The following is a 127,205-nucleotide window of genomic DNA, read 5'->3' as shown; positions in this document are numbered from 1 at the left end:
CACAATAAGTTGGGTGAATTTTGGCCCATTCCTCCTGACAGAGCTGGTGTAACTGAGTCAGGTTTGTAGGCCTCCTTGCTCGCACACGCTTTTTCAGTTCTGCCCACAAATGTTTTATAGGATTGAGGTCAGGGCTTTGTGATGGCCACTCCAATACCTTGACTTTGTTGTCATTAAGCCATTTTGCCACAACTTTGGAAGTATGCTTGGAGTCATTGTCCATTTGGAAGACCCATTTGCGACCAAGCTTTAACTTCCTGACTGATATCTTGAGATGTTGCTTCAATATATCCACATCATTTTCCTTCCTCATGATGCCATCTATTTTGTGAAATGCACCAGTCCCTCCTGCAGCAAAGCACCACTACAGCATGATGCTGCCACCCCCGTGCTTCACGGTTGGGATGGTGTTCTTCGGCTTGCAAGCTACCCCCTTTTTCCTCCAAACATAACGATGGTCATTATGGCCAAACAGTTCTACTTTTGTTTCATCAGACAAAGGCCATCTCTCCAAAAAGTACGATCTTTGTCCCCATGTGCAGCTGCAAACCATAGTCTGGCTTTTTTATGGCGGTTTTGGAGCAGTGGCTTCTTCCTTGCTGAGCAGCCTTTCAGGTTATGTCGATATAGGACACGTTTTACTGTGGATATAGATACTTTTGTACCGGTTTCCTCCAGCATCTTCACAAGGTCCTTTGCTGTTGTTCTGGGATTGATTTACACTTTTCGCACCAAAGTACGTTCATCTCTAGGAGACAGAACGCGTCTCCTTCCTGAGCGGTATGACGGCTGCGCGGTCCCATGGTGTTTATACTTGCATACTATTGTTTGTACAGATGAACGTGGAACCTTCAGGCATTTGGAAATTGCTCCCAAGGATGAACCAGACTTGTGGAGGTCAACATTTTTTTTTCTTCTGAGGTCTTGGCTGATTTCTTTTGATTTTCCCATGATGTCAAGCAAAGAGGCCTTGAAATACATCCACAGGTACACCTCCGATTGACTCAAATGATGTCAATTAGCCTATCAGAAGCTTTTAAAGCCATTAAATCATTTTCTGGAATTTTCCAAGCTGTTTAAAGACACAGTCAACTTAGTGTATGTAAACTTCTGACCCACTGGAATTGTATTGTGTTATGTTGCAGTTTCAAACTGAAATGTAAAGGTCAAAGGTCATTTCCGATTGAGCCGATATATGCAGCCGTGAAGGCAGTCTCCGCCAACGCGGAAACATTGCCTTTAAATTTCAATCACGCTGTAACGCTGAATTCCGTGATACGGATTGAATAGAACCCTGAGTTGTAGGTTTTAAATTATGTTTTTTTTACATTACGGTATGATCTCATCTTTGTAGCTGAGCTAACGGAGCTAGCTGGACTGAGGACATTTCTTAGTAGGGATATGGTTATCTAACAGGGTTGGGCTTAATTGCAGGCAGTCAATTCAGGAAGTAAACTGAAATTCCATTTCAATAATTGAAAAAAGTCAATCTATTTTCGTTTATTTCTCAATAAACTTACAAGTAAAGTCTATGATATGCTGCTATATACTAATAACACTGTGATATTATGATGTTATTTGTTTTTAAAATGTTAAAATGCTACTTTTCCTGTGATAGTCACAATGAAGGAGAAGTTACCCTTGATAGAGTAGCACATAAAAGCTATACAATAATATAATTGGTTAAAGCAAGAACATACGTCCGTCTTTACCTCGGGGTTCAGGCAATAACTTCCGTAATATAATGGCAAGTCAGATTCATGTTGGTCATGTAGCTCTTCTCCAGAGAGATTTAGTCAGAGCCTTCGGCTCGCAGTAGATTCCTCATTTTTCCCAATAAAAAAGCTATTTAATAATAATAATAATAATATTTTACAATACTTCTGTAGTTTAGAGACGTAGAATTACTGCTAGAATGACATTCTGCCCCATACATCATTGATGTGTGAATTATGACCACTGCTTTTGCAATCCAACAACGGCTAATGAAAAATGTGGACAAATTGCACTTTAACAAATAATCCATGTCAGATATTTGAAGTCAGTGTTTTGGGGTTTTATTTTCTAGAATATAGGCTACACCATGTCTGTGATTACCTGTGTGTTAAAGTCTCCCTGGTTTTTAATGTGATATTAAAACAAAGGAACTGGTAAGAGAAACGTTTTAGATTAATATTGTATGACTATGGGATAATGTGACTGAGGTCTGCATTAGAAGTCTTCCCTTGGCACCCTATTCCCTATATAGTGCACTACTTTAGACCAGATAATGGCATCCTATTCCCTATATAGTGCACTACTTTAGACCAGAGAATGGCACCCTATTCCCTATATAGTGCACTACTTTAGACCAGAGAATGGCACCCTATTCCCTATGTAGTGCACTACTTTAGACCCTAGTTCACTATATAGGGAGCCATTTGGGACTGGCGCTTACTGTCTCCACTCTGATCAAGGAGCCACCATGTTTCCTTCTGTTTATTCCTCTGAGGGACATTAAGACGCTGTCCTGTCTGTTTATTCCTCTGAGGGACATTAAGACAGAACTAGGTCGTATCAGCCAGAGATAGAGGACTTGCCTGCTTAGGTATGAAGGTTAAATAAAATGAAGTAAAATAGATGATCCTCAACATCGCTACTGCTGAGAATTATTGGAAATAATGATTAGATCGGCTGGAGCTCCACCCAACCCGTTATAGTGATTAGATCGGCTGGAGCTCCACCCAACCCGTTATAGTGATTAGATAGGCTGGAGCTCCACCCAACCCGTTATAGTGATTAGATCGGCTGGAGCTCCACCCAACCCGTTATAGTGATTAGATCGGCTGGAGCTCCACCCAACCCGTTATAATGATTAGATCGGCTGGAGCTCCACCCAACCCGTTATAGTGATTAGATCGGCTGGAGCTCCACCCAACCCGTTATAGTGATTAGATCGGCTGGAGCTCCACCCAACCCGTTATAATGATTAGATCGGCTGGAGCTCCACCCAACCCGTTATAGTGATTAGATAGGCTGGAGCTCCACCCAACCCGTTATAGTGATTAGATAGGCTGGAGCTCCACCCAACCCGTTATAGTGATTAGATCGGCTGGAGCTCCACCCAACCCGTTATAATGATTAGATCGGCTGGAGCTCCACCCAACCCGTTATAGTGATTAGATAGGCTGGAGCTCCACCCAACCCGTTATAGTGATTAGATCGGCTGGAGCTCCACCCAACCCGTTATAATGATTAGATCGGCTGGAGCTCCACCCAACCCGTTATAGTGATTAGATCGGCTGGAGCTCCACCCAACCCGTTATAAAGATTAGATAGGCTGGAGCTCCACCCAACCCGTTTTATAGGAGACTGGCTGTGATGACGATGCGAGAGCATGAAAGGAAAGCCAAGAGACACATGCTTGGCTGTCCTCTGGACCACAATCCCCTGCTGCTGCAGTCCTGTCCAGTGGAGCAGCGTCCAGCGGAGAGAGAGAGAGAGCGATCAGCGGAGAGGGAGAGAGAGAGATCAGCGGAGAGGGAGATCAGCAGAGAGGGAGAGAGAGGGATCAGCGGAGAGGGAGAGAGAGCGATCAGCGGAGAGGGAGAGAGGGCGATCAGCAGAGAGGGAGAGAGGGCGATCAGCGGAGAGGGAGAGAGAGGGATCAGCGGAGAGGGAGAGAGAGCGATCAGCGGAGAGGGAGAGAGAGCGATCAGCGGAGAGGGAGAGAGAGCGATCAGCGGAGAGGGAGAGAGAGCGATCAGCGGAGAGGGAGAGAGAGCGATCAGCGGAGAGGGAGAGAGAGCGATCAGCGGAGAGGGAGAGAGAGCGATCAGCGGAGAGGAGAGAGGGCGATCAGCTGAGAGGGAGATCAGCAGAGAGGGAGAGAGAGCGATCAGCGGAGAGGGAGAGAGAGCGATCAGCGGAGAGGGAGAGAGGGCGATCAGCGGAGAGGGAGAGAGAGCGATCAGCGGAGAGGGAGAGAGAGCGATCAGCGGAGAGGGAGAGAGAGCGATCAGCGGAGAGGGAGAGAGAGCGATCAGCGGAGAGGGAGAGAGGGCGATCAGCTGAGAGGGAGATCAGCAGAGAGGGAGAGAGAGCGATCAGCGGAGAGGGAGAGAGAGCGATCAGCAGAGAGGGAGAGAGGGCGATCAGCTGAGAGGGAGAGAGGGCGATCAGCGGAGAGGGAGAGAGAGCGATCAGCGGAGAGGGAGCGATCAGCGGAGAGGGAGAGAGAGCGATCAGCGGAGAGGGAGAGAGAGCGATCAGCGGAGAGGGAGCGATCAGCGGAGAGGGAGAGATCAGCGGAGAGGGAGAGAGAGCGATCAGCGGAGAGGGAGAGAGAGCGATCAGCGGAGAGGGAGAGAGCGTCAGCGGAGAGGGAGAGAGAGCGATCAGCGGAGAGGGAGAGAGAGCGATCAGCGGAGAGGGAGAGAGAGCGATCAGCGGAGAGGGAGAGAGAGCGATCAGCGGAGAGGGAGAGAGAGCGATCAGCGGAGAGGGAGAGAGGGCGATCAGCTGAGAGGGAGATCAGCAGAGAGGGAGAGAGAGCGATCAGCGGAGAGGGAGAGAGGGCGATCAGCAGAGAGGGAGAGAGAGCGATCAGCGGAGAGGGAGAGAGAGCGATCAGCGGAGAGGGAGCGATCAGCGGAGAGGGAGAGATCAGCGGAGAGGGAGAGAGAGCGATCAGCGGAGAGGGAGAGAGAGCGATCAGCGGAGAGGGAGCGATCAGCGGAGAGGGAGAGATCAGCGGAGAGGGAGAGATCAGCGGAGAGGGAGAGATCAGCGGAGGGAGAGAGGGATCAGCGGAGAGGGAGAGAGGGATCAGCGGAGAGGGAGAGAGAGCGATCAGCGGAGAGGGAGCGATCAGCGGAGAGGGAGCGATCAGCGGAGAGGGAGAGAGGGCGATCAGCGGAGAGGGAGAGAGAGCGATCAGCGGAGAGGGAGAGAGAGCGATCAGCGGAGAGGGAGAGAGGGATCAGCGGAGGGAGAGAGAGCGATCAGCGAAGAGGGAGAGAGGGATCAGCGGAGAGGGAGAGAGAGCGATCAGCAGAGAGGGAGAGAGAGAGATCAGCGGAGAGGGAGAGAGAGCGATCAGCGGAGAGGGAGAGAGAGAGATCAGCGGAGAGGGAGAGAGGGCGATCAGCGGAGAGGGAGAGAGAGCGATCAGCGGAGAGGGAGAGAGGGCGATCAGCAGAGAGGGAGAGAGGGCGATCAGCGGAGAGGGAGAGAGAGCGATCAGCGGAGAGGGAGAGAGAGCGATCAGCGGAGAGGGAGAGAGAGCGATCAGCGGAGAGAGAGGGATCAGCAGAGAGGGAGAGAGAGCGATCAGCGGAGAGGGAGAGAGGGCGATCAGCGGAGAGGGAGAGAGAGCAATCAGCGGAGAGGGAGAGAGAGCGATCAGCGGAGAGGGAGAGAGAGCGATCAGCGGAGAGGGAGCGATCAGCGGAGAGGGAGAGATCAGCGGAGAGGGAGAGATCAGCGGAGAGGGAGAGATCAGCGGAGGGAGAGAGGGATCAGCGGAGAGGGAGAGAGGGATCAGCGGAGAGGGAGAGAGAGCGATCAGCGGAGAGGGAGCGATTAGCGGAGAGGGAGAGATCAGCGGAGAGGGAGAGAGGGCGATCAGCGGAGAGGGAGAGAGAGCGATCAGCGGAGAGGGAGAGAGAGCGATCAGCGGAGAGGGAGAGAGGGATCAGCGGAGGGAGAGAGAGCGATCAGCGAAGAGGGAGAGAGGGATCAGCGGAGAGGGAGAGAGAGCGATCAGCAGAGAGGGAGAGAGAGCGATCAGCGGAGAGGGAGAGAGGGCGATCAGCGGAGAGGGAGAGAGAGCGATCAGCGGAGAGGGAGAGAGAGCGATCAGCGGAGAGGAGAGAGAGCGATCAGCGGAGAGGGAGAGAGAGCGATCAGCGGAGAGGGAGAGAGAGCGATCAGCGGAGAGGGAGAGAGAGCGATCAGCGGAGAGGGAGAGAGAGCGATCAGCGGAGAGGGAGAGAGAGAGATCAGCGGAGAGAGCGATCAGCGGAGAGGGAGAGAGAGCGATCAGCAGAGAGAGAGAGCGATCAGCGGAGAGGGAGAGAGAGCGATCAGCGAGGGGGATTTATTCCCATGGCTCTGTAGGGAAGATGAGGCTGGCTGCTTTAGACCCACCTGGGTACAAACACTATTTAAAACTTTTTAAATACTTTCAGCGTTTGCTCTAGCCTGCCTTGAGTGCCAGATGGGTGGGGTTTTGCACTTTTGGTACGATTCTATTGGTCCATGAAGCCAGGCAAACTCAATCAAGCACTTAAAAAGTTGAAATTATTTTTCAATTATTGGTGAACACAGGTCTGGCTGGCGTTACCTTGGTCTGATAGGAGAAGACAGTCACCTACTTTCTACCACGGCTGGGAGGACAACTTGGTGAACTACTAGGCAGTCTTGTTAAAATCCTACAAAAAGTGCTGTTTCTAAAATATGGGCCAATGAATGAATCCCTGTGTGGGATAAACGGGTTTCACATATATAATACGGGTCGTCTTCACTAGGAACCAAACAGGCTTAAATGGGAAGGGACCTGCCGGAATTTGTCTAATCAGAAAAGCATGTTTTCACTTAACGCTGCAAAGCTTTTTTTCTACGGTGACACTAATGAATGTCAGTCCGTTTTCTCTGTCCTGAACAGAACTTGTTCACCTTCTCCGATGGACTGAGTTCATTACATCACTATGGATGTGATAGAGCAGGGCGGACATTCAAATGAGCCAGCAGTTCTAATCAATAACAGCCATACAAACATAACCAATAGTCTAGGACTAGCCTACTGACAGATGGCTTCAGGAACGAGCCAATAGACTAGCCTACTGACAGATGGCTTCAGGAACGAGCCAATAGCCTAGCCTACTGACAGATGGCTTCAGGAACGAGCCAATAGACTAGCCTACTGACAGATGGCTTCAGGAACGAGCCAATAGACTAGCCTACTGACAGATGGCTTCAGGAACGAGCCAATAGACTAGCCTACTGACAGATGGCTTCAGGAACGAGCCAATAGCCTAGCATACTGACAGATGGCTTCAGGAACGAGCCAATAGCCTAGCCTACTGACAGATGGCTTCAGGAACGAGCCAATAGCCTAGCATACTGACAGATGGCTTCAGGAACGAGCCAATAGCCTAGCATACTGACAGATGGCTTCAGGAACGAGCCAATAGACTAGCATACTGACAGATGGCTTCAGGAATTAAAAGCAAACCAAAACACATGCTCCATTAAAACTTGTGCCCATTTCTTGTGGACATGTCACCATGTCCGGTTGACTCAGATATTAATTAGAACTGTCAATTCAAGAAACAGGCTTAGAGGACATGACTGCAGAGTCTAGGTCAACTCACTCAGGGCTTATCTCTGGTGAAACAGGCTTAGAGGACATGACTGCAGAATCTAGGTCAACTCACTCAGGAGCTCACTCATCTCTGGTGAACTTAATTTATACTGAACAAAAATATAAACGCAACATGTAGTGTTGGTCTCATGTTTCATCTGAAATAAAAGATCCCAGAAATGTTCCATACGCAGAAAAAGCTGATTTCTCACAAATGTTGTGCACACATGTTTACATCCCTGTTGTGGTATGGTGGTATTATATTATCCATGTTGTATTGTAGATATGTAGTGGTGTAATAATGCTATATGATGTACTGTTTTATATGTTGTTTTATATGTAATGAAAGTGCTTTAATATGTTTGGACCCCAGGAAGAGTAGCTTACCTTGGCAGCAGCTAATGGGGATCCCTAATAAATACAGCAACAGGACAGAATACAACTACATTCTATCCTGACACGGCCTGCTTGCATAGAATACAAGTAGCTAAATGTTTATCATGTGCACACTAAGAGAAAGACAGACCAAAGAAAGACCATTCAACCAAGTTTATTTCTAACATTAAGAGTCTGAAATGTCTATTTCTCCCCCTGCGGCTGGTCCGGCATACTCCTGATGATGTCTGAATCACCTGTTGAGAGAACAATATTACATTTAGCATTACAAGACATACTTCAAACCAACCAAGCTTTAGTTTGACAGTGTAAAAGAAGAACTAAGTAATTGTCACTAATGAAGCAGGAAGTAACTGGCTAGAGGCCAGTCGGTTCAGGTGTTAATCTAGTGAATCACTAGTTCTGGTCAGATCACCATAGATCCACCAGGTGCAAACATTTACAAAATGTAAGCAGCAGTGAGACAGAAAAATATATCTACACATTCACAAGTACAACGTTATTAAAATCAGACATGCTCATGTAATGTAGTAGTGAGCAGTTTTATCATTCTCAGATCTTCATGTCATCTTTGAAAACAATGATAAATGTATGAATGAAAAATAAACCGTCTCCAACTGCTCACTACTAAAGGATTGTCCAACTCTGCAGACAACAGAATGGCCGTGGTAAACAGGACACCCAGACACTCACCGGGGTCGATGATGGCCAGTGTGCACACCCTGAAGTACTTTCCGCAGGCTGTGCCCAGCTCGATGTTGTTCCCGCTGTAGTGATGGACGCCAGTCTTGGCCAACATGGCATAGTACTCCACTTCAGACTTCCTGAGGAGCCAGAAATACCTTTTAGCAAAGCGTGACTGCAGGAAACGCAGGCAGCAACATTCTGAACAAACAATTCAAGTTTATATGTGTTACCATTCAATGAAACGTGATCCCTGTCTGTGCGAGGGGGAAGCAACATGAGTACAAGCTACACTGCAATGTAACAGTGATCCACATCAGTCTAATGATGTAGTTTAGGATGTTCTCAAGGTTGTCCGATTGCTGAACGACCAACTGCAGTTGCAGCCAGTAACACAAAAATCAGCACTCATTTTTAATATTCCTCCGGTTCTTACACACCTGCAAGCAGACCAATACAGGTGTGCCTTTGTGGGAGGACTACATAAAGCACAACCTAATGTAATATAATGCGCCATTTAGCAGACGCTTTTATCCAAAGCGACTTACAGTCATGCGTGCATACATTTTTGTGTATGGGTGGTCCCGGGGATCGAACCCACTACCTTGGCGTTACAAGCGCCGTGCTCTACAAGCTGAGCTACAGAGGACCACAAAATGTACCCATAAGAACGCAGAAGCAACACTTGATGTGCTTATTTGGTCAACTCAATGTGAATTCTTCAATATCTAACGAAGTAGGAATGGAACTGCGTCTGGGATTACAGCAGGGTTGGGTAGGTTACTTTCTACATGGAAAACATTACAGGTTCTTTATTTTAAATCGGTGACTTAACTTGGAGTAACCAAACTCAGTAATGTCATCTGATTCCTTTCAGTTACTGTTGGATGACTTTCCCCTTAAGAGGCATTACAAGAAGACAAAGGATCCATCAAACGCATTTGGTGTGTCATCATAGTGGTCTGATTGGTGGTCATCATAGTAGTCTCTGATTGGTGGTCATCATAGTGGTGTGTCATCATAGTGGTCTCTGATTGGTGTGTCATCATAGTGGTCTCTGATTGGTGGTCATCATTTAGTGTGTCATCATAGTGGTCTCTGATTGGTGGTCATCATTTGATGTCATCATAGTGGTCTCTGATTGGTGGTCATCATTTGGTGTGTCATCATAGTGGTCTCTGATTGGTGGTCATCATTTGGTGTGTCATCATAGTGGTCTCTGATTGGTGGCCATCATTTGGTGTGTCATCATAGTGGTCATCATTTGGTGTCATCATTATATAGAAATATAAATCCCTCTACTTTCATATTTTACATTTTAGTCATTTTAGCAGATGCTCTTATCCAGAGCGACTTACAGTTAGTGAGTGCATACATTTTCATACTGGCCCCCCGTGGGAATCGAACCCACAGCCCTGGCGTTGCAAGCGCCATGCTCTACCAACTGAGTTACACAGGGCCATATCACATCAAAATAATTTCACAAACGCAAAATACACATGTACTGTACACTGTTTTAACAGTTGCAGCTGACAGTATTTTTTAGTGACAACACGTTTATGGCGTCTGTCTTCCGTTGACACACAAGTGTTCGGAGACGCAGATCGCTAATTAGTACAGCTAATTAACCCTTAACGCTAGGAACCAGATGTGGAGGCACCTACATGAATTTGTCCAATAATAACTTGTTTCATTTGCACAACGTTTTCCATTTGGAGTAAACGGTTTCCATTGCAAAACGTTTTGCAACAGAATTCGACTAATGAATACATCCCTGGCGAGCACAGTAAAACTTCAGCTCACCAAGTTAGAGTGAAAAGGGTACTAGTGATAATGCCTTCACTTCATTAGCTAATACTAAATAACATGCAGGCCTTAGTTACCTGAGGGCAGGTGTGTTGTTGGCCAGGATGACCAGCTTGGCTTTGCCCTGGCGGATCATCTTCTGAGACTGCTTGTATCCCAGAACGTATTTACCGCTCTTCATCACCAGCTGGAGACGGGAGTTGATGGACTCCAGGGACTTTTTCTGCCATTAAAAGAAACAAATTATGTTTAGTGAGAAACATTGATGGGATATGAATGTAGCCCATATCCATTGGTCCAAAACATGATATATGGTCTTCTATTTGAGATACATGTATCTAGGGCTGGCACAATTCCCATACCACCATGTAACCAACGGTTATGGATGAAGCCCGCCATGGTAATAAAAACAACATAACCGTTTAAAAATATATATTTGTTTTTCTTAAAATGAACAGCTGTCCGTTTCTGCGGTAACATGCACTGTTGCTCCTTGTTGAAACTAGCAAAACGAGTCTTTGGTTGCCTAGGCAACGCTCCCCACAATGCAGCAGCACACAGAAACAGAAGGAATAGAACAGGCTTGGAACATCTAACCCTGGCAATTTGACTGGTGAACTCATGGGTCCACTCGCAATCGCTGCCTGGTATTGTGATGAAATCATTTTCATGGTAATGTAGAAAGTTAATTAAAATGTTAACTGATATGGCTCATGCAAATACAAAATGTATTTTTTGTAATATTCGTTTAGTTGAATCAAATCACAACACATCTTGATGGGTACACTTCCTGCTTTGCGCCTATGGGGTACACTCGCAATGGCCGCCAGTTCACCCATAATGCCATCAATGTTAACATTATCGACTTGTCTGTAAAAATGTGTAACCTGCTCCGGTACGTTGATGATCCTGTTGTGTATTAATGCCATTGACCTGTTTAACTACAGCCTGTCTTCCCTGTATTACAGAAACACCTTTGACTTTAAATTAGTACTGAATGCAGGTAAAACTAAGTTGATGTTCTCTAGAGTGCATAGAAATAACTGATGATTAAGATGCTGTTCATATTGTCCCTGCTTACAAATATCTGGAGAGATGAAAAGCTGTCTTTTATAAAGCATATTGACGAGTTAGTTAAGAAGCTGAGAATTAAAATGGGCTTCTATAGAAACAGGTCCCGCCTCTCGATAAATAGTAGAAAGCAGATTATTCAGTCGACGTTTCGGTCGGTCCGAGACTATGGCGACATCATCTATATGAACGCAGCTGCCACTTCATTAACGCCGTTAGATGCAGTTTATCACAGAGCTCTGCACTTTAATACGGATGACAGGTTTGGTACTCATCACTGTATTCTCTACCAGGAAGTTGGTTGGCCCTCTGAGGTCACGTAGGTTGATACATTGCAGTGTTCATTTATAAAGCCTTTTTACAAAAAGTCCCACTGTACCTAACATCTTTACTAAACTTATGACATGAGTTACCACACCCGGTCTTAGCGATGGCTAACTCTGGACATTCCTTAACTCAAAGCGGATTTACCTTTCTTGCACCATATTTATGTGTAACAATCTTCTAAAATGTTCTTACATTAGACATTTTGTTGCTTCAAGGGTAATTCAGGAAGTTGATTGAGAACCTTATTACTGATGAATGTTTTTTTTTTAAATGAAATTGTTTATTTGTGTTTGTATTTATATTTTCATGTGTGTATTTTCTGTAATTTGTAAAAGAGACCTTGGTCGCAGTATGACTCCCTGATAAAATAGGTGAAAAAAATGTAATAAAGATGACTTGAATGGGGATTCCCGTTCTATTCGTTCTATTTCTATGGCAGCACATGCAGGTCAGGAGTGAAATAGATAAAATGGCTATTACGAGACCGCGGTCATCTGGCTGGCCAATTACCACCATCCAAAATGACATGACAGTCACAAACCTATCTAGTTAACTGGATTTATCAGATATAATACTTCAGAAGACAGTGCTGTTACATAGTGTTTGTTGATTAGCCAACTATAATGCAATCAGTCCCATCGGGCGGCGCACAATTGGCCGCTGTAGGCCGTCATTGTAAATTGTAAAGAATTTGTTCTTAACTGACTTGCCTAGTTAAATAAAGGTTAAATAAACAAATAAATAATTCAACTTGCTGTCTGGCTAAATAGCTAACGTTAACTAGCTAGCTAGTTGGCAAGCCGGTGATGGTTAATATAGCACTTGCTATCTGGATAGGGCAAATTGGCAACAACTAAAACTAGACATGTCCAGGAAGTACAACATTGTATGTTGGGGCAAGTTACAAACAGATATGTACGGGCAACATTGACAGTTTATAAAACCGTGTAAACACGAGGCCAGATAGCGCCACGATTCCACCATGCATGCGTTCACGACAGCTCGACTCACCGTCTTCTTTGCGGCCACCATAGCTGCGATTTAGTCCGTTTGGCAAACCTGAACAAAACATTTGAGATTGGACAATCTTACGTTAGTAATCACCCGGGTGATGTGCACCAAAATGGCCTAAATATATTTATTTTAAAGAATAAACAAAGAGCTGAACTTACAAGTCTGTCGTTACAATATGGCCTCGGAAAGAAAGGAAGTCCCAGCGTGCTTTGCGGCCCTTCGGCCTGGGGTGGTCCTGCGCAGATTGGCTGATCTTCTTCTTCGATTAGGTTTAAAAGCGGTTGGCATCCAATAAATGTTGCATTACCGCCACCTACTTCACTGGAGTATAACTCCCTTATACTTTGCTTTAAAAAAATGTATTAATAAAACAATTATAATAATACTAATACCCTACCATCTAACACTACACTCACAAAACACACCAAATAATAATAAATACCATACTCCACTATTTAAATCAATTTATTCCGAATTGGGACACCACCGAATTGGGACACCACCGACTTGGGACACCACCACTTAACACACCCTGTAACTCTTCTGATGTCAAGTCTCATGTAACCACCGCTGTACTGCACGGCTGTATCTCTGCGTTCTGTGTGATTGATTGGGACTATAGACGTGGACTTCGGAGATCAGGCTGTTTTAATGAATCAGAATTCTCTCTGCATCCAAAAGAAAATACAAAACATTTGTAGAGCACAAACATGTTCTGCCCATTGTCGCCTCTTTCTACAACATAGACGCACAACACAAAGGACTGGGATCAGTGGAGGAGCCTAGCCATCCTTCACACATACAATACCTTAGCTAGCTAGTAACCACATGTTGAACTGAACTGGGATCAGTGGAGGAGCTAGCCATCGTTCACACACACAATACCTTAGCTAGCTAGTAACCACATGTTGAACTGAACTGGGATCAGTGGAGGAGCCTAGCCATCGTTCAAACATACAATACCTTAGCTAGCTAGTAACCACATGTTGAACTGAACTGGGATCAGTGGAGGAGCTAGCCATCGTTCACACATACAATACCTTAGCTAGCTAGTAACCACATGTTGAATTCACAATGTTAATATCATCCTAAAAAGTACAATTACAATTGCATCTTAACAATACCATCCACTTATGAGTAAACTCCAAATATACAACATTATTCATGAACAAAACACTGTGTGTATGACTTTGTGCTTGAAGGAATCTAACTTTCCTAAAGCCGACGGAAAAGGCGTGCCTACCTCTCATAGTGCATCAAAATGATTTCAGCACGAGCAGGCAGGGCAAAACATAAGGACACACTCCCCTATTCCCAGGATGCAGACATGCATCATAACAAATCAACATGCTATATTAATATATGAACATGGTGAAATTCACAAAGTACTTTAACAACTGTTACACTCGCACACCCAAATACCTCTCTGCAGCTGCCACCACAACCTCTATTTTCTTCAACTTACGCTCCATCCCTGCAGTACAGTTGATAACAATTGCTATAAATGCCAAAAATCCAATCTTACTGAAACATATATCACTTTGTTGTCCTATCCCTCTGTACTGGTACAGATCTACTACTCTCACCACTCCTCTACTTTCTTCACTGCCTCAGCATATGACAACTTCTTCACTAGTCTAACCCTGGAAACCTCAACCTGCCTCTCTCGCACGGGACATTTCTAATCCCCAGCCCCCTGGGCACCCCTACAATTAACACATACCACTACTTTCCCCAATGCTACACATTCCTTAGTCTCATGCCCTTCTGGACACTTCTCACACCTTGGAACCTCCCTCCTACACAGGCTGCCACATGCCTATAAGTTTGACACCTGTAACAATGTAATGTATTCGGCACAAAAGCTCATACAGGATAACTTATATATCCTCACATCACTTTGTTGGGCAAAGACTCAACATCAAAAAACAAAAGAACAGACAATGACTCTTATGTTTCTCCACTCACATCACCCTGTCTGCGTCGCACCAAAGGACGAGCATCACAAACACCGGGAATCTTCCCCTTCAGTTGGTCAGCTTTCACATTTACCGCTACCCCAGTAATCAGTTCTTTCAATGGCGCCCTTTTCTTGAGAGCAAAACACTTGACATGTCTTGTCCCCATTCGTTTAACACAGAGTGCCTGGTCCCTCTGACCAACAGAAACACAAAACAATTATCACTAGACCCCTTCTGGTTACCCTCACCGATTCCACAGCACCCAACTCTGTTTTCACCCACCCTGAAACCACAAATGGATCAGCCAAAAGACAAGGGTCCACTTCTTCTCAAAACTTCACTCCAACTGTCACAGACTCATCTTTATCCTGAACCTCGGTGCAAGCCTCGGGCTCTGAGCACTTCACCACACCTACCACCTCCGATACTTCCCCCTCATTCACTTCCCACTTGTAAATCAGCCAGATTCGCTGATCTCTGCAGATTGCGGATTAAATAAAACAAGTGTGCACCAGTTGAGGTGATTTGTAGATCAGATAATTTACGTCGCGCCCTGCTCAGCCGGAGCATGTTATCGCGAGAAAGCAAGGCCCAAAACACTACGGATCTAGGAACAGTTTTTATAATGGCAAGTGTGATTTTTACCAACCGGAGGACAAACACAAAACTAATCCTGTTATGCTTTTAGAGGCTGTTTTTATGCAATGAATCAACCACACATGCACAACCCTGGAGCTCCACGGGGTGACGCTGTTGTCTCTATTCTGCAAAATAACTTTATTATTTGAACAAAATATTTGATGGTATGGAACTTGATAAAGAATTGTTTTTCCAAACACCGAACCATTCAGAAGTCAAATATGTATTCCATATTTTCTATAAAATGTCACACATTTACTTTACTATATGCATCCTAATTTGTTGAATAAATAGCCTATCCATTCATATTTTCCACCCTTTAACAATGAAGAATACAATACTGTGCATTCTGAAGGTCTTATACATATTATTATGAGAATAATGTAAATTCCATAAATGCATAGTACTATGGTTTTCCAGCTATAGTGACGTGGCTTCAGTTGTTCACGCACACTCCAGAACGCTCCTTCTCTGATCGCATACACTGAATAATGTAGTTGTCTGTTCTCCGATGGGGTACTGAAACACACAGCAAGCAGGCTATAGCCCAGTATCTACGCTATGCAGGCATCACACTGGTGGTAACCTGCTGCTGCCACAACAAGCCGTGGCCCCGGTGGATTTAAAACGAGGCATGCGCAAATATGCAATTGTGGAGACCAGTGAAATTACTATATAACCTGCAGTCCTTTCGATTTGAATAGTATCTATGCCCGCGATAAGAGCAACAGACGGCTCTCTGTGGATCTAATTGTCATCCTCTTCAGTCGTCTATGTGAGACAAACAGGATGGGCTGTTCCACGAGTACCCAGACCACAGCGCAGGACAGCGCCAGACAGCCCAGCTTTAAACCCGAGGAAAGCAATGGAACCAGCACCACAGGTGAGTCCAAATACTACAATGTCATTCGATTATTCATAAAACATCCTTGTGTTGTTGACACGTCATTTTGATGACATAAAGATGACCATTTTGTCCCTCAATTCTGTTATCATCTACAGTCCCTTCAGAAAGTTATTCACACTCCTTGACTTTTTCCACATTTTGTTACTTTACAGCCTGAATTAAAAATAGATTCAATTGAGATTTAGTGTAACTGGACTACACACAATACCCAATACTGTCAAAGTGGAATTATGTTTTTAGAGATTTTTATAAATTAATAAAAAATTAAAAGCTGAAATGTCTTCAGTCAACAAGTATTCAACCCCTTTGTTATGGCAAGCCTAAATAAGTTCAGGAGTAAAAATGTGCTTAACAAGTCACATAATAAGTTGCATGGACTCACTCTGTGTGCAGTAATAGTGTTTAACATGATTTTTGAATGACTGCCTCATCTCTCTGTACCCCACACATACAATTATCTGTAAGGTCCCTCAGTCGAACAGTGAATAAAAAATACATTTAAAAAAGCAGATATTGAATATCCCTTTGAGCATGGTGAAGTTATTAATTACACTGTGGATGGTGTATCAATACACCCAGTCACTACAAAGATACAGGCGTCCTTCCTAACTCATATGCCGGAGAGGAAGGAAACCGCTCAGGGATTTTACCATGAGGCTAATGGTGACTTTAAAACAGTTACAGAGTTTAATGGCTGTGATAGGAGAAACCTGAGGATGGATCAACAACATTGTAGTTACTCCACAATACTAACCTAAATGACAGAGTGAAAAGAAGGAAGCCCGTACAGAATACAAATATTCTAAATACAGTGCATTCGGAAAGTATTCAGACCCCTTTACTTTTTCCACATTTTGTTACGTTACAGCCTTATTCTAAAATGGATTTTTTTATTTTTATCCTCATCGATCTACACACAATATCCCATCATGACAAAGCGAAAACAGATTTTTAGAAAAAACATATGTATTCAGACTCTTTGCTATGAGACTCGAAATTGAGCTCAGGTGAATCCTGTTTCCATTGATCATCCTTGAGATGTTTCTACAACTTGATTGGAGTCCACCTGTGGTGAATTCAATTGATTTTCATGGAGACAGGCCCCTTATATCCTAATCAGACAGCACCAAGTTTTCTGTAAACACCAGCCTCTTGGTACCAAATGTTCTGTAAACACCAGCCTCTGGGTACCAAATGTTATGTAAACACCAGCCTATGGGTACCAAATGTTCTGTAAACACCAGCCTCTTGGTACCAAATGTTCTGTAAACACCAGCCTCTGGGTACCAAATGTTATGTAAACACCAGCCTATGGGTACCAAATGTTCTGTAAACACCAGCCTCTTGGAGTCAGGCCCCTTGTATCCTAATCAGATGGTACCAAATGTTCTGTAAACACCAGCCTCTTGGTACCAAATGTTCTGTAAACACCAGCCTCTGGGTACCAAATGTTATGTAAACACCAGCCTATGGGTACCAAATGTTCTGTAAACACCAGCCTCTTGGTACCAAATGTTCTGTAAACACCAGCCTCTTGGAGTCAGGCCCCTTGTATCCTAATCAGATGGTACCAAATGTTCTGTAAACACCAGCCTATGGGTACCAAATGTTCTGTAAACACCAGCCTCTTGGAGTCAGGCCCCTTGTATCCTAATCAGATGGTACCAAGTGTTCTGTAAACACCAGCCTCTTCGTACCAAATGTTCTGTAAACACCAGCCTCTTGGAGTCAGGCCCCTTGTATCCTAATCAGATGGTACCAAGTGTTCTGTAAACACCAGCCTCTTCGTACCAAATGTTCTGTAAACACCAGCCTCTTGGAGTCAGGCCCCTTGTATCCTAATCAGACAGCACCAAGTGTTCTGTAAACACCAGCCTCTTCGTACCAAATGTTCTGTAAACACCAGCCTCTTGGAGTCAGGCCCCTTGTATCCTAATCAGACAGCACCAAGTGTTCTGTAAACACCAGCATGAGAGGCTTGTAGGAAGTCGACAACCAAAAGGCAGTGACTTTGTCAGCTGCTACAGTTCACATAATGTCATCAATACAATACAACAGTGAATAATCAGTGTCTCCTACTTAAAGTCTGGCATCAATCACTATCAACAGATATGAGAATAATCCATAACATTCAGCTATAAGTCTAGTGACCATCAACCCCAGAACACAGCACTTACTCAAATGACTAATGATTGGCTGAGAGAAATTGATGATAAAAAGATTGTGGGGGCTGTTTTGTTAGACTTCAGTGCGGCTTTTGACATTATTGATCATAGTCTGCTGCTGGAAAAACGTATGTGTTATGGCTTTACACCCCCTGCTATAATGTGGATAAAGAGTTACTTGTCTAACAGAACACAGAGGGTGTTCATTAATGGAAGCCTCTCCAACAAAATCCAGGTAGAATCAGGAATTCCCCAGGTCCTAAAACCCCAAACAGCAAGCAATGCAGATGTAGAAGCACGGTGGCTAGGAAAAACTCCCTAGAAAGGCAGAAACCTAGGAAGAAACCTAGATGTAGATGAACTCTAAACTAAATATGAACTTTAAATCACCTTACATTTCCCCATGACAAGCTGGATATCAGTTCTGTTTAGGTGGTTGTAGATCTCTGGTGTGCTGCAGATCATATCCAGTGTTTGGCGTTCATAGAAATTCTATAATCTCTTCCTCTAGGTCAGATTAATGTGGATACTCCTGCCAGTAGATTAATGTAGATACTCCTGCCAGTAGATTAATGTAGATACTCCTGCCAGTAGATTAATGTAGATACTCCTGCCAGTAGATTAATGTAGATACTCCTGCCAGTAGATTAATGTAGATACTCCTGCCAGTAGATTAATGTAGATACTCCTGCCAGTAGATTAATGTAGATACTCCTGCCAGTAGATTAATGTAGATACTCCTGCCAGTAGATTAATGTAAATACTCCTGCCAGTAGATTAATGTAGATACTCCTGCCAGTAGATTAATGTGGATAATCCTGCCAGTAGATTAATATGGATACTCCTGCCAGTAGATTAATGTGGATACTCCTGCCAGTAGATTAATGTGGATACTCCTGCCAGTAGATTAATGTGGATACTCCTGCCAGTAGATTAATGTGGATACTCCTGCCAGTAGATTAATGTGGATACTCCTGCCAGTAGATTAATGTAGATACTCCTGCCAGTAAATTAATATGGATACTCCTGCCAGTAGATTAATATAGATAATCCTGCCAGTAGATTAATGTAGATACTCCTGCCAGTAGATTAATGTAGATACTCCTGCCAGTAGATTAATGTAGATACTCCTGCCAGTAGATTAATGTGGATACTCCTGCCAGTAGATTAATATAGATAATCCTGCCAGTAGATTAATGTAGATACTCCTGCCAGTAGATTAATGTAGATACTCCTGCCAGTAGATTAATGTAGATACTCCTGCCAGTAGATTAATGTGGATACTCCTGCCAGTAGATTAATGTGGATACTCCTGCCAGTAGATTAATGTAGATACTCCTGCCAGTAGATTAATGTAGATACTCCTGCCAGTAGATTAATGTGGATACTCCTGCCAGTAGATTAATGTAGATACTCCTGCCAGTAGATTAATATAGATACTCCTGCCAGTAGATTAATGTAGATACTCCTGCCAGTAGATTAATGTGGATACTCCTGCCAGTAGATTAATGTAGATACTCCTGCCAGTAGATTAATATAGATACTCCTGCCAGTAGATTAATGTAGATACTCCTGCCAGTAGATTAATGTAGATACTCCTGCCAGTAGATTAATGTGGATACTCCTGCCAGTAGATTAATGTAGATACTCCTGCCAGTAGATTAATGTAGATACTCCTGCCAGTAGATTAATGTAAATACTCCTGCCAGTAGATTAATGTAGATACTCCTGCCAGTAGATTAATGTGGATACTCCTGCCAGTAGATTAATGTAAATACTCCTGCCAGTAGATTAATGTAGATACTCCTGCCAGTAGATTAATGTAGATACTCCTGCCAGTAGATTAATATAGATACTCCTGCCAGTAGATTAATGTAGATACTCCTGCCAGTAGATTAATGTGGATACTCCTGCCAGTAGATTAATGTAGATACTCCTGCCAGTAGATTCATGTAGATACACCTGCCAGTAGATTAATGTAGATACTCCTGCCAGTAGATTAATGTAGATACTCCTGCCAGTAGATTAATGTAGATACTCCTGCCAGTAGATTAATGTAAATACTCCTGCCAGTAGATTAATGTAGATACTCCTGCCAGTAGATTAATGTGGATAATCCTGCCAGTAGATTAATATGGATACTCCTGCCAGTAGATTAATGTGGATACTCCTGCCAGTAGATTAATGTGGATACTCCTGCCAGTAGATTAATGTGGATACTCCTGCCAGTAGATTAATGTGGATACTCCTGCCAGTAGATTAATGTGGATACTCCTGCCAGTAGATTAATGTAGATACTCCTGCCAGTAAATTAATATGGATACTCCTGCCAGTAGATTAATATAGATAATCCTGCCAGTAGATTAATGTAGATACTCCTGCCAGTAGATTAATGTAGATACTCCTGCCAGTAGATTAATGTAGATACTCCTGCCAGTAGATTAATGTGGATACTCCTGCCAGTAGATTAATATAGATAATCCTGCCAGTAGATTAATGTAGATACTCCTGCCAGTAGATTAATGTAGATACTCCTGCCAGTAGATTAATGTAGATACTCCTGCCAGTAGATTAATGTGGATACTCCTGCCAGTAGATTAATGTGGATACTCCTGCCAGTAGATTAATGTAGATACTCCTGCCAGTAGATTAATGTAGATACTCCTGCCAGTAGATTAATGTGGATACTCCTGCCAGTAGATTAATGTAGATACTCCTGCCAGTAGATTAATATAGATACTCCTGCCAGTAGATTAATGTAGATACTCCTGCCAGTAGATTAATGTGGATACTCCTGCCAGTAGATTAATGTAGATACTCCTGCCAGTAGATTAATATAGATACTCCTGCCAGTAGATTAATGTAGATACTCCTGCCAGTAGATTAATGTAGATACTCCTGCCAGTAGATTAATGTGGATACTCCTGCCAGTAGATTAATGTAGATACTCCTGCCAGTAGATTAATGTAGATACTCCTGCCAGTAGATTAATGTAAATACTCCTGCCAGTAGATTAATGTAGATACTCCTGCCAGTAGATTAATGTGGATACTCCTGCCAGTAGATTAATGTAGATACTCCTGCCAGTAGATTAATGTAGATACTCCTGCCAGTAGATTAATGTAGATACTCCTGCCAGTAGATTAATATAGATACTCCTGCCAGTAGATTAATGTAGATACTCCTGCCAGTAGATTAATGTGGATACTCCTGCCAGTAGATTAATGTAGATACTCCTGCCAGTAGATTCATGTAGATACACCTGCCAGTAGATTCATGTAAATACTCCTGCCAGTAGATTCATGTAGATACTCCTGCCAGTAGATTAATATGGATACTCCTGCCAGTAGATGAATGTGGATACTCCTGCCAGTAGATTAATGTGGATACTCCTGCCAGTAGATTAATATATATATACTCCTGCCAGTAGATTAATGTGGATACTCCTGCCAGTAGATTAATGTAGATACTCCTGCCAGTAGATTCATGTAGATACTCATGCCAGTAGATTAATATGGATACTCCTGCCAGTAGATTAATGTAGATACTCCTGCCAGTAGATTAATGTAGATACTCCTGCCAGTAGATTAATGTGGATACTCCTGCCAGTAGATTAATGTAGATACTCCTGCCAGTAGATTAATGTAGATACTCCTGCCAGTAGATTAATATAGATACTCCTGCCAGTAGATTAATATGGATACTCCTGCCAGTAGATTAATGTAGATACTCCTGCCAGTAGATTAATGTAGATACTCCTGCCAGTAGATTAATGTGGATACTCCTGCCAGTAGATTAATGTGGATACTCCTGCCAGTAGATTAATGTAGATACTCCTGCCAGTAGATTAATGTAGATACTCCTGACAGTAGATTAATGTAGATACTCCTGCCAGTAGATTAATGTGGATACTCCTGCCAGTAGATTAATGTGGATAGTCCTGCCAGTAGATTAATGTGGATACTCCTGCCAGTAGATTAATGTAGATACTCCTGCCAGTAGATTAATGTGGATAATCCTGCCAGTAGATTAATGTAGATACTCCTGCCAGTAGATTAATGTAGATACTCCTGCCAGTAGATTAATGTAGATACTCCTGACAGTAGATTAATGTAGATACTCCTGCCAGTAGATTAATGTAGATACTCCTGCCAGTAGATTAATGTGGATACTCCTGCCAGTAGATTAATGTAGATACTCCTGCCAGTAGATTAATGTAGATACTCCTGCCAGTAGATTAATGTGGATACTCCTGCCAGTAGATTAATGTAGATACTCCTGCCAGTAGATTAATGTGGATACTCCTGCCAGTAGATTAATGTGGATACTCCTGCCAGTAGATTAATGTGGATACTCCTGCCAGTAGATTAATGTAGATACTCCTGCCAGTAGATTAATGTAGATACTCCTGCCAGTAGATTAATGTAGATACTCCTGCCAGTAGATTAATGTAGATACTCCTGCCAGTAGATTAATGTGGATACTCCTGCCAGTAGATTAATGTGGATACTCCTGCCAGTAGATTAATGTAGATACTCCTGCCAGTAGATTAATGTAGATACTCCTGACAGTAGATTAATGTAGATACTCCTGCCAGTAGATTAATGTGGATACTCCTGCCAGTAGATTAATGTGGATAGTCCTGCCAGTAGATTAATGTGGATACTCCTGCCAGTAGATTAATGTAGATACTCCTGCCAGTAGATTAATGTAGATACTCCTGCCAGTAGATTAATGTGGATACTCCTGCCAGTAGATTAATGTAGATACTCCTGCCAGTAGATTAATGTGGATACTCCTGCCAGTAGATTAATGTGGATACTCCTGCCAGTAGATTAATGTAGATACTCCTGCCAGTAGATTAATGTGGATACTCCTGCCAGTAGATTAATGTGGATACTCCTGCCAGTAGATTAATGTAGATACTCCTGCCAGTAGATTAATGTAGATACTCCTGACAGTAGATTAATGTAGATACTCCTGCCCGTAGATTAATGTGGATACTCCTGCCAGTAGATTAATGTGGATAGTCCTGCCAGTAGATTAATGTGGATACTCCTGCCAGTAGATTAATGTGGATACTCCTGCCAGTAGATTAATGTGGATACTCCTGCCAGTAGATTAATGTAGATACTCCTGCCAGTAGATTAATGTGGATACTCCTGCCAGTAGATTAATGTGGATAGTCCTGCCAGTAGATTAATGTGGATAGTCCTGCCAGTAGATTAATGTGGATACTCCTGCCAGTAGATTAATGTGGATACTCCTGCCAGTAGATTAATGTGGATACTCCTGCCAGTAGATTAATATATATACTCCTGCCAGTAGATTAATGTGGATACTCCTGCCAGTCGATTAATGTGGATAGTCCTGCCAGTAGATTAATGTGGATACTCCTGCCAGTAGATTAATGTGGATACTCCTGCCAGTAGATTAATGTGGATACTCCTGCCAGTAGATTAATGTGGATACTCCTGCCAGTAGATTAATGTGGATACTCCTGCCAGTAGATTAATGTAGATACTCCTGCCAGTAGATTAATGTAGATACTCCTGCCAGTAGATTAATGTAGATACTCCTGACAGTAGATTAATGTGGATACTCCTGCCAGTAGATTAATGTAGATACTCCTGCCAGTAGATTAATGTAGATACTCCTGCCAGTAGATTAATGTGGATACTCCTGCCAGTAGATTAATGTAGATACTCCTGCCAGTAGATTAATGTGGATACTCCTGCCAGTAGATTAATGTGGATACTCCTGCCAGTAGATTAATGTAGATACTCCTGCCAGTAGATTAATGTAGATACTCCTGCCAGTAGATTAATGTAGATACTCCTGCCAGTAGATTAATGTAGATACTCCTGCCAGTAGATTAATGTGGATACTCCTGCCAGTAGATTAATGTGGATACTCCTGCCAGTAGATTAATGTAGATACTCCTGCCAGTAGATTAATGTAGATACTCCTGACAGTAGATTAATGTAGATACTCCTGCCAGTAGATTAATGTGGATACTCCTGCCAGTAGATTAATGTGGATAGTCCTGCCAGTAGATTAATGTGGATAGTCCTGCCAGTAGATTAATGTAGATACTCCTGCCAGTAGATTAATGTAGATACTCCTGACAGTAGATTAATGTGGATACTCCTGCCAGTAGATTAATGTGGATACTCCTGTCAGTAGATTAATGTGGATACTCCTGCCAGTAGATTAATGTAGATACTCCTGCCAGTAGATTAATGTAGATACTCCTGCCAGTAGATTAATGTAGATACTCCTGACAGTAGATTAATGTAGATACTCCTGCCAGTAGATTAATGTGGATACTCCTGCCAGTAGATTAATGTGGATAGTCCTGCCAGTAGATTAATGTGGATACTCCTGCCAGTAGATTAATGTGGATACTCCTGCCAGTAGATTAATGTGGATACTCCTGCCAGTAGATTAATATATATACTCCTGCCAGTAGATTAATGTGGATACTCCTGCCAGTCGATTAATGTGGATACTCCTGCCAGTCGATTAATGTGGATACTCCTGCCAGTAGATTAATGTAGATACTCCTGCCAGTAGATCAATGTAGATACTCCTGCCAGTAGATTAATGTAGATACTCCTGCCAGTAGATTAATGTAGATACTCCTGCCAGTAGATTAATGTAGATACTCCTGCCAGTAGATTAGTCTGGTTCATCCTTGGGAGCAATTTCCAAACGCCTGAAGGTACCACGTTCATCTGTACAAACAATAGTACGCAAGTATAAAACACCATGGGACCACGCAGCCGTCATACCGCTCAGGAAGGAGACACGTTTTGTCTCCTAGAGATGAACGTACTTTGGTGCGAAAAGTGCAAATCAATCCCAGAACAACAGCAAAGGACCTTGTGAAGATACTGGAGGAAACAGGTACAAAAGTATCTATATCCACAGTAAAACAAGTCCTATATCGACATAACCTGAAAGGCCACTCAGCAAGGAAGAAGCCACTGCTCCAAAACCGCCATAAAAAAGAGACTACGGTTTGCAACTGCACATGGGGACAAAGATTATACTTTTTGGAGAAATGTCCTCTGGTCTGATGGAACAAAAATAGAACTGTTTGGCCATAATGAGCATCGTTATGTTTGGAGGAAAAAGGGGGTGCTTGCAAGCCGAAGAACACCATCCCAACCGTGAAGCACGGGGGTGGCAGCATCATGCTGTGGGGGTGCTTTGCTGCAGGAGGGACTGGTGCACTTCACTAAATAGATGGCATCATGAGGAAGGAAAATTATGTGGATATATTGAAGCAACATCTCAAGACATCAGTCAGGAAGTTAAAGCTTGGTCGCAAATGGGTCTTCCAAATGGACAATGACCCCAAGCATACTTCCAAAGTTGTGGCAAAATGGCTTAAGGATAACAAAGTCAAGGTATTGGAGTGGCCATCATAAAGCCCTGACCTCAATCCTATAGAAAATGTGTGGGCAGAACTGAAAAAGCGTGTGCGAGCAAGGAGGCCTACAAACCTGACTCAGTTACACCAGCTCTGTCAGGAGGAATGGGCCAAAATTCACCCAACTTATTGTGGGAAGCTTGTGGAAGGCTACCCGAAACGTTTGACCCAAGTTAAACAATTTAAAGGCAATGCTACCAAATACTAATTGAGTGTATGTAAACTTCTGACCCACTGGGAATGTGATGAAATAAATAAAAGCTGAAATAAATCATTCTCTCTACTATTATTTTGACATTTCACATTCTTAAAATGAAGTGGTGATCCTAACTGACCTTAGACAGGGAATATTTACTAGGATTAAATGTCAGGAATTGTGAAAAACTGAGTTTAAATGTATTTGGCTAAGGTGTATGTAAACTTCCGACTTCAACTGTACTTACATTCAGTAATCTTTCTCTGATTTGTCATCCTGATGGTCCCAGAGATAAAATGTAGCATAGTTTTGTTTGATAAAATCAATTTCAATATTAAAATGTAGGAACTGGGTTCTACAGTTTGAACCCCTGCTGTCTCTGGCTCCACACCCACCCCGCCCGGCCATCTAGATGTGTGAAAGTTAGTGTATAAGCTAATGATCCATCATGTATGACATTCCTGGGAGTGTGTAAACTTACATTTTGTATTACCATATCATTTTTGTATATTCTCTATAGTTATGTACTTGAAAATGTATCATTTTACCAATTCGGCACATTTGGGCAGACTTGATACAAAATAGTCCAGTATTGCAATGCTTCACTGGATCAGTCTGAAACGTTGCACACACACAAAATCAAAACTGCGCCTAAACTGTCATATTATATTGTGGCATTTCAAAGATGATGGAACAAAAAAATAAATAGAAAACGCATGTTTTTTTGTTTGTATTATCTTTCACCAGATTTAATGTAGGATAATATAACGCATTAGTTTCACATTTCCACAAACTTCAAAGTGTTTCCTTTCAAATAGTTCCAAGAATATGCATATCCTTGCTTCAGGTCCTGAGCTACAGGCAGTTAGATTTGGGTATGTCATTTTAGGCAAAAAAAATTTTTAAAGGGCCGATCCTTAAGAGGTTAATGTGAATAATCCTGCTATGTCCGGTCCCATATCACGTAGCCTTGGTCCCCAGGCTTCATATCCTTGTACACACAATCCTGTTCTAGGAACCATGGGCTGTGGCGGGTGAGGAAGTTAATGTGTGTTAGCTTGAGGCCTGTGTTTCATATGATCATTAACTGGGTATTTTCTTCCTCTTGTCTTCCTGTGGTTAAGATGGTGTGTTAGCTGTGGTCAGCTGATATCTTGTTGACAGACCAACTTGATTTAGACAGAGTGCTGGTACTGCAGTATGGTCAAAACTGCAGTTACTAAAATTCTACACTGTTCGCTCAGTTTCAGTTTGTGAGAAAATAAGCACTGAACAGTGCAGGGCATCATTGTACCGGCGGGAGAAATCAATACTGTGAAACACTATCATTACATTATTAGTGGCAGATATATTATGTACATTTTCTAAAATCACGATGCAAAAATTCTAAAACATTGTATGTGTAGCACCTTTAAAAGGTTAGGATCCTAGAGCTGTACCCTCACCCCGGAGTGGGTGGTCAATTTCAACCCAGCTAACAATTCTAGGGAGAGAGAACGTTTTTGTAATATTACCCTTAATGTTCCCGTAATGTTTTCCGTTAGTTTGGGGAACATTCCATCTATGTTAGCGAAAACGTTTTTTAGCATGTTTTGGTGTTAAAGTCAGGAGAATATTCCCTTAATGTCAAACAAAACTTGTCTAGAACGTAGTTACAATGTTCTGTTCTGACACATGAATGTTCCTGCAACGTTCTCATTTAACGTGTCTAGAACATTAATATCTTATGTTCTGAGAACATGGCAACCATGTTCTGTGTACGTTTAGTGGGTCATTGATGGAATATCTTCCTAACCTACAGAAGACTGGACATATTACTGTTCTTGCATCTCTTAAGTTCTAAGAACATGTGAACCACGTTCTGGATAAGTTCTATTTGACATTAAGGGAATGGTCTCTTGGAAACATTCCTCGCACATCACGGGAACATTCCTATGGAAACGATGACCTAATGAGACTCTTAAAGGGAACGTTCTCTAAACTTGTGGGAACGTTTGTTGTTAGCTGGGAAGGGTCTGACTCTAGTGAAGAGCCTTAGGTTACATTTTACATTTTAGTCATTTAGCAGACGCTCTTATCCAGAGCGACTTACAGTTAGTGAGTGCATACATTTTCATACTGGCCCCCCGTGGGAAACGAACCCACAACCCTGGCGTTGCAAGCGCCACGCTCTACCAACTGAGCTACAGGGGACTAATGTTAAGGTCAAGTCCCAAATTACACCCTATTCCCTATATAGTGCACTTGTTTTGACCAAAAGTGCAATTTGGGACTTAACCTTAGTAATCCTAGCTAGGATTCTCAGGTAGTTAAATAATGAAGCTCTGTCACAACCCGACCAGTTGTCTTCCCCTTGTTTGTTTGAGTTTGACTTCCATCACCATAGATCCCTGACTCCCAGCTAGCTCATAACGTTCTGAGAACCATATGATTCTTACAGCTTGGTGAGAGTGTGGTTGTCCTACGGTTATTTTACAGACAACCCTCCCATTACTTTCTGGGAATGGTGCAGGATAGTTTTCTTGGTGTTTCATTACTTTAACAGAATGTTTCCTAAAAGTTCAAACATGGTTACATTTCATTTACATTTTGGGAATGTTCTAGGAACGTTCTCCAACTGGTTTGACATTGGGAATGTTCTCAAATAGTTCAGAGAACGTTAAGAAGCAACAATTTCAGTACTTCAGCATAATGTCACCTACAGGTTTCCTCATCTATTTAAAGTCATGTTCTCAAATTGTTCCGAGAACGTTAAGAAAACTTTCCATGAAAAACTTTAGTAACATTCAGAGAACGTTCTACGAATGTTATTTAAAAACATATACAGTACATTCCGTTCTCAGCGTCAACAAAACTCTCTCTATCCTCTATATTGTGAAGTGTGCTCAGGTGTGTTGGCCGCGCCCACTAATTGGCCAGACCTGATCTTAATGAGGGCTTCTTTCCTTTGAAATTGGGTCAGTTTGAATAGACTAAAATGAACAGCTTTGTATGTGTGAAGAAATGTAGCATGCTAACTCCATCCTGGTGGTGCAGTGGACTAATTCCACTTGTTCTCAACTGGCTTACCTGGTTAAATAAATATATTTTTTAAATCCATGGATAGAGAATAGAAGATTATAGCTTCAAATCTCACAAACACAATAAAATGCCTGAGGAAATACATGTCCAAGTGTCCTATCTGTGCTGAGGAAATACATGTCCAAGTGTCCTATCTGTGCTTAGAGTTCAAAACAGTTAACCAAAAATAAGAAACGGTCAGGAAACGTATGGCTTCGTTCCCACAACTTCCAAGGAACCAAATGTGGGACTGTAACAGATGTGGTCGTACTTTGTAAATCTCTTGCGTTGTGTTTTTACAGAAAGGACTGACCAGCCAGCGATCCCAGCTGATTGGTGTTTATTCTGACGATAGACACATGGAAGCACATTAGATGTGCAGGACAACAGTATGTTGATGGCTGTAGATTTGTGATTCAGCTGTTAGCGTGGAAATAACTGTGAATTAGCAGGGAGCTAATGTGACCATTACAATTAGAGCATGCTAGCTAACTCGCTCTTACAGCAGTAACATAGGAAAGCGCATCCCAGCATGCCCCCAATATCTACCAGGTACTGTACACACATATAGGATACACACCAGCAGTAATATCTACCAGGTACTGTACACACATATAGGATACACACCAGGACATGACTATGGTGACCTCGTACACATTGTAAATATGACAATAGAAATACAGTATTTCAGAACGTGACCTACCGCTTGCATGTCAATATCAGACTGGGAAGAATCGAAGTTTGCAATCTTCCGCTATCTGCAAGCATGACCAATGGCATAACACCTTATTGATATGTAAATTCAACCAACCAATAGGAATACATGAACATGAAATACATATTTTTGCCGTGTCAAGTGGAAACATAACCAACCCTGTTACGCTAGCTGGGCTGTTGCCTGAGAAAGAGCTGTGATTGTGTGGCGTTGCTACGAGTTGAAGCATTGTTTGCCAGTTTCACGGCTATTTAATCATGACCTGAAGCCCTGTCCATCACACACTGTTCTAACACTGCTGGCTGCCTGAACTATAGAATTACCTACTTCTCACAGTAAGGTAGAGGGGAGGGACCACTATTTTCTATTGTTGTAACAGATGTGATGAGGACATTTCTCAGGAAATATGATAGCTTGTCCATCAAACATTTAATATTTCAGTTGATGTAAATGACTGTAAAGCACTTTGTGTTGTTGTTAAAAGGGCTATATAAATCATCTCCCAGCATGTGGCTGATGTTCTGTGTTCCACTGCCAGGGGCGGCTGATGAGAACGGTACGGTTGTGGAGGACAGTGAGACCATCCCAGATCACACAGTGGCCGTAGCAGCTACCACCACAGGATGGGAGGACCAGTCTGCTCCGGCTGCAGCCCAAGCGGAGGCCCCAGCAGACACCACAGCCCCATCCCCAGCCCCTGCAGCCCAGGCCCCAGGAGACACCACAGCCCCATCCCCAGCCCCTGCAGCCCAGGCCCCAGGAGACACCACAGCCCCATCCCCAGCTCCTGCAGCATCCACTTCCCCCGAGCAGCCAGCCAGCTCTCCAGAGCCTCCCCCTGCAGCCCAGGACCCAGGTACGTACTGTAGGCACAGACAGACAGACAGACAGACTGTAGGCACAGACAGACAGACAGACAGACAGACAGACAGACATACTGTAGGCACAGACAGACAGTCAGACTGTAGGCACAGACAGACAGTCAGACTGTAGGCACAGACAGACAGACAGACTGTAGGCACAGACAGACAGACAGTCAGACTGTAGGCACAGACAGACAGTCAGACTGTAGGCACGGACAGACAGTCAGACTGTAGGCACAGACAGACAGTCAGACTGTAGGCACAGACAGACAGACAGACAGACTGTAGGCACAGACAGACAGACTGTAGGCACAGACAGACAGACAGACAGACAGTCAGACTGTAGGCACAGACAGACAGACAGTCAGACTGTAGGCACAGACAGACAGACTGTAGGCACAGACAGACAGTCAGACTGTAGGCACAGACAGACAGACTGTCAGACAGACTGTAGGCACAGACAGACAGACAGACAGACAGACAGACTGTAGGCACAGACAGACAGACAGTCAGACTGTAGGCACAGACAGACAGACATACTGTAGGCACAGACAGACAGTCAGACTGTAGGCACAGACAGACAGTCAGACTGTAGGCACAGACAGACAGTCAGACTGTAGGCACAGACAGACAGACATTCAGACTGTAGGCACAGACAGACAGACAGACTGTAGGCACAGACAGACAGACAGACAGACTGTAGGCACAGACAGACAGACAGTCAGACTGTAGGCACAGACAGACAGACATACTGTAGGCACAGACAGACAGTCAGACTGTAGGCACAGACAGACAGTCAGACTGTAGGCACAGACAGACAGTCAGACTGTAGGCACAGACAGACAGACAGTCAGACTGTAGGCACAGACAGACAGACAGTCAGACTGTAGGCACAGACAGACAGTCAGACTGCAGGCACAGACAGACAGTCAGACTGTAGGCACAGACAGACAGTCAGACTGTAGGCACAGACAGACAGACAGACAGACTGTAGGCACAGACAGACAGACTGTAGGCACAGACAGACAGACTGTAGGCACAGACAGACAGTCAGACTGTAGGCACAGACAGACAGTCAGACTGTAGGCACAGACAGACATACTGTAGGCACAGACAGACAGTCAGACTGTAGGCACAGACAGACAGACAGTCAGACTGTAGGCACAAACAGACAGTCAGACTGTAGATACAGACAGACAGTCAGACTGTAGGCACAGACAGACAGTCAGACTGTAGGCACAGACAGACAGACAGACAGACAGACTGTAGGCACAGACAGACAGTCAGACTGTAGGCACAGACAGACAGACAGTCAGACTGTAGGCACAGACAGACAGACTGTAGGCACAGACAGACAGTCAGACTGTAGGCACAGACAGACAGACTGTAGGCACAGACAGACAGTCAGACTGTAGGCACAGACAGACAGTCAGACTGTAGGCACAGACAGACAGTCAGACTGTAGGCACAGACAGACAGACAGTCAGACTGTAGGCACAGACAGACAGACTGTAGGCACAGGCAGACAGACAGTCAGACTGTAGGCACAGACAGACAGTCAGACTGTAGGCACAGACAGACAGTCAGACTGTAGGCACAGACAGACAGACATTCAGACTGTAGGCACAGACAGACAGTCAGACTGTAGGCACAGACAGACAGACAGTCAGACTGTAGGCACAGACAGACAGTCAGACTGTAGGCACAGACAGACAGACATTCAGACTGTAGGCACAGACAGACAGACATTCAGACTGTAGGCACAGACAGACAGACAGACTGTAGGCACAGACAGACAGACAGACAGTCAGACTGTAGGCACAGACAGACAGACAGTCAGACTGTAGGCACAGACAGACAGTCAGACTGTAGGCACAGACAGACAGTCAGACTGTAGGCACAGACAGACAGTCAGACTGTAGGCACAGACAGACAGTCAGACTGTAGGCACAGACAGACAGTCAGACTGTAGGCACAGACAGACAGTCAGACTGTAGGCACAGACAGACAGTCAGACTGTAGGCACAGACAGACAGTCAGACTGTAGGCACAGACAGACAGACAGACTGTAGGCACAGACAGACAGACAGACTGTAGGCACAGACAGACAGACTGTAGGCACAGACAGACAGTCAGACTGTAGGCACAGACAGACATACATTCAGACTGTAGGCACAGACAGACAGACAGACTGTAGGCACAGACAGACAGACAGACAGACAGACTGTAGGCACAGACAGACAGACAGTCAGACTGTAGGCACAGACAGACAGACATACTGTAGGCACAGACAGACAGTCAGACTGTAGGCACAGACAGACAGTCAGACTGTAGGCACAGACAGACAGTCAGACTGTAGGCACAGACAGACAGTCAGACTGTAGGCACAGACAGACAGTCAGACTGTAGGCACAGACAGACAGTCAGACTGTAGGCACAGACAGACAGTCAGACTGTAGGCACAGACAGACAGACAGACAGACTGTAGGCACAGACAGACAGACAGACAGACAGACTGTAGGCACAGACAGACAGACTGTAGGCACAGACAGACAGTCAGACTGTAGGCACAGACAGACAGTCAGACTGTAGGCACAGACAGACAGACAGACAGTCAGTCAGACTGTAGGCACAGACAGACATACTGTAGGCACAGACAGACAGTCAGACTGTAGGCACAGACAGACAGACAGTCAGACTGTAGGCACAGACAGACAGTCAGACTGTAGATACAGACAGACAGTCAGACTGTAGGCACAGACAGACATACTGTAGGCACAGACAGACAGTCAGACTGTATGCACAAACAGACAGACAGTCAGACTGTAGGCACAGACAGACAGTCAGACTGTAGATACAGACAGACAGTCAGACTGTAGGCACAGACAGACAGTCAGACTGTAGGCACAGACAGACAGACAGACAAACAGACAGACAGACATACAGACAGACTGTAGGCACAGACAGACAGTCAGACTGTAGGCACAGACAGACAGACAGTCAGACTGTAGGCACAGACAGACAGACTGTAGGCACAGACAGACAGTCAGACTGTAGGCACAGACAGACAGTCAGACTGTAGGCACAGACAGACAGTCAGACTGTAGGCACAGACAGACAGACAGTCAGACTGTAGGCACAGACAGACAGACTGTAGGCACAGACAGACAGACTGTAGGCACAGACAGACAGACTGTAGGCACAGACAGACAGTCAGACTGTAGGCACAGACAGACAGACTGTAGGCACAGACAGACAGACTGTAGGCACAGACAGACAGACTGTAGGCACAGACAGACAGTCAGACTGTAGGCACAGACAGACAGTCAGACTGTAGGCACAGACAGACAGACAGTCAGACTGTAGGCACAGACAGACAGACAGAGGCTGCGTTTACACAGGCAGCCCAATTCGGATATGTTTCCACTAATTGGTCTTTTGACCAATCTGATCAGCTCTTTTGCCAAAAATTGGGCAAAATATCAGAATTGGACTGCCTGTGTAAACGCAGCCAAAGTGACCTGTTCAAAACCAACATGATCATCTTCCTCTATTTTCAATGCAAATGACACACCTTTCTCCTGTGTCCTCATATCTGCTCACAGCACACAAGAGGCCTGTGACAGGATGGAAATGGATCAGTTGTGAATGCGTGACCATTTTGATAAGGATGGAATAGCTACAGTATGTAAAAACACATCAGGCTAGTTTCCCCTGACACAGATTAAGCCTAATCCTGTATATAAAAACATCATCTCAGTTGAAAAAGCTTTTTAGTCAGAGACTTTAGGCTTAACCTGTGTCTGACTGAAAAACCGTCCCTTACAGTATTAATCCAATGACAAATGGTAATGACCCTCATTATTGTCCCATTGACAGAACCAAGTAAACAATGTTAATTTACTCCCACAGATCAACAGTAACCTGGCCTACTGTACTGCTCAGTGACCCCCTGAACACAGCTAGCTGGGAGCGCTCAGTGACCCCCTGAACACAGCTAGCTGGGAGCGCTCAGTGACCCCCTGAACACAGCTAGCTAGGAGCGCTCAGTGACCCCCTGAACACAGCTAGCTAGGAGCGCACAGTGACCCCCTGAACACAGCTAGCTGGGAGCGCTCAGTGACCCCCTGAACACAGCTAGCTAGGAGCGCTCAGTGACCCCCTGAACACAGCTAGCTAGGAGCGCAGGTGAATGTTCCTGTCCTGCTCTCTGTAGACCTTCCCCTGTTCTGCTGTCTCATTACTCTGACTGTTACCAGGGTTAGGGTTAGGTCTGTTACCAGGGTTAGGGATAGGTCTGTTACCAGGGTTAGGGTTAGGTCTGTTACCAGGGTTAGGGTTAGGTCTGTTACCAGGGTTAGGGATAGGTCTGTTACCAGGGTTAGGGTTAGGTCTGTTACCAGGGATAGGTCTGTTACCAGGGTTAGGGATAGGTCTGTTACCAGGGTTAGGGATAGGTCTGTTACCAGGGTTAGGTCTGTTACCAGGGTTAGTTATAGGTCTGTTACCAGGGATAGGTATGTTACCAGGGTTAGGTCTGTTACCAGGGTTAGTTATAGGTCTGTTACCAGGGTTAGGTCTGTTACCAGGGTTAGGGATAGGTATGTTACCAGGGTTAGGGATAGGTATGTTACCAGGGATAGGTCTGTTACCAGGGTTAGGGATAGATCTGTTACCAGGGTTAGGGATAGGTATGTTACCAGGGTTAGGGATAGGTCTGTTACCAGGGATAGGTATGTTACCAGGGTTAGGGATAGATCTGTTACCAGGGATAGGTCTGTTACCAGGGATAGGTATGTTACCAGGGTTAGGTCTGTTACCAGGGTTAGTTATAGGTCTGTTACCAGGGTTAGGTATGTTACCAGGGTTAGGGATAGGTCTGTTACCAGGGTTAGGGATAGGTCTGTTACCAGGGTTAGGGATAGGTCTGTTACCAGGGTTAGGGATAGGTCTGTTACCAGGGTTAGGGATAGGTCTGTTACCAGGGTTAGGGATAGATCTGTTACCAGGGTTAGGTCTGTTACCAGGGTTAGGGATAGGTCTGTTACCAGGGTTAGGTCTGTTACCAGGGTTAGGGATAGGTCTGTTACCAGGGTTAGGTCTGTTACCAGGGTTAGTTATAGGTCTGTTACCAGGGATAGGTCTGTTACCAGGGTTAGGTCTGTTACCAGGGTTAGGGATAGGTCTGTTACCAGGGTTAGGGATAGGTCTGTTACCAGGGATAGGTATGTTACCAGGGTTAGTTATAGGTCTGTTACCAGGGTTAGGGATAGGTCTGTTACCAGGGTTAGGGATAGGTCTGTTACCAGGGTTAGGGATAGGTCTGTTACCAGGGTTAGTTATAGGTCTGTTACCAGGGTTAGGTATGTTACCAGGGTTAGGTCTGTTACCAGGGTTAGTTATAGGTCTGTTACCAGGGATAGGTCTGTTACCAGGGTTAGGGATAGGTCTGTTACCAGGGTTAGGTCTGTTACCAGGGTTAGGGATAGGTCTGTTACCAGGGTTAGGTCTGTTACCAGGGTTAGTTATAGGTCTGTTACCAGGGTTAGGTCTGTTACCAGGGTTAGGGATAGATCTGTTACCAGGGATAGGTCTGTTACCAGGGTTAGGTCTGTTACCAGGGTTAGGGATAGGTCTGTTACCAGGGTTAGGGATAGGTCTGTTACCAGGGTTAGGTATGTTACCAGGGTTAGGTCTGTTACCAGGGTTAGGGATAGGTCTGTTACCAGGGTTAGGTCTGTTACCAGGGTTAGTTATAGGTCTGTTACCAGGGTTAGGTCTGTTACCAGGGTTAGGTCTGTTACCAGGGTTAGGGATAGGTCTGTTACCAGGGTTAGGTCTGTTACCAGGGTTAGTTATAGGTCTGTTACCAGGGTTAGGTCTGTTACCAGGGTTAGGGATAGATCTGTTACCAGGGTTAGGGATAGGTATGTTACCAGGGTTAGGGATAGGTCTGTTACCAGGGTTAGGGATAGGTCTGTTACCAGGGTTAGGTATGTTACCAGGGTTAGGTCTGTTACCAGGGTTAGGTCTGTTACCAGGGTTAGGTATGTTACCAGGGTTAGGTCTGTTACCAGGGTTAGGGATAGGTCTGTTACCAGGGATAGGTCTGTTACCAGGGTTAGGTCTGTTACCAGGGTTAGGGATAGGTCTGTTACCAGGGATAGGTCTGTTACCAGGGATAGGTCTGTTACCAGGGTTAGGTCTGTTACCAGGGTTAGGGATAGGTCTGTTACCAGGGTTAGGTCTGTTACCAGGGTTAGGGATAGGTCTGTTACCAGGGTTAGGGATAGGTCTGTTACCAGGGTTAGGTCTGTTACCAGGGTTAGGGATAGGTCTGTTACCAGGGTTAGTTATAGGTCTGTTACCAGGGATAGGTCTGTTACCAGGGTTAGGTCTGTTACCAGGGTTAGGGATAGGTATGTTACCAGGGTTAGGGATAGGTCTGTTACCAGGGTTAGGGATAGGTCTGTTACCAGGGTTAGGGATAGGTCTGTTACCAGGGTTAGGGATAGGTCTGTTACCAGGGTTAGGGATAGGTCTGTTACCAGGGTTAGGGATAGGTCTGTTACCAGGGTTAGGGATAGGTATGTTACCAGGGTTAGGTCTGTTACCAGGGTTAGGGATAGGTCTGTTACCAGGGTTAGGGATAGGTCTGTTACCAGGGTTAGGGATAGGTCTGTTACCAGGGTTAGGGATAGGTCTGTTACCAGGGTTAGGGATATGTCTGTTACCAGGGTTACTAATATGATCACTCACTGACCCTAGAGTGATCACTCACTGACCCTAGAGGTTCCATGCGGATGGAATACATGACTAATCCTGTCAATTTACTTAGTGAGTCCCAATGCAAATTACTGCCAAGTCACATGGATTGGGCATTTCGATAGTGTATTTGTCTAATGCAAAGTGACCATTAATATAACTGATAAAGGAAAAGGCAGCAGACTATATAGTTGAATAGAACCAGTGGTCCAGTATATAGTTGAATAGAACCAGCGGTCCAGTATATAGTTGAATAGAACCAGTGGTCCAGTATATAGTTGAATAGAACCAGCGGTCCAGTATATAGTTGAATAGAACAAGTGGTCCAGTATATAGTTGAATAGAACCAGTGGTCCAGTAAATAGTTGAATAGAACCAGTGGTCCAGTATATAGTTGAATAGAACCAGTGGTCCAGTATATAGTTGAATAGAACCAGCGGTCCAGTATATAGTTGAATAGAACCAGTGGTCCAGTATATAGTTGAATAGAACCAGTGGTCCAGTAAATAGTTGAATAGAACCAGTGGTCCAGTATATAGTTGAATAGAACCAGTGGTCCAGTAAATAGTTGAATAGAACCAGTGGTCCAGTATATAGTTGAATAGAACCAGTGGTCCAGTATATAGTTGAATAGAACCAGTGGTACAGTATATAGTTGAATCGAACCAGTTGTCCATTATATAGTTGAATCGAACCAGTGGTCCAAAAGACCATATACACACTACCAGTCAAAAGTTTGGACACACCTACTCATTCAAGGGTTTTTCTTAATTTTTTTTACTATTTTCTACATTGTAGAATAATAGTGAAGACATCAAAACTATGAAATAAGACATATGGAATCATGTAGTAACCAAAAAATGAAAATATATTTTATATTTGAAATTCTTCAAATAGCCACCCTTTGCCTTGATGACAGCTTTGCACACTCTTGGCATTCTCTCAACCAGCTTCACCTGGAATGCTTTTCCAACAGTCTTGAAGGAGTTCCCACATATGCTGAGCACTTGTTGGCTGCTTTTCCTTCACTCTGCGGTCCGACTCATCCCAAACCATCTCAATTGGGTTGAGGTGGTGTGATTGTGGAGGCCAGGTCATCTGATGCAGCACTCCATCACTCTCCTTGGTCAAATAGCCCTTACACAGCCTGGAGGTGTGTTGGGTCATTGTCCTGTTGAAAAACAAATGATATTCCCACTAAGCGCAGACCAGATGGGATGGCGTATCGCTGCAGAATGCTGTGGTAGCCATGCTGGTTAAGTGTGCCATGAATTCTAAATAAATCACTGACAGTGTCACCAGCAAAGCACCCCCACACCATAACACATCCTCCGCCATGCTTCACGGAGGGAACTACACATGCGGAGATCATCCGTTCACCCACACCACGTCTCACAAAGATACAGCGGTTGGAACCAAAAATCTCAAATTTGGACTCCAGACCAAAGGACAGATTTCCACCGGTCTAATGTCCATTGCTCGTGTTTCTTGGCACAAGCAAGTCTCTTATTATTATTGGTGTCCTTTAGTAGTGGTTTCTTTGCAGCAATTCGACCATGAAGGCCTGATTCACACAGTCTCCTCTGAACAGTTGATGTTGAGATGCGTCTGTTAATTGAACTCTGTGAGGCATTTATTTGGGCTGCAATTTCTGAGGCTGGTAACTCTAATGAACGTATCCTCTGCAGCAGAGGTAACTCTGGTTTTTCCTTTCCTGTGGTGGTCCTCATGAGAGCCAGTTTCATCATAGCGCTTGATGGTTTTTGTGACTGCACTTGAAGAAACTTTCAAAGTTCTTGACATTTTCCGGATTGACTGGCCTTGATGTCTTAAAGTAATGATGGACTGTTGTTTCTCTTTGATTATTTGAGCTGTTCTTGCCATAATATGGACTTGGTCTTTTACCAAATAGGGCTATCGTCTGTATACCACCCCTACCTTGTCACAACGCAACTGATTGGCTCAAACGCATTAAGAAGGAAATAGATTCCACAAATGAACTTTTAACAAGGCACACCTGTTCTTCATAATGGCGCCGGAGAAGATGGCTGCCGTTTTACAGCCCTCTAGCCAATTCTACTATTATGTGTGTTTTTTGGCGTTATTTGTAATTTATTCTGTACATAATGTTTCTGCCACCGTCTGTTATGACCAAAAAGAGCTTCTGGATATCAGGACAGTGATTACTCACCTCGTATTGGACAAAGATTTTTTCTTCAACGAGTCGGACGCGAAGGATATCTACAGACACCCGACAAGAGAAAATCCCCGTCATTCACATGAGAAAGAGACAGAGATATCGTGGACGTAGGTCGGGGTGCCTTGTAAGGATCCGACGGCGAGCGAGTAAACTGCCTCTCCCATCAATCCTATTAGCCAATCTTCAATCATTTGAAAATAAATTGGATGACCTAAGATTAAGGTTATCCTACCAACGGGATATTAAAAACTGTAATATCTTATGTTTCACCGAGTCGTGGCTGAACGACGACATGGGGTGGCGGTATGTGTATATTTGTAAACAACAGCTTGTGCACAAAATCTAATACTAAGGAAGTCTCAAGGTTTTGCTCGCCTGAGGTAGAGTATCTAATGATAAGCTGTAGACCACACTATTTACCAAGAGAGTTTTCATCTATATTTTTCATAGCTGTCTATATACCACCACAAACCAATGCTGGAACTAAGACTGCACTGAATGAGCTGTATAAGGCCATAAGTAAACAGGAAAACGCTCATCCAGAGGAAGCGCTCCTAGTGGCCGGGGACTTTAATGCAGGGAAACTGAAATCCGTTCTACCTAATTTCTACTAGCATGTTAAATGTGCGACCAGAGGAAAAAAAAACTCTAGACCACATTTACTCCACACACAGAGACGCGTACAAAGCTCTCCCTCGCCCTCCTTTTGGCAAATCTGACCATAACTCTATCCTCCTGATTCCTGCTTATAAGCAAAAACTAAAGCAGGAAGCACCAGTGACTCGGTTAATAAAAAAGTGGTCAGATGACCCAGATGCTAAGCTACAGGACTGTTTTGTTTGCACAGTCTGGAATATGTTCCGGGATTCTTCAGATAGCATTGAGGAGTACGCCACATCAGTCACTGGCTTCATCAATAAGTGCATCGATGACGTCGTCCCCACAGTGACCATATGTACATACCCCAACCAGAAGCCATGGATTACAGGCAACATCCGCACTGAGCTAAAGGCTAGAGCTGCCGCTTTCAAGCAGCGGGACTCTAACCCGGACGCTTATAAGAAATCCTGCTATCCCCTCCGACGAACCATCAAACAGGCAAAGAGTCAATACAGGACTAAGATTGAATCGTACTACACCGGCTCTGACACTCGTCGGATGTGGCAGGGCTTGAAAACTATTACAGACTACAAAGGGAAGCACAGCCGCAAGCTACCCAGTGACACAAGCCTACCAGACGAGCTAAATCACTTCTATGCTCGCTTCGAGGCAAGCAACACTGAAGCATGCATGAGAGCACCAGCTGTTCCGGATGACTATGTGATCACGCTCTCCGTAGCCGATGTGAGTAAGACTTTTTAGCAAGTCAACATTCACAAGGCCGCATGGCCAGACGGATTACCAGGACGTGTACTCCGAGCATGTGCTGACCAAGTGTCTTCACTGACATTTTCAACATGTCCCTGACTGAGTCTGTAATATCAACATGTTTCAAGCAGACCACCATAGTCCCTGTGCCCAAGGGCACTAAGATAACCTGCCTAAATGACTACCGACCCGTAGCACTCACGTCTGTAGCCATGAAGTGCTTTGAAAGGCTGGTCATGGCTCACATCAACACCATTATCCCAGAAACCCTAGACCCACTCCAATTTGCATACCGCCCCAACAGATCCACAGATGATGCAATCTCTATTGCACTCCACACTGCCCTTTCCCACCTGGACAAGAGGAACACCTACGTGAGAATGCTATTAATTGACTACAGCTCAGCGTTCAACACCATAGTGCCCTCAAAGCTCATCACTAAGCTAAGGACCCTGGGACTAAACACCTCCCTCTCTAACTGGATCCTGGACTTCCTGACGGGCCGCCCCCAGGTGGTAAGGGTAGGTAACAAAACATCTGCCACGCTGATCCTCAAAACGGGGGCCCCTCAGGGGTGTGTGCTCAGTCCCCTCCTGTACTCCCTGTTCACCCATGACTGCATGGCCAGACACGACTCCAACACCATCATTAAGTTTGCCGACGACACAACAGTGGTAGGCCTGATCACCGACAACGATGAGACAGCCTATAGGGAGGAGGTCAGAGACCTGGCCGTGTGGTGCCAGGATAACAACCTCTCCCTCAACGTGATCAAGACAAATAAGATGATTGTGGACTACAGGAAAAAAAAGAGGACTGAACACGCCCCCATTCTCATCGACGGGGCTGTAGTGGAACAGGTTGAGAGCTTCAAGTTCCTTGGTGTCCATATCACCAACGAACTATCATGGTCGAAACACACCAAGACAGTCGTGAAGAGGGCACGACAAAGCCTATTCCCCCTCAGGAGACTGAAAGAATGTGGCATGGGTCCTCAGATCCTCAAAAAGTTATACAGCTGCACCATCGAGAGCATCCTGACTGGTTGCATCACCGCCTGGTATGGCAACTGCTCGGCCTCCGACCGCAAGGCACTACAGAGGGTAGTGCGTACGGCCCAGTACATCACTGGGGCCAAGCTTCCTGCCATCCAGGACCTCTATACCAGGCGATGTCAGAGGAAGGCCCTCAAAATTGTCAAAGACTCCAGCCACCCTAGTCATAGACTGTTCTCTCTGTTACCGCACGGCAAACGGTACCGGAGCGCCAAGACTAGGTCCAAAAGGCTTCTCAACAGCTTCTACCCCCAAGCCATAAGACTCCTGAACAGCTAATCATTGCTACCCGGACTATTTGCACTGCCCCCCCACCCCATCCTTTTACGCTACGTTATTTTATTTTACTGCTGCTCTTTTTTTCTCAAAACTTTTTTTGTTGTTGTTTTATTTTTACTTTTTTGTTAAAAATAAATGCACTGTTGGTTAAGGGCTGTAAGTAAGCATTTCACTGTAATGTCTGCACCTGTTGTATTCGGCGCATGCGGCAAATAAAAATGGATTTGATTTGATTTGATTCGATTTGAATTGAAATGCATTCCAGGTGACTACCTCATGAAGCTGGTTGAGAGAATGCCAATAGTGTGCAAAGCTGTCATCAAGGCAAAGGGTGGCTACATTGAAGAATCTCAAATATAAAATATATTTTGATTTGTTTAACACTTTTTTGGTTACTACATGATTCCATATGTGTTATTTCATAGTTTTGATGTCTTCACTATTATTCTACAATGTAGAACATTTTACAAATAAAGAAAAACCCTTGAATGAGTAGGTGTGTCCAAACCTTTGACTGGTACTGTATATATGGTTTGCTGGATCACTGGTTCTATTCAACTATATACTGGACCACTGGTTCTATTCAACTATATACAGTGGCTTGCGAAAGTATTCACCCCCCTTGGCATTTTTCCTATTTTGTTAACTTACAACCTGGAATTAAAATTGATTTTTTGGGGGTTTGTATAATTTGATTTACACAACATGCCTACCACTTTGAAGATGCAAAATATATATATTTTTGAAACAGAAAACTTGAGCGTGCATAACTATTCACTCCCCCAAAGTGAATACTTTATCGAGCCACCTTTTGCAGCAATTACAGCTGCAAGTCTCTTGGGGTATGTCTCTATAAGCTTGGCACATCTAGCCACTGGGATTTTTGCCCATTCTTCAAGGCAAAACTGCTCCAGCTCCTTCAAGTTGGATGGGTTCCGCTGGTGTACAGCAATCTTTAAGTCATACCACAGATTCTCAATTGGATTGAGGTCTGGGCTTTGACTAGGCCATTCCAAGACATTTAAATGTTTCCCCTTAAACCACTCGACTGTTGCTTTAGCAGTATGCTTAGGGTCATTGTCCTGCTGGAAGGTGAACCTCCGTCCCAGTCTCAAATCTCTGGAAGACTGAAACAGGTTTCCCTCAATAATTTCCCTGTATTTAGCGCCATCCATCATTCCTTCAATTCTGACCAGTTTCCCAGTCCCTGCCGATGAAAAACATCCCCACAGCATGATGCTGCCACCACCATGCTTCACTGTGGGGATTGTGTTCTCGGGGTGATGAGAGGTGTTGGGTTTGCGCCAGACATAGCGTTTTCCAAAAAGCTCAATTTTAGTCTAATCTGAACAGAGTACCTTCTTTCATATGTTTGGGGAGTCTCCCACATGCCTTTTGGCGAACACCAAACGTATTTGCTTATTTCTTTCTTTAAGCAATGGCTTTTTTCTGGCCACTCTTCCGTAAAGCCCAGCTCTGTGGAGTGTACAGCTTAAAGTGGTCCTATGGACAGATACTGTAATCTCCGATGTGGAGCTTTGCAGCTCCTTCAGGGTTATCTTTGGTCTCTTTGTTGCCTCTGATTAATGCCCTCCTTGCCTGGTCCGTGAGTTTTGGTGGGCGGCCCTCTCTTGGCAGGTTTGTTGTGGTGCCATATTCTTTCCATCTTTTAATAATGGATTTAATGGTGCTCCGTGGGATGTTCAAAGTTTCTGATATTTTTTTATAACCCAACCCTGATCTGTAGTTCTCCACAACTTTGTCCCTGACCTGTTTGGAGAGCTCCTTGGTCTTCATGGTGCCATTTGCTTGGTGGTGCCCCTTGCTTAGCGGTGCTGCAGACTCTGGGGCCTTTCAGAACAGGTGTATATATACTGAGATCATGTGACAGATCATGTCAAAATCAAATCAAATCAAATTTTATTTGTCACATGCGCCGAATACAACAGGTGTAGACCTTACAGTGGACCACTGGTTCTACTGAGGTGCAGAATGATTCTTGGCCTGCCAAACCAAACCTAGGGAGCCCTGATCAGAAGTAGTGCACTACACATAAGGGGCCATTAGGGGCACTATACACAGCAGAGGGACCTATCAGGGGACCTATCAGGTGACCTATCAGGTGACCTATCAGGGGACCTATCAGGGGACCTATCAGGTGACCTATCAGGTGACCTATCAGGGGACCTATCAGGGGACCTATCAGGTGACCTATCAGGGCCGTTAACATTGCAGCTTCTGTTGTTCAGGATTTATTTCAGGATTACCTTTCCAGGCCTCTTAACACTTTTTCCCCAAAACATAACAATTAGTGAATGTAGGTTTTTGACTGCTTTGTGTTTTAATTTTAATTTTTTATTGTTCTCATTCCTGAAAAGCAGCTGAGACCACAGCAGAACCCACGCCAGCTGCAACCAGGTGAGAAGGGTTCTTTACATGAAATACAAAGTGAACTTGTTGCTTCATATTTCTTGGATGTCCACCCATACTAATATGATTTTCCTCGCTTGCATTTTAGCCCCTAGTCAGGGAAATGATGCCGGTCTTCCCATTGTTTCGGATGAAGAATCTGCATGAATGTCCTAATGTCCTAATGTCCTAATTTGAAAGTGAGAGAGGATGAGAAGTTTAATATATACACAGTACTTGCCTGTTGCCAAGCTGCAGACCAGCTGATCTCTGTGACCAGGATCAATCAGTCATCCCTGTGTCTGTTTCCTCTGTAAATACTGTACTTCCTGTGCATTTAGTTGTGTTATTAGCATTGTTTTTAAAACATTCATTAGACAATTGCTTCAGAGTAACTTATAAATGCTTATTAACTTTTGCTTGAATCTAAAATCTCAATTTCTGGTGATTAGAGTTCGTACTACAGCCTTGTAACAATGTATGTGGGATCAAGCGACCAACACTAATTTGTCAGAATGATTTATTCAGGAACAACTTAACTCACACATTTATTTGAGAAATGAAGCCAACAACTATTAGACATTTACATTTTTACAGCTGGCTTGGACTGTACAACCATGATACGACCATGTTACGACCATGTTGCGACCATGTTACGACCATGTTACGACCATGTTACGACCATGTTACGACCATGTTACGACCATGTTACGACCATGTTACGACCATGATACGACCATGTTACGACCATGTTACGACCATGTTACGACCATGTTACGACCATGTTATAAGGGTATAGAATATGATGTTATAATATGACCATGTTGTAACGGTTTGAATAAAACAGTTACTGAACTCAAGACATTCACTGATGTTGCTTTTTGTAAATGACAGGTTGCTTGTTTCAGCAGCCATCCTTTGTTTAAGGGAAAGTATTTCTGTCAGTTAGACAGTATCTCATCCACACTGTCAGATTACATCATAGAGGCGGTTGAAGTCAGAGCCCATGAAGAAAAAGGTAGCAGAAAAGGTATAGTAAATCTATGTATTTTCTTGTAGTTGCAAGTTACATTTTGGTGCTTTGACACTTCAGAAATAGAGAAAAATTAACTTTGACTAAAACTTAAGATCAAGGAAGGAAGGCCTGTATATGGCTTTGGGTAAGGCCTGTATATGGCTTTGGGTAAGGCCTGTATATGGCTTTGGTTAAGGCCTGTATATGGCTTTGGGTAAGGCCTGTATATGGCTTTGGTTAAGGCCTGTATATGGCTTTGGGTAAGGCCTGTATATGGCTTTGGGTAAGGCCTGTATATGGCTTTGGTTAAGGCCTGTATATGGCTTTGGGTAAGGCCTGTATATGGCTTTGGGTAAGGCCTGTATATGGCTTTGGTTAAGGCCTGTATATGGCTTTGGGTAAGGCTTGTATATGGCTTTGGGTAAGGCCTGTATATGGCTTTGGTTAAGGCCTGTATATGGCTTTGGGTAAGGCCTGTATATGGCTTTGGTTAAGGCCTGTATATGGCTTTGGGTAAGGCCTGTATATGGCTTTGGGTAAGGCTTGTATATGGCTTTGGGTAAGGCCTGTATATGGCTTTGGTTAAGGCCTGTATATGGCTTTGGGTAAGGCCTGTATATGGCTTTGGGTAAGGCCTGTATATGGCTTTGGGTAAGGCCTGTATATGGCTTTGGGTAAGGCCTGTATATGGCTTTGGGTAAGGCCTGTATATGGCTTTGGTTAAGGCCTGTATATGGCTTTGGGTAAGGCCTGTATATGGCTTTGGTTAAGGCCTGTATATGGCTTTGGGTAAGGCCTGTATATGGCTTTGGGTAAGGCCTGTATATGGCTTTGGGTAAGGCCTGTATATGGCTTTTGGGTAAGGCCTGTATATGGCTTTGGGTAAGGCCTGTATATGGCTTTGGTTAAGGCCTGTATATGGCTTTGGGTAAGGCCTGTATATGGCTTTGGTTAAGGCCTGTATATGGCTTTGGGTAAGGCCTGTATATGGCTTTGGGTAAGGCCTGTATATGGCTTTGGTTAAGGCCTGTATATGGCTTTGGGTAAGGCCTGTATATGGCTTTGGGTAAGGCCTGTATATGGCTTTGGGTAAGGCCTGTGTATGGCCTCTTCAAGGCCTTGGAATGTCTGGGCAGTATAGTCGAAGTCTAGCGGTGGTTTGGGTTAATTTAATTAATGTTTAAACTGGGACAATTTCAAGGCTGTTAAACGTTCACTTCCAGGTTAGTTAGTTTACAGCTTGTTGATGCCCTGGCCTGTTAGACAGGAGTCAGAGATGGGTCCCAGAACAGCCACGGCCTCGATCTCCACCAGACCATCCTGAGTGAGAGAGAGAGAGAGAAAGAGAGAGAGAGAGATGGGGAGAGAGAGACAGCGTGAGAGTGAGAGAGAGTGAATGAGTCAGTGAGAGAAAAGGGGCGAGAGCGGGAGAGAAAGAGAGCCAGAGTGAGAGAGAGAGAGAGTGAGTGAATTAGTGAATGAGAGAGAGAGAGAGAGAGAGAGAGAGTGAGAGAGAGAGTGTGAGTGAATGAGTCAGTGAGAGAGAGACAGAGTGAGTGAGTGAGTGAGTGAGTGAGTGAGTGAGTGAGTGAGTGAGTGAGTGAGTGAGTGAGTGAGTGAGTGAGTGAGTGAGTGAGTGAGTGAGTGAGTGAGAGAGAGAGAGAGAGAGAGAGAGAGAGAGAGAGAGAGAGAGAGAGAAACAGAATGAGAGAGAGAGAGAGAGAGAGAGAGAAACAGAATGAGAGAGAGAGAGAGAAAGAGGTTAGAATCACCATTTGGAAGAGTATTACATCTTTAATATCAAGTAGATACATAATAAGTAGATGCGTGTGGTTATGGTGCTGACTCTGGGGAGGGTTAGGGTTAGATCCGTGTGGTTATGGTGCTGACTCTGGGGAGGGTTAGAGTTAGATACGTGTGGTTATGGTGCTGACTCTGGGGTGGGTTAGATACGTGTGGTTATGGTGCTGACTCTGGGGTGGGTTAGATACGTGTGGTTATGGTGCTGACTCTGGGGAGGGTTAGGGTTAGATACGTGTGGTTATGGTGCTGACTCTGGGGAGGGTTAGGGTTAGATCCGTGTGGTTATGGTGCTGACTCTGGGGAGGGTTAGATACGTGTGGTTATGGTGCTGACTCTGGGGAGGGTTAGGGTTAGATACGTGTGGTTATGGTGCTGACTCTGGGGAGGGTTAGGGTTAGATACGTGTGGTTATGGTGCTGACTCTGGGGAGGGTTAGGGTTAGATACGTGTGGTTATGGTGCTGACTCTGGGGAGGGTTAGATACGTGTGGTTATGGTGCTGACTCTGGGGAGGGTTAGATACGTGTGGTTATGGTGCTGACTCTGGGGAGGGTTAGGGTTAGATACGTGTGGTTATGGTGCTGACTCTGGGGAGGGTTAGGGTTAGATGCGTGTGGTTATGGTGCTGACTCTGGGGAGGGTTAGGGTTAGATACGTGTGGTTATGGTGCTGACTCTGGGGAGGGTTAGATACGTGTGGTTATGATGCTGACTCTGGGGAGGGTTAGGGTTAGATACGTGTGGTTATGGTGCTGACTCTGGGGAGGGTTAGGGTTAGATACGTGTGGTTATGGTGCTGACTCTGGGGAGGGTTAGGGTTAGATACGTGTGGTTATGGTGCTGACTCTGGGGAGGGTTAGGGTTAGATACGTGTGGTTATGGTGCTGACTCTGGGGTGGGTTAGATACGTGTGGTTATGGTGCTGACTCTGGGGAGGGTTAGGGTTAGATACGTGTGGTTATGGTGCTGACTCTGGGGAGGGTTAGGGTTAGATACGTGTGGTTATGGTGCTGACTCTGGGGTGGGTTAGATACGTGTGGTTATGGTGCTGACTCTGGGGAGGGTTAGGGTTAGATACGTGTGGTTATGGTGCTGACTCTGGGGAGGGTTAGGGTTAGATACGTGTGGTTATGGTGCTGACTCTGGGGAGGGTTAGGGTTAGATACGTGTGGTTATGGTGCTTACTCTGGGGAGGGTTAGGGTTAGATACGTGTGGTTATGGTGCTGACTCTGGGGAGGGTTAGGGTTAGATACGTGTGGTTATGGTGCCTACTCTGGGGAGGGTTAGGGTTAGATACGTGTGGTTATGGTGCTGACTCTGGGGAGGGTTAGGGTTAGATACGTGTGGTTATGGTGCTGACTCTGGGGAGGGTTAGGGTTAGATACGTGTGGTTATGGTGCTGACTCTGGGGTGGGTTAGATACATGTGGTTATGGTGCTGACTCTGGGGAGGGTTAGGGTTAGATACATGTGGTTATGGTGCTGACTCTGGGGAGGGTTAGGGTTAGATACATGTGGTTATGGTGCTGACTCTGGGGAGGGTTAGGGTTAGATACATGTGGTTATGGTGCTGACTCTGGGGAGGGTTAGGGTTAGATACATGTGGTTATGGTGCTGACTCTGGGGAGGGTTAGGGTTAGATACATGTGGTTATGGTGCTGACTCTGGGGAGGGTTAGGGTTAGATACGTGTGGTTATGGTGCTGACTCTGGGGAGGGTTAGATACGTGTGGTTATGGTGCTGACTCTGGGGAGGGTTAGGGTTAGATACATGTGGTTATGGTGCTGACTCTGGGGAGGGTTAGGGTTAGATACGTGTGGTTATGGTGCTGACTCTGGGGAGGGTTAGGGTTAGATACGTGTGGTTATGGTGCTGACTCTGGGGAGGGTTAGGGTTAGATACATGTGGTTATGGTGCTGACTCTGGGGAGGGTTAGGATTAGATACGTGTGGTTATGGTGCTGACTCTGGGGAGGGTTAGATACGTGTGGTTATGGTGCTGACTCTGGGGAGGGTTAGGGTTAGATACGTGTGGTTATGGTGCTGACTCTGGGGAGGGTTAGGGTTAGATACGTGTGGTTATGGTGCTGACTCTGGGGAGGGTTAGGGTTAGATACATGTGGTTATGGTGCTGACTCTGGGGAGGGTTAGGGTTAGATACGTGTGGTTATGGTGCTGACTCTGGGGAGGGTTAGATACGTGTGGTTATGGTGCTGACTCTGGGGAGGGTTAGGGTTAGATACGTGTGGTTATGGTGCTGACTCTGGGGAGGGTTAGGGTTAGATACGTGTGGTTATGGTGCTGACTCTGGGGAGGGTTAGGGTTAGATACGTGTGGTTATGGTGCTGACTCTGGGGAGGGTTAGGGTTAGATACGTGTGGTTATGGTGCTGACTCTGGGGAGGGTTAGGGTTAGATACGTGTGGTTATGGTGCTGACTCTGGGGAGGGTTAGGGTTAGATACGTGTGGTTATGGTGCTGACTCTGGGGAGGGTTAGGGTTAGATACGTGTGGTTATGGTGCTGACTCTGGGGAGGGTTAGGGTTAGATACGTGTGGTTATGGTGCTGACTCTGGGGAGGGTTAGGGTTAGATACGTGTGGTTATGGTGCTGACTCTGGGGAGGGTTAGATACGTGTGGTTATGGTGCTGACTCTGGGGAGGGTTAGGGTTAGATACGTGTGGTTATGGTGCTGACTCTGGGGAGGGTTAGGGTTAGATACGTGTGGTTATGGTGCTGACTCTGGGGAGGGTTAGGGTTAGATACGTGTGGTTATGGTGCTGACTCTGGGGAGGGTTAGGGTTAGATACGTGTGGTTATGGTGCTTACTCTGGGGAGGGCAGCAACCTGGTAGGCAGCTCTGGCAGGGAAGTTTTTGTTGAAAACTGAATGAAAAAAGAAAGTATATTGTACAAACAATTTCCCCAAATCATACTGAATTACAGTAGGACTAATTCCAATCATTTGTATACTGAAAGGACGTTTCCAAAGAAACTTTAATAAGCAGGGAAGGTCTAGACTCTGAATGACAAGGAGTAGTAACAAATATACTCCGGGCTGAACACCTGGCTGAAAACCTGGCTGAAAACCTGGCTGAACACCTGGCTGAACACCTGGCTGAAAAACTGGCTGAAAACCTGGCTGAACACCTGGCTGAACACCTGGCTGAAAAACTGGCTGAAAACCTGGCTGAACACCTGGCTGAACACCTGGCTGAACACCTGGCTGAACACCTGGCTGAACACATGGCTGAACACCTGGCTGAACACCTGGCTGAACACCTGGCTGAACACCGTGCCATTAAGAAAGTATGTCCTCTCCATAACCACATCACATCGTATATTCATGACCACTTCAAAATCACCCAGCTGGTCCAAGCTTCTGCCTCTGTTTACCACACTGCTTGAGAGTACAGTTGGTAGTATTCACTCTAAACTAAGGTCATGGGCATGAGACGTATTCTCCAGGCCATATATTAGATCTAGTTCTATGAACTTCATGGCTGGTTGCAGTATTGGCTGACTGGAACCGTGTGGCTACAGGCAGGACCCAGGGAGAGGGTTGGGTCGGGTCGGGTTTCAGGCAGGACCCAGGGAGAGGGTTGGGTCGGGTCGGGTTTCACAGAGCTTCCCTGTATCCTCTTCCACTCTGACACACCAGGGTTCAGTTCCACTGTGATCAAGGAGGAAATACCCATGCAGCCAGAGTACCATTGAGGCCTCTGGAAAAGGAACTATGGGAAACGTACCTTGGCAAGGCAAAGCCAGACAAGAGTTTAATTATGAAGGGCAGAGGTACAGCTATGCATCAATTTCTGCCTTTCAAAGATAATTCGTAAAAATCCAAATAACTTCACAGGTCTTCATTGTAAAGGGTTTAAACACTGTTTCCCATGCTTGTTCAATGAACCATAAACAATTAATGAACATGCAGCTGTGGAACGGTCGTTAAGACACTAACAGCTTACAGACGGTAGGCAGTTAAGGTCACAGTTATGAAAACTTAGGACACTAAAGAGGCCTTTCTACTGACTCTGAAAAAACACCAAAAGAAAGATGCCCAGGGTCCCTGCTCATCTGCGTGAACGTGCCTTAGGCATGCTGCAAGGAGGCGTGAGGACTGCAGATGTGGCCAGGGCAATAAATTGCAATGTCCGTACTGTGAGACACCTAAGACAGCGCTACAGGGAGACAGGACGGACAGCTGATCGTCCTCGCAGTGGCAGACCACGTGTAACAACACCTGCACGGGATCGGTACATCCAAACATCACACCTGCGGGACAGGTACAGGATGGCAACAACAACTGCCCGAGTTACACCAGGAACGCACAATCCCTCCATCAGTGCTCAGACTGTCCACAACAGGCTGAGAGAGGCTGGACTGAGGGCTTGTAGGCCTGTTGTAAGGCAGGTCCTCACCAGACATCACCGGCAACAACGTCGCCTATGGGCACAAACCCACCATCGCTGGACCAGACAGGAATGGCAAAAAGTGCTCTTCACTGACGAGTCGCGGTTTTGTCTCACCAGGGGTGATGGTCGGATTCACGTTTATCGTCGAAGGAATGAGCGTTACACCGAGGCCTGTACTCTGGAGCGGGATCGATTTGGAGGTGGAGGGTCCGTCATGGTCTGGGGCGATGTGTCACAGCATCATCGGACTGAGCTTGTTGTCATTGCAGGCAATCTCAACGCTGTGCGTTACAGGGAAGACATCCTCCTCCCTCACATGACCCACCAGCATGACAATGCCACCAGCCATACTGCTCGTTCTGTGCGTGATTTCCTGCAAGACAGGAATGTCAGTGTTCTGCCACGGCCAGCGAAGAGCCCCATTGAACACGTCTGGGACCTGTTGGATCGGAGGGTGAGGGCTAGGGCCACCCCCCCCAGAAATGTCTGGGAACTTGCAGGTGCCTTGGTGGAAGAGTGGGGTAACATCTCACAGCAAGAACTGGCAAATATGGTGCAGTCCATGAGGAGGAGATGCACTGCAGTACTTAATGCAGCTGGTGGCCACACCAGATACTGACTGTTACTTTTGATTTTGACCCCCCCCTTTGTTCAGGGACACATTATTCAATTTCTGACAGTCACGTCTGTGGAACTTGTTCAGTTTATGTCTCAGTTGTTGAATCTTGTTATGTTCATTCAAATATTTACACATGTTAAGTTTGCTGAAAATAAACTTAGTTGACAGTGAGGGGACGTTTCTTTTTTTGCTGAGTTTATATAGCTGTTGTCCTTTCAGACATGTATGAATGTGCTACTGAAGAATGCTGGGTCTAAAGTAAGTATTCAATATTATGCACTAGGCACACAGAACAAGTGGCCAACAGATCCTGACAGAGAAGTGCCGTTATTCAGGGTACAGGGCGCCATCGTGTGGACAGTTGTGGACATGCAGGACATTATGACGAGGTGGACTAAGCTCAAACGTTAGATGCGGACATGGGGAGAATCTCAATTGATTTTGTATTCGCTCTCCTTGTGTGTTTTGAGCAGGAGGCGACAGGACGTGAGCAAACAAATACATATAATTGAGATTCTCCCATAACCCTTAGCCCCTAACATTGTCAGGTCAAACACTTACATGTCTTATAAACATTGTTGACATAGACAAAGTCATTTATGTCTGCCAACAGCACGGTTGTCTTGACGACTGAAAGAGACAAAAGTAAAGAAGTCTGTCAGATACACATTTCAGATTAGTCTTTAGATCTCAGCTGGAATTAATCTAATCATTTCTCGTCTTTTACATTTAATAAACATACATTCATTCTTGTTCATCTGATGATATATATATATATATTTTAAAGAGTCTCACCATTATCATAACCACATCCAGCTGCATTCAGGATCTCTCCCATATTGACCAGAGCCTGTTGGGGGAGGAGGTGAGGGAAGGGTTGGTGATGGAGGAGGGAGGAGGGAGGAGGGAGGAGGTGAGGGAAGGGTTGGTGATGGAGGAGGGAGGAGGGAGGAGGGAGGAGGTGAGGGAAGGGTTGGTGATGGAGGAGGGAGGAGGGAGGAGGGAGGAGGGAGGAGGTGAGGGAAGGGTTGGTGATGGAGGAGGGAGGCTGTATTAAGTACTAACATGACTAATACTATAAGTATTATAATATAATTATATTTTACCTTGATCATTCAGACACCTCCCCTCCACCATCTCTCACCTCCCCTCCACCATCTCTCTCCCTCCTCAACCATCTCTCCCCCCTCCACCATCTCTCACCTCCCCTCCACCATCTCTCTCCCCCCTCAACCATCTCTCCCCCCTCAACCATCTCTCTCCCTCCCTCCACCATCTCTCCCCCCTCAACCATCTCTCTCCCTCCCTCCACCATCTCTCCCCCCTCCACCATCTCTCTCCCCCCTCCACCATCTCTCCCCCCTCCACCATCTCCCCCTCTCCATCCACCATCTCTCCCTCCCCCACCATCTCTCTCCCCCCCACCATCTCTCCCCCTCCACCATCTCTCTCCCCCCTCCACCATCTCTCCCCCTCCACCATCTCTCCCCCTCCACCATCTCTCTCCCCCCTCCACCATCTCTCCCCCTCCACCATCTCTCCCCCTCCCTCATCTCTCACCTCCCCTCCACCATCTCTCCCCCTCCACCATCTCTCTCCCCCTCCACCATCTCTCCCCCTCCCTCATCTCTCACCTCCCCTCCACCATCTCTCTCCCCCTTCACCATCTCTCTCCCCTCCACCATCTCTCCCCCTCCACCATCTCTCCCCCTCCCTCATCTCTCACCTCCCCTCCACCATCTCTCTCCCCCTTCACCATCTCTCTCCCCTCCACCATCTCTCTCCCCCTTCACCATCTCTCTCCCCTCCACCATCTCTCTCTCCCCTCCACCATCTCTCCCCCTCCACCATCTCTCCCCCTCCCTCATCTCTCACCTCCCCTCCACCATCTCTCTCCCCCCTTCACCATCTCTCTCCCCTCCACCATCTCTCTCCCCCCTTCACCATCTCTCTCCCCCCCTTCACCATCTCTCTCCCCTCCACCATCTCTCTCCCCCTTCACCATCTCTCTCCCCTCCACCATCTCTCTCTCCTCCACCATCTCTCTCCCCCCTTCACCATCTCTCTCCCCCCTTCACCATCTCTCTCCCCTCCACCATCTCTCTCCCCCCTTCACCATCTCTCTCCCCTCCACCATCTCTCCCCCCTCCACCATCTCTCCCCCTCCCTCATCTCTCTCCCCCTCCACCATCTCTCTCCCCTCCACCATCTCTCTCCCCCCTTCACCATCTCTCTCCCCTCCACCATCTCTCTCCCCCCTTCACCATCTCTCTCCCCTCCACCATCTCTCTCCCCCTTCACCATCTCTCTCCCTCCACCATCTCTCCCCCCTCCACCATCTCTCCCCCTCCCTCATCTCTCACCTCCCCTCCACCATCTCTCTCCCCCCTTCACCATCTCTCTCCCCTCCACCATCTCTCTCCCCTCCACCATCTCTCTCCCCCCTTCACCATCTCTCTCCCCTCCACCATCTCTCTCCCCCTTCACCATCTCTCTCCCCTCCACCATCTCTCTCTCCTCCACCATCTCTCTCCCCTCCACCATCTCTCCCCCTCCACCATCTCTCTCTCCCCCTTCACCATCTCTCTCCCCCCCACCATCTCTCCCCCCTCCACCATCTCTCCCCCTCCCTCATCTCTCACCTCCCCCTCCACTATCTATCACCTTCCACTACCACTCCACCATCTCCCCCCTCTCCATCCACCATCTCTCACCTCCCCCTCTACCATCTCTTCCCTCCCCCTCCACCATCTCCCAACCACACCTCTCACCTCCCCCTCTGCCATCTCTCCTCTCCCCCCTTCACCATCTCCCTCCCTCCACCATATCCCCCTCCACCATCTCTCACCTGAGCCCCCCCCTCCACCATCTCTCACCTGTCTGGCTTGAGCCTGTACCCCTCCCTCCACCAGCTTCCCTGAGGCCACGTCTATCCCCAGCTGGCCGGAGATGTACATGGTCCGATCCACCACCACCGCCTGGCTGGAGCACAGACAATTGGACACAAGTCACTCTAGTAGGAAGTCCATGTTCTGCAGCTCACCCTGCACTAACATAAATAACATGAGCATGTCTACTTCTGCTAAGCTTCCCAGTAAAGCAATGAAAACAATCAAGCATCCCAGAAAAGTGCTGAAAATAGCCCACGTTAACATATGTAGCTTAAGAAACAAGGTTCATGAAATCAATAATTTGCTAGTAACAGATTACATTCATATTCTGACTATCTCTGAAACTCACTTAAATAATACTTTTGATGATACAGTGGTCGCAATACATGGTTATAACATCTACAGAAAAGACAGAAATGCCAAAGGTGGAGGTGTTGCTGTTTATATTCAGAACCACATTCCTGTATGTAAAGATTAACGCTAGGAGTAATTAAATCTCTCATGACTCAAAGTGGAGGAGAGATTGACTTCATCACTACTTGTTTTTGTAAAAAGTGTTGACATGCTGAATGCACTGAGGTGTCTGTTTAAACTACTAGCACACAGCTCAGACACCCATGCATACCCCACAAGACATGCCACCAGAGGTCTCTTCACAGTCCCCAAGTCCAGAACAGACTATGGGAGGCGCACAGTACTACATAGAGCCATGACTACATGGAACTCTATTCCATATCAGGTAACTGATGCAAGCAGTAGAATCACATTTAAAAAAAAGATAAAATACACCTTATGGAACAGCGGGGACTGTGAAGAGACACACACAGGCACATACACACAAACACATGATAAGACACGTCCTCTACACACACGTACACATGGATGTTGTATTGTAGATATGTGGTAGTAGAGTAGGGGCCTGAGGGAACACACCTGATGTGTTGTGAAAAGTGTTATGAAATGTAAAGCCATGTAATATTTTAAATTGTATATACAGTGGGGGAAAAAAGTATTTAGTCAGCCACCAATTGTGCAAGTTCTCCCACTTAAAAAGATGAGAGAGGCCTGTAATTTTCATCATAAGTACACGTCAACTATGACAGACAAAATGAGAAAAAAATATCCAGAAAATCACATTGTAGGATTTTTAATGAATTTATTTGCAAATTATGGTGGAAAATAAGTATTTGGTCAATAACAAAAGTTTCTCAATACTTTGTTATATACCCTTTGTTGGCAATGACACAGGTCAAACGTTTTCTTTAAGTCTTCACAAGGTTTTCACACACTGTTGCTGGTATTTTGGCCCATTCCTCCATGCAGATCTCCTCTAGAGCAGTGATGTTTTGGGGCTGTCGCTGGGCAACACGGACTTTCAACTCCCTCCAAAGATTTTCTATGGGGTTGAGATCTGGAGATTGGCTAGGCCACTCCAGGACCTTGAAATGCTTCTTACGAAGCCACTCCTTCGTTGCCCGGGCGGTGTGTTGGGGATCATTGTCATGCTGAAAGACCCAGCCACGTTTCATCTTCAATGCCCTTGCTGATGGAAGGAGGTTTTCACTCAAAATCTCACGATACATGGCCCCATTCATTCTTTCCTTTACACGGATCAGTCGTCCTGGTCCCTTTGCAGAAAAACAGCCCCAAAGCATGATGTTTCCACCCCCATGCTTCACAGTAGGTATGGTGTTCTTTGGATGCAACTCAGCATTCTTTGTCCTCCAAACACGACGAGTTGAGTTTTTACCAAAAAGTTATATTTTGGTTTCATCTGACCATATGACATTCTCCCAATCCTCTTCTCGATCATCCAAATGCACTCTAGCAAACTTCAGACGGGCCTGGACATGTACTGGCTTAAGCAGGGGGACACGTCTGGCACTGCAGGATTTGAGTCCCTGGCGGCGTAGTGTGTTACTGATGGTAGGCTTTGTTACTTTGGTCCCAGCTCTCTGCAGGTCATTCACTAGGTCCCCCCGTGTGGTCCTGGGATTTTTGCTCACCGTTCTTGTGATCATTTTGACCCCACGGGGTGAGATCTTGCGTGGAGCCCCAGATCGAGGGAGATTATCAGTGGTCTTGTATGTCTTCCATTTCCTAATAATTGCTCCCACAGTTGATTTCTTCAAACCAAGCTGCTTACCTATTGCAGATTCAGTCTTCCCAGCCTGGTGCAGGTCTACAATTTTGTTTCTGGTGTCCTTTGACAGCTCTTTGGTCTTGGCCATAGTGGAGTTTGGAATGTGACAGTTTGAGGTTGTGGACAGGTGTATTTTATACTGATAACAAGTTCAAACCGGTGCCATTAATACAGGTAACGAGTGGAGGACAGAGGAGCCTCTTAAAGAAGAAGTTACAGGTCTGTGAGAGCCAGAAATCTTGCTTGTTTGTAGGTGACCAAATACTTATTTTCCACCATAATTTGCAAATAAATTCATAAAAAATCCTACAATGTGATTTTCTGGATTTTTTTTCCTCAATTTGTCTGTCATAGTTGACGTGTACCTATGATGAAGATTACAGGCCTCTCTCATCTTTTTAAGTGGGAGAACTTGCACAATTGGTGGCTGACTAAATACTTTTTTCCCCCACTGTAACTGCCTTAATGTTGCTGGACCCCAGGAAGAGTAGCTGCTGCCTTGGCAGGAACAAATGGTGATCCTTAATAAATACAAATACTCCCATAACCTCTCTATAACCTCCCCACTCCTATAACCTCTCCACTCCTATAACCTCTCTACTCTCTATAACCTCTCTACTTCTATAACCTCTCTACTTCTATAACCTCTCCACTCCTATAACCTCTCTACTCATATAACCTCTACTCCTATAACCTCTCTACTCCTATAACCTCTCTACTCCTATAACCTCTCCACTCCTATAACCTCTCTACTCCTATAACCTCTCTACTCCTATAACCTCTCTACTCCTATAGCCTCTCTACTCCTATAACCTCTCTACTCCTATAACATCTCTACTCTCTATAACCTCTATATAACCTCTCTACTCCAATAACCTCTCTACTCCTATAAACTCTCTACTCTTATGACCTCTCTACTAGAAACTCTCTACTCCTATAACCTCTCCACTCTCAACTCCTATAACCTTGCTACTCCTATAACCTATCTACTCTCTACTCCTAGAACATCTCTACTCTTATAACCTCTACTCCTATACCCTATCTACTCCTATAATATCTCTACTCTCTACTCCTATAACCTCTCCACTCCTATAACCTATCTACTCCTATAAACTCTCTACTCCTATAACCTCTATATAACCTCTACTCCAATAACCTCTCTACTCCTATAAACTCTGTACTCTCTACTCCTATATCCTCTCTACTCCTATACCCTCTCTACTCTCTACTCCTATAACCTCTCTACTCCTATAACCTCTCCACTCCTATAACCTCTCTACTCCTATACCCTCTCTACTCCTATAACCTCTCTACTCTCTATAACCTTGCTACTCTCTATAACCTCTCTACTCCTATAACCTCTATTATCTATTCCTACAACCTCTCTACTCCTATAACCTCTACTCTCTACTCCTATAACCTCTCTACTCCTATAAACTCTCTACTCCTATAACCTCTCCACTCCTATAACCTCTCTACTCCTATAACCTCTCTACTCCTATAACCTCTCTACTCCTATAACCTCTCTACTCCTATAACCTCTCTACTCCTATAACCTCTCTACTCCTATAGCCTCTCTACTCCTATAACCTCTCTACTCCTATAACCTCTCTACTCCTATAACCTTTCCACTCCTATAAACGCTGTACTCTCTACTCATATAACCGATCTACTCCTATAGCCTCTCTACTCCTATAACCTCTCCACTCCTATAAACGCTGTACTCTCTACTCCTTTAACCTCTCTACTCCTATAGCCTCTCTACTCCTATAATCTCTCTACTCCTACAACCGCTTTACTCTCTACTCCTATAACCTCTCTATTCCTATAACCCCTTACTCTCGACTCCTAAGTCATTTAGCAGACGCTCTTATCCAGAGCGACCTCTCTACTTTTTACAATCTCTCTACTCCTACAACCGCTCTACTCCTATAACCTCTCTACTCCTATAACCTCTCTACTCCTATAACCTCTCTACTCCTATAACCTCTACTCCTATAACCACTATTCTCTATTCCTATAACCTCTCTACTCCTGTAACCTCTCTACTCCTATAACCTCTCTACTCCTATAACCTCTCTACTCATATAACCTCTCTACTCCTATAACCACTATTCTCTATTCCTATAACCTCTCTACTCCTATAACTTCTATTCTCTATTCCTATAACCTCTCTACTCTCTACTCCTATAAGTCCCCTGTAGCTCAGTTGGTAGAGCATGGCACTTGCAACGCCAGGGTTGTGGGTTCGTTTCCCACGGGGGGCCAGTATGAAAATGTATGCACTCATTAACTTTAAGTCGCTCTGGATAAGAGCGGGTGCTAAATGACTAAAATGTAAATGTAAAAATGTATAACCTCTCTACTACTATAACCTCTACTTTCTACTCCTATAATCTCTCTACTCCTATAAACTCTGTACTCTCTACTCCTATAACCTTTCCACTCCTATAACATCTCTACTATCTATAACCACTCTACTCTCTATAATCTTTCTACTTCTATATCCTCTCTACTGATATAACCTCTACTTTCTACTCCTATAATCTCTCTACTCCTATAACCTCTGTATATACTCTCTACTCCTATATTTTCTCTACTCCTATAACTGATCTACTCATATAACCTCTCCACTCCTATAACCTCTACTATTATTTAAGTTTAATTTTTAATTTGACCTTTATTTAACTAGGCAAGTCAGTTAAGAACAAATTCTTATTTACAATGACGGCCTACACCGGCCAAACCCGGACGACGCTGGGCCAATTGTGCGCCGTCCTATGGGACTCCCAATCACGGCCGGTTGTGATACAGCCTGGAATCGAACCAGGGGGTCTGTAGTGATGCCTCAAGCACTGAGATGCAGTGCCTTAGACCGCTGCGCCACTCGGGAGCCCATATAACCCCTTACTCTCTACTCCTATAACCTCTCTACTCCTATAAACGCTGTACTATCTACTCCTATAACATCTCTACTCTCTCTACTCTACTCCTATAACATCTCTACTCTCTATAATCTCTCTACTCTCTACTCCTTTAACCTCTCCACTCCTATAAACGCTGTACTCTCTACTCCTATAACCTCTCTACTCCTATAGCCTCTCTACTCCTATAACCTCTACTCCTATAACCTCTCTACTCCTATAACCTTTCCACTCCTATAAACGCTGTACTCTCTACTCCTATAATCGCTATACTCCTATAACCTCTCTACTCCTATAACCTATCTACTCCTATAGCCTCTCTACTCCTATAACCTTTCCACTCCTATAAACGCTGTACTCTCTACTCCTTTAACCTCTACTCCTATAGCCTCTCTACTCTCTATAACCTCTCTACTCCTATAGCCTCTACTCCTATAACCTCTCCACTCCTATAAACGCTGTACTCTCTACTCCTATAACCTCTCTACTCCTATAACATCTCTACTCTCTATAATCTCTCTACTCTCTACTCCTATAGCCTCTCTACTCCTATAAACGCTGTACTCTCTACTCCTATAACCTCTCTACTCCTATAACATCTCTACTCTCTATAATCTCTCTACTCCTATAGCCTCTCTACTCCTATAATCTCTATTCCTATAACCTATCTACTCCTATAAACGCTGTACTCTACTCCTATAATTGCTCTACTCCTATAACCTCTCTACTCCTATAACCTATCTACTCATATAGCCTCTCTACTCCTATAACCTTTCCACTCCTATAAACGCTGTACTCTCTACTCCTTTAACCTCTACTCCTATAGCCTCTCTACTCCTATAATCTCTCTACTCCTACAACTGCTTTACTCTCTACTCCTATAACCTCTCTATTCCTATAACCCCTTACTCTCGACTCCTAAGTCATTTAGCAGACACTCTTATCCAGAGTGACCTCTACTTTTTACAATCTCTCTACTCCTACAACCACTCCACTCCTATAACCTCTCCACTCCTATAACCTCTCTACTCCTATAACCTCTCTACTCCTATAACCTCTCTACTCCTATAACCTCTCTACTCCTATAACCTCTCTACTCCTATAACCTCTCCACTCCTATAACCTCTCCACTCCTATAACCTCTCTACTCCTATAACCTCTCTCCTCCTATAACCTCTACTCCTATTGCCTCTCTACTCGCTACAACCTCTCTACTCCTATAACCTCTCCACTCCTATAGCCTCTCCACTCCTATAACCTCTGTCACACCCTGATCTGTTTCACCTGTCTTTGTGATTGTCTCCACCCCCCTCCAGGTGTCTCCCATCTTCCCCATTATCCCCAGTGTATTTATACCTGTGTTCTCTGTTTGTCTGTTGCCAGTTCGTTTTGTTTCGTCAAGCCTACCAATAAGCAAGGGTGCTTTCCAGTTAGCAACTACAAATAGACAGTGAGGGCGGGGCTAGGTGCATTAGACTCCTTGCCTGATTGGCTGAAACGTTCCGTGGTCTCTTAGCAGCAGGCTCCCCAGCCCCAGGGAGGAGATTCCCTTTCCTTATGGAATTTAATATTGTTCCATTTTTGATGCATAAATCCTTTGTACAAGCGGGAAAGGTGGGTCATTGTTCAGGGCATAATGTTCCCTACATAATGATACACAGAGAAGTGATTCATAACGAGGAGAATACACAGTATCATTCAACATTTCTACAGCACACAATGATCATAGCATCATCAGTATAGTTGTTGCCTCCCAGCCTAGATCCTTATGTAAAAATGTTGTCCTGATTCCAAATGATGGTCTGGATTCTGTCCCTTCAGAGCAGAGCGAGCCATTTGGCGGGCCCCTGCTGTTATGGTGCCGTCCTGGATAGAACGTCTGGAGGCTGGGTTGTGTCACGTATTTTAATCTCCACCATTGTTATGCCGATAGGGCGAGTAGATGTGTATTGGGTACGTTCTGCCAACCTCCTATAAAAGCATTCTGGTGCCAAGTGTCGGCCGTGGCTGGGATCACCCAGGTGGAGCATTCTGGTGCCAAGTGTCGGCCGTGGCTGGGATCACCCAGGTGGAGCATTCTGGTGCCAAGTGTCGGCCGTGGCTGGGATCACCCAGGTGGAGTATTCTGGTGCCAAGTGTCGGCCGTGGCTGGGATCACCCAGGTGGAGCATTCTGGTGCCAAGTGTCGGCCGTGGCTGGGATCACCCAGGTGGAGCATTCTGGTGCCAAGTGTCGGCAGTGGCTGGGATCACCCAGGTGGAGCATTCTGGTGCCAAGTGTCGGCCGTGGCTGGGATCACCCAGGTGGAGCATTCTGGTGCCAAGTGTCGGCCGTGGCTGGGATCACCCAGGTGGAGCATTCTGGTGCCAAGTGTCGGCCGTGGCTGGGATCACCCAGGTGGAGCATTCTGGTGCCAAGTGTCGGCCGTGGCTGGGATCACCCAGGTGGAGCATTCTGGTGCCAAGTGTCGACCGTGGCTGGGATCACCCAGGTGGAGCATTCTGGTGCCAAGTGTCGGCCGTGGCTGGGATCACCCAGGTGGAGCATTCTGGTGCCAAGTGTCGGCCGTGGCTGGGATCACCCAGGTGGAGCATTCTGGTGCCAAGTGTCGGCCGTGGCTGGGATCACCCAGGTGGAGCATTCTGGTGCCAAGTGTCGGCCGTGGCTGGGATCACCCAGGTGGAGCATTCTGGTGCCAAGTGTCGGCCGTGGCTGGGATCACCCAGGTGGAGCATTCTGGTGCCAAGTGTCGGCCGTGGCTGGGATCACCCAGGTGGAGCATTCTGGTGCCAAGTGTCGGCCGTGGCTGGGATCACCCAGGTGGAGCATTCTGGTGCCAAGTGTCGGCCGTGGCTGGGATCACCCAGGTGGAGCATTCTGGTGCCAAGTGTCGACCGTGGCTGGGATCACCCAGGTGGAGCATTCTGGTGCCAAGTGTCGGCCGTGGCTGGGATCACCCAGGTGGAGCATTCTGGTGCCAAGTGTCGGCCGTGGCTGGGATCACCCAGGTGGAGCATTCTGGTGCCAAGTGTCGGCCGTGGCTGGGATCACCCAGGTGGAGCATTCTGGTGCCAAGTGTCGGCCGTGGCTGGGATCACCCAGGTGGAGCATTCTGGTGCCAAGTGTCGGCCGTGGCTGGGATCACCCAGGTGGTGCCACATATTGGTACTAGAAGATGTGAGTTTCTCCTCCTAGAGAAAGGTGTGTAGAAAGAGGACACCATGACTTCCATGAGTGTCCATGTGCCAGCGTATGGAGACTGGTAATCAAGTAGCCTTAAATAACCGGATTTGAAATGAAGTGTTCCTTCTAGCCATCACGTTGACCATGTTATGTTCAAGTAAAACCTGACTTCTCTTTTAGCCTATTGTTTTTCATTAGGTCAACACAATAACACTTTGAACATTTGATTGTATTTCCTTCGAAGTATTATGACTGCACTGCATAGTTTCTGTGACAGACAACATTAAACATTAGTTAGTGTGGTGGACGTTGAGCCTGATCTCTGTACATGGTACCAAACTCCTCCCCCTCCTCCTTTACTGGCTCCTGATTGGCTACCTTACAGTAACACCCCACACATACCACAGTTGGCAACTTTTAATGAACAACTTTTAATGAGCTTTTAGGAAACCACTTTTTTGTATTTTCTTGGTGTATTTTCTTATTCTCTCATGCTGTCATGATTATGTAATGTGTTGTGTAATTGTGAAATGCAGGACTCCCTTGCAAAAAACCTTGGTCTCAATGGGACTCCCTGCTAAAATTAAGGTTTAAAAAAAACATTGTTTTTAACCCCTCTTTCAATCAATCAATCAATCAAATTGTATTTATAAAGCCCTTTTTACATCAGCAGATTTACACAGAAACCCAGCCTAAAGACCAAGCAATGCAGATGTAGAAGCACGTGGCTAGGAATAACTCCCTAGAAAGGCAGGAACCAGGCTCTGAGGGGTGGCCAGTCCCCTTCTGGCTGTACCGGGTGGAGAGGAACCAGGCTCTGAGAGGTGGCCACTTTATATAGTCATATCAGGTGTTTATCTACTTATTCATGAGTTTGTGAAACGCATAAAAGGTGTTTGAATTGTCTTAGAGCTACTTTCTATTGCAGTCCAAAGTGCAAGGCGTATCTACATTGCTAAGTTGCTTTCTAAAGATTTAACACAAATCTACAACACAAATGCAATGAAAAACACATTGACATATGATCAGTAAAATATAGGTGAGGCCTACCTGTAAATTCCCGTCCTTACGGGGGCTTTAGGAGTATAAGGAAAGAGTCTCTGAACAGCGGCCATCGTGTCAATAGTAGACTACAGTCACAGAAGGGAGCTTGGGGCAAAGTGAAGTGAACCGCTGTCCAGGAGAACCTTTGACTCGACAAACACTGCTGGGGCCACGTATCTGCTGCGGCTGGCATCCCGCTGGTGGTGCTACAAGCTAGTTGTGGAGGAGGCCATTTCCCTCTATACTAGGTCAATTGCTTTGGCTGGTGGAAAAGTGCAAGAGAAATCCAAACCACTAGTGCAGGATGACTTCTATGAGTGTCCATGTGCAAGTGTATGGATTGGACCCCGGTATCATTACTATGGATTGGACCCCGGTATCATTACTATGGATTGGACCCCGGTATCATTACTATGGATTGGACACTGGGATATGATATCATTACTATGGATTGGACACTGGGATATGATATCATTACTATGGATTGGACACTGGGATATGATATCATTACTATGGATTGGACACTGGGATATGATATCATTACTATGGATTGGACACTGGGATATGATATCATTACTATGGATTGGACACTGGGATATGATATCATTACTATGGATTGGACACTGGGATATGGTATCATTACTATGGATTGGACACTGGGATATGGTATCATTACTATGGATTGGACACTGGGATATGGTATCATTACTATGGATTGGACACTGGGATATGGTATCATTACTATATTTGAGATAAAAACTACTATATCAAGTAACAATCAGTGATGACGATGTGACTTTTAGCATGTTGTTTTTAAATCAGGTCAAAACCAAATTACTGAAAATTTGCAGTTTTCTGTAAGAGACAACCTTGAAACATTAGTGGGGTGGACATTGAGAATATCGCTGTCCATGGTACCTCCCCTTTACCATAAAACACACCCAATAAAAAGCAGCTACAGACCAATGAACCCCCGACAGACCGATGAACCCCCGACAGACCGATGAACCCCCGACAGACCGATGAACCCCCGACAGACTGATGAACCGTATTTTTTCTGTTAAGTTATACAGCAGTTACCTTGCCAGCTACATCAGTCAACTAAAGAGTAGCCAGTTTCTGTTCTGCTTCCTTTTACAACTCGGTGAAGGAGCGCAACACGTACGCACTGAACTATGCTCAACTCTCCCGTACTGGTCCAGCCAGCCTTTACAGAAGCTTTGCCTTCACACAGCCTGTCAGCCCGCTCTGTGGTGTCCGCGCGGTCCTAAATAAAGTCGGATAAACACTCAAAAACAGCCTACTCGACCGCTCGGAGGTGTCCGCATGGTCCTAAAGCACACAGTGCCTCTGTTTGTAACACATTCCAATTATAAAACTGGGGGGGGGGGGCGCAATTTCAGAATGTGAAAGTTGCGGCCCTGACTATTTCTCTCTATTGGTGAGGCCATTCTCCCCCCCCCCTTGAGTCCGCATTAGAGTAGTTACGGTAACAACATCGGTCTTGAGACAGCCAGACAAGTCCCTCTTGGTGGTTCATGTACTTCTTCATTTATGACAGCCTATTGTAGGCTACTTCCATGGAAGTTGGATCAGATATTTTACAACGTGATCATTGCAAAGCTGAGCAATGGAAGGTTTCAAATCTATAAAACCTCTGTAGCTCTGTGGACCTCTGTAGCTCTGTGGACCTCTGTAGCTCTGTGGTCCTCTGTAGCTCTGTGGTCCTCTGTAGCTCTGTGGTCCTCTGTAGCTCTGTGGTCCTCTGTGGTCCTCTGTAGCTCTGTGGTCCTCTGTAGCTCTGTGGTCCTCTGTAGCTCTGTGGACCTCTGTAGCTCTGTGGTCCTCTGTAGCTCTGTGGTCCTCTGTAGCTCTGTGGTCCTCTGTAGCTCTGTGGTCCTCTGTAGCTCTGTGGTCCTCTGTAGCTCTGTGGACCTCTGTAGCTCTGTGGACCTCTGTAGCTCTGTGGACCTCTGTAGCTCTGTGGTCCTCTGTAGCTCTGTGGTCCTCTGTGGTCCTCTGTAGCTCTGTGGACCTCTGTGGTCCTCTGTAGCTCTGTGGTCCTCTGTGGTCCTCTGTAGCTCTGTGGTCCTCTGTAGCTCTGTGGTCCTCTGTAGCTCTGTGGTCCTCTGTAGCTCTGTGGTCCTCTGTAGCTCTGTGGTCCTCTGTAGCTCTGTGGTCCTCTGTAGCTCTGTGGTCCTCTGTAGCTCTGTGGTCCTCTGTAGCTCTGTGGTCCTCTGTAGCTCTGTGGTCCTCTGTAGCTCTGTGGTCCTCTGTAGCTCAGCTGGTAGAGCACGGCGCTTGTAACGCCAGGGTAGTGGGTTCGATCCCTGGGACCACCCATACACAAAAAAAAATGTATGCACGCATGACTGTAAGTCGCTTTGGATAAAAGCGTCTGCTAAATGGCATATTATTATTATAAATCTAACTGCTTGAAGGATTCATACAGAAAGTTACCAGGGTACAGTGAAAATCAAAGATTGGAAATATAGAAGTCAAGATAAGATAAATTGTAGTTATTGAGGTGATAAGCTTTATTCCTGGCATCTTTGAAAACAGTTACAACATATGAAATTAAACAAACATTACATAAGAAGTTACGAGTGTTCCTAATGTTTTGTACAGTCATACATTCTGTATAGTATAGCATATATATACATGTATGTATGTATGTATGTATGTATATATATATATATATATATACACACACACACACATATATATAATGTGTGTGTATATATATATATATATATATATATATATATATATATATATATATATATATATATATATATATATATATATATATATATATATATATACAGTGAGGGAAAAAAGTATTTGATCCCCTGCTGATTTTGTACGTTTGCCCACTGACAAAGAAATTATCAGTCTATAATTTTAATGGTAGGTTTATTTGAACAGTGAGAGACAGAGTAACAAAAAAATCCAGAAAATCGCATGTCAAAAATGTTATAAATTGATTTGCATTTTAATGAGGGAAATAAGTATTTGACCCCCTCTCAATTAGAAAGATTTCTGGCTCCAAGGTGTCTTTTATACAGGTAACGAGCTGAGGTTAGGAGCACACTCTTAAAGGGAGTGCTCCTAATCTCAGCTTGTTACCTGTATAAAACACACCTGTCCACAGAAGCAATCAATCAATCAGATTCCAAACTCTCCACCATGGCCAAGACCAAAGAGCTCTCCAAGGATGTCAGGGACAAGATTGTAGACCTACACAAGGCTGGAATGGGCTACAAGACCATCGCCAAGCAGCTTGGTGAGAAGGTGACAACAGTTTATAAGCGATTATTCGCAAATGGAAGAAACACAAAATAACTGTCAATCTCCCTCGACCTGGGGCTCCATGCAAGATCTCACCTCGTGGAGTTGCAATGATCATGAGAACGGTGAGGAATCAGCCCAGAACTACACGGGAGGATCTTGTCAATGATCTCAAGGCAGCTGGGACCATAGTCACCAAGAAAACAATTGGTAACACACTATTCCGTGAAGGACTGAAATCCTGCAGCGCCCGCAAGGTCCCCCTGTTCAAGAAAGCACATATACAGGCCCGTCTGAAGTTTGCCAATGAACATCTGAATGATTCAGAGGAGAACTGGGTGAAAGTGTTGTGGTCAGATGAGACCAAAATGGAGCTCTTTGGCATCAACTCAACTCGCCGTGTTTGGAGGAGGAGGAATGCTGCCTATGACCCCAAGAACACCATCCCCACCGTCAAACATGGAGGTGGAAACATTATGCTTTGGGGGTGTTTTTCTGCTAAGGGGACAGGACAACTTCACCGCATCAAAGGGACGATGGACGGGGCCATGTACCGTCAAATCTTGGGTGAGAACCTCCTTCCCTCAGCCAGGGCATTGAAAATGGGTCGTGGATGGGTATTCCAGCATGACAATGACCCAAAACACACGGCCAAGGCAACAAAGGAGTGGCTCAAGAAGAAGCACATTAAGGTCCTGGAGTGGCCTAGCCAGTCTCCAGACCTTAATCCCATAGGAAATCTGTGGAGGGAGCTGAAGGTTCGAGTTGCCAAACGTCAGCCTCGAAACCTTAATGACTATTTCCCTGGAACATGCTGGTGAGAATATTTTACTTTCTGTTTCGTCCACCAACTAGCTGTAAAAACTAGATTTTTTTGCTATTAAAAATATATATATATATTCACAGCGATATAGACGGTACAATGATTTCCTACAATATGTTTTCTCACATAAACTGGAATTGAGCGAAGAATGTAGAATTGTAGGAAAGAGCATTGGCCAGTCTGCCATTGTTTGTTGTTGCTCGAGGAGGAGATGACCACGCCTCTTAGTGACGCCGATGGAAGAGCCACGCCTCTTAGTGACGCCGATGGAAGAGCCACGCCTCTTAGTGACGCCGATGGAAGAGCCACGCCTCTTAGTGACGCCGATGGAAGAGCTACGCCTCTTAGTGACGCCGATGGAAGAGCCACGCCTCTTAGTGACGCCGATGGAAGAGCCACGCCTCTTAGTGACGCCGATGGAAGAGCCACGCCTCTTAGTGACGCCGATGGAAGAGCCACGCCTCTTAGTGACGCCGATGGAAGAGAGGGAGGGTGCAGTTTCCCCATCTTGATAACAGAAGCCAGTCTACATTTTAGAATGCGAATTTGTATTGGTCCAAAATACTTTTTTTGATAAATAATATTGTAGAACACTATCATTCCACTATTACGGAAGATATATTCTGGACATTTTCTGAAATTACAACGCAGGAAGTACCGTATTTTCCGCACTATAAGGCGCACTTAAAAGCCTTTAATTTTCTCAAAAAACGACAGTGCGCCTTATAATCCGGAGCGCCTTATATATGGATCAATTGGTTAATTGGTTGATCCATACTGGTTGTACACGGTGCTCAAGGCGCTCTGTCAAAATGTTTCAGTATGAAAAAACAATAAAAACAATTTAATAATAATGAAATGTTTCAGTACGACTGGTAAACTACAAAGCCGCACCGCTTGCAGCATTACGGCTACCGTAGTCAGTAAACACCGGTACTGTGCTTACTCACAGTCCCACACCACTTGTGTGTGTATAACAGCGACACTGACTCGGATAATGACGAGAGGGAGCCGGGCAGGTTGGATGCCGTAGTCGCCCAACTGTTCAATTCGGACACTGAAGAAGAAGAATTCGAGGGATTCGTGGACGGGGAATGAACTGAAAAAGTGAGCTTTACGTGTTATACGTCAACTGAACAATGTTGAGTTTTGCACTAACGTTTGATTTAGTGGTATCAGACTGTTTCTTTTACTACGTGTTTACTGAATCAGGGAAAAGTTCCCCTCCACGTTTGGGAGAAGAGTGAGCAAGGCTGGGAGATATTGTTAATATGCACATTAACGTTTGAACAACGTTACCATGGGAGTGAACGGAGTTGTCAGAACGCTTAATAAAGTTTGACTTTATCTGACTGTTTTGATGACATTCCCTTTAGCACACCTCCATCTAGTGGATGCATAACGCAACCCCAGTCAAACGTTTGACTGCAATATCTTCTATTCTATGCGCCTTATAATCCGGTGCGCCCTATATATGAAAACAGTTCTAAAATAGGCCATTCATTGAAGGTGCGCCTTATAATCCGGTGCGCCTTATAGTGCGGAAAATACGGTAGCTCCTTTTAATATTTGTTTCCATATCCGCTGGTAATTTCCCAAGAGCCAAATAACATAGTAGCAGAGCTAGGAGAACCCCACCCAGTCCTGATCAGTCAGAGGTCGCTTTAAAAGGGGAGAAACATCTTTAGGAAAATGTTAGAAATTATACTTTGGGACGTAAGGCTACCTCCAGGTTCATAATTAACAGTCCTCTCCCTCGGCCGGGTCTCTCCTCTCCCTCGGCCGGGTCTCTCCTCTCCCTCGGTCGGGTCTCTCCTCTCCCTCGGTCGGGTCTCTCCTCTCCCTCGGCCGGGTCTCTCCTCTCCCTCGGCCGGGTCTCTCCTCTCCCTCGGTCGGGTCTCTCCTCTCCCTCGGTCGGGTCTCTCCTCTCCCTCGGTCAGGTCTCTCCTCTCCCTCGGTCAGGTCTCTCCTCTCCTCTCCCTCCTCTCCCTCGGTCAGGTCTCTCCTCTCCCTCGGTCAGGTCTCTCCTCTCCCTCGGTCAGGTCTCTCCTCTCCCTCGGTCAGGTCTCTCCTCTCCCTCGGTCAGGTCTCTCCTCTCCTCTCCCTCGGTCAGGTCTCTCCTCTCCCTCGGTCAGGTCTCTCCTCTCCTCTCCCTCGGTCAGGTCTCTCCTCTCCTCTCCCTCGGTCAGGTCTCTCCTCTCCCTTGGTCAGGTCTCTCCTCTCCCTTGGTCAGGTCTCTCCTCTCCCTTGGCCAGGTCTCTCCTCTCCCTTGGCCAGGTCTCTCCTCTGCCTTGGTCAGGTCTCTCCTCTCCCTTGGCCAGGTCTCTCCTCTCCCTTGGCCAGGTCTCTCCTCTCCTCTCCCTTGGTCAGGTCTCTCCTCTCCTCTCCCTTGGTCAGGTCTCTCCTCTCCTCTCCCTTGGTCAGGTCTCTCCTCTCCCTTGGCCAGGTCTCTCCTCTCCCTTGGTCAGGTCTCTCCTCTCCCTTGGCCAGGTCTCTCCTCTCCCTTGGCCAGGTCTCTCCTCTCCCTTGGCCAGGTCTCTCCTCTCCCTTGGTCAGGTCTCTCCTCTCCCTTGGTCAGGTCTCTCCTCTCCCTTGGTCAGGTCTCTCCTCTCCCTTGGCCAGGTCTCTCCTCTCCCTTGGTCAGGTCTCTCCTCTCCCCTTGGCCAGGTCTCTCCTCTCCCTTGGCCAGGTCTCTCCTCTCCCTTGGTCAGGTCTCTCCTCTCCCTTGGTCAGGTCTCTCCTCTCCCTTGGTCAGGTCTCTCCTCTCCCTTGGCCAGGTCTCTCCTCTCCCTTGGTCAGGTCTCTCCTCTCCCCTTGGCCGGGTCTCTCCTCTCCCTTGGTCAGGTCTCTCCTCTCCCTTGGTCAGGTCTCTCCTCTCCCTTGGCCAGGTCTCTCCTCTCCCTTGGCCAGGTCTCTCCTCTCCCTTGGCCAGGTCTCTCCTCTCCCTTGGTCCTCTCCCTTGGTCAGGTCTCTCCTCTCCCTGGGTCAGGTCTCTCCTCTCCCTTGGCCAGGTCTCTCCTCTCCCTTGGCCAGGTCTCTCCTCTCCCTTGGCCAGGTCTCTCCTCTCCCTTGGCCAGGTCTCTCCTCTCCCTTGGCCAGGTCTCTCCTCTCCCTTGGCCAGGTCTCTCCTCTCCCTTGGTCCTCTCCCTTGGTCAGGTCTCTCCTCTCCCTGGGTCAGGTCTCTCCTCTCCCTTGGTCAGGTCTCTCCTCTCCCTTGGTCAGGTCTCTCCTCTCCCTTGGTCAGGTCTCTCCTCTCCCTTGGCCAGGTCTCTCCTCTCCCTTGGTCAGGTCTCTCCTCTCCCTGGGTCGGGTCTCTCCTCTCCCTGGGTCAGGTCTCTCCTCTCCCTCGGTCAGGTCTCTCCTCTCCCTTGGTCAGGTCTCTCCTCTCCCTGGGTCAGGTCTCTCCTCTCCCTGGGTCAGGTCTCTCCTCTCCCTCGGCCAGGTCTCTCCTCTCCCTCGGCCAGGTCTCTCCTCTCCCTCGGTCAGGTCTCTCCTCTCCCCTTGGTCGGGTCTCTCCTCTCCCTGGGTCGGGTCTCTCCTCTCCCTGGGTCAGGTCTCTCCTCTCCCTGGGTCAGGTCTCTCCTCTCCCTCGGTCAGGTCTCTCCTCTCCCTTGGTCAGGTCTCTCCTCTCCCTGGGTCAGGTCTCTCCTCTCCCTGGGTCAGGTCTCTCCTCTCCCTTGGCCAGGTCTCTCCTCTCCCTTGGTCAGGTCTCTCCTCTCCCTGGGTCAGGTCTCTCCTCTCCCTGGGTCAGGTCTCTCCTCTCCCTTGGTCAGGTCTCTCCTCTCCCTTGGTCAGGTCTCTCCTCTCCCTTGGCCAGGTCTCTCCTCTCCCTTGGTCAGGTCTCTCCTCTCCCCTTGGTCGGGTCTCTCCTCTCCCTGGGTCGGGTCTCTCCTCTCCCTGGGTCAGGTCTCTCCTCTCCCTCGGTCAGGTCTCTCCTCTCCCTTGGTCAGGTCTCTCCTCTCCCTGGGTCAGGTCTCTCCTCTCCCTGGGTCAGGTCTCTCCTCTCCCTTGGTCAGGTCTCTCCTCTCCCTGGGTCAGGTCTCTCCTCTCCCTTGGTCAGGTCTCTCCTCTCCCTTGGCCAGGTCTCTCCTCTCCCTTGGCCAGGTCTCTCCTCTCCCTGGGTCAGGTCTTAACAGCCTTCTCTAAGGTCCTCAGCAGTTCTGCTGTCAGAGTGCTGATCTAGCATCAGCTTTGCCTTGTGACAATAAAACATCTATTTAATAGTATTTTTAAGCAATAAGATTACATGGTAAGTGAACAACCTTAGCCTAGATCAGCACTCCTGAATCTGAGACGCAGTCTGAAAACGGGCCCAGGTCAGAATGTCTTCCTCAGGTCAGGCTCTTCAGAAGTTCTGCTGTCTGCGTTTCTTTGCGTCCATTGCGTCGAGGATGGGTTGTCTCTTGGCGGTGTAACGCTGTCGGAGCTCTTCGATCTCTCGTTCCATCATGGGGTCCAGAGCCGTCAGACGCTGCTGCAGCTCCTCAAAGTCAAGGTTCTTTAGCTGCTTAGACAGAGAACACACACACACACACACACACACACAACGCAGGGAGACACACACAGGGACGCAGACAGACAGAGAACACACACACACACACACACACACACACACACACACACACACACACACACACACACACACACACACACACACATACAGAGGGAGAGAGGCAACTTTAGAACCAGAGATGCAGTCACATGACTATTGATCCCAGAGATGCAGTCACATGACTATTGATCCCAGAGATGCAGTCACATGACTATTGATCCCAGAGATGCAGTCACATGACTATTGATCCCAGAGATGCAGTCACATGACTATTGATCCCAGAGATGCAGTCACATGACTATTGATCCCAGAGATGCAGTCACATGACTATTGATCCCAGAGATGCAGTCACATGACTATTGATCCCAGAGATGCAGTCACATGACTATTGATCGCAGAGATGCTGTCACATGACTATTGATCCCAGAGATGCTGCCACATGACTATTGATCCCAGAGATGCTGTCACATGACTATTGATCGCAGAGATGCTGTCACATGACTATTGATCCCAGAGATGCTGCCACATGACTATTGATCCCAGAGATGCTGTCACATGACAATGGATCCCAGAGATTCTATTCCAGTACTATTGGTCATTTAATTAAAATACTATTGTGATTCTAGATGTAGTTCTATGGACGGTTCCATATGTTCAGTACCAGTCAAAAGTTTGGACACACCTACTCATTCCAGGGTTTTTCTTTATTTTTACTATTTTCTACATTGTAGAATAATAGTGAAGACATCAAAACTATGAAATAACACATATGGAATCATGTAGTAACCAAAAAAGTGTTAAACAAATCAAAATATATTTTAGATTCTTCAAAGTAGCCATCCTTTGCCTTTATGACATATTTGCACTCTCTTGACATTCTCTCAACCAGCTTCATGAGGTAGTCACCTGGAATGCATTTCAATTAACAGGTGTGCCTTGTTAAAAGTACATTTGTGGATTTTTTTCCCTTATTTATGTGTTTGAGCCAATCAGCTGTATTGTGACAAGGTAGGGGGGTATACAGAAGATAGACCTATTTGGTAAAAGACCAAGACCATATTATGGAATGAACAGCTCAAATAGAAACGACAGTAATTACTTTAAGATATGAAGGTCAGTCAATACAGAAAATCACAAAAACCATCAAGCGCTATGATGAAACTGGCTCTCATGAGGACCAACACAGGAAAGGAAGACCCAGAGTTACCTCTGCTGCAGAGGATACGTTCATTAGAATTACCAGCCTCAGATTGCAGCCCAAATAAATGCCTCACAGAGTTCAATTAACAGACGCATCTCAACATCAACTGTTCAGAGGAGACTGTGTGAATCAGGCCTGCATGGTCGAATTGCTGCAAAGAAACCACTACTATAGGACACCAATAATAATAAGAGACTTGCTTGTGCCAAGAAACACGAGTAATGGACATTAAACTGGTGTCCAAATTGGAGATTTTTGGTTCCAACCGCCGTGTCTTTGTGAGATGCAGAGTAGGTGAACGGAAGATCTCTGCATGTGTGGTTCCCACCGTGAAGCATGGAGGAGGAGGTGTTATGGTGTGATGGTGCTATGCTGGTGACACTGTCAATGATTTATTTAGAATTCAAGGCACTCTTAACCAGCATGGCTACCACAGCATTCTGCAGCGATACGCCATCCCATCTGGTTTGGGCTTAGTGGGACTATCATTTGTTTTTCAACAGGACAATGACCCAACACACCTCCAGGCTGTGTAAGGGTTATTTTACCAAGAAGGAGAGTGATGGAGTGCTGCATCAGATGGCCTGGCCTCCGCAATCACCCGACCTGAACCCAAATGAGATGGTTTGGGATGAGTCGACGGCAGAGTGAAGGAAAAGCAGCCAACAAGTGCTCCGAATATGTGGGAACTCCTTCAAGACTGTTGGAAAAGCATTCCAGGTGAAGCTGGTTGAGAGAATGCCAAGAGTGTGCAATGCTGTCATCAAGGCAAAGGGTGGCTATTTGAAGAATCTAAAATATAACATATTTTGATTAGTTTAACACTTTTTTGGTTACTACATGATTCCATATGTGTTATTTCATAGTTTTGATGTCTTCACTATTATTCTACAATGTAAAAATAGTAAAAATAAAGAAAAACCCTTGAGTAGGTGTTCTAAAACATTTGATTTGTAGTGTAGTTCTATGGATGGTTCCAGATGTAGTTCTATGGATGGTTCTAGATATAGTTCTATGGATGGTTCTAGATATAGTTCTATGGATGGTTCTAGATATAGTTCTATGGATGGTTCTAGATGTAGTTCTATGGATGGTTCTAGATATAGTTCTATGGATGGTTCTAGATATAGTTCTATGGATGGTTCTAGATGTAGTTCTATGGCTGGGTGATGGGGTGTAACTCACAAAGTCAAAGTCTCCGTCCTGAGGAACCTTCCAGTTGTCAGGGAAGACGTTCTTAGCCTGGCTGATGTGATAGCCTGGATCCTGCTGCTGGTTATGGTTATAGCTCTCCTGTTGGACCTTAGAGTCCTGCTTGTCAAAGTAGTCCATGAAGGAGGGTCTCAGGGCCTGCTGGGGGGTGGGGTGTCCTGGGGAGAGAGGAAACAATTACTTTTCTATATAAACCTTGAGAAAGTATTCATACCCCTTGACTTATTCCACATTTTGTTGTTTCAGCCTGAATTCAAAATGGATTCAATTGATGTTTTTCTCACCCATCTACACACAATACCCCATAATGACAAAAGTCAAAGACGTCTTTAGAAATTTTTGCAAATGTATTGAAAATGAAATCCAGTAATATTACATTTATATAAGTATTCACACCCCCTAGTCAATAGTTTGTAGAAGCACTTTTGGTGGCGATTACAGCTTTGAGTTGTCTTGGGTATGTCTGAAAAGCAATCTTCAAGTCTTTCCACAGATTCAATGGGATTCAAGTCTGGGTTCTGGCTGGGCCACTCAAGGACTTTCACATCCTTGTTCTGAAGCCATTCGAGCGTTGCTTTGGCTGTATGCTTGGGGTCACTGTCCTGTTGGAACGTAAATCTTCGCCCCAGAAGGTTCTCATCAAGGACTTGCCTGTATTTGTGTATTTGCCTGTGTATATCAATGACGTCGCTCTTGCTGCTGGTGACTCTCAGATCCACCTCTACGCAGACGACACCATTTTGTATACATCTGGCCCTTCATTGGACACTGTGTTAACAAACCTCCAAACGAGCTTCAATTCCATACAACACTCCTTCAGTAGCCTCCAACTGCTCTTAAACACTAGTAAAACTAAATGCATGCTCTTCAACCGAACGCTGCTTGCACCCGCCCACCCGACTAGAATCACTACTCTAGACGGGTCTGACCTAGAGTATGTGGACAACTACAAATATCTAGGTGTCTGGTTAGACTGTAAACTCTCCTTCCAGACTCACATTAAGAATCTCCAATCCAAAGTTAAATCTAGAATCGGTTTCCTATTTCGCAACAAAGCCTCCTTCACTCATGCTGCCAAACATGCCCTCGTAAAACTGACTATCCTACCGATCCTTGACTTCGGCGATGTCATTTACAAAATAGCCTCCAACACTCTACTCAGCAAATTGGATGTTGTCTATCACAGTGCCATCCGTTTTGTCTCCAAAGCCCCATATAATACACACCACTGTGACCTGTACGCTCTTGTTGGCTGGTCCTCACTACATATTCGTCGCCAAACCCACTGGCTCCAGGCCATCTATAAATCACTGCTAGGCAAATCCCCGCCTTATCTTAGCTCATTGGTCACCATAGCAACACCCACCCGTAGTCTGCGCTCCAGCGGGTATATCTCACTGGTCATCCCCAAAGCCAACACCTCCTTTGGCCGCAATTCCTTCCAGTTCTCTGCTGCCAATGACTGGAACAAATTGCAAAAATCTCTGAAGCTGAAGACACTTATCTCCCTCACTAACTTTAAGCATCAGTTGTCAGAGCACCTTACCGATCACTGCACCTGTACACAGCCCATCTGAAATTAGCCCGCCCAACTACCTCATCCCTATATTGTTATTTATTTTGCTCATTTGTACCCCAGTATCTCTATTTGCACATCATCTCTTGCACATCTATCATTCCAGTGTTAATACTAAATTGTAATTATTTTGCACTATAGCCTATTTTATTGCCTTACCTCCATAACTTGCTAAATTTGCACACTGTATATTATATGTATTTCTGTTGTATTTTTGACTTTGTTTTGTTTTACCCCATATGTAACTCTGTGTTGTTGTTTTTATCGCACTGCTTTGCTTTATCTTGGCTCCATTCATTGTTCCCTCTATCCTTACCAGTCTCCCAGTCCCTGCTGCTGAAAAGCATCCCCATAGCGTGATGCTGCCAACCACCATGCTTCACGGTATGGATGGTGTTAGACAGGTGATAAGCTGTGCCTGGTTTTCTCCAGACATAGCGCTTTGCATTCAGGCCAAAGAGTTACATTTTTGTCTCATCAGACCACAGAATATTTTGCCTTATGCTCAGTCTTTCATGTGACTTTTTGCAAACTCCAGGCATGCAGCCATGTGACTTTTCCTCAGGAAAGGCCAGATTGGTGAAGTGCTGTAGAGACGGTTGTCCTTCTGGCAGGCCACTTGCTCCGTTTGGTCGGACGGCCAGCTCTAGCCAGAGTCTGGGTAGTTCTATATTTTGTCCATTTCCCAGTGATTGAGACCACTGTGCTCTTGGAAACTTTCAACACAATTCTATCTCTGCGATATACGGACAGTTCCTTGGACTTCATGGTATAGTTTCTGCTCTGACATGCACTGTCAACTGGGGAAATGTGGATGCACCTGAGCTCAATTTGGAGTGTCATTATAGTTGAAGTCGGAAGTTTACATACACTTAGGTTGGAGTCATTAAAACTAGTTTTTCAACCACTCCACACATTTCTTGTTAAACTATAGTTTTGGCAAGTCGGTTAGGACATCTACTTTGTGCATGACAAGTAATTTTTCCAACAATTGTTTACAGACAGATTATTTCACTCATAATTCACTGTATCACAATTCCAGTGGGTTAGAAGTTTACATACACTAAGTTGACTGTGCCTTTAAACAGCTTGGAAAATTCCAGAAAATGATTTCATGGCTTTAGAAGCTTCTGATAGGCTAATTGACATCATTTGAGTCAATTGGGGTGTACCTGTGGATGTATTTCAAGGCCTACCTTCAAACTCAGTGCCTCTTTGCTTGACATCATGGGAAAATCAAAAGAAATCAGCCAAGACCTCAGAAATTTTTTTGTAGACCTCCACAAGTCTGGTTCATCCTTTGGAGCAATTTCCAAATGCCTGAAGGTACCACGTTCATCTGTACAAACAATAGTATGCTAGTATAAACACCATGGGACCACGCAGCCATCATACCGCTCAGGAAGGAGACGCATTCTGTCTCCTGGAGATGAACGTACTTTGGTGCGAAAAGTGCAAATCAATGCCAGAACAGCAGCAAAGGACCTTGTGAAGATGCTGGAGGAAACAGGTACAAAAGTATCTATATCCACAGGTCCTGAGGTTTGCGGTTTAAGTCTGTCCACGTGCATTATCATGTGTCAAATAAAATAGAAATATGGATCACAAAAACTAGATATTAATGTCAGCTACAGACCTATAATAAAAGAGGTCTGGATTTGGAGTCACCCTCAAAATTAAAGTGGAAAACCACACTACAGGCTGATCCAACTTTGATGTAATGTCCTTAAAACAAGTCAAAATGAGGCTCAGTAGTGTGTGTGGCCTCCACGTGCCTGTATGACCTCCCTACAACGCCTGGGCATGCTCCTGATGAGGTGGCGGATGGTCTCCTGAGGGATCTCCTCCCAGACCTGGACTAAAGCATCCGCCAACTCCTGGACAGTCTGTGGTGCAACGTGGCGTTGGTGGATGGAGCGAGACATGATGTCCCAGATGTGCTCAATTGGATTCAGGTCTGGGGAACGGGCAGGCCAGTCCATAGCATCAATGCCTTCCTCTTGCAGGAACTGCTGACACACTCCAGCCACATGAGGTCTAGCATTGTCTTCCATTAGGAGGAACCCAGGGCCAACCGCACCAGCATATGGTCTCACAAGGGGTCTGAGGATCTCATCTCGGTACCTAATGGCAGTCAGGCTACCTCTGGCGAGCACATGGAGGGCTGTGCGGCCCCCCAAAGAAATGCCACCCCACACCATGACTGACCCACCGCCAAACCGGTCATGCTGGAGGATGTTGCAGGCAGCAGAACGTTCTCCACGGCGTCTCCAGACTCTGTCACGTCTGTCACATGTGCTCAGTGTGAACCTGCTTTCATCTGTGAAGAGCACTGGGCGGCAGTGGCGAATTTGCCAATCTTGGTGTTCTCTGGCAAATGCCAAACGTCCTGCACGGTGTTGGGCTGTAAGCACAACCCCCACCTGTGGACGTCGGGCCCTCATACCACCCTCATGGAGTCTGTTTCTGACCGTTTGAGCAGACACATGCACATTTGTGGCCTGCTGGAGGTCATTTTGCAGGGCTCTGGCAGTGCTCCTCCTGCTCCTCCTTGCACAAAGGCGGAGGTAGCGGTCCTGCTGCTGGGTTGTTGCCCTCCTACGGCCTCCTCCACGTCTCCTGATGTACTGGCCTGTCTCCTGGTAGCGCCTCCATGCTCTGGACACTACGCTGACAGACACAGCAAACCTTCTTGCCACAAATCGTATTGATGTGCCATCCTGGATGAGCTGCACTACCTGAGCCACTTGTGTGGGTTGTAGACTCCGTCTCATGCTACCACTAGAGTGAAAGCACCGCCAGCATTCAAAAGTGACCAAAACATCAGCCAGGAAGCATAGGAACTGAGAAGTGGTCTGTGGTCACCACCTGCAGAACCATTCCTTTATTGGGGGTGTCTTGCTAATTGCCTATAATTTCCACCTGTTGTCTATTCCATTTGCACAACAGCATGTGAAATGTATTGTCAATCAGTGTTGCTTCCTAAGTGGACAGTTTGATTTCACAGAAGTGTGATTGACTTGGAGTTACATTGTGTTGTTTAAGTGTTCCCTTTATTTTTTTGAGCGGTGTATATAAACTAAATGATCACAATATGTTAGTTATAGCCTACGGTACCATCCTGACAAGCTGTACTCACTCCTCATGGAGCCTTCATCGTTGTCCTCCTCCTCATCATCACTGTTGATGACCATGGTTCCCAGGTCTGCCTCTAACATGGTGCTGCCGTGCTCTATCATGGTCTGAGCTCCGTCGCTCATGGTGCTGGCAGCTCTCATGGTGCCAGCCCCCTCTGATCCAGACTTCACCATGGTGTGGGAGTCCACCTCCACCTCCTCCTCCTGGACACAGAGAGAGGAGACTTACTTCTAAAAGGTATTTTTACTCCAGCAGTTGGACAGTAAGTTACTTGGATTCATTCATACAGTGCCTTCAGAAAGTATAATATAATAATAATAATATGCCATTTAGCAGACGCTTTTATCCAAAGCGACTTACAGTCATGCGTGCATAAATTTTTTTGTACTCACACTCCTTAACTTTTTCCACATTTTGTTGTGTTACAGCCGGAATTTAAAATGGATTAAATTGAGATTTTGTTTCACTGGCCTTCACACAATACCCCACAATGTCAAAGTGCAATTGTGTTTTTAAACATTTTCCTAATTAATAAAAAATGAAAAGCTGAAAAGCTGAAATGTCTTCAGTCAACAAGTATTCAACCCCTTTGTTATGGCAAGCCTAAATAAGTTCAGGAGTAAACATTTGCTTAACAAGTTACATAAGTTGCATGGACTCACTCTTTGTGCAGTAATAGTGTTTAACATTATTTTTGAATGACTGCCTCATCTCTGTACCCCACACATACAATTATCTGTAAGGTCCCTCAGTCGGGGAAGGGAATTTCAAACACAGGTTAAACCACAAAGACCAGGGAGGTTTTCCAATGCCTCGCAAAGGACACCTATTGGTAGATGGGTAAAAAAAAAAGCAGATATTGAATATCCCTTTGAGCATTGTGAAGTTATTACACATTGGATGGTGTATCAATACACATGGGATGGTGATATGATGTTTTTATGGTGTAATGATGTCATGTCATAGTATCGTGGGGAACAGAGCTACTAGATAAGTGGTGAGGAGACAGAAAGTCTATATTCATCTTGAACTTCTCAATACCAGAAACTCATCATAACAGATGGTGTATCAATACATTTATTTTTATTTTATTTCACCTTTATTTAACCAGGTAAACCAGTTGAGAACAAGTTCTCATTTACAACTGCGACCTGGCCAAGATAAAGCAAAGCAGTGCGATAAAAACAACAACACAGAGTTACATATGGGGTAAAACAAAACAAAGTCAAAAATACAACAGAAATACATATATATACAGTGTGTGCAAATTTAGCAAGTTATGGAGGTAAGGCAATAAAATAGGCTATAGTGCAAAATAATTACAATTAGTATTAACACTGGAATGATAGATGTGCAAGAGATGATGTGCAAATAGAGATACTGGGGTGCAAAAGAGCAAAAATAAATAACAATATGGGGATGAGGTAGTTGGGTGGGCTAATTTCAGATGGGCTGTGTACAGGTGCAGTGATCGGTAAGGTGCTCTGACAACTGATGCTTAAAGTTAGTGAGGGAGATAAGTGTCTCCAGCTTCAGAGATTTTTGCAATTTGTTCCAGTCATTGGCAGCAGAGAACTGGAAGGAATTGCGGCCAAAGGAGGTGTTGGCTTTGGGGATGACCAGTGAGATATACCCGCTGGAGCGCAGACTACGGGTGGGTGTTGCTATGGTGACCAATGAGCTAAGATAAGGCGGGGATTTGCCTAGCAGTGATTTATAGATGGCCTGGAGCCAGTGGGTTTGGCGACGAATATGTAGTGAGGACCAGCCAACAAGAGCGTACAGGTCACAGTGGTGGGTAGTATATGTGGCTTTGGTGACAAAACTGATGGCACTGTGATAGACTACATCCAATTTGCTGAGTAGAGTGTTGGAGGCTATTTTGTAAATGACATCGCCGAAGTCAAGGATCGGTAGGATAGTCAGTTTTACGAGGGCATGTTTGGCAGCATGAGTGAAGGAGGCTTTGTTGCGAAATAGGAAACCAATTCTAGATTTAACTTTGGATTGGAGATTCTTAATGTGAGTCTGGAAGGAGAGTTTACAGTCTAACCAGACACCTAGGTATTTGTAGTTGTCCACATACTCTAGGTCAGACCCGTCGAGAGTGGTGATTCTAGTCGGGTGGGCGGGTGCCAGCAGCGTTCGGTTGAAGAGCATGCATTTAGTTTTACTAGTGTTTAAGAGCAGTTGGAGGCTACTGAAGGAGTGTTGTATGGAATTGAAGCTCGTTTGGAGGTTTGTTAACACAGTGTCCAATGAAGGGCCAGATGTATACAAAATGGTGTCGTCTGCGTAGAGGTGGATCTGAGAGTCACCAGCAGCAAGAGCGACGTCATTGATATACACAGAGAAAAGAGTCGGCCCAAGAATTGAACCCTGTGGCACCCCCATAGAGACTGCCATAGGTCCAGACAACAGGCCCTCCGATTTGACACATTGAACTCTATCTGAGAAGTAGTTGGTGAACCAGGCGAGGCAGTCATTTGAGAAACCAAGGCTATTTAGTCTGCCAATAAGAATGCGGTGGTTGACAGAGTCGAAAGCCTTGGCCAGGTCAATGAAAACGGCTGCACAGTACTGTCTATTATCGATCGCGGTTATAATATCGTTTAGGACCTTGAGCGTGGCTGAAGTGCACCCATGACCAGCTCAGAAACCGGATTGCATAGCGGAGAAGGTACGGTGGGATTCGAAATGGTCGGTGATCTGTTTGTTGACTTGGCTTTCAAAAACTTTTTGAAAGGCAGGGCAGGATGGATATGGGTCTGTAACAGTTTGGATCTAGAGTGTCACCCCCTTTGAAGAGGGGGGATGACCGCGGCAGCTTTCCAATCTCTGGGGATCTCAGACGTTACGAAAGAGAGGTTGAACAGGCTAGTAATAGGGGTTGCGACAATTTCGGCGGCTAGTTTTAGAAAGAAAGGGTCCAGATTGTCTAGCCCAGATGATTTGTAGGGGTCCAGATTTAGCAGCTCTTTCAGAACATCAGCTGTCTGGATTTGTGTGAAGGAGAAGCGGGGGGGGCATGGGCAAGTTGCAGCGGAGGGTGCAGAGCTGGTGGCCGGGGTAGTGGTAGCCAGGTGGAAAGCATGGCCAGCCGTAGCAAAATGCTTGTTGAAATTCTCGATTATTGTAGATTTATTGGTGGTGACAGTGTTTCCTAGCCTCAGTGCAGTGGGCAGCTGGGAGGAAGTGCTCTTATTTTCCATGGACTTTACAGTGTCCCAAAACTTTTTGGAGTTAGTGCTACAGGATGCAAATTTCTGTTTGAAAAAGTTAGCCTTTGCTTTCCTAACTGCTTGTGTATATTGGTTCCTAACTTCCCTGAAAAGTTGCATATCGCGGGGGCTATTTGATGCTAATGCTGTACGCCACAGGATGTTTTTGTGCTGGTCAAGTCTGAGGAGAACCATGGGCTATATCTGTTCTTAGTTCTGTATTTTTTGAATGGGGCATGTCTATTTAAGATTGAGAGGAAATTACTTTTGAAGAACAACCAGGCATCCTCTACTGACGGAATGAGATCTATATCCATCCAGGATACCTGGGGCAGGTCAATTAGGAAGGCCTGCTCGCTGAAGTGTTTTTGGGAGCGTTTGACAGTGATGAGGGGTGGTCGTTTGACCGCGGACCCGTTACGGACGCAGGCAATAAGGCAGTGATCGCTGAGATCCTGGTTGAAGACAGCGGAGGTGTATTTAGAGGGTAAGTTAGTCAGGATGATATCTATGAGGGTACCCATGTTTACGGATTTAGGGTTGTACTTGGTAGGTTCGTTGATAATTTGTGTGAGATTGAGGGCATCTAGTTTAGATTGTAGGATGGCCGGGGTGTTAAGCATATCCCAGTTTAGGTCACCAAGCAGTACGAACTCTGAGGATAGATGGGGGGCAATCAATTCACATATGGTGTCCAGGGCACAGCTGGGGGCTGAGGGGGGTCTGTAGCAAGCGGCAACAGTGAGAGATTTATTTCTGGAAAGGTGGATTTTTAGAAGTAGAAGCTCAAACTGTTTGGGCACAGACCTGGATAGTATGATGGAGCTCTGCAGGCTATCTCTACAGTAGATTGCAACTCCACACCCTTTGGCAGTTCTATCTAGACGGAAAATTTTATATAAATACACCCAGTCACTACAAAGATACAGGCATCCTTCCTAACTCAGTTGCCGGAGAGGAAGGAAACCGCTCAGGGATTTCACCATGAGGCCAATGGTGACTTTAAAAACAGTTACAGAGATTAATGGCTGTGATAGGAGAAAACTGAGGATGGATCAACAACATTGTAGTTACTCCACAATACAAACCTAATTCACACTGAGAAAAGGAAGCCTGTACAGAATACAAATATTCCAAAACATGCATCCTGTTTGCAACAAGGCACTAAAGTAATACTGCAATTCACTTTGTCCTGAATACAAAGCATTGTTTGGGGCAAATCCAACACAACACATTACTGAGTACCTCTCTCCATATTTCCAAGCATGGTGGTGGCTGCATCATGGCAAGACTTGAAAATGGTTGTCTAGCGATGAACAACAACCAACTTGACAGTGTTTTCATATTTTTTTTAAAGAATGGGCAAATGTTTCACAATCCAGGTGTAGAAAGCTTAGACTTACCCAGCAAGACTCACAGCTGTCATCGCTGCCAACGGTGATTCTACAAAGTTTTGACTCGGGTGGGAATACTTACAGTGCCTTCGGAAAGTATTCAGACCCCTTGACTTCTTCCACATTTTATTACAGCCTTATTCCCTCTCATCAATTTACACACAATACCCCATAATGATGCTGCCACCACCATGCTTCACCGTAGGGATGGTATTGGCCAGGTGATGAGCGGTTCCTGGTTTCCTCCAGACGTGACGCTTGGCATTCAGGCCAAAAAGAGTTCAATCTTTGTTTCATCCGACCAGAGAATCTTGTTTCTCATGATCAGAGTCCTTTAGGTGACTTTTGGCAAACTCTAAGCGGGCTGTCATGTGCCTTTTACTGAAGAGTGGCTTCCATCTAGCCACTCTACCATAAAGGCTTGATTGGTGGAATGCTGCAGAGATGGTTGTCCTTCTGGAAGATTCTCTCATCTCCACAGAGGAACTCTGGAGCTCTGTCAGAGTGACCATCGGGTTCTTGGTCACCTCCCTGACCAAGGCCCTTCTCCACCGATTGCTCAGGTTGGCCGGGCGGCCAGCTCTAGGAAGAGTCTTGGTGGTTCCAAACTTCTTCCATTTAAGAATGATGGAGGCCACTGTGTTCTTGGGGACCTTCAAGGCTGCAGAAATGTTTTGGGACCATTCCCCAGATCTGTGCCTCAACACAATCCTGTCTTGGAGCTCTACGGACAATTCCTTCGACCTCATGGCTTGGTTTTTGCTCTGACATGCAATGTCAACTGTGGGACCTTATCTAGACAGGTGTGTGCCTTTCCAAATCATGTCCAATCAATTGAATTTACCACAGATGGACTCCAATCAAGTTGTAGAAACATCTCAAGGATGATCAATGGAAACAGGATGCACCTAAGCTCAATTTCGAGTCTCATAGCAAAGAGTCTGAATACTTACGTAAATGAGATATTTCTGTATTTCATTTTCAATCAATTTGCTAACATTACTAAAAACATGTTTCCACTTTGTCATTATGGGTAGTGGGTGTAGATTGGTGAGAAAAACATCAATTGAATCCATTTTGAATTCAGGCTGAAACAACAAAATGTGGAATAAGTCAAGGGGTATGAATACTTTCTGAAGACACTGTACTTCCATTCATATTTTCAACTGGTACCGGGGAACCTTCAAGACGAGTCTAGGCAGATTGGCGGTACCGACTTCAGACGAGTCCCGTGACCTTGTGGTGGTCATAGACCGATCTTCGGGTTGTCTCAGTCTGACAAACAACGCTGTAGCTCGGCCACCTTCCACCGCTGTAGCTCGGCCACCTTCCACCGCTGTAGCTCGGCCACCTTCCACCGCTGTAGCTCAGCCACCTTCCACCGCTGTAGCTCGGCCACCTTCCACCGCTGTAGCTCGGCCACCTTCCACCGCTGTAGCTCGGCCACCTTCCACCGCTGTAGCTCGGCCATCTTCCACCGCTGTAGCTCGGCCACCTTCCACCGCTGTAGCTCGGCCACCTTCCACCGCTGTAGCTCGGCCACCTTCCACCGCTGTAGCTCGGCCACCTTCCACCGCTGTAGCTCGGCCACCTTCCACCGCTGTAGCTCGGCCACCTTCCACCGCTGTAGCTCGGCCACCTTCCACCGCTGTAGCTCGGCCACCTTCCACCGCTGTAGCTCGGCCACCTTCCACCGCTGTAGCTCGGCCACCTTCCACCGCTGTAGCTCGGCCACCTTCCACCGCTGTAGCTCGGCCACCTTCCACCGCTGTAGCTCGGCCACCTTCCACCGTAGATGCGGAAGGCCGCCATTGGCGGATGTGGTGGATTGAGAAAGAGCCCACGGATCTCTGGTTTAAAACAGACGGATGTTGATGCAGATGTTTTTATTATGCTAATTCGATTTCTGCAGGGGCTCAGACATCGACTGTAGGGGGTTAAAGGGCGTGTGTGTCTCAGTCACCAGATCTCAAGCCAATTGAACACTTATGGGAGATTCTGGAGTGGCGACAGAGAGCGTTTTCCACCACCATCAACAAAACACCAAATGATGGACTTTCTTGTGGAAGAATGGTGTTGCATCCCTCCAATAGAGTTCGATACCCTTGTAGAATCTATGCCAAGGAGCACTGAAGCTGTTCTGGCGGCTCGTCGTGGCCCAACGTCCTGTTCTGGCCCAACGCCCTGTTCTGGCCCATGGTGGCCCAACGCCCTGTTCTGGCCCAACGTCCTATTAAGCCACTTTATGTTGGCGTTTCCTTTATTTTGGCAGTTACCTGTAGCTTCTATGTGAAGGAAGTGTCGAGGTCAGCTGTTGTCGTCTGGCTCTAGCTAATGGCTGCAGTCGTTAGGGTAAACCTTCCATGACCAAATGAAGATACCTTTCTTTGCCTGTTCAGCGGACTGACGTTAGCCAACTATTAATAAGAGAAGTTTCATTGGTGTCGTATTGGCTTAGATGTGAGCATCAACCAATCCCTACTTGTAGTAGTGACTATCATCAGGACCATAATGCACCTAGAAGACGAGCCATTAAGGCAGCTTGGTGTATATGTCTGCACCCAGCTGCTTTAATGGCTGTGTCCTGTGTCCATAGATCCCAGACTAGACTATACGTACAGAGTCCTCCTCCTCCAGCTCTCTCTATCCCAGACTAGACTATACGTACAGAGTCCTCCTCCTCCAGCTCTCTCTATCCCAGACTAGACTATACGTACAGAGTCCTCCTCCTCCAGCTCTCTCTATCCCAGACTAGACTATACGTACAGAGTCCTCCTCCTCCAGCTCTCTCTATCCCAGACTAGACTATACGTACAGAGTCGTGTCCTGTGTCCATAGATCCCAGACTAGACTATACGTACAGAGTCCTCCTCCTCCAGCTCTCTCTATCCCAGACTAGACTATACGTACAGAGTCGTGTCCTGTGTCCATAGATCCCAGACTAGACTATACGTACAGAGTCCTCCTCCTCCAGCTCTCTCTATCCCAGACTAGACTATACGTACAGAGTCGTGTCCTGTGTCCATAGATCCCAGACTAGACTATACGTACAGAGTCCTCCTCCTCCAGCTCTCTCTATCCCAGACTAGACTATACGTACAGAGTCCTCCTCCTCCAGCTCTCTCTATCCCAGACTAGACTATACGTACAGAGTCCTCCTCCTCCAGCTCTCTCTATCCCAGACTAGACGTACAGAGTCCTCCTCCTCCAGCTCTCTCTATCCCAGACTAGACTATACGTACAGAGTCCTCCTCCTCCAGCTCTCTCTATCCCAGACTAGACTATACGTACAGAGTCCTCCTCCTCCAGCTCTCTCTATCCCAGACTAGACTATACGTACAGAGTCGTGTCCTGTGTCCATAGATCCCAGACTAGACTATACGTACAGAGTCCTCCTCCTCCAGCTCTCTCTATCCCAGACTAGACTATACGTACAGAGTCGTGTCCTGTGTCCATAGATCCCAGACTAGACTATACGTACAGAGTCCTCCTCCTCCAGCTCTCTCTATCCCAGACTAGACTATACGTACAGAGTCGTGTCCTGTGTCCATAGATCCCAGACTAGACTATACGTACAGAGTCCTCCTCCTCCAGCTCTCTCTATCCCAGACTAGACTATACGTACAGAGTCCTCCTCCTCCAGCTCTCTCTATCCCAGACTAGACTATACGTACAGAGTCCTCCTCCTCCAGCTCTCTCTATCCCAGACTAGACTATACGTACAGAGTCCTCCTCCTCCAGCTCTCTCTATCCCAGACTAGACGTACAGAGTCCTCCTCCTCCAGCTCTCTCTATCCCAGACTAGACTATACGTACAGAGTCCTCCTCCTCCAGCTCTCTCTATCCCAGACTAGACTATACATACAGAGTCCTCCTCCTCCAGCTCTCTCTATCCCAGACTAGACTATACGTACAGAGTCCTCCTCCTCCAGCTCTCTCTATCCCAGACTAGACTATACGTACAGAGTCCCTCCTCCTCCAGCTCTCTCTATCCCAGACTAGACTATACGTACAGAGTCGTGTCCTGTGTCCATAGATCCTAGACTAGACTATACGTACAGAGTCCTCCTCCTCCAGCTCTCTCTATCCCAGACTAGACTATACGTACAGAGTCATGTCCTGTGTCCATAGATCCTAGACTATACGTACAGAGTCCTCCTCCTCCAGCTCTCTCTATCCCAGACTAGACTATACGTACAGAGTCGTGTCCTGTGTCCATAGATCCCAGACTAGACTATACGTACAGAGTCCTCCTCCTCCAGCTCTCTCTATCCCAGACTAGACTATACGTACAGAGTCGTGTCCTGTGTCCATAGATCCCAGACTAGACTATACGTACAGAGTCCTCCTCCTCCAGCTCTCTCTATCCCAGACTAGACTATACGTACAGAGTCCTCCTCCTCCAGCTCTCTCTATCCCAGACTAGACTATACGTACAGAGTCCTCCTCCTCCAGCTCTCTCTATCCCAGACTAGACTATACGTACAGAGTCCTCCTCCTCCAGCTCTCTCTATCCCAGACTAGACTATACGTACAGAGTCCTCCTCCTCCAGCTCTCTCTATCCCAGACTAGACTATACGTACAGAGTCCTCCTCCTCCAGCTCTCTCTATCCCAGACTAGACTATACGTACAGAGTCCTCCTCCTCCAGCTCTCTCTATCCCAGACTAGACTATACATACAGAGTCCTCCTCCTCCAGCTCTCTCTATCCCAGACTAGACTATACGTACAGAGTCCTCCTCCTCCAGCTCTCTCTATCCCAGACTAGACTATACGTACAGAGTCGTGTCCTGTGTCCATAGATCCTAGACTAGACTATACGTACAGAGTCCTCCTCCTCCAGCTCTCTCTATCCCAGACTAGACTATACGTACAGAGTCGTGTCCTGTGTCCATAGATCCTAGACTATACGTACAGAGTCCTCCTCCTCCAGCTCTCTCTATCCCAGACTAGACTATACGTACAGAGTCCTCCTCCTCCAGCTCTCTCTATCCCAGACTAGACTATACGTACAGAGTCGTGTCCTGTGTCCATAGATCCTAGACTATACGTACAGAGTCCTCCTCCTCCAGCTCTAGCTCTCTCTATCCCAGACTAGACTATACGTACAGAGTCGTGTCCTGTGTCCATAGATCCCAGACTAGACTATACGTACAGAGTCCTCCTCCTCCAGCTCTCTCTATCCCAGACTAGACTATACGTACAGAGTCGTGTCCTGTGTCCATAGATCCTAGACTAGACTATACGTACAGAGTCCTCCTCCTCCAGCTCTCTCTATCCCAGACTAGACTATACGTACAGAGTCGTGTCCTGTGTCCATAGATCCTAGACTATACGTACAGAGTCCTCCTCCTCCAGCTCTCTCTATCCCAGACTAGACTATACGTACAGAGTCGTGTCCTGTGTCCATAGATCCTAGACTATACGTACAGAGTCCTCCTCCTCCAGCTCTCTCTATCCCAGACTAGACTATACGTACAGAGTCCTCCTCCTCCAGCTCTCTCTATCCCAGACTAGACTATACGTACAGAGTCCTCCTCCTCCAGCTCTCTCTATCCCAGACTAGACTATACGTACAGAGTCGTCCTCCTCCAGCTCTCTCTATCCCAGACTAGACTATACATACAGAGTCCTCCTCCTCCAGCTCTCTCTATCCCAGACTAGACTATACGTACAGAGTCCTCCTCCTCCAGCTCTCTCTATCCCAGACTAGACTATACGTACAGAGTCCTCCTCCTCCAGCTCTCTCTATCCCAGACTAGACTATACGTACAGAGTCCTCCTCCTCCAGCTCTCTCTATCCCAGACTAGACTATACGTACAGAGTCCTCCTCCTCCAGCTCTCTCTATCCCAGACTAGACTATACGTACAGAGTCCTCCTCCTCCAGCTCTCTCTATCCCAGACTAGACTATACGTACAGAGTCCTCCTCCTCCAGCTCTCTCTATCCCAGACTAGACTATACGTACAGAGTCCTCCTCCTCCAGCTCTCTCTATCCCAGACTAGACTATACGTACAGAGTCGTCCTCCTCCAGCTCTCTCTATCCCAGACTAGACTATACGTACAGAGTCCTCCTCCTCCAGCTCTCTCTATCCCAGACTAGACTATACGTACAGAGTCCTCCTCCTCCAGCTCTCTCTATCCCAGACTAGACTATACGTACAGAGTCCTCCTCCTCCAGCTCTCTCTATCCCAGACTAGACTATACGTACAGAGTCCTCCTCCTCCAGCTCTCTCTATCCCAGACTAGACTATACGTACAGAGTCCTCCTCCTCCAGCTCTCTCTATCCCAGACTAGACTATACGTACAGAGTCGTGTCCTGTGTCCATAGATCCCAGACTAGACTATACGTACAGAGTCCTCCTCCTCCAGCTCTCTCTATCCCAGACTAGACTATACGTACAGAGTCCTCCTCCTCCAGCTCTCTCTATCCCAGACTAGACTATACGTACAGAGTCCTCCTCCTCCAGCTCTCTCTATCCCAGACTAGACTATACGTACAGAGTCCTCCTCCTCCAGCTCTCTCTATCCCAGACTAGACTATACGTACAGAGTCGTGTCCTGTGTCCATAGATCCTAGACTAGACTATACGTACAGAGTCCTCCTCCTCCAGCTCTCTCTATCCCAGACTAGACTATACGTACAGAGTCGTGTCCTGTGTCCATAGATCCCAGACTAGACTATACGTACAGAGTCCTCCTCCTCCAGCTCTCTCTATCCCAGACTAGACTATACGTACAGAGTCCTCCTCCTCCAGCTCTCTCTATCCCAGACTAGACTATACGTACAGAGTCCTCCTCCTCCAGCTCTCTCTATCCCAGACTAGACTATACGTACAGAGTCCTCCTCCTCCAGCTCTCTCTATCCCAGACTAGACTATACGTACAGAGTCCTCCTCCTCCAGCTCTCTCTGCTGCTCCTGCTGTCTCTTAGCCTTCATCTCCATGGACTCAGTGATCAGGTCTCTCAGGATGGTGACTGGCTTGGCTGCCGTGATGAACGGATGCTACAGGAGAGATGGAGAGGAGGAAGTCAGTCAGTTGATGAAGCTCCACATGCCTGTCAGTGGTTTTATATGTTGGTAGACGAAGTGACATCACAGACAGTCAAATGGCAAGGTGCTACGAGAAGATGAGCTGGACAAGATGACAGACTGTGCTTTTATACGAATATACAGGAGTCTGTCTGTCTGTCTGTCTGTCTGTCTGTCTGTCTGTCCCACCTGTAGTTGTCTGTCTGTCTGACCTGTAGTTGTCTGTCTGTCTGCCTGCCTGCCTGTCTGTCTGTCTGTCTGCCTGTCTGTCTGTCTGCCTGTCTGCCTGTCTGTCTGTCTGCCTGCCTGTCTGTCTGTCTGTCTGTCTGTCTGTCTCTCTGTCTCTCACCTGTAGTAGCAGTGTGGCTGTAGCTCTCTGTTCTGGGTTCTTCACCAGACATTTCTTTACAAAGTGTGTGAAGTCGTCTGTCCACAGCTCAGGCTTCCTGAACGTAGGAGGTGGGTTGGTTGGGATCATGAAAATAGCCTGATAGAGAGAGAGAACACCTGGTGAAGCAGGTAGCATGGAAGACCTCTGGAAACCCCCCCCCCCCCACCTCTCTGATTCAGAGGGGTTGGGTTGAATACAGAAGACACATTTAGGTTGAATGCAGTCAGTTGTCCAACTGACTAGGTAATTATGAACATCAACATGAAGCCTGACCACCCTGCATCTGGTCCGTCCTGCCCAGACTCGGACTCACCCTCATGGGATGTATATCAGCGTAGGGAGGTTTGCCCTCAGCCATCTCTATAGAGGTGATGCCCAGGGACCAGATGTCTGCCACACAGTTATATCCTATCTCCTGGATGACCTCTGGAGCCATCCAGAACGGAGTCCCGATCACCGTGTTCCGCTTTGCCATCGTGTCCTAGACAGAATAATATGAATATTATATCATCTATATATATAAACTGATTCACTGCTACAATCACAACAATCAAGTCAAGGATAAAAACTCCTGATAAAACTGACACCAGATGACATCATCAGACAGTCAGAATTCACTTCATAAAAGAGAGAGTTGAAGACAGACAGACAGACAGGCAGAAAGACAGGCAGGCAGACAGACAGGCAGACAGGGAGGCAGGCAGGCAGACAGGGAGGCAGGCAGGCAGACAGACAGACAGACAGACAGGCAGGGAGGCAGGCAGAAAGACAGGCAGACAGACAGACAGACAGACAGACAGACAGACAGAGAGAGAGACAGGCAGGCAGACAGACAGACAGGCAGACAGACAGGCAGACAGACAGGCAGACAGACAGACAGGCAGACAGACAGACAGGCAGACAGACAGACAGGCAGGCAGGCAGACAGACAGACAGGCAGACAGACATACCGTGAGTTGTCCCGCTACTCCAAAGTCAGCCAGCTTGGCATGGCCGTCTGTGTTGAGGAGAATGTTGCCTGCCTTGATGTCTCTGTGGATCTTCCTCATGAAATGCAGATACTCCAGACCTTTCAATGTGGACTTGAGGATGGTGGCTATCTCATCCTCTGTGAGCTATACAAGAGGAGATTATAGAAATGATTCATTCTGATAATTCAGTAGTCTATGAATACACATTCAAAACATGACCAATGAATGGTAAAAGGTTACTGAAGCACCAAAGGTAATCTTCATTCTCACACTGAGACAATATACTGACCGTCTTGTTGCGTAGTCTGATGATGTCTGAAACAGAGCCGGCTCCACAGTACTCCATCACTATCCACAGGTCTGTGTTCTTAAAGTAGCTGCCATAGTACTTCACCACATAGGGACTGGACATGGGAATAAAAGGCAGTGAACAAACACATGTTGGTGAACTTAGGTGAGCAAACAGAGTGTGGTACTGGATGCAGTATATTGAAGATAGCCATGTGATTACAGAGGAGGAGACTATTCTCCTCCCACAGCCTCTGGAGACATGCTAGCTCTGCCTGATGAAAGTCTGGCCCAGAGAGTCTCACAGCCTCTGGATTCTTGGTCCTCTGTAGCTCAGCTGGTAGAGCACGGCGCTTGTAACGCCAAGGTAGTGGGTTCGATCCCCGGGACCACCCATACACAAAAAAAATGTATGCACGCATGACTGTAAGTCGCTTTGGATAAAAGCGTCTGCTAAATGGCATATTATTATTATATATATTATTATTATTATTATTATTACATGCTAGCTCTGCCTGATGACAGTCTGGCCCAGAGAGTCTCACAGCCTCTGGAGACATGCTAGCTCTGCCTGATGACAGTCTGGCCCAGAGAGTCTCACAGCCTCTGGAGACCTGCTAGCTCTGCCTGATGACAGTCTGGCCCAGAGAGTCTCACAGCCTCTGGAGACCTGCTAGCTCTGCCTGATGAAAGTCTGGCCCAGAGAGTCTCAGCCTCTGGAGACATGCTAGCTCTGCCTGATGAAAGTCTGGCCCAGAGAGTCTCACAGCCTCTGGAGACCTGCTAGCTCTGCCTGATGAAAGTCTGGCCCAGAGTCTCACAGCCTCTGGAGACCTGCTAGCTCTGCCTGATGAAAGTCTGGCCCAGAGAGTCTCACAGCCTCTGGAGACATGCTAGCTCTGCCTGATGAAAGTCTGGCCCAGAGAGTCTCACAGCCTCTGGAGACATGCTAGCTCTGCCTGATGAAAGTCTGGCCCAGAGAGTCTCACAGCCTCTGGAGCCATTCTAGCTCTGCCTGATGAAAGTCTGGCCCAGAGAGTCTCACAGCCTCTGGAGACATGCTAGCTCTGCCTGATGAAAGTCTCTCATACATACAGAGTACCTGTCACACTGCTGCATGATGGATATCTCCTTGATGATCTCCTGGAGGTCTGACTCAACAGGCACCTGTTTGATAGCCACCACCTGGCCCGACTCCTTATGGATGGCTTTAAACACACTGCCATAGGACCTGGAGGAGATAGAGACAGACAGTGGAAATGATGCACTGAGTACCAAAGACCAGGATCCTGTGTTACATATTAGTGGTTCCATCAGCCATTTCATAAATAATCTAGTCATTGTTATAACGTCCATTTACATGAACATCTCTTTACTTTCATTATAAGTCATATTCAGGTTATAATGATGAATGAATATTCTCACCCTTCACCAAGTTTTTCCAGAACATCAAAGACCTCCTCTGGTTGTTTTGTGAGACTGTCTTCACTCAGTTTCTTCAGCTTGCTGTGGAGGCAGAGCATCAACAACACATTTACATTTACGTCATTTAGCAGACACTCTTATCCAGAGCCACTTACAGTTAAGCAATAGAATGAATTGAACGGGCATCCCCATTCAAGTCAATGATGGAATAATGGGAGGACTGTCAGCCATTTACTTCAGGAACAAGATCATCCACATGTATCGATCACATTTTGACTACTACTGTAGAACTTTGTTCTGAAGCTGTATCCGTACCCATTGGATGCAGTGATCACAATATAGTGGCTATATCCAGGAAAGACAAAGTTCCAACAGCTGGGCCTAAAATAGTATATAAGAGATCATACAAAAGATTCTGCTGTGACTCATATGTGGATTATGTAAAAAATATTTTTGGGTCTGATGTGATTAATAAGGAGCATCCAGATGCTGCACTTGATGAGTTTATGAAATTGCTTCTTCCAGTTATTGATAAACATGCACCTGTTAAGAAACGGACTGTTAGAGCTGTTAAGGCTCCATGGATTGATGAGGAATTAAAAAACTGTCTGGTTGAAAGAGACGGGGCAAAAGGAGGGGCTAATAAGTCTGGCTGCACATCTGACTGGTTGACTTACTGCAAATAGAGAAATGATGTGACTAAACTCAACAAAAAGAAGAAGAATAAACTCTATTATGAAACCAAGATCAATGATATAAAGAATGATGGAAAAAAAAAACTTGAGTACTTATGGGCAGAAAGACAAATTCGACTCCATCTTTCATCGAATCAGATGGCTTATTCATCACAAATCCATTTGATGTTGCCAATTATTTTAATGATTACTTCATTGGGAAAGTGGGCAAACTTAGGCAGGAAATGCCAACAATGAACAGGAAGCCATCATATTCATGCATAAAAAAAACTAATAATGAAAGAAAAGCATTGCAAGTTTGAATTTTGTAAAGTTAGTGTGGGAGAGGTGTGAAAATTATTGTATCGATCAATAATGACCAACCTCCTGGCATTGACAACTTAGATGGAAAGCTACTGAGGATGGTAGCTGACTCTATGGCCACTCCTATCTGTCATATCTTTAATCTGAGCCTAGAGGAAAGTCTTCATCCTCAGGCCTGGAGGGAAGCCAAAGTCATTCCGCTACCCAAGAGTGGTAAAGCTGCCTTTACTGGTTCTAACAGCAGACCTATCAGCTTGCTCAGAGTTTTCTTTAATGGAATCTTCTCTAATGTCAAACATGTAAAGTGGTGTACCACAGGGCAGCTCTCTAGGCCCTCTACTCTTTTCTATTTTCACCAATGACTTGCCACTGGCATTAAACAAAGCATGTGTGTCCATGTATGCTGATGATTCAACCATATACGCATGAATTCACTGAAACCCTTAACAAAGAGTTGCAGTCTGTTTTGGAATGGTTGGCCAGTAATAAACTGGTCCTGAACATCTCTACAACTAAGAGCATTGTATTTGTTACAAATCATTCCCTAAGTTCTAGACCTCAGCTGAATCTGGTAATGAATGGTGTGGCTGTTGAACAAGTTGAGGAGACTAAATTACTTGGCATTTCCTTAGATTGTAAACTGTCATGTTCAAACATATAGATGCAATGGTTGTAAAGATGGGGAGAGGTCTCTCCGTAATAAAGAGATGCTCTGCTTTTTTGACACCACACTCCAAAAAGAAAGTCCTGCAGGCTCTAGTTTTGTCTTGATTATTGTCCAGTGATATGGTCGAGTGCTGCAAAGAAAGACCTAGTTAAGCTGCAGCTGGCCCAGAACAGAGCGGAAGGTCTTGCTCTTCATTGTAATCAGAGGGCTGATATTAATACTATGCATGCCAGTCTCTCTTGGCTAAGAGTTAAGGAGAGACTGACTGTATCACTTCTTCTTTTTATAAGAAACATTAATTTGTTGAAAATCCCAAATGGTTTGCATAGTCAATTTACACACAGCTCTGACACACACACTTACCCCACCAGGGGTCTTTTCGAAGTCCCCAAATCCAGAACTAATTCAAGAAAGCGTACAGCATTATATAGCGCCATTATTGCATGAAACTCCGTTCCATCTCATATTGCTCAAATAAACAGCAAACCTGGTTTCAAAAACCAGATAAAGCAACACCTCACGGCACAACGCCTCTCCCCTATTTGACCAAGATAGTTTGTGTGTATGTATTGACATGTAGGCTACGTGTGGTTTAAAAATGTATGTAGTTCTGTCCTTGAGGTGTTCTTGTCTATTAATGTTCTGTATTATGTCATGTTTCATGTTCTGTGTGGACACCAGGAAGAGTAGCTGATCCTAATAAAATACCAAACACCAAAAATGTTGAGTGTAGCCATGCCAGGAAGTAAAAGCAGGAGGTGTACCCTTCAATCTGTGCTGTCATTTGTTCAGTCAACTCAACTGACATTACAAAAAAATACATTCCATTGCATGAGCCACATCTGTTAACATCATTTGAATGAGAATTCAATATTACCATGGAAATCCAGCATCAGTTGATAGGCCATTTCAAATTACCATGGAAATTGCATCACAATAACAGGCAGCCATTGCGAGTGTATCCTTGAGTTTACCAGTGAAATTGCCAGGGTTAGAGCAAAGATTTTTTATAACTAACCCAAGACAGACCACAGCCTGTTGTTTCCAATGGGAGCAAATTAATCATAGTAGGCAGAACAAGAAAGGAGGTGGGCAGAGCCGAGCATGAGCTAGCGAGAGCCTATTGGCACATTCTAGCATGTATTTACTTATTTTCGTTAGGAACACCTACTCTGTGAAGTGCGAGTGTGCAATAACTCAATTCGCCCTTGCACTCCTAAACAACACACTTTTTTGAAACTTTGGCAAAGGGTAAAGTCTACAAAACACTTAGGCCACTCTGTTCGTAACATTCTAGTTTTGGAAACAGAAAACTGTAGAGATCAACTCTTTCATCAATGAGAAAATTAGCAGAATATCGTCCAAAATCAATTTCTGCTACTGGGCTTCCACTCACTACCATTATTTGTTAATGAGCGGAAACGCCAACCGGATGCTTCACATTTATACATCCGGTAAAATATCTGTCTCATTGTTCTATCTGTGGCTAGAGGTTCCAAGCCCGTTCTATTCATTCTATTTCTATGGCATCAACAACAGACTGGAATTGTGGCACTGGGTCTACAGGGAGTTTTATATAATTTATGCTAAAGTAGCTAGCTAGCTTTTCAGGCAAAACCAAAAGTAAACATTACAATAACACACAATTGTCAGTTAACGTTAGTTTCTGTCTAGCTAGACAACTAGCTAACGGTAGCTAGCTAGTAGTTAGTTAAATGAAGGATATGTAATACATCTCTACTAGTTAGATAACTAACGTTACAAGTCAAAGTGGTGACGCTAACGTTAGCTAGCTATCTTATAAGAAATTACAAATATTGTTAGCAAACTTGCTAACGTGGCTAGCTAGTTAACTACAGCCACAGATTGAAAAATATTTGCTATAGCTGTCAAGGCTAATTTAGCGAGCTAACTAACGTACTTGAATTCTACTTTTCCAAGCGAATCAAACGTACACACACCTTTTGGGCGCTGTCGGCTCCATGGTTTACAACTTCAGATAATCTCCCTTGAGTTTACAAATGCTGAACTATAACAAAATCAGAATACTATTTGTAATGTTTTCATTCTTTGTTGTCGTTGTTTTCAGGCAAGTTAGCCAGCTGAATCCTATTCGGTTGTGCCGTGTGTCATGGCGCTTACATCAACAGAACAGTGCCTTCTGCTTTCTTCTTCTTCGGTGGGTTTTATGACTACAACCCCAAAAGGTGTATTGCTGCCACCAGCTGGACGGGGTTGAAAAAACAAGGTAAAAAGAAAACCCATACGTGATGGGGAATACTAACTTAATCCACTCAAATAAAAATAGTACATAGACAAAAAACTAAACTAAACTTCTTCCTTCCTTTAGGGCCTGAGAGGGTGGTATTTTATTTTTTAAATTTTTTTGGGTCACTTAGCAGACGCTCTTATCCAGAGCGACTTACAGGAGCAATTAGGGTTAAGTGCCTTGCTCAAGGGCACATCGACAGATTTTTCACCTAGTCGGCTCGGGGATTAGAACCAGCGACCTTTCAGTTTCTGGCACAACGCTCTTACCCACTAAGCTACCTGCCGCCCATATGGTATGGTATGGCTTGTGACAATACATTTTACATTTACGTCATTTAGCAGACACTCTTATCCAGAGCGACTTACAGTTAGTGAGTGCATACATTATTTATATTTTTTCATACTGGCCCCCCGTGGTAATCGAACCCACAACCCTGGCGTTGCAAACGCCATGCTCTATCAACTGAGCTACATCCCTGCCGGCCATTCCCTCCCCTACCCTGGACGACGCTGGGCCAATTGTGCGCCGCCCCATGGGTCTCCTGGTCGCAGCCGGCTACGACAGAGCCTGGATTCTAACCAGGATCTCTAGTGGCACAGCTAGCACTGCAATGCAGTGCCTTAGACCACTGCGCCACTCGGGAGACACGATACTCCATGCAACTCCGGCGAGAAGTCTTTCAGTCCCAGGAACCGCTGATCCACAATTACATCTATCTTCCTGGACTTCCTCGATCTCCACCTTGGCAGTGCCATTCATCTCCATAGCTATAAAGGCCACAAAGTCCACCTTCTTAACCTTTAAAATGTCAGGGTCCTGCTGGTGAAAGGCAACCCCTGCAGCCTGCAGTGAGGGCCTATCCACCACCATGGACTCTTCAGGAGCACCATTCAAACCCTCAACCCTTTTAACAGCTGCTGCATATGAAATGCTCTGGACAGCCCTGACTTTGGCCACCTCATTCTCTTTCACCCTAGTAGGGCATTCCAAAGACGTAGCTTCATGGTTCCCACCACAATTACAACATGTCACATTTTCATCACTTTTATAACACATGAAATAATATTTTCCACAACTTGGACATCTCGACTTCTCCCTTCTGCAAACACTTGAAACATGACCAAAAGCTTTCCAGTGATCACACTGCATTGGTCTTGGGATAGATGCTCTGACTCTGTAGTTAATATACCCCAACTACACTTGAGTAGGGAGAGACTCCATATCAAAAGAACAGATAGACTCCTCACTTTTTTAGTTTTAGTTTCAAATCGTCAAGTTTTGGATGTAGTCCTCCCGAGTGGCACAGTGGTCTAAGGCACTGCATCTCAGTGCTTGAGGCGTCACTACAGACCCCCTGGTTCGATTCCAGGCTGTATCACAACCGGCCGGGATTGGGAGTCCCATCGGGCGGCGCACAATTGGCCCAGCGTCGTCCGGGTTTGGCCGCTGTAGGCCGTCATTGTAAATAAGAATTTGTTCTTAATTGACTTGCCTAGTTAAATTAAAATAAAATATAACACAGAAGAAGAAGGCCTACAATAGGTGGCGGTAATGCACCATGACGTTGGATGCCAACCGCTGATAAACCCCACCGAAGAATCACTACTCACGTCCTTGATCAAGCGAAAGGGAAGTGGTGTCTAGGGCTCTATTTCACTTTCTTACAGAAATAATTAAAAGACTTGAATATATTTAGGCCGTGACTGGCCTAACACTTCCGTACAGTAGGGGGCGGCGTATGCCGGTTAAAGGTTGGATGCGATCCGCCAACCCAATCCGAGGAAGATGAAGCACGTTGTTGAGACGCACGCTGCATGACTGAAACAAATGACCAGCTCTCTAAACAGGTGGGTTATCTAAATTACTAATTATTTCATAGTGAATTGGTTTTAAACATGCGATATATGCTATAATATTTCCCAGTTATTATTTTGATGGTAGCTTAAAATTGTTATCTGTGGGTAGTTTTTCTGTTTACTGCTCTTAGCTAACGTTAGCCAGGAAACCCATTCATTCAAATGTAGCCCGCTATCTAAGGCTAAACCGCAGATGAAAGGGGTTAGTTATCGTAATATTTGGTTTAATTGCTATAAGATAATTATGCTTTTGTTTCACTTAGCAAATCAGTTATATGTAAGATAGTCATCTGCACCCTCCGCTGCAACTTGCCCATGCCCCCCCCGCTTCTCCTTCACACAAATCCAGACAGCTGATGTTCTAAAAGAGCTGCAAAATCTGGACCCCTACAAATCATCTGGGCTAGACAATCTGGACCCTTTCTTTCTAAAACTAGCCGCCGAAATTGTCGCAACCCCTATTACTAGCCTGTTCAACCTCTCTTTCGTAACGTCTGAGATCCCCAGAGATTGGAAAGCTGCCGCGGTCATCCCCCTCTTCAAAAGGGGGTGACACTCTAGATCCAAACTGTTACAGACCCATATCCATCCTGCCCTGCCTTTCAAAAGTTTTTGAAAGCCAAGTCAACAAACAGATCACCGACCATTTCGAATCCCACCGTACCTTCTCCGCTATGCAATCCGGTTTCTGAGCTGGTCATGGGTGCACTTCAGCCACGCTCAAGGTCCTAAACGATATAATAACCGCGATCGATAATAGACAGTACTGTGCAGCCGTTTTCATTGACCTGGCCAAGGCTTTCGACTCTGTCAACCACCGCATTCTTATTGGCAGACTAAATAGCCTTGGTTTCTCAAATGACTGCCTCGCCTGGTTCACCAACTACTTCTCAGATAGAGTTCAATGTGTCAAATCGGAGGGCCTGTTGTCTGGACCTCTGGCAGTCTCTATGGTGGTGCCACAGGGTTCAATTCTCGGGCCGACTCTATTCTCTGTGTATATCAATGACGTCGCTCTTGCTGCTGGTGACTCTCAGATCCACCTCTACGCAGACGACACCATTTTGTATACATCTGGCCCTTCATTGGACACTGTGTTAACAAACCTCCAAACGAGCTTCAATTCCATACAACACTCCTTCAGTAGCCTCCAACTGCTCTTAAACACTAGTAAAACTAAATGCATGCTCTTCAACCGAACGCTGCTTGCACCCGCCCACCCGACTAGAATCACTACTCTCGACGGGTCTGACCTAGAGTATGTGGACAACTACAAATATCTAGGTGTCTGGTTAGACTGTAAACTCTCCTTCCAGACTCACATTAAGAATCTCCAATCCAAAGTTAAATCTAGAATCGGTTTCCTATTTCGCAACAAAGCCTCCTTCACTCATGCTGCCAAACATGCCCTCGTAAAACTGACTATCCTACCGATCCTTGACTTCGGCGATGTCATTTACAAAATAGCCTCCAACACTCTACTCAGCAAATTGGATGTAGTCTATCACAGTGCCATCCGTTTTGTCTCCAAAGCCCCATATAATACCCACCACTGTGACCTGTACGCTCTTGTTGGCTGGTCCTCACTACATATTCGTCGCCAAACCCACTGGCTCCAGGCCATCTATAAATCACTGCTAGGCAAATCCCCGCCTTATCTTAGCTCATTGGTCACCATAGCAACACCCACCCGTAGTCTGCGCTCCAGCGGGTATATCTCACTGGTCATCCCCAAAGCCAACACCTCCTTTGGCCGCAATTCCTTCCAGTTCTCTGCTGCCAATGACTGGAACAAATTGCAAAAATCTCTGAAGCTGGAGACACTTATCTCCCTCACTAACTTTAAGCGTCAGTTGTCAGAGCAGCTTACCGATCACTGCACCTGTACACAGCCCATCTGAAATTAGCCCGCCCAACTACCTCATCCCCATATTGTTATTTATTTTGCACCCCAGTATCTCTATTTGCACATCATCTCTTGCACATCTATCATTCCAGTGTTAATACTAATTGTAATTATTTTGCACTATAGCCTATTTTATTGCCTTACCTCCATAACTTGCTAAATTTGCACACACTGTATATATATGTATTTCTGTTGTATTTTTGACTTTGTTTTGTTTTACCCCATATGTAACTCTGTGTTGTTGTTTTTATCGCACTGCTTTGCTTTATCTTGGCCAGGTCGCAGTTGTAAATGAGAACTTGTTCTCAACTGGTTTACCTGGTTAAATAAAGGTGAAATAAAAAAAAACAAAAAAACAATGTCATTTACAAGCCATGCGGTTTCGGCTGTTGGTCACACGTCTCAAACGGTACTGACAATGTTATCTGATTTTCTCCAGATTCAAGCATGGACGCTCAAAAAGACGTGCAACCCCCCAAGCAACAGCCTATGATCTACATATGTGGGGGTAATGTCTGCTGTTATGAAACTGTAATATTGTACATAGCACCCTAAACACATTGTGCCATTTTACCATGAATAGTTTCTAAAATCCACGCTTTGTCTTTGTACTCTAACGAAGACTGTTACAATGACTTTTCATAACATGCCCCTTCAGTACCCTTGTTTTGTTCACCCATATCTACATACAGTTGAAGTCGGAAGTTAACATACACCTTAGCCAAACACATTTAAACTCAGTTTTTCACCATTCCTGACATTTAATCCTAGTAAAAATTCCCTGTCTTAGGTCAGATAGGATCACCACTTTATTTTAAGAATGTGAAATGTCGAAATAATAGTAGAGAGAATTATTTATTTCAGCTTTTATTTATTTCATCACATTCCCAGTGGGTCAGAAGTTTACATACACTCAATTAGTATTTGGTAGCATTGCCTTTAAATTGTTTAACTTGGGTCAAACGTTTCGGGTAGCCTTCCACAAGCTTCCCACAATACGTTTTCTGGAATTTTCCAAGCTGTTTAAAGGCACAGTCAACTTAGTGTATGTAAACTTCAGACCCACTGGAATTGTGATACAGTGAATTATAAGTGAAATAATCTGTCTGTAATTTTTTTTTTTTTTTTTAAATTACTTGTCACACACAAAGTAGATGTCCTAACCGACTTGCCAAAACTAAAGTTTGTTAACAAGAAATGTGTGGAGTGGTTGAAAAACGAGTTTTAATGACTCCAACCTAAGTGTATGTAAACTTCCGACTTCTTCAACTGTATGTTGATGTGCTGCTGCAGCTCCTGCCTTACAGAACCAGTATGTGATATGTTATGATATGACCAGTATGTGATATGTTATGATATGACCAGTATGTGATATGTTATGATATGACCAGTATGTGTGATATGTTATGATATGACCAGTATGTGTGATATGTTATGATATGACCAGTATGTGATATGTTATGATATGACCAGTATGTGATATGTTATGATATGACCAGTATGTGTGATATGTTATGATATGACCAGTATGTGTGATATGTTATGATATGACCAGTATGTGATATGTTATGATATGACCAGTATGTGATATGTTATGATATGACCAGTATGTGATATGTTATGATATGACCAGTATGTGATATGTTATGATATGACCAGTATGTGTGATATGTTATGATATGACCAGTATGTGTGATATGTTATGATATGACCAGTATGTGATATGTTATGATATGACCAGTATGTGATATGTTATGATATGACCAGTATGTGATATGTTATGATATGACCAGTATGTGATATGTTATGATATGACCAGTATGTGATATGTTATGATATGACCAGTATGTGTGATATGTTATGATATGACCAGTATGTGTGATATGTTATGATATGACCAGTATGTGTGATATGTTATGATATGACCAGTATGTGTGATATGTTATGATATGACCAGTATGTGTGATATGTTATGATATGACCAGTATGTGTGATATGTTATGATATGACCAGTATGTGTGATATGTTATGATATGACCAGTATGTGTGATATGTTATGATATGACCAGTATGTGTGATATGTTATGATATGACCAGTATGTGTGATATGTTATGATATGACCAGTATGTGTGATATGTTATGATATGACCAGTATGTGATATGTTATGATATGACCAGTATGTGTGATATGTTATGATATGACCAGTATGTGTGATATGTTATGATATGACCAGTATGTGTGATATGTTATGATATGACCAGTATGTGATATGTTATGATATGACCAGTATGTGATATGTTATGATATGACCAGTATGTGATATGTTATGATATGACCAGTATGTGATATGTTATGATATGACCAGTATGTGATATGTTATGATATGACCAGTATGTGATATGTTATGATATGATGTAGTAGCAGCTGAAATGTTTTTCTCCAAACAGAATGCCACACTGAAAATGAAATTAAGGCTCGCGATCCAATCAGATGCAGAGAGTGTGGATACAGAATCATGTACAAGAAGAGAACGAAGAGATGTATCCTTTTCAATATATTCAGATGTTCACATATTTTAAATTGTTTTTTTTGAAACCTCTGTAGGAGTGAATCCAGGGTTTTCTGGATCAAAAAGGGGCGTATGTGGTGGGTGTGGCAGGGGGCGTGGCAATGGGCACGGTCGGCGCGGCTGAACGTTTGAGGCCCCCATTTTAGTTAGTTTTGTTGCATTTTTAAGCCAATTTCTTGCTATTCAAATTTCTCAATGGAGCCGAGATACATTTTTGCATGTAAAGTTAATTTCCTGCAATTCTACATTTTTTTATAGAGAATTTCCTGTAATTTTATGCATTTTGCCATGGCTAATGCTGTGATCTTTTGCTCAAACTTAATAACAAAACAATACTGTTAAATTCATTTTCAATTCCCCTGACTGTCTAGCTTTTATTTAGGTGATTGTTAGTTCTCAAAGATTATAATCTAAAGAAAATATATTATATTTTCTAGATACCGTATGTCTGGTTTAAGTTTACACTGAAAGCGTTTTTCCATCCTGAAAATGATTTATTTATTTATATATACACACACACAGTTGAAGTTGGAAGTTTACATACACTTAGGTTTGGAGTCATTAAAACTCGTTTTTCAACCACTCCACAAATTTCTTGTTAACAAACTATAGTTTTGGCAAGTTGGTTAGGACATCTACTTTGTGCATGACACAAGTAATTTTTCCAACAATTGTTTACAGAGATTAGTTCACTTATAATTCACTGTATCACAATTCCAGTGGGTCAGAAGTTTACATACACTAAGTTGACTGTGCCTTAGTACGCAAGTATAAACACCATGGGACCACGCAGCCGTCATACCGCTCAGGAAGGAGACGCGTTCTGTCTCCTAGAGATAAAAGTACTTTGGTGCGAAAAGTGCAAATCAATCCCAGAAAAACAGCAAAGGACCTTGTGAAGATGCTGGAGGAAACAGGTACAAAAGTATCTATATCCACAGTAAAACGAGTCCTACAGTGGGGAAAAAAAGTATTTAGTCAGCCACCAATTGTGCAAGTTCTCCCACTTAAAAAGATGAGAGAGGCCTGTAATTTTCATCATAGGTACACGTCAACTATGACAGACAAAATGAGAAAATAAAATCCAGAAAATCACATTGTAGGATTTTTTATGAATTTATTGGCATATGATGGTGGAAAATAAGTATTTGGTCAATAACAAAAGTTTCTCAATACTTTGTTATATACCGTTTGTTGGCAATGACACAGGTCAAACGTTTTCTGTAAGTCTTCACAAGGTTTTCACACACTGTTGCTGGTATTTTGGCCCATTCCTCCATGCAGATCTCCTCTAGAGCAGTGATGTTTTGGGGCTGTCGCTGGGCAACACAGACTTTCAACTCCCTCCAAAGATTTTCTATGGGGTTGAGATCTGGAGACTGGCTAGGCCACTCCAGGACCTTGAAATGCTTCTTACGAAGCCACTCCTTCGTTGCCCGGGCGGTATGTTTGGGATCATTGTCATGCTGAAAGACCCAGCCACGTTTCATCTTCAATGCCCTTGCTGATGGAAGGAGGGTTTCACTCAAAATCTGACGATACATGGCCCCATTCATTCTTTCCTTTACACGGATCAGTCGTCCTGGTCCCTTTGCAGAAAAACAGCCCCAAAGCATGATGTTTCCAACCCCATGCTTCACAGTAGGTATGGTGTTCTTTGGATGCAACTCAGCATTCTTTGTCCTCCAAACATGACGAGTTGAGTTTTTACAAAAAATTTATATTTTGGTTTCATCTGACCATATGACATTCTCCCAATCCTCTTCTGGATCATCCAAATGCACTTCAGACGGGCCTGGACATGTACTGGCTTAAGCAGGGGGACACGTCTCGCACTGCAGGATTTGAGTCCCTGGCGGCGTAGTGTGTTACTGATGGTAGGCTTTGTTACTTTGGTCCCAGCTCTCTGCAGGTCATTCACTAGGTCACCCGTGTGGTTCTGGGATTTTTGCTCACCGTTCTTGTGATCATTTTGACCCCACGGGGTGAGATCTTGCATGGAGCCCCAGATCGATGGAGATTATCAGTGGTCTTGTATGTCTTCCATTTCCTAATAATTGCTCCCACAGTTGATTTCTTCAAACCAAGCTGCTTACCTATTGCAGATTCAGTCTTCCCAGCCTGGTGCAGGTCTACAATTTTGTTTTTGGTGTCCTTTGACAGCTCTTTGGTCTTGGCCATTGTGGAGTTTGGAGTGTGACTGTTTGAGGTTGTGGACAGGTGTCTTTTATACTGATAACAAGTTCAAACAGGTGCCATTAATACAGGTAACGAGTGGAGGACAGAGGAGCCTCTTAAAGAAGAAGTTACAGGTCTGTGAGAGCCAGAAATCTTGCTTGTTTGTAGGTGACCAAATACTTACTTTCCACCATAATTTGCAAATAAATTCATTAAAAATCCTACAATGGGATTTTCTGGATTTTTTTTTCTCAATTTGTCTGTCATAGTTGACGTGTACCTATGATGAAAATTACAGGCCTCTCTCATCTTTTTAAGTGGGAGAACTTGCACAATTGGTGGCTGACTAAATACTTTTTTCCCCCACTGTATATCGACATAACCTGAAAGGCCGCTCAGCAAGGAAGAAGCCACTGCTCCAAAACCGCCATAAAAAAGCCAGACTACGGTTTACAACTGCAAATGGGGACAAAGATCGTACTTTTTGGAGAAATGTCCTCTGGTCTGATGAAACAAAAATAGAACTGTTTGGCCATAATGACCATCGTTATGCTTGGAGGAAAAAGGGGAAGGATTGCAAGCCGAAGAACACCATCCCAACCGTGAAGCACGGGGGTGGCAGCATCATGCTGTGGGGGTGCTTTGCTGCAGGAGGGACTGGTGCACTTCACAAAATAGATGGCATCATGACGATGGAAAATTATGTGGATATATTGAAGCAACATCTCAAGACATCAGTCGGGAAGTTAAAGCTTGGTCGCAAATGGGTCTTTCAAATGGACAATGACCCCAAGCAAACTTCCAAAGTTGTGGCAAAATGGCTTAAGGACAACAAAGTCAAGGTATTGGAGTGGCCATCATAAAGCCCTGACCTCAATCCTATAGAAAATGTGTGGGTAGAACTGAAAAAGCGTGTGCGAGCAAGGAGGCCTACAAACCTGACTCAGTTACACCAGCTCTGTCAGGAGAAATGGGCCAAAATTCACCCAACTTATTAGGTGGGACGCTTGTGGAAGGATACCTGAAACGTTTGACTCAAGTTAAACAATTTAAAGGCAATGCTACCAAATACTAATTGAGTGTATGTAAACTTCTGACCCATTGGGAATGTGATGAAAGAAATAAAAGCTGAAATAAATCACTCTCTACTATTATTCTGACATTTCACATTCTTAAAATAAAGTGTTGATCCTAACTGACCTAAGACAGGGAATTTTTACTAGGATTAAATGTCAGGAATTGTGAAAAACTGAGTTTAAATGTATTTGGCTAAGGTGAATGTAAACTTCCGACTTCAACTGTGTGTGTGTGTGTGTGTGTGTGTGTGTGTGTGTGTGTGTGTGTGTGTGTGTATATATATATATACACACAGTGAGGGGAAAAAAGTATTTGATCCCCTGCTGATTTTGTACGTTTGCCCACTGACAAAGACATGATCAGTCTATAATTTTAATGGTAGGTTTATTTGAACAGTAAGAGACAGAATAACAACAAAAAAATCAGTCAAAAATGTTATAAATTGATTTGCATTTTAATGAGGGAAATAAGTATTTGACCCCTCTGCAAAACATGACTTAGTACTTGGTGGCAAAACCCTTGTTGGCAATCACAGAGGTCAGACATTTCTTGTAGTTGGCCACCAGGTTTGCACACATCTCAGGAGGGATTTTGTTCCACTCCTCTTTGCAGATCTTCTCCAAGTCATTAAAGTTGAGGCTGACGTTTGGCAACTTGAACTTTCAGCTCCCTCCACAGATTTTCTATGGGATTAAGGTCTGGAGACTGGCTAGGCCACTCCAGGACCTTAATGTGCTTCTTCTTGAGCCACTCCTTTGTTGCCTTGGCCGTGTGTTTTGGGTCATTGTCATGCTGGAATACCCATCCACGACCCATTTTCAACGCCCTGCCTGAGGGAAGGAGGTTCTCACCCAAGATTTGATGGTACATGGCCCCGTCCATCGTCCCTTTGATGCAGTGAAGTTGTCCTGTCCCCCTAGCAGAAAAACACCCCCAAAGCATAATGTTTCCACCTCCATGTTTGACGGTGGGGATGGTGTTCTTGGGGTCATAGACAGCATTCCTCCTCCTCCAAACACGGCGAGTTGAGTTGATGCCAAAGAGCTCGATTTTGGTCTCATCTGACCACAACACTTTCACCCAGTTCTCCTCTGAATCATTCAGATGTTCATTGGCAAACTTCAGACGAGCCTGTATATGTGCTTTCTTGAGCAGGGGGACCTTGCGGGCGCTGCAGGATTTCAGTCCTTCACGGAATAGTGTGTTACCAATTGTTTTCTTGGTGACTATGGTCCCAGCTGCCTTGAGATCATTGACAAGATCCTCCCGTGTAGTTCTGGGCTGATTCCTCACCGTTCTCATGATCATTGCAACTCCACGAGGTGAGATCTTGCATGGAGCCTCAGGCCGAGGGAGATTGACAGTTCTTTTGTGTTTCTTCCATTTGCGAATAATCGCACCAACTGTTGTCACCTTCTCACCAAGCTGCTTGGCGATGGTCTTGTAGCCCATTCCAGCCTTGTGTAGGTCTACAATCTTGTCCCTGACATCCTTGGAGAGCTCTTTGGTCTTGGCCATGGTGGAGAGTTTGGAATCTGATTGATTGATTGCTTCTGTGGACAGGTGTCTTTTATACAGGTAACAAGCTGAGATTAGGAGCACTCCCTTTAAGAGTGTGCTCCTAATCTCAGCTCGTTACCTGTATAAAAGACACCTGGGAGCCAGAAGTCTTTCTGATTGAGAGGGGGTCAAATACTTATTTCCCTCATTAAAATGCAAATCAATTTATAACATTTTTGACATGCGTTTTTCTGGATTTTTTTGTTGTTATTCTGTCTCTCACTGTTCAAATAAACCTACCATTAAAATTATAGACTGATAATTTTTTTGTCAGTGGGCAAACGTACAAAATCAGCAGGGGATCAAATACTTTTTTCCCCACACTGTGTGTGTGTGTGTATGTATGTATGTATGTGTGTATATATATATATATATATATATATATATATATATATATATATAACGCAACAATTTCTAAGATTTCAGTTCATACAAGGGAATCAGTCAATTTAAATAATTCATTAGGCCCTAATCTCTGGATTATGGGGGGGCAGAAGCCCACACCCTTGGCTGCCAGGCCCAGCCAATCAGAATTAGTTTTTTCCCACAAAAGGGCTTTACTACAGACAAAAATACTCTTCCTTGAGACATCTGTGGCATTGTGTTGTGACAAAACTGCACATTTTAACGTGGCCTTTTATTGTCCCCAGCACAAGGTGCACCTGTGTAATGATCATGCTGTTTATTCAGCTTCTTGATATGCCACACCTGTCAGGTGGATGGATTATCTTGGCAAAGGAGAAATGCTCACTAACAGGGATGTAAACACATTTGTGCACAACATTTTAGAGAAATCAGCTTTTTGTGTGTATGGAACATTTCTGGGATCTTTTATTTCAACTCATGAAACATGGGACCAACACTTTACATGTTGCGTTTTTATATTTTGGTTCAGTGTGTGTGTATATATACTTATTTTTTTCAGTTTGGATTTAGGCAGCCCGAAGAAACGCTTTGGCTGCCTGCCCAAGGGTTTCTTTGGCAGAAAAATCCCTGGAATCATTAGTGTACATTATAGAAAAATGCCCTGTAATAGACTAGCGTCCTGTCTAGGGGGTGCCCTGTAATAGACTAGCGTCCTGTCTAGGGGGTGCCCTCTAATAGACTAGCGTCCTGTCTAGGGGGTGGCCTGTAATAGACTAGCGTCCTGTCTAGGGGGTGGCCTGTAATAGACTAGCGTCCTGTCTAGGGGGTGGCCTGTAATAGACTAGCGTCCTGTCTAGGGGGTGCCCTCTAATAGACTAGCGTCCTGTCTAGGGGGTGCCCTCTAATAGACTAGCGTCCTGTCTAGGGGGTGGCCTGTAATAGACTAGCGTCCTGTCTAGGGGGGTGCCCTGTAATAGACTAGCGTCCTGTCTAGGGGGTGCCCTCTAATAGACTAGCGTCCTGTCTAGGGGGTGGCCTGTAATAGACTAGCGTCCTGTCTAGGGGGTGGCCTGTAATAGACTAGCGTCCTGTCTAGGGGGTGGCCTGTAATAGACTAGCGTCCTGTCTAGGGGGTGGCCTCTAATAGACTAGCGTCCTGTCTAGGGGGTGGCCTGTAATAGACTAGCGTCCTGTCTAGGGGGTGTCCTCTAATAGACTAGCGTCCTGTCTAGGGGGTGGCCTGTAATAGACTAGCGTCCTGTCTAGGGGGTGGCCTCTAATAGACTAGCGTCCTGTCTAGGGGGTGGCCTCTAATAGACTAGCGTCCTGTCTAGGGGGTGCCCTCTAATAGACTAGCGTCCTGTCTAGGGGGTGCCCTCTAATAGACTAGCGTCCTGTCTAGGGGGTGGCCTGTAATAGACGAGCGTCCTGTCTAGGGGGTGCCCTCTAATAGACTAGCGTCCTGTCTAGGGGGTGCCCTCTAATAGACTAGCGTCCTGTCTAGGGGGTGCCCTCTAATAGACTAGCGTCCTGTCTAGGGGGTGGCCTGTAATAGACTAGCGTCCTGTCTAGGGGGTGGCCTGTAATAGACTAGCGTCCTGTCTAGGGGGTGGCCTGTAATAGACTAGCGTCCTGTCTAGGGGGTGCCCTGTAATAGACTAGCGTCCTGTCTAGGGGGTGGCCTCTAATAGACTAGCGTCCTGTCTAGGGGGTGGCCTGTAATAGACTAGCGTCCTGTCTAGGGGGTGGCCTCTAATAGACTAGCGTCCTGTCTAGGGGGTGGCCTGTAATAGACTAGCGTCCTGTCTAGGGGGTGTCCTTGTCCTGTCTCGCGCTACAGAAACAGGATATAGGCTCCGGTTCGCACACAAGCCAAGACTCGTGCAAGTCTACTTACTATATGAAAAATGCTGATTTCCATATCTGTTTTGAAATAATGTTTTCCATTCTTGTTGATTTTCCTTGACTCCCAGACTCCAGTGGTTGTGTTTGACGCACGGTGAAGTCGACGACAACATTGACTAGGCTCATTTTTACTGTTCGTTTTTAGTTTTTATTCACAGTGTAAATAAATCAGTAAATAAATAATCAAGTCACCAGCTCTTTATTCTTTCTAAGAAATTACACTTTTGACCTGGGAAGCAGGAAGTAGTGGGATGAGAGAGTGAAGCCTATTGGTTCGTAGCTTCAACCCCACACACACACACCAACTGATTTAATGGACTGCTGAATGTATATATATTGTTTTCTCTTGCTTTGTTTGCTCTTTTCAGTATTATGTCTATCTCTGATAAGCTACCCAGGAAAGGGCTGAAAATAGCCCATATTAATATATGTAGCCTTAGAAATAAGGTTCATGAAATCAATAACTTGCTAACATCAGGTAACATTCATATATTAGCCATTTCTGAGAATCACTTAGATAATTCATTTGATGATACAGCAGCAGCAATACAAGAATATAACATCTACAGAAGAGACAGGAATGCTAATGGGGGAGGTGTTGCTGTATATATTCAGAGCCATATCCCTGTAATGCTTAGAGAAGATCTTATGTCAAGTGTTATTGAAGTGTTGTGGTTGCAGGTTCACTTGCCACATCTAAAGCCTTTTCTTTTGGGGTGTTGCTATAGACCACCATGTGCTAACAGTCAGTATCTAAATCATATGTGTGAAATGCTTGATAGTGTATGTGATGTAAACAGAGAGGTCTACTTTCTTGGGGACCTGAATATTGACTGGTTTTCATCAAGCTGTCCGCTCAAGAGGAAGCTTCTCACTGTAACCAGTGGCTGTAATCTGGTTCAGGTTATTAATCAACCTACCGTGGTGTTTACAAACACTACAGGAACAAGATCATCCGCATGTATCGATCACATTTTGACTAATACTGTAGAACTTTGTTCTGAAGCTGTATCCGTACCCATTGGATGCAGTGATCACAATATAGTGGCTATATCCAGGAAAGACAAAGTTCCAACAGCTGGGCCTAAAATAGTGTATAAATCAAATCACATTTTATTGGCCACATGCGCCGAATACAACAGGTGCAGACATTACCGTGAAATGCTTACTTACAGCCCTTAACCAACAGTGCATTTATTTCTTAATAAAAAAGTAAAATAAAACAACAACAAAAAGTGTTGAGAAAAAAAGAGCAGAAGTAAAATAAAATAACAGTAGGGAGGCTATATATACAGGGGGGTACCGGTGCAGAGTCAATGTGCGGGGGCACCGGCTAGTTGAGGTAGTTGAAGTAATATGTACATGTGGGTAGAGTTAAAGTGACTATGCATAAATAATTAACAGAGTAGCAGCAGCGTAAAAATATGGGGTGGGGGGGCAGTGCAAATAGTCCGGGTAGCCATGATTAGCTGTTCAGGAGTCTTATGGCTTGGGTGTAGAAGCTGTTAAGAATCCTTTTGGACCTAGACTTGGCGCTCCGGTACCGCTTGCCGTGCGGTAGCAGAGAGAACAGTCTATGACTTGGGTGACTGGAGTCTTTGACAATTTGTAGGGCCTTCCTCTGACACCGCCTGGTATAGAGGTCCTGGATGGCAGGAAGCTTGGCCCCAGTGATGTACTGGGGCGTACGCACTACCCTCTGTAGTGCCTTGCGGTTGGAGGCCAAGCAGTTGCCATACCAGGTAGTGATGCAACCGGTCAGAATGCTCTCGATGGAGCAGCTGTATAACTTCTTGAGGATCTGAGGACCCATGCCAAATCTTTTCAGTCTCCTGAGGGGGAATAGGTTTTGTCGTGCCCTCTTCACGACTGTCTTGGTGTGTTTGGACCATGTTAGTTTGTTGGTGATGTGGACACCAAGGAACTTGAAGCTCTCAACCTGTTCCACTACAGCCCCGTCGATGAGAATGGGGGCGTGCTCAGTCCTCTTTTTTTTCCCTGTAGTCCACAATCATCTCCTTTGTCTTGGTCACGTTGAGGGAGAGGTTGTTATCCTGGCACCACACGGCCAGGTCTCTGACCTCCTCCCTATAGGCTGTCTCATCGTTGTCGGTGATCAGGCCTACTGCTGTTGTGTCATCGGCAAACTTAATGATGGTGTTGGAGTCGTGCCTGGCCATGCAGTCATGGGTGAACAGGGAGTACAGGAGGGGACTGAGCATGCAACCCTGAGGGGCCCCCGGGTTGAGGATCAGCGTGGCAGATGTTTTGTTACCTACCCTTACCACCTGGGGGCGGCCCGTCAGGAAGTCCAGGATCCAGTTGCAGAGGGAGGTGTTTAGTCCCAGGATCCTTAGCTTAGTGATGAGCTTAGAGGGCACTATGGTGTTGAATGCTGAGCTGTAGTCAATGAATAGCATTCTCACATAGGTGTTCATCTTGTCCAGGTGGGAAAGGGCAGTGTGGAGCGCAATAGAGATTGCATCATCTGTGGCTCTGTTGGGGCGGTATGCAAATTAGGTGGGTCTAGGGTTTCTGGGATAATGGTGTTGATGTGAGCCATGACCAGCCTTTCAAAGCACTTCATGGCTACAGACGTCAGTGCTACGGGTTGGTAGTCATTTAGGCAGGTTATCTTAGAGTCCTTGGGCACGGGGACTATGGTGACTGGGGATCATACAAACGATTTAGCTGTGACTCATGTGGATGATGATTAAAAGGAAGTGTTGGTCTGATGTGATTAATAAGGAGCATCCAGACGCTGCACTTAATGAATTTATGAAATTGCTTCTTCCAATTATTGATAAACATGCACCTGTTAAGAAACTCACTGTAAGAACTGTTAAGGCTCCATGGACCTGGCCACTCTACCATAAAGGCCTGATTGGTGGAGTGCTGCAGAGATGGTTGTACTTCTGGAAGGTTCTCCCATCTCCACAGAGGAACTCTGGAGCTCTGTCAGAGTGACCATCGGGTTCTTGGTCACCTCCCTGACCAAGGCCCTTCTCCCCCGATTGCTCAGTTTGGCCGGGCGGCCAGCTCTAGGAAGAGTCTTGGTGGTTCCAAGCTTCTTCCATTTAAGAACGATGGAGGCCACTGTGTTCTTGGGGACCTTCAATGCTGCAGAAATATTTTGGTACCCTTCCCCAGATCTGTGCCTCGACACAATCCTGTCTCGGAGCTCTACGGACAATTGCTTCGACCTCATGGCTTGGTTTTTGATCTGACATGCACTGTCAACTGTGGGACCTTATATAGACAGGTGTGTGCCTTTCCAAATCATGTCCAATCAATTGAATTTACCACAGGTGGACTCCAATGAAGTTGTAGAAACATCTCAAGGATGATCAATGGAAACAGGATGCACTTGAGCTCAATTTTGAGTCTCATAGCAAAGGGTCTGAATACTTATGTAAATAAGGTATTTCTGTTTTTATTTTGAATACGTTTGCACAAATTTCTAAAAACCTGTTTTCGTTTTGTCATTATGGGGTATTGTGTGTAAATCGATGAGGGAAAAAATAATTTAATCAATTTTAGAATAAGGCTGTAACGTAACAAAATGTGGAAAGTGAAGGGGTCTGAATACTTTCCGAATGCACTGTATATACTGTATTCTAGTCAAGTCCATCCCATATAACTACTGCTGTCCATTTCATATGTACACTACTGGTCAAAAGTTTTAGAACACCTACTCATTCATAATAATAATAATAGTGAAGACAAACTATGAAATAACACATATGGAATCATGTAGTAACCAGAAAAAGTGTTAAACAAATCAAAATATATTTCATATTTGATATTCTTCAAAATAGCCACTATTTGCCTTGATGACAGCTTTGCACACTCTTGGCATGCGACCAATAAAATGTGATTTTATTCTGCAGACTTCCTCTTGCATCACCACTCATAACCACTTCTCTCTCTCCACCTCATAACCACCTCATAACCACCTCTCTCTCTCCACCTCATAACCACTTCTCTCTCTCCACCTCATAACCACCTCATAACCACCTCTCTCTCTCCACCTCATAACCACCTCTCTCTCTCCACCTCATAACCACCTCTCTCTCTCCACCTCATAACCACCTCATAACCACCTCTCTCTCTCCACCTCATAACCACCTCATAACCACCTCTCTCTCTCCACCTCATAACCACCTCTCTCTCTCCACCTCATAACCACCTCATAACCACCTCTCTCTCTCCACCTCATAACCACTTCTCTCTCTCCACCTCATAACCACCTCATAACCACCTCTCTCTCTCCACCTCATAACCACCTCTCTCTCTCCACCTCATAACCACTTCTCTCTCCACCTCATAACCACCTCTCTCTCCACCTCATAACCACCTCTCTCTCTCCACCTCATAACCACCTCTCTCTCTCCACCTCATAACCACCTCTCTCTCCACCTCATAACCACCTCTCTCTCCACCTCATAACCACCTCTCTCTCTCCACCTCATAACCACTTCTCTCTCTCCACCTCATAACCACCTCATAACCACCTCTCTCTCTCCACCTCATAACCACCTCTCTCTCCACCTCATAACCACCTCTCTCTCTCCACCTCATAACCACCTCAAAACCACCTCTCTCTCTCCACCTCATAACCACCTCTCTCTCTCCACCTCATAACCACCTCTCTCTCTCCACCTCATAACCACCTCTCTCTCTCCACCTCATAACCACCTCATAACCACCTCTCTCTCTCCACCTCATAACCACCTCTCTCTCTCCACCTCATAACCACCTCTCTCTCTCCACCTCATAACCACCTCTCTCTCTCCACCTCATAACCACCTCTCTCTCTCCGCCTCATAACCACCTCTCTCTCTCCACCTCATAACCACCTCTCTCTCTCCACCTCATAACCACCTCTCTCTCTCCACCTCATAACCACCTCCCCTCATAACCACCTCTCTCTCTCCACCTCATAACCACCTCTCTCTCTCCACCTCATAACCACCTCTCTCTCTCCACCTCATAACCACCTCTCTCTCTCCACCTCATACCACCTCTCTCTCTCCACCTCATAACCACCTCTCTCTCTCCACCTCTAACCACCTCATAACCACCTCTCTCTCCCACCTCATAACCACCTCTCTCTCTCCACCTCATAACCACCTCATAACCACCTCTCTCTCCCACCTCATAACCACCTCTCTCTCCCACCTCATAACCACCTCTCTCTCTCCGCCTCATAACCACCTCTCTCTCTCCACCTCATAACCACCTCTCTCTCTCCGCCTCATAACCACCTCATAACCACCTCTCTCTCCACCTCATAACCACCTCATAACCACCTCTCTCTCCACCTCTCTCTCCACCTCATAACCACCTCTCTCTCTCCACCTCAACCACCTCTCTCTCTCCACCTCATAACCACCTCTCTCTCTCCACCTCATAACCACCTCTCTCTCCGCCTCATAACCACTTCTCTCTCTCCACCTCATAACCACCTCATAACCACCTCTCTCTCCACCTCATAACCACCTCTCTCTCTCCGCCTCATAACCACCTCTCTCTCTCCACCTCATAACCACCTCTCTCTCTCCACCTCATAACCACCTCTCTCTCTCCACCTCATAACCACCTCTCTCTCTCCGCCTCATAACCACCTCTCTCTCTCCACCTCATAACCACCTCATAACCACTTCTCTCTCTCCACCTCATAACCACCTCATAACCACCTCTCTCTCTCCACCTCATAACCACCTCTCTCTCTCCACCTCATAACCACCTCTCTCTCTCCACCTCATAACCACCTCTCTCTCTCCACCTCATAACCACCTCTCTCTCTCCACCTCATAACCACCTCATAACCACCTCTCTCCGCCTCATAACCACCTCTCTCTCTCCACCTCATAACCACCTCTCTCTCCTCATCCACCTCTCTCTCCACCACCTCATAACCACCTCCCTCTCTCTCTCTCTCCACCTCATAACCACCTCATAACCACTTCTCTCTCTCCACCTCATAACCACCTCATAACCACCTCTCTCTCCACCTCTCTCTCGCCACCTCATAACCACCTCTCTCTCTCCGCCTCATAACCACCTCTCTCTCCGCCTCATAACCACCTCTCTCTCCACCTCATAACCACCTCTCTCTCTCCGCCTCATAACCACCTCTCTCTCTCCACCTCATAACCACCTCTCTCTCCACCTCATAACCACCTCTCTCTCCACCTCATAACCACCTCTCTCTCTCCGCCTCATAACCACCTCTCTCTCCGCCTCAACCACCTCTCTCTCTGCACCTCATAACCACCTCTCTCTCTCCGCCTCATAACCACCTCTCTCTCTCCACCTCATAACCACCTCTCTCTCCGCCTCATAACCACCTCTCTCTCCGCCTCATAACCACCTCTCTCTCTCCACCTCATAACCACCTCATAACCACCTCTCTCTCTCCACCTCATAACCACCTCTCTCTCTCCACCTCATAACCACCTCTCTCTCCACCTCATAACCACTTCTCTCTCCGCAGCCGAAAAAGCAGAGGCTCGCTTTGCCTCTCAGAACAGAAGGAATGTGAGGAAAATCCGTGACGTCTAGAGAAGTACATCGAATGCCTTAAGATCAAACCTGACGACACTAACCCTAACCTGACGAGTGCTTCTGCTTTACCAACAAGTAAACACTAACTCTAACCCTTCTAGCATACTAACCTTAACACTAACCTGACGAGTGTTTCTGCTTTACCAACAGGTGATCCCCTTACCCTGACCTTGACCCTGACCTTGACCCTGACCTTAACCCTTACCTTGACCCTGACCTTAACCCTTACCTTGACCCTGACCTTAACCCTTACCTTGACCCTGACCTTAACCCTTACCTTGACCCTGACCTTAACCCTTACCTTGACCCTGACCTTGACCCTGACCTTAACCCTTACCTTGACCCTGACCTTGACCCTGACCTTGACCCTGACCTTGACCCTGACCTTGACCCTGACCTTAACCCTTACCTTGACCCTGACCTTAACCCTTACCTTGACCCTGACCTTAACCCTTACCTTGACCCTGACCTTAACCCTTACCTTGACCCTGACCTTAACCCTTACCTTGACCCTGACCTTAACCCTGACCTTAACCCTTACCTTGACCCTGACCTTAACCCTTACCTTGACCCTAACCTTAAAAATCAAACCTAAGTTAATACTTCCAGTAATGGTAGTACGAGTTTAGAGACCAGATTAGCAGATCTTATTCAGAGCGACTTAGTTAGTGCATTCATCTTCAGATAGCTAGGTGGGACAACCACATACAGTGGGGAGAACAAGTATTTGATACACTGCCGATTTAGCAGGTTTTCCTACTTACAAAGCATGTAGAGGTCTGTCATTTTTATCATAGGTACACTTCAACTGTGAGAGACGGAATCTAAAACAAAAATCCAGAAAATCACATTGTATGATTTTTAAGTAATTAATTTGCATTTTATTGCATGACATAAGTATTTGATCACCTACCAACCAGTAAGAATTCCGTCTCTCACAGACCTGTTAGTTTTTCTTTAAGAAGCCCTCCTGTTCTCCACTCATTACCTGTTAACTGCACCTGTTTGAACTTGTTACCTGTATAAAAGACACCTGTCCACACACTCAATCAAACAGACTCCAACCTCTCCACAATGGCCAAGACCAGAGAGCTGTGTAAGGACATCAGGGATAAAATTGTAGACCTGCACAAGGCTGGGATGGGCTACAGGACAATAGGCAAGCAGCTTGGTGAGAAGGCAACAACTGTTGGCGCAATTATTAGAAAATGGAAGAAGTTCAAGATGACGGTCAATCACCATCGGTCTGGGGCTCCATGCAAGATCTCACCTCGTGGGGCATCAATGATCATGAGGAAGGTGAGGGATCAGCCCAGAACTACACGGCAGGACCTGGTCAATGACCTGAAGAGAGCTGGGACCACAGTCTCAAAGAAAACCATTAGTAACACACTACGCCGTCATGGATTAAAATCCTGCAGCGCACGCAAGGTCCCCCTGCTCAAGCCAGCGCATGTCCAGGCCCGTCTGAAGTTTGCCAATGACCATCTGGATGATCCAGAGGAGGAATGGGAGAAGGTCATGTGGTCTGATGAGACAAAAATAGAGCTTTTTGGTCTAAACTCCACTCGCCGTGTTTAGAGGAAGAAGGATGAGTACAACCCCAAGAACACCACAACAACCTCTCCCTTAACGTGACCAAGACAAAGGAGATGATTGTGGACTACAGGAAAAAAAAGAGGACTGAGCACGCCCCCATTCTCATCGACGGGGCTGTAGTGGAACAGGTTGAGAGCTTCAAGTTCCTTGGTGTCCACATCACCAACGAACTATCATGGTCCAAACACACCAAGACAGTCGTGAAGAGGGCACGACAAAGCCTATTCCCCCTCAGGAGACTGAAAAGATTTGGCATGGGTCCTCAGATCCTCAAAAAATTCTACAGCTGCACCATCGAGAGCATCCTGACTGGTTGCATCACCGCCTGGTATGGCAACTGCTTGGCCTCCGACCGCAAGGCACTACAGAGGGTAGTGCGTACGGCCCAGTACATCACTGGGGCCAAGCTTCCTGCCATCCAGGACCTCTATACCAGGCGGTGTCAGAGGAAGGCCCTTAAAATTGTCAAAGACTCCAGCCACCCTAGTCATAGACTGTTCTCTCTGCTACCGCACGGCAAGCGGTACCGGAGTGCCAAGTCTAGGTCCAAAAGACTTCTCAACAGCTTCTACCCCCAAGCCATAAGACTCCTGAACAGCTAATCATGGCTACCCGGACTATTTGCACTGCCCCCCCCACCCCATCCTTTTTACGCTGCTGCTACTCTGTTAATTATTTATGCATAGTCACTTTATCTCTGCCCACATGTACATATTACCTCAACTACCTCAACTAGCCGGTGCCCCCGCACATTGACTCTGCAACGGTACCCCCCTGTATATATAGCCTCCCTACTGTCACTTCTTTTTTCTCAACACTTTTTTTAGTTGTTTTATTTTTACTTTTTTTGTTAAAAATAAATGCACTGTTGGTTAAGGGCTGTAAGTAAGCATTTCACTGTAATGTCTGCACCTGTTGTATTCTGCGCATGTGACCAATAAAATTTGATTTGATTTGAAGCATGGAGGTGGAAACATCATTCTTTGGGGATGCTTTTCTGCAAAGGGGACAGGACGACTGCTCCGTATTGAGGGTAGGATGGATGGGGCCATGTATCACGAGATCTTGTCTAACAACCTCCTTCCCTCAGTAAGAGCATTGAAGATGGGTCGTGGCTGGGTCTTCCAGCATGACAACGACCCGAAACACACAGCCAGGGCAACTAAGGAGTGGCTCCGTAAGAAGCATCTCAAGGTCCTGGAGTGGCCTAGCCAGTCTCCAGACCTGAACCCAATAGAACATCTTTGGAGGGAGCTGAAAGTCTGTATTGCCCAGCGACAGCCCCGAAACCTGAAGGATCTGGAGAAGGTCTGTATGGAGGAGTGGGCCAAAATCCCTGCTGCAGTGTGTGCAAACCTGGTCAAGACCTACAGGAAACGTATGATCTCTGTAATTGCAAACAAAGGTTTCTGTACCAAATATTCAGTTCTGCTTTTCTGATGTATCAAATACTTATGTCATGCAATAAAATGCAAATTAATTACTTAAAAAGGATTTTTGTTTTAGATTCCGTCTCTCACAGTTGAAGTGTACCTATGATAAAAATTACAGACCTCTACATGCTTTGTAAGTAGGAAAACCTGCAAAATCGGCAGTGTATCAAATACTTGTTCTCCCCACTGTATCTCAGTCATAGTAAGTACATTTTTCCTCACTAAAGTAGCTCTCAGCAGAGTCGGTGCTAGTAGGGGGGAAAAGTCATGTGCAAGTTCATGAAAGGAATTTTTATATTTTATATGATTGTAACCTGCTCTGATTCTCTTTAGCGCAGCACACATCCACTCAATCATGAACACACACTGAGTGTATAAAACATTAAGAACACCTTCCTAATATTGAGTCATTTACTTTATGTTCCTATTCTTATATTGTATTTTTTATTGTTGTTGCAGGTTCCTTCTCAGCAATGCAAGTAAGCATTTCGTTAGACGATATACAGTATACCAACGTACATACAACTAATACAACTTGGGAGATCAGATTGGCATCTCAGGTGAACATGCATTGTGTTATGTGATAGTCTCTTGTGACGTGAGATTTGGTTCTGGGTTCGGACATACGAGATTAGTTATGTGATGTCAGACATGAGACTGAACTCTTTCGTCCACCTCAGGTTTGATGTCAGAGATGCGACTGAACTCTATTCCACCTCAGGTTTGATGGCAGAGATGCGACTGAACTCTATTCCACCTCAGGTTTGATGTCAGAGATGCGACTGAACTCTATTCCACCTCAGGTTTGATGGCAGAGATGCGACTGAACTCTATTCCACCTCAGGTTTGATGTCAGAGATGCGACTGAAGACTGTATAGGAGCCTGATGAAGAGAGAGACTGATGGAGACCTGGCCGTGGCCACAGGGAAGCTGTTAAGGCCTCAACTCATCATGAACGAAGGTGAACTATGCTGGATGTTGGGCTCTGGCAGGTTCTGACACCATCTGCCTTCAAAGAGCATCATTAAAGCATCGTGACGACGACGGCGGAGCGTTGTTCAGTAATTCACGGCAGGCAGCTGCATCCTGGAGACTCTAAAGAGACTTTAGATGCAATGCAGCTTCTTACATTTACATTTGAGTCATTTAGTAGTTAGTGCATTCTTTACCTCGGCATGCTCAGACTCCCTGCAGCAACACACTGTAGAGAAAGGATGCGTCACAAAGGGCGCCCTATTCCCTATGTAGTGCACTACTTTTGACCAGGGCAGAAGTATTTGATTTCTTTCCACTAAACAGCGTTATGACACAGAGAGGCGATTGACAGAAACTCTACAGGAACACACAGGAACTGGGAGAGATGTGTTGTGCGTTATCAAGATTCAAGTTGAACCATATATTTGGAAAGTATAATCTGAACCTCAGAAATAACATCCTTGTACAGTGGCTTGCGAAAGTATTCATCCCCCTTGTCATTTTTCCTATTTTGTTGCCTTACAACCTGGAATTAAAATAGATTTTTGGGGGGTTTGTATCATTTGATTTACACAACATGCCTACCACTTTGAAGATGAAAAAATATATATATTTTTTAAACAGAAAACTTGAGCGTGCATAACTATTCACTCCCCCAAAGTGAATACTTTATCGAGCCACCTTTTGCAGCAATTACAGCTGCAAGTCTCTTGGGGTATGTCTCTATAAGCTTGGCACATCTAGCCACTGGGATTTTTGCCCATTCTTCAAGGCAAAACTGCTCCAGCTCCTTCAAGTTGGATGGGTTCCGCTGGTGTACAGCAATCTTTAAGTCATACCACAGATTCTCAATTGGATTGAGGTCTGGGCTTTGACTAGGCCATTCCAAGACATGTAAATGTTTCCCCTTAAACCACTCAACTGTTGTTTTAGCAGTATGCTTAGTGTCATTGTCCTGCTGGAAGGTGAACCTCCGTCCCAGTCAATAATTTCCCTGTATTTAGCGCTATCCATCATTCCTTCAATTCTGACCAGTTTCCCAGTCCCTGCTGATGAAAAACATCCCCACAGCATGATGCTGCCACCACCATGCTTCACTGTGGGGATGGTGTTCTCGGGGTGATGAGAGGTGTTGGGTTTGCGCCAGACATAGCGTTTTCCTTGATGGCCAAAAAGCTCAATTTTAGTCTCATTTGACCAGAGTATCTTCTTCCATATGTTTGGGGAGTCTCCCACATGCCTTTTGGCGAACACCAAACGTGTTTGCTTATTTTTTTCTTTAAGCAATGGCTTTTTTTCTGGCTACTCTTCCATTAAGCCCAGCTCTGTGGAGTGTACGGCTTAAAGTGGTCCTATGGACAGATACTAAAATCTCCGCTGTGGAGCTTTGCAGCTCCTTCAGGGTTATTGATATAGAAATTAAAATATATACAGGTTAAAAGTAATGACTAAATGTTCCACCCTTAAATATAGCTGTGAAATGTTCCTGTTTTAAGTGATTAGTACTTTCTTAGTAGTGACTAATTATTACACTCTGAAACTGTGTGAGATGTGTTAGAATCGACTACCTGGTAATGTGTGAGTGTAGGACCAGTAAAGATTGACATTGTGTTACTATTTAGCAATGTGAGTAAGAGTTAGGCCAGACAACAAAGGACAAGGAGAGCTGTCTACAGACAACTGAGAAACCAAGATAAAGGCCCCTCCCAGTTTAGGGAGGAGAGAAACTGTTAGGCTTTTTAAGGAGTATGAGACATGGTGCAGGATATTGGGAGGACGGCGATAACTAAGGAATGCAGCCTATGTGTGTGTGTACTGATGGCCAGGAGAGCAGTTTTAAAGTGGAAAACTACAGCCCGCCTACAGGGGGGTGGGATTTTCGTATGACGTGTGCGTATAGAAATATTGTACGACCATTTTGTGTTAGAATTCTCAATGAATAAACATCTCTGACTGTGCAGACCGGGACTCTGTCCGTTTCTTCATCCAACCTTTTGGGAGACGCACAGAGACACTGAAATAGTTTGTTAAATAATTCTCATAACAGTTATCTTTGGTCTCTTTGTTGCCTCTGATTAATGCCCTCCTTGCCTGGTCTGTGAGTTTTGGTGGGCGGCCCTCTCTTGGCAGGTTTGTTGTGGTGCCATATTCTTTCCATCTTTTAATAATGGATTTAATGGTGCTCCGTGGGATGTTCAAAGTTTCTGATATTTTTTTATAACCCAACCCTGATCTGTAGTTCTCCACAACTTTGTCCCTGACCTGTTTGGAGAGCTCCTTGGTCTTCATGGTGCCGCTTGCTTGGTGGTGCCCCTTGCTTAGTGGTGTTGCAGACTCTGGGGCCTTTCAGAACAGGTGTATATATATACTGAGATCATGTAACACTTAAATAAAGTCCACCTGTGTGCAATCTATTTAACTACTTATGTGACTTCTGAAGGTAATTGGTTGCACCAGATCTTATTTAGGGGCTTTATAGCAAAGGGGGTGAATACATATGCACGCACCACTTTTCTATTATTAATTTTTTAGGATTTTTTGAAACAAAAAAATTTCATTTCACTTCACCAATTTGGACTATTTTGTGTATGTCCATTACATGAAATCCAAATAAAAATCAATTTAAATTACAGGTTGTAATGCAACAAAATAGGAAAAACGCCAAGGGGGATGAATACTTTTGCAAGGCACTGTGTGTGTGTATGTGTATGTGTATATGTATGTATGTATGTATATATGGTCCTGTGTAGCTCAGTTGGTAGAGCATGGCGTTTGCAATGCCAGGGTTGTGGGTTCGATTCCCATGGGGGGCCAGTATGATTCTTTTTAGAAAAAAATGTATGCACTCACTAAGTCGCTCTGGATAAGAGCGTCTGCTAAATGACAAAAAATATATATATACACAAAACCGGACAAAAGTTTTAGAACAGTGTGCAAAGCTGTCATAAAGGCAAAGGGTGGCTATTTGAATAATCTCATTTGGGACAGCTGTATGTCATCCCTGACCCTCACCACTTCCTGCTTCATTTGGGACAGCTGTATGTCATCCCAGACCCTCACCACTTCCTGCTTCATTTGGGACAGCCGTATGTCATCCCTGACCCTCACCACTTCCTGCTTCATTTGGGACAGCCGTATGTCATCCCTGACCCTCACCACTTCCTGCTTCATTTGGGACAGCCGTATGTCATCCTTGACCCTCACCACTTCCTGCTTCATTTGGGACAGCCGTATGTCATCCCTGACCCTCACCACTTCCTGCTTCATTTGGGACAGCCGTATGTCATCCCTGACCCTCACCAATTCCTGCTTCATTTGGGACAGCCGTATGTCATCCCTGACCCTCACCACTTCCTGCTTCATTTGGGACAGCCGTATGTCATCCTTGAACCTCACCACTTCCTGCTTCATTTGGGACAGCCGTATGTCATCCCTGACCCTCACCACTTCCTGCTTCATTTGGGACAGCCGTATGTCATCCCTGACCCTCACCACTTCCTGCTTCATTTGGGACAGCCGTATGTCATCCCTGACCCTCACCACTTCCTGCTTCATTTGGGACAGCTGTATGTCATCCCTGACCCTCACCACTTCCTGCTTCATTTGGGACAGCCGTATGTCATCCCTGACCCTCACCACTTCCTGCTTCATTTGGGACAGCTGTCTGTCGTCCCTGACCCTCACCACTTCCTGCTTCATTTGGGACAGCTGTATGTCGTCCCTGACCCTCACCACTTCCTGCTTCATTTGGGACAGCCGTATGTCATCCCTGACCCTCACCACTTCCTGCTTCATTTGGGACAGCCGTATGTCATCCCTGACCCTCACCACTTCCTGCTTCATTTGGGACAGCCGTATGTCATCCCTGACCCTCACCACTTCCTGCTTCATTTGGGACAGCCGTATGTCATCCCTGACCCTCACCACTTCCTGCTTCATTTGGGACAGCCGTATGTCATCCTTGACCCTCACCATTTACACCATCTGCAGCAACTTACTTGACGAATCCATTTTGTATATTCAGCAACAAAGTACAAGCCCCTGAGTGCCAGTC

The 127,205-nt window shown here is 45.4% G+C and overlaps 6 protein-coding genes and 2 long non-coding RNA genes across 10 annotated transcripts; 5 read left to right on the top strand and 3 right to left on the bottom strand.

The window, feature by feature from the left end:
- Positions 1-7,879: 7,879 nt before the first annotated feature.
- On the bottom strand, positions 7,880-12,862 carry rpl30 (ribosomal protein L30). The gene is made up of 5 exons (XM_041869329.1): positions 12,802-12,862; positions 12,641-12,688; positions 10,309-10,454; positions 8,435-8,565; positions 7,880-7,977 (listed from the first exon to the last, which is right to left on the bottom strand). Exons 2-5 carry the CDS (start codon positions 12,659-12,661, stop codon positions 7,925-7,927), a joined length of 351 nt encoding a protein of 116 aa, XP_041725263.1. The 5' UTR covers positions 12,662-12,688; positions 12,802-12,862; the 3' UTR covers positions 7,880-7,924.
- A 2,981-nt stretch (positions 12,863-15,843) lies between these two features.
- si:dkey-284p5.3 (uncharacterized protein LOC557830 homolog) lies at positions 15,844-45,074 on the top strand. The gene is made up of 4 exons (XM_041869337.2): positions 15,844-16,126; positions 30,263-30,580; positions 44,636-44,672; positions 44,773-45,074. The coding sequence occupies exons 1-4, from the start codon at positions 16,033-16,035 to the stop codon at positions 44,777-44,779; spliced, it is 456 nt and encodes a 151-aa protein (XP_041725271.2). The 5' UTR covers positions 15,844-16,032; the 3' UTR covers positions 44,780-45,074.
- On the top strand, positions 34,862-35,178 carry LOC123483351. Its single transcript, XR_006658201.1, has 3 exons — positions 34,862-34,882; positions 34,997-35,062; positions 35,099-35,178. It is a non-coding gene; the product is annotated as an uncharacterized LOC123483351 (long non-coding RNA).
- Positions 36,018-36,500, top strand: LOC123483350. The gene is made up of 4 exons (XR_006658200.1): positions 36,018-36,034; positions 36,197-36,262; positions 36,299-36,382; positions 36,485-36,500. It is a non-coding gene; the product is annotated as an uncharacterized LOC123483350 (long non-coding RNA).
- A 92-nt stretch (positions 45,075-45,166) lies between the features above and the next one.
- LOC121555502 (2-iminobutanoate/2-iminopropanoate deaminase) lies at positions 45,167-66,072 on the bottom strand. The gene is made up of 6 exons (XM_041869338.2): positions 64,702-66,072; positions 55,387-55,492; positions 53,306-53,360; positions 53,072-53,140; positions 50,307-50,362; positions 45,167-46,998 (listed from the first exon to the last, which is right to left on the bottom strand). Exons 1-6 carry the CDS (start codon positions 64,764-64,766, stop codon positions 46,912-46,914), a joined length of 438 nt encoding a protein of 145 aa, XP_041725272.1. The 5' UTR covers positions 64,767-66,072; the 3' UTR covers positions 45,167-46,911.
- On the top strand, positions 61,802-64,270 carry LOC123483349. Its single transcript, XM_045213173.1, has 2 exons — positions 61,802-63,570; positions 63,618-64,270. Exons 1-2 carry the CDS (start codon positions 62,411-62,413, stop codon positions 63,661-63,663), a joined length of 1,206 nt encoding a protein of 401 aa, XP_045069108.1. The 5' UTR covers positions 61,802-62,410; the 3' UTR covers positions 63,664-64,270.
- A 6,790-nt stretch (positions 66,073-72,862) lies between the features above and the next one.
- On the bottom strand, positions 72,863-99,043 carry stk3 (serine/threonine kinase 3 (STE20 homolog, yeast)). 2 transcript variants are annotated; one of them, XM_045213171.1, is made up of 11 exons: positions 98,844-99,043; positions 95,218-95,298; positions 94,895-95,023; positions 93,794-93,908; positions 93,484-93,648; positions 92,847-93,014; positions 92,492-92,629; positions 91,996-92,115; positions 80,490-80,691; positions 75,748-75,932; positions 72,863-73,316 (listed from the first exon to the last, which is right to left on the bottom strand). In XM_045213171.1, the coding sequence occupies exons 1-11, from the start codon at positions 98,864-98,866 to the stop codon at positions 73,155-73,157; spliced, it is 1,488 nt and encodes a 495-aa protein (XP_045069106.1). In that variant the 5' UTR covers positions 98,867-99,043; the 3' UTR covers positions 72,863-73,154. The 2 variants fall into 2 exon arrangements, with proteins under 2 accessions (XP_045069106.1, XP_045069107.1); XM_045213172.1 differs by having other exon boundaries at positions 72,863-73,313.
- Positions 99,044-100,893: 1,850 nt separating this feature from the next.
- LOC121555492 (DNA-directed RNA polymerases I, II, and III subunit RPABC4) lies at positions 100,894-112,756 on the top strand. 2 transcript variants are annotated; one of them, XM_041869327.1, is made up of 4 exons: positions 100,894-101,001; positions 103,356-103,424; positions 105,366-105,458; positions 112,649-112,756. In XM_041869327.1, exons 2-4 carry the CDS (start codon positions 103,364-103,366, stop codon positions 112,669-112,671), a joined length of 177 nt encoding a protein of 58 aa, XP_041725261.1. In that variant the 5' UTR covers positions 100,894-101,001; positions 103,356-103,363; the 3' UTR covers positions 112,672-112,756. The 2 variants fall into 2 exon arrangements, with proteins under 2 accessions (XP_041725261.1, XP_041725262.1); XM_041869328.1 differs by lacking the exon at positions 100,894-101,001 and adding an exon at positions 103,216-103,248.
- The last annotated feature ends 14,449 nt before the right edge of the window (positions 112,757-127,205 follow it).

The sequence above is a fragment of the Coregonus clupeaformis genome, unplaced genomic scaffold (assembly GCF_020615455.1).
Source record: "Coregonus clupeaformis isolate EN_2021a unplaced genomic scaffold, ASM2061545v1 scaf0085, whole genome shotgun sequence".
Classification (NCBI taxonomy): Eukaryota; Metazoa; Chordata; class Actinopteri; order Salmoniformes; family Salmonidae; genus Coregonus; species Coregonus clupeaformis.
This window is presented reverse-complemented; position numbering and strand designations above follow the sequence as displayed.

Bases quoted from the DNA above. Each gene is read 5' to 3' on its own strand.
- LOC121555492 (XM_041869327.1), top strand. From the start codon at position 103,364: ATGGACGCTCAAAAAGACGTGCAACCCCCCAAGCAACAGCCTATGATC. The intron at 103,425-105,365 runs GTAATGTCTGCT...TTCTCCAAACAG, and splicing joins TATGATCTACATATGTGGGG to AATGCCACACTGAAAATGAA. The intron at 105,459-112,648 runs GTATCCTTTTCA...CCCAGACTCCAG, and splicing joins CAAGAAGAGAACGAAGAGAT to TGGTTGTGTTTGACGCACGG.
- LOC121555502 (XM_041869338.2), bottom strand. From the start codon at position 64,766: ATGGCCGCTGTTCAGAGACTCTTTCCTTATACTCCTAAAGCCCCCGTA. The intron at 53,361-55,386 runs GTGAGAGATGGT...CTCCCCCAACAG, and splicing joins TACAGGCTCAAGCCAGACAG to GCTCTGGTCAATATGGGAGA. The intron at 46,999-50,306 runs GTAAGCACCATA...TCTCTCACTCAG, and splicing joins AGGTTGCTGCCCTCCCCAGA to GATGGTCTGGTGGAGATCGA.
- stk3 (XM_045213171.1), bottom strand. From the start codon at position 98,866: ATGGAGCCGACAGCGCCCAAAAG. The intron at 93,909-94,894 runs GTACTCTGTATG...TCCCATGTCCAG, and splicing joins ATCATGCAGCAGTGTGACAG to TCCCTATGTGGTGAAGTACT. The intron at 92,116-92,491 runs GTGAGAGACAGA...TCTCTCCTGTAG, and splicing joins CAGCCACACTGCTACTACAG to CATCCGTTCATCACGGCAGC.
- si:dkey-284p5.3 (XM_041869337.2), top strand. From the start codon at position 16,033: ATGGGCTGTTCCACGAGTACCCAGACCACAGCGCAGGACAGCGCCAGA. The intron at 16,127-30,262 runs GTGAGTCCAAAT...TTCCACTGCCAG, and splicing joins CAATGGAACCAGCACCACAG to GGGCGGCTGATGAGAACGGT. The intron at 30,581-44,635 runs GTACGTACTGTA...CCTGAAAAGCAG, and splicing joins CCCTGCAGCCCAGGACCCAG to CTGAGACCACAGCAGAACCC.
- rpl30 (XM_041869329.1), bottom strand. From the start codon at position 12,661: ATGGTGGCCGCAAAGAAGACG. The intron at 8,566-10,308 runs GTAACTAAGGCC...CTGGCTCCTCAG, and splicing joins AACAACACACCTGCCCTCAG to GAAGTCTGAAGTGGAGTACT. The intron at 7,978-8,434 runs GTGAGTGTCTGG...TTCTCTCAACAG, and splicing joins ACTGGCCATCATCGACCCCG to GTGATTCAGACATCATCAGG.
- LOC123483349 (XM_045213173.1), top strand. From the start codon at position 62,411: ATGTGTATTGGGTACGTTCTGCCAACCTCCTATAAAAGCATTCTGGTG. The intron at 63,571-63,617 runs GTGGAGCATTCT...GGGATCACCCAG, and splicing joins CCGTGGCTGGGATCACCCAG to GTGGTGCCACATATTGGTAC.